This window comes from Emydura macquarii, unplaced genomic scaffold (genome assembly GCF_026122565.2).
Source record: "Emydura macquarii macquarii isolate MOO-44397 ecotype Brisbane River unplaced genomic scaffold, CSIRO-AGI_Emac_v2 contig_1483, whole genome shotgun sequence".
NCBI lineage: Eukaryota > Metazoa > Chordata > Testudines > Chelidae > Emydura > Emydura macquarii.
Window position 1 is genome coordinate 21,382,275 of NW_027131620.1, and position 116,482 is coordinate 21,498,756.

At 44.5% G+C, this 116,482-nt stretch overlaps 1 long non-coding RNA gene across 1 annotated transcript; it reads right to left on the bottom strand.

Moving 5' to 3' along the window:
• Window positions 1-994: 994 nt before the first annotated feature.
• On the bottom strand, window positions 995-83,743 carry LOC137157182 (uncharacterized). Its single transcript, XR_010921024.1, has 3 exons — window positions 83,630-83,743; window positions 69,001-69,081; window positions 995-1,222 (listed from the first exon to the last, which is right to left on the bottom strand). It is a non-coding gene; the product is annotated as an uncharacterized lncRNA (long non-coding RNA).
• Window positions 83,744-116,482: the final 32,739 nt, after the last annotated feature.

Genomic DNA, 116,482 nt, shown 5'->3' on the forward strand with positions numbered 1-116,482 from the left:
GATGAATTTCCCTCTAGGGGGCCAGCTCAAAGTCAGATCTTGTGACTCAAAGTCAGTGACTCAAAATGTTAGTGATCTCGCACTCTCCAAATTGACTTTTACATCAGAATTGCACTAGTTGGTGAGGAAAGAAATCCCAGTCTGCCATGAATAATAAAACTGATATTTCTTCCCCCCTGAGGGTTTGGGGAAACAATGGCATGAGACTGAACAGCAGGAAGATTTCTTCCAAGCCCCTTTGCAATGTGGTGTAGTTCAGGTCTGGACCAGAACTTTGCCACTGGCCTCCCTCCCTATGTGTTGATGATCACCCATTCCCCGGTTGCGCGGCCAGGACTACGTAGCTGTGCATGCAGAAAGCAGTGGAAGGGTAGAGCCAGGAATAGTCCCAGTCCAAGGACTCTCAAATCTCCAAGCTCTTGACAAAGGTGGATAAGCAGGGCAATCCCCACTGTGCAGACAGAGAAGCAGAGCACAGTGATGGGGAAAGTTTTCAAAAGTGGACTCTCATTTGGTGTACTTCTATTTTTGACTGCCCAGCTTGCATTTCTAAAGAGCTTAAGGTGGGCACCCAAAATTAAAGGCCACTTTTGAAAATTTGAGCCTAAGCTACTTGGTGAAGGACACAGTCACACAACAGGTGAATGGCAGGGTCAAGAACAGAACCCCAAGTTTTATCATTGCCAATGCCCTATCCACTGGATCGTGCTGCCTCTTGTTTTTCTCTTTATATGGAACCACACACTGATCTCTGACTAGCAACATCTACCTGCACTAGAGTCAAAGCTCAGCTCTTGCTCACTCTTCAGCACACAGCTACACTACCTTTACCTGGCTCCACCATTTTTTAAAAACTTGTTTTCTGGACCACTTTGCTCCTTCCTCACCAGTGTCAGTTGCAAATCTATAAATACACAAAGCTTTAAAGAATGGGAATAAATAATTTACACTTGGAACCTAACCAGTAGTGTTTCCATTTAATGTCCCAGTTCCTTAGTGTAATCACCCTGTATACAATTTCAGTGAAATCATATCCATCTCAAACCTTGATGGTACAAATTTCATGTTTTCAAAAGCAATAGTAAATTACAGCAGTCATCAGCTATATGACCCATGCTGGCTCTTCATTAATAACCCTCCAATCGAAAAATGACTCGTCATATGAATTTCTTCACTGCAAGAAGCTCTCTGGTGTAAGTAAAGCTGTCAGACAAATTCTCACCTGAAGTTAAATTGAAAAGAAAAAATTTTCCATTCAGAACCATAACAGAAAGAAGGCAAGCTGACAAGATGGAAAGCAGTGCATGCCAGCAATATAGTACCACTACAAATCACGAGTTTTCCAGTCTCTGATTCCTTGGAAATATAATCCTGAAAGTCGATGCTGGCAGAATGGTCTAGTGGGCAGGACATTGAACTAGGAATTGGAAAACATGGGTTATAATCCCAGCTCAATCTCTTGTGTTCTGTGTGACCCTGGAGAAGTGACTTCACCTCTCCATGCCACTGTTTCTCCTCTCACCCTCTGTCTGTGGCTAAGTTCACTGTAAAATAAAGCGTTTTCACACTGAGATAGATAACTCAAGCTAGTTCTCTTGCTGTAATATCTGAGTGGAGAGAAGGCCCAGGCAGTATTTACCTCACTGTGCTGAGTGGAGTCAATCCTATGCTTCCCCATCTGGGATTGGCCTCAACTAGCTAGGTGCCTTATCTCCACTACAATTTTACAGCTAGATAGCTATCTATCTAGATGTGAAAGTGCATCTGCTTTTCTGCAAAGCAGACATAGCCTGTGCTGTGTATTTGAACCAGAAGCTCTTTGGTGCTGGGAATCACTGTGTTGGTACAGCACCTAGAACAATGGGACGCCAATCTCAATTGACACTACAATACGAATAATAGATACTTATTTAACTTGGACAGAAGTTAACTAGTTAACTTGAAACACGTGTTCTGCAGGGGAATGGAGGAACTACCAGGCTTGTTTCAGACTTAAACATAGTTCAATTATTATAACCACTGATAGTAAGACCCCAGTTCAGAAAGGTATTTAAGCACGACTAAGCACGAGTAGGCCAACAACCACCAAGTACCCTGCTGAATTGACATCTACTAGCTTACGGTCAGATTCTGCTGCAGTAACATACTGAGTATTCCCCACTTGTTCCAGTGTGGCTAGTCATGGGGTTCTATTGACTATTCTGCTCTATGTGCAGTTTTGTACCAATACAGCTGTGTCAGTTGGGGGAGGGTGATTTTTTTTTTTTTTTTAAACCAGGATAGTTACACTAGTACAATCCCTACTGTGGGCACAGATATACTGGTATAAAGGACCTTATACCAGGATGAGACACACACAAGGTGGGTGAGGTAATATATTTTATTAAACCAACTTCTGCTGGTGAAAGAGACAAGCTTTCAAACTACACAGCTCTTCATCTCCTGATGGAGACCTGATGAAGAATTCTGTGTAACTGAAAAGTTTGTCTCTTTCATCAACAGAAGTCGGTCCAATAAAAGATGTTAGCTCATCCACTTGTCTCTCTCATATCCTGGGACCGACATGGCTACAACATGTATACCCGTATAGTTATTCTCCTTCTTGTACAGGAATAGCTATCCCCCAAAAAAGCACTTTATACCAACATAACTGCAGCCACATGAGGGGATTGTAAATATCTATACCAGTATAGGTAAAGCGATACAACTTGGGTGTAGACAAGGTCTGAGTGTGCTAGAATCTGGCCTTTAGGATCAGTATCGTGCCTTTCATCCCAAAGGATCCCAGAGCCCCTTCCAAATTCTGTATACAGGAGTCATTACATCCACCACTGGGATGCCAATGGAATGTGAACTCAGTGCTGAATTCAGCACACTCCTGCTTTCAAAGTGCTGCAGACTATTTAAGATCTATACAATGAACAGCTGCAGAGGGGAAGATTGGACTAAACACATGTCAGTGTGTGAACACAAAGCTGGCTGGGCACTGGCAGCACCCTCCTTCTTCAAGGATGAGGTATATATTTGGAACTATATATTCACACCCTAGAAACTGCAGTCCACCACCACCTCCTCCCTTCCCCAAACAAAGAGGGGAATTAAATCACCCAGCACCTCTGGCAGCCCCAGGTCTTTTACATCTGCATCCTGGTCGGATCTGCACCTCCACTGCAACTCTCCCTTCCCCCACCACATCCTGACCCCAAAGAGGAGCAGAATTGGCTCTGCAATATCATCGCAACCCTGCTGCTAGCAACGGGGCATTAAGCCGTGTACAGATAATGAGAAAGCTGGGAATAGAAAAGAAGGCAAGAGATTATTAGATAATAAATTATCAATGCACCAAAACTGCTCAGTACGTATTTTTCCCCCTTACTGCTCCTCTAAGGTCTGGGGAAAGTGACAATTACACAATTTAAAGAGGTTACGTTTATTAAAATCTTTTTTTTTTTTTTTTAAACTAAGGGAAAAAAAAGGCTGAGATAAAGCACCTGATTATGGGAAAGTCAAAAAATAAAATATTCAGCACCGATGGAGCCAGCCAGCCAGCCTCCCTGCTGCACAGAGCAGGGGATGGAACTGCAGAGGCAGGGAATCCCAGAAGTAGCTCACTGCTGTGGCAGTTCCAGAGAATGAGGGGGCCAGAAGAATGGGGCCAGCTAGCAGACCGTGATTCCCATGCCAGGGTTTTGTAAGGGACCACAATGGCCCCTGAAAATGGAGCAAACATGGAGCGAACACTGAGGCAACAGGCAGAAGAGTGGCAACCAAATAGAAAACAAAGTTGGGAAATAGCGCATGTAGGAGGCAGAGGGTGTGCCGGGATGCCAGGGAACATGAGTGGGACCAGCTAACCACTCCGTGCTATTCTGGCCTTGTTTACCCTACAGAGGCCAATACCCATGCCACTACCCTCGCGGTAACAATGATTGTGAGTATTTACCATTGTGTCATCTAACCTTGCTCAGAGCAGGTTTTCATGACTCGGTGGTAAATATACCTGAAACCTGTCTATACTAGCAGTGTAGCGCCACTGCTGGCTGCTACTGCAATAGAGGCACCCATGTTTACGGTGCTGACGCCCTCTGTGTGGAGCCTGTGTGATGGATTCTACTTTCTAAGCTAGTCCCACAAAAGCTAAATTGCCCCTTCCCCAGCTGTTTGTCTGCCAATCTGCAACCTCTAACTCTTCTCCCTACCTCCAATCACTGGTACTATTAGCAGCTTCGCTCTATACTTTGATTCCAGGTTTTCCTTTTAGTAAGTGAAATAAATATGTTGTGAATTAAATACCCATTACGTACAGCCTGACCCAACAGGGGTGGATATGACAACTGTTTATATCTATTTTAAGGGAATAAAAAGAATTGTTTATGGATTTACAAAAGGATACAGCTAGGAGTAAAATGCTTACATGACTATGATGCCATAGGGATGAATCAGCAAAGCTTCAGTAAGGGAAAATTGTGCCTCTTTAATCTAATAGAGTTTTATCAGAATCTCAACAAAGTAGTAGATAGAGGAGGAGCAGTCATTTATTTGGACTTTCAAAAAGCCTTTGACAAAGTCCTTCACAAGACACTACTAAGGAAACTGAACAGTCATGGGGGGGAGAGGTAAAATGCCATCACAGATTAAAAACTGAAAGAGAAAGAAAATAATGGGCAGGGATAACTATTCAATTATTAACATAGCTAAAGGTGAACAGCCGGGTGCCTCCAGACAGTGCACCAGGACTGGTGGTGGTCAATATATTTTTCAGTGATCTTGATGTGGGGGTAATGGAGGAGGCAGCAAAATCTGCAGACAATACAAAATTATTTAGGCTCCTCAGGGTAAGAAAAGTGTGAGGCTCTTCAGAGGGACCTAATCAAGCTAGCTGAATGGAAAGCACTTGGGCAGGATGGCAGATAAAATGCATTGTTGACAAATGCAAAGTAATGCACAAAGGAAGGTCCACTGTGAACTAGTCAGGCACATTCCTGGAATCTAGCTGATCTAAAACCACTGAGGAAAAAGACCTGGGGCCTATATTTCCAAAAGTAATAAATGGTTTGGGATGAATAACTAAGGACCAGGTTTTTAAAAGTATTTGATGCGTACAAACACAGATAGACACTGACTGGGATTTTCAATTAATCCAAAGGGAATTAGGCACCTAGGCACTTCTGAGAATCCCACCAGGTGCCATCTGTATCTTTAGGTGCCTAAATACTGACCCTTAATTTTCCTGTTGCCTCAGTTCCCCATCTGTAAAATGAGGGTAACTGCACAGCCTTGCTTCACAGGGGTGTTGCGAGGATATACACATTCAAGCTTGTGAGGCGCTCGGATACTCTTGTAACGTGGACTATAAGTGCCTAAGAAACATAGCTATTCCATAATTGTCTGTTAAAGAGATTCTTGCGTCTTCCTCTGACTCCTGTGCTCCTGGCCACTGTGGGAGCTGGGGTGCTGGGCCAGATGGAGCTAATTCCTATGATCCTGTGCTGAAACTTCAAAAAGTTCAGAGAACTAGGAAAACAAAATCAAAACATTTTTCACCCCCTACTGCTCCTTGAATTCTACACTGAGTGCGTATCATTCAGAGCACCCCAGTGCTGTCTCTTTGGGGGAGCTATTATTGGAATTTTGAAGGAAACTCCACAGAGGTTAAATGAAAAAAATATATCGGACTCTGGTGGGGCTGATGGACCTCACTGCAGGTACCTTGAACAATTTCAAGGTCCTGCCTCCTGCCAGATTTCTCATTAGAAAACAGTTCCAAGTGCAGCTTATGTTGATGTTGTGCCTGCCAATGGACAGAGACATCATAGCAAAAACCAATTAGTCAAGTTCCCTACCTAGTAGCAAGGCTGACGTTTGTGCATTCTGCACATTACTATGGGCTGGTATTCAAGACAAGACCAAAGCAGTTCAATACCTTAAAGGACCCTAGCAAATGACCACTCTCCCACACAGGTGAAATAAGAATCCTTCTGGTTGAGTCAGTAGGAGTTTTGTTAAATGCTCTCAACCGGAATTCATTCATTGCATATCTTATGGCATTGCCAGCTGAGTAGCCAGTAATTCCCTCTGCTCTTCCAGGTCTGGGCCTCCTTGGACAGTGACAAAATATGAAATACTTTAATGGGGACCAACATTAAAGGTTAGAGGCCAGTGCACTAATCAACTATACCATCATGCCATCCACATTCATTTAATAACAATGACTTTCAAACGTTACTCTGCATTCTATAACAACTTCTCTTCAATAGAACGGCACTCTGTGCTTTGGAGCAAAAACATGAGAGATTCTTAGCTGGACTATAGGTCAGAAATAAAAACACTTGGGTCTCAAAACACGATACAAACATGAATTAATTATTGCTTATAAACACACCTGGAATGCCGGTAGGTTAATACCTCCCTTTCACAGATGGAGAAACTTTAGGCACAGAAAAGTTAAATGTCTTGCCCAAAGCCATAGAAAGAGCCAGTCTCAGAGCTATGATTAGAACTCAGAAGTCCTGTCTTCTTGCCCTAGATCATATTACTTCCTACTGGAGTGTGACACTCTGTTAATAGGCCTTTACATGTCTCCCCTCACCAGAGTATGCAGTCTCCTCACAAACACTAATTAATTTACCCTCACAACAAAGTATCTGTATTTTATGGAAGAGGAGCCTGAAATATTAAGTGATATGCCCAGTTCACACAAGAAGTCTATGACAGAGCTGAGAATTGAACCGCTATCTCTAGTTTCCCAGTGCAGCACGTGAACCAGAAGGCCACCTTCCCACCACTTTGAGTACTTTAAGTTCCAGGGGAAGTCCTTTGACTGCACAGTGGGATTCAATGAGAAAATGATGGGTGAGTAACTGGATACAAAAGGTCTGATGATTACAAGTATGAATGTGTATGATGTAATAAGAAAAAACAGGTGTTACTTATGGACTCAGTCTCTCTTAGCCTGATGAAATGAGCAGACTGGAGGTGAACGATATTGAAAGTCTGTCGGAATTACAGAGGCAACACACTAGAAAAAAATAAACGAAGATAGTCTTGTTTCATGAAACATGGCGGGGAGCTCACATTTTAAAATTTAGAAATGCTAAAAATAAAAATTATTTCCCTGTACCATTTCCAGTTCAGTCTTTGACTTAAGCCACTGTTGTAGTCACAGGTAAAATGTTCCCGGGCATATAAATTCTGCATGACATCTTGTAATGGGAGGCCTCCAAAATGTATTAGCAGGCAGCTCAAACTGGATGGCAGGCATTATAAATATCATAAACTAATCCACCTACTTTATTTCACATGGAAAACAAAATCGCCTTGGAATGTAAAAAGCCAAAATGTTAAAAGGGGCCAGGCTTATTGAGTGCTATGTTATTCATACACACCGAGGAAAGTGAGGCCTTTTCAGACTGGATTCCTTTTATTTTAAAGAAAACTGTAAAGAAAGAAAGAACAAATCTAAGTTGCCAACCCTGGCAGAACTTGCACACTTAACCTCAGTGGGACTGCTCATGAGCATAACAGATGTATGTTTGCAGGAGTTGGGGGTGGTGGTGGGATTTGCAGGAGGACTCAGCACCATCCTAACTCCGCTTGGTGGTTAAATCTCTTACTGATCTCAGTGGGAACAGAGCTTGGCCACAGTGGAGCCCTTGTTGAAATCACAGCCCAAGTCACCATCTGAGACAGCAGCGTGCAGCTCACTCTGGAGTAGGCATTTGGAACGGAGTCACAGCACTGCTCCCCCAGCAGACAGACTGGGAGATTGTTTTCTGCATATTGCACCTTTAATGGTGGGCAGACTCCTAACACCCTGTAAACAGCCACATGACACTCCATTAAGGTCTGAGAAGACGTGTGACTGGGAACTAATGAAGAAAAACAAGTACATGTTATTTTAGGTGGCTGCCGATAGTCAAGGTTGCCCAACCATTCTCATTAAAATACCCTGTTTTCAATTGCTTGTAACTTTGCCAAACTTTAACAGTTCAGGGTGAAATTTTCCACATCAGTTATTTGCTATGTTAAAAAATTCTTACTGCCGTTTAATTGAGAAGCTTTAGTTGCCCAGACAACCTTTATTTTGGTATCCTAAGTTGTAAGCGTTTGACTTTTCAACTTGAAAGGTCTTTTAATGTGATTTTTGTATATAGTCTGTTATTATAATATTTGTCCCACATATAGCGAGATATAGCACGAGTTAGGTGCATCATGTCCCAATTTAGTGGCTAATCCAAATTGGGGAAAAGGGACTGCTGCTGCTAACAGCTATCCCTCTAGCTCACATGGTAGGAGTCTCTCCTCTCATGCAGCACTGAAGGTCCCAGGTCAACTGCACTATAAACTTCCAGTGTGTGTGTGTGTGTAGTTTCTTTAAGACAGTCCAGTTGTACCTACAAGCTAGGGCTTGCAAAGTTTTCAAGATCTGGTCCTACTTTGCATGCCTATGCCTGTAAAGGTGTTGGAGCATTCTCCCCTTATGATTCACTAGTCCCCACCATTGCAATGCAGAGCTCCAGGCACCGTTTCAGCTGGGAAGAAATGCAGAGCTTCTTTTAACGGTGCTGTGAAGCTGCTTGTGTGTCTAGAAAGAGATTTTCAAAAAGCATTTTCACTTAATAATCAGACTTAATCTCTTTACATTTTGTTGAAGTCATTTTTCCAGGGCCTTAGGCTAAAATCAATCTTAAAATGGTTGTGAAGCCGTACAGCGGTGGTTAGATAATTTATTATTCCATAACTGTGGGTCTTAATCTAATTGGAGATCGTATCTAGGATTCGCTTCAGCATTTATTTATTTATTTTGTTTATTTTTACTTGCAAACATTTGCAAAGAAATGATATTGTACACGAGGGAGAAAATAAACCCTCTGTGGCCTGCCTTTCATCCTGCCAGACACCCATCTACCAACTCTCTACTCCAGTTCCTGTTAACATAAATAATGCCTGAACAGAGACAAAAATCAGCAAACGGCAGCAGAGAACCAGCATCTCTTTCTTTGTATTAGAATGGACAGTTCCCAAGCATTCAGGTACTGCATGGTCCATGATTTTTTGGGGGATATGCCATTCTCACCTCCCTTTCCCTCTGTCTGGCCACATCTTGGTCCCATATTTTCTACACAAAACTATTCGCCCCATGGTAACTCTACTCCAGCCAGGAGAGTGTGACCCAAAAAAAGAGACGCTACATTCAATACAATCTCATCAAATGCTACCTTCCAGGAGGCTGCTACCATGTTCTATTGGTAGGGTGAAGGCCTGAGAAATTGTACCCAAACACTAAACTATCTGGTTCCCTGGATCTCAGCATCAACATCCCAGTTCCTACCTCTCCTATATATGTCTATGTGCTTTGCATTAACACTGGGTAAATATATCCCGTTTGACATCTCATTTGCAGCTTTGCATGGCTTCCCTCGCTATGGGAGCTGCAGAAATAAATCACTGGCTGCCATCTACATCATCCATGCACACATTATCTTAAAATGCCTCTGTTGTTCCTTGGCACTCTATGCAGGGACGGGTAGACAGTATATCATTCATTTATTTAAATTTATAAAACATTTAAAGGTGCCCTCTTGAACCCACTGGGCACTTCTGAAAAATACTTGAAAAGAAAAAAGAAAAAGCAGGCCCATAATATACAATATCATGAAATAAGCAGACAGCACAAAAATAAACCAAATCCTCCCACCTCCCTTAAACAGCCCTAACATTATTTGCATATTCAGCAAGCGGAACTGTTTTAGGATACTAAGAATGGCTCGATCTTGAGGGTGGCGAGGAGAACTGCTATGGGATGCAGAGTCTTTCATCTCTGCCTCAATGGTCTGACTACAACTTAGGCTGGTAGTGATAGAAAGGCAGTTATGTGATGGCTGTCCAGGCTGCTGTTGTAAAATGAGTGGGTGACTCAGTTCAGGTCCCACCGGACAGGTATCCACACAGCGAGCAAGCAAAGAAACCAACCAAACCAAACCCAAACAGCTCCATGCTTCATGATAATTGGAACCATTATTGATAATCGCAGCAAAAAGGCCAAAGAGGGATGAGTCAAAGAAAGCCCTGATATTATACTACCTCTTCACCCTTGAGAATGAATCTCAATAACTGGAACCGGTCAGAAATTTTGTGAAGAACAATTTTTTCCACTGAAAAATTCCAATTTATTAAAACCAAAACTGTTCATGAAACTTTCTCAATTCCAATGACTCTCCTGAATCAAAATATTTTTGGAAAAAAGTTTTGAAATTGTTGAAATGTCCTGTTCTGAGATTTTCAGACTAGAAAGTTTCAGTTTTTCAAGTTGAAACAAAAATTTGTTTCAAAATGTTAGTAAATTTAGAGTAAAAAAGGGTTTTAAAAGTGCAAAATTGAAATTAAACATTTTGAAATGATCAAGACAATATGTTAACTGACTGACCCAAATCAAATGTTGAGGGGAAAATTTTTGTGAACCAAAAATCTACCAATATTTTGACTTTTTGTCCCAGTTTGGCATGGGAAATTTTTTCAGCACCTTGAAAACTTTTATGGGACAGGAAACCAATTTCCTTCACAGTTCTAATGCTGACCTTCAAGAACTAAGACAAGGAAGTGCAAAGAAAATTTTACTGCTCCTGCCTGACCTTGGATAAAAAGCCATCTTCCGCTTTCAGAGCTACCAGTTCTAAATTCACTAAAAAAAGAACCAAATGCAGTCTGTGCTGCTTATTGACTTATATGAGAAATGCTAGTACCCTCACCTCGTTGGAGGTTATGGATTCATTATCACAGATGATTAGGAAGCTGTGCATCAGACCAACAGTTTGTTTTAATTGGGAAACAGCAAAAAATAAACTCTTCATTTGGGAAACTTCTTGCTTTCCTTGGCTTTTTACTAGGGAGACTTTGAATTACTGCACAACAGGCTAAGAGCACATTATAGCCAAGAAAAGTTTAGTATAGCTCCAAATGGCTCGACCAAGGAACAGCTCCTTTTTTTGGAGTATGTGTATATCTAGGTATGTCTACACAGCACACTAAGCCTGGGCTCTGACTCAGGTTTGAGCCCAAGCCCCTTTATGTCCACACACACATCAGTCTGACTCAGATCAGCAAGCAATCAGGAAATGGGTCCTACGACCCTGCTAGGGCTGTGGGTCAGAATGCGCGTCCTGCTGAGACTCGGGTCCAAGCCCTGTCATTTTGCAGCGTGGGTGCAACTCAAGCCACAGACCCGAGTCAGACGGTCTGCATAGCGCAGTATGGACACGTTAACGCAGCAGAGAGACCTGAGCCTCGCAATTGTAAAGCCAGGTTTATAATGCGGTGACGTGATCGAGAGCAGGTTTGGAAACACCAAGTCCACAAGCCCGGATCCCACAGATCCGGGTGTACAATGCAGTGGAGGATAAATCTGCACTGCAAAAAACAAAAACAAACAAAAAAGACACACAGCAGCGAGTCTCAGAGCCCAGGGCAACCAAATTGGGCTCGTAGGACTCACACTACAGGGCTAAAAAGAGCCATGGAGACATTCCCACTCGTACTGGAGATCAGGCTCTGAAATCTGGCAAGAGGGGTGGATCTCAGACCCCAAGCGCCAGTCCAAGTGGGAGTGTCTACACTGTTATTTTTAGCTCCATAGCGTGAACCCGAGTCACATGGCCCAGGCTCAGATTCACTGCTGTGGTAGTTTTGGTCTGGTTTGCAGTGTAGATGTACCCTTAGTGGTTGGAGCAGTGGAAATGGAAATCAATGTTCCTGCTGGGTACTCTTCCCTTTTTTACCTGTAACTACTTTGTGGGACTCTGGATAAGCCATTTAGGCCGATCCTTTTAAAGTGAGGCACCTACAGCCATATTTAAGCATAAAATCGTAGGACTGGAAGGGACCTCCAGAGGTCTTTTAGTCCAGTCCCCTGCACTCAAGATGGGACTAAGTATTATCTAGACCCTCCCTGACAGGTGTTCGTCTAGCCTGCTCTTAAAAATCCCCAGTGACAGAGATTCCACAACCTCCCTAGGCAATTTATTCCAGTGCTTAACTACCCTGACAGGAAGTTTTTCCTAATATTCAACCTAAACATTGCTGCAATTTAAGCCCATTGCTTTTTGTCCTATCTTCAGAGACTAAAGAGAACCATTTTCTCCCTCCGTGTAACAACCTTTTATGTACTTGAAAACTTATGTCCCCGCTCAGTCTCCACTTATCCAGACTAAACAAACCTGATTTTTTTCAATCTTCCCACATAGATCATGTTTTCTAGACCTTTAAGTAAGTAAGTAGCTCGTGGCTTGATTTTGAAAGATGCTGAGCTCCCGTTAGATGAATGGGAGATGTAGGTTTTTATCTCTGAGAAACCAGCCATTTTTATCTAGGTGCCTAATATTAGGCATCGAGGTTTAACAATTTTGGCCTTATCTTTTTTTAAAAGCAAATTTTCAAAAAGCAAAGGCCATCTCACATGCAAGAAGAATGCACACAGAGGCACCTGCATTCACACCCAGGGTTTTTGATGCAAAAGATGAGTAATTGTACAAGTAAGTGCACTTACGTACCAATGTATTCTTACATTTTTCCTTCATAAAAGACAGCACCCTCTTTTTGAAAGTGAGGTGCTGTGTGCCTCAGTTTCCCCATCTTTCATGTAGGGATCATAATACTTACATTAGGAGACCTAGGTTCTACCACCCCTCGCCCACCTCCAGGTCTGTCACTGTCCCACTCTGGGACCAGCATCAAGCTGCTCCATTGAGAGCTGCATCCATCTTTACTCAACCAGAAGGTGCGTTGTTGTGGCATCTTGAAGAATGGTAATGGGAAAATGGGGGCTAATAAAGAAATAAGGATAGGTAGATATGAGCTTCATTTCCATAACAGCATGATTCCCATTAAGTCAATGATTTTTTCCATTGCCTTTAAGGAGCGTTGGATCAAAGCCCATCTAATTTTGTAATAATTAATGTGACTCCCATGTTAATTAATGGGACCACAGGCAAGTTGTTTAACCTCTTTGTACCTCATTTTCCTCATCTATAAAGTGCTGAGTACTCTTATTAGTGCTGAGCTGCATTTCTTGCGTAGCCTGGGACCTGTTTCCTGAATAACTTGGCAAGAGAGACATCAGCAGCAACCCATGCTTTTCACACAGACTTGCTTTCAGACCCCACTGGTTCTGCACCTGCTTTGCCATGATGCTAACTCAAGGTCCACTTGCAAACTTGATGGGTTTAGCAACACTTGTGATCTTGCACTGCTAATTACTGTTTTGAATTTGCCATTTCTATATTCTCCCGCTCACACCTTAGAAAGACAAAGCAGTCAGCCATGCACCACTGGAGAGGGAAAGCAAGTCAGATTGCAGGAAGAATTTGGTGATGTTACTTACTGAAGAGGAACAGCTAATTTGCACCTTGCTGACAAGTGACTATAAACTCAACTTTGCTCATTTGCTTAACCATGCTACACAACAACAAAATCAGCTCCAAACCCTTTGTCTCTGTTTCCTGGTCTCTCTAACCAAACATCTTTCTTTAGTTACTTGTTGTCTCTTTGTATAGAGGATGGGATGTCCTCTTCTCTGTATTTTTTCCTGGTGGTGCTGCCAACTTGTGTAATAAGGAAAAATGAAGCAATAACTCATCTGCCTTCTCTAAAAACATCTATCTGTCCTCTGCACTATCTGCTGAAGTGAGGTCTGCTGGGGATGTCAGATCACTTTCTGTAATGAAGAACTGAGGAAATGACTTGCACTGATGACTAAATGTTATTTCACATCCACTAAAGAGTTTAAACCCCAGCAGCTAAGGATTGGGGATTGTGAAAGGACAGATACAGTGCAATACAAACAATAGTCCAATATTCCTACAAATTTGCTGTAGCTCAGCCACAAGATATTGGCTTCAAGCAGGAATTACTGGGTGAGGTTTTCTGCCCAGTGTTATGCAGAAAGTCAAACTAGATCAGTGGTTTTCAACCTGTGGTCTGTGGACACCTGGGGGGTCCACAGACTATGTCTACGGGGTTTGTGAAAGATTGTCGTTACCATAGAGCAGTGGTTTTCAGTATGGGGGTCCACAAACTATGTCTGCACCTCCATTCGAAAATTTTTAGGGGTCTGCAAATGAAAGAAGTTTGAAAACCACTGGACTAGATGATCATAACGGTTCCCTGGGCTTTAAAAAAACAAAAACTATGAATCCATGAATAATCCCAAATTGCAAATAAGAGTTCATCTTTAAATGTATTTTAAAAAAGTGTCCTCAACCAAATTTTAAAAGAATAACTCTGTCCCCCAGGTCCTGATTTAGACCAGGATCCTGATTTAGGAAAGCACTGAAGCTAAGATGACCAGATAGCAAATGTGAAAAAGGGGTGGGGGTTAATAGGGTCTTATATAAGACAAAACCCCTAGTACTTGGACATCTGGTAACCCTAACTGAAGCATCTGCTTAAGTTCCTCTGATTTCAACTGGATTTAAACAAATGCTTGATGTTAAACATATTCTTAAGTGCTTTCGTCAGCTGGGTCCCTAGGGAGCTGCCAATTTGAAAGTGTGATGATGCAGATTAAGAGCTTGATCCAAAAACCACTGAAATCAACAGGAGTCTTTTCTTTCCCTTAGATGTGAGAAATGGAGCTCACATTTGAATTCATGGAAAGCAGACTTCCAAAGCTGTTGTACAGCGAGTTTAAAATAATAAAAAGGAAATTGCTGTAAACTAAGTTCTATTTAAATCTCCTGATTTCCAATGGATTCAAATATTGAACTGCAAACTCTGAACCATAGGCCCTTATTTTTAAAATAGCCTCCACCTGATTGCCAATTATGTACCTGCAATTAACTGCAGGCAAAATTCTTAGCCATTAGACATTCTACTAACCAATTGCCACGCACACTGAAGTAGTACAAATTGCACCCAAGGTTAATTGTGGGTTTAAACTGGCACCAGAAAAAAAAAATCAGAGACTGCTTGTCAGAAGCACACACCTGAGCTGCCTCTGCAGTCTGGACTTCCTGACCAGAAGGGTTAGTGCCATGGCAGTTTGCACTGGGAAAACATTCACCTCTTTCATAATTCTGCAGAAGTGGAAACAGGGAGAGGCATTACTAAATAGTGCTGTGAAAATTCAGGTTACTTATGATTAATCACTGTAGCTTTTTTTTAAACATGGGAACCACATTAATTATTACAAAATGAGACTTAATGGGGTCTGGATCAGATCTTTTTATGGAGATGAAGCTCACATCCACCTATTCTTATTTTTGAATTTGCCTTCAGTTTCCCACAACTGCTCTTCCTGACCACACAACAGCCCACCTTTTGGCTCAGGAGAGATGGAGCATAAATAAGTTAGCCAGGAGTGACCTTAACACAAGATAGCATAAACAGAATGCTGTGATAAACAAGTATGACCACACTGCTGACAGGTAATGGCAAAATACTAATTAATGCCAGTTTGGGTATTTTAGAACAGGAACATCAGCAGCTGTTCCACTGCAAGATTGCCATGGTGACCAACTGATGTATATGCTAATATATTTGAGATAATGACATCACTAACCTATGAAAAGAGAAACCCCAACAATATTAGAGTGAGGAAGTTTAGTTATGGACAGAGGAGGCTGGACATCTTTATGAATATTCATGGCAGCTATCGAGCCCTATAACAGGGCTAGTCACAGCGTAAATCATTGCAATCTTTTAGCGTGCCAGACATAGGATAGAGTCTTTTTGGACCACCACCTCTCTTGCCGGTTCTAGGTCTCCACAAGGATGGTGTGAGCAGATAATTATCCTGATGCTGGATGGATGTACAGACAAGTCTGTATTATATCTATCTACTTCTTTGGGTTGAAGGATTTGTACTTTTACTAACTGTGTTAATAAAACTATTGCAAGTTCAAAAGACTTTTCCTAAATGTGGGTGTTGTACTCGTGAACATTGTGGTTCCCAAATTCATAGTTACACTAATAACTCTGGGCTTGATTGTGGGACAAGACCATCCCAAACCACAGAGCATTAATTGGGGATTGTTAAATAATCAATAAAATTCCTGTACAAGTAAGAGGGACGAGCCAGAGAATCAGCACATCCCCTCCACCATCAATGTAACCAACTTTTGTTTCCACACATCTGGGCTTTCCCTTCCCCACAGATTCCCAGAATCAGCCACATTGGAAGACTGCACCCCCGGCTTGCTCCTCTTCATCCCAAATGCCTCACACCTGAATGAAAAGTGGCCAGGAAACACCATAGAGCAAACTGAGCAATGTTTTCTAAACCTGTATTCCCTGCTACCTTGTCCGTGGCAGCATCAGGTAACCTGTGCAAACGGAAAACCCCATCTTACATGCACTTCGCAGAGGTGAGTGACACAACCACCAGAGGGGACGCAGTGGAGAATCAAGTCCTCTGGGCTCTCTGCTCCCTTCTCATTGGTTTTGTTTGAGGGAAGGGGTGAGCCAGTACAATTAAGATACTTGCTGTTGCCCTACCACTAACTCTGTACTTAGCAGTACTTACTCTAGTAGAAAAGAACATAATTCTCCCTGTTGCTATATAAAGTCCAATACACGTTGGGAAACAATGAATTAAGCGAAAGAGCATTTCCCCCACATTAACCACATTGCTACTGTCTGTCTAGGTGCACATCTATGTCCCCTACCTCCTCCCCCGTCCCCATTACACACGAGGCCTCACAAACGGTAATGAATTTCTCCTCACAGAGAGAGAGGGCAGTATCAATATCCCCCAGACCCTGATTCTCCTGGATACAAGATAATGTCCTGAAGACAATGGGAGCTGATGGTGCTCAGCACCGCTGATGTCAAGCCACGGTGACTCGCCCAAGTTGGGATAGGATGCTCTTGGCAAAGCAGGGAATTAACCCAAGGCCTTCCAATCCCCATTGCAGTACCTCTGCCACAACCCCTTCCTTCCTTCATCTTACAGCCTTCCTCTACCACCTTGATTCCGACCATGTCATTAAATGAGCAGCCTAAATGTATCTAAGATTTGCAGTGGTTGTCCTTTAAGGGATATATTACACTGCCATCACATCAGTCGATGGTGCATCCTCACACAGAGAATCATGTGCAGCACTGATCAACCCATCTCTAAAAGGACATTGCAAAATTAGAGGGATTCAGAGAAGGGCAACAAGAATGATCAAGGGCCTGGAAAAATTGGTCGATAAAAGAGATCGGAAAGACTGGGATTCTTTACCTTAGAAAGGAGACAAATAAGAGGGACCATAATGTAAGGGGATATAAAACACTGAGCAGTAGAGAGAAATGAGACAGAGCTTCTGTTCTCCCTGTCTCTTGGCACAAGGACAGGGGGCCATTCAATGAAATTAAAAGGTGTGAAAATTCAAAACGGATGAAAACGAAATACTTTTACACAACATATCATTACACTGTGGAAGTCACTAGCACAGGAAGTCATTGAGATGGAGAATTTAACAAGATTCAGAACAGGATTGAACATTTCTATGGATAACAAGAATATCCAGAGTTATAATAGTTATTGATATCATAATTTTTGGAAGGGAGATTCAATCGTATGCTTCAAAGTTCAAACCAATCTCTGATTGTATAGATTAAGTTGAGAACTATTGGGAGGAGAGGGCAAATTATGCCACAACTGTACAATGTGGGGTTTTTGCATCTTCCTCTGACACGTCTGGCTTTGGTCAGAAACAGGATACAGGAACGGGTGGATCTCAGACCTGATCCAGTCTGGTAATTTTTATGTTCCTCTATGAGCTAAGCACAGAATTAGGAACTCTACACACTTATTTACAAAAGTAGCATGTGCTTACAATATATGACTAACAGAGACAATGATTTGAGTCCTCCGGACAAGGCATTTAACTTCTGCGCCTCAGTTTCCCCATCAATAAATTTGAAATGACAACATTTAGATAATGACATTGTGCTCAGTGATGCAAAGGACACAGATGGACAGACTGCTCCTGACCTATCCATCCATCTAGGTTTTTATAAGGTCACCCATCACCCTGGGATCTGGGCATCTGCTGACAAGTGCCGCTGAGAAGCTTCTAATACATTCTGCTTCACTGAGGCATAGGATTATTTTTTATTAACCTTGCAAGGAGGCGCTAACATTCATTAATGACTCATGAAAATGCTACCATTGTGACCAGGCAGATCCATGCTCTGTGACATGTCTGCAGCATGGATACAGCCTGAGTCATCTTGGAATTTAACAGAGGATATCAACAAAAAACCCCAAATTACACAAAACATGATAATCCTGAGTCTATCTGAAAAGAAAAGCAGAATACTGCCATCTCCCAAGGAAATGTTTGCAGCCCATAAGGAGGTTCACTTCCTCTGTGTGATAGAACGAACATAGCCTGTAATTTCAGTTATTTGTATAAAATATTCCCAATATTCCGCCTGGGAAAGTGTGGAAACGTTACAGTCAGAGGGCAGGAGCCTGGGTATAAAGCAACATTTGGGGAAATGGGGTGGAGGGAGGAGGATTTACGCCAGTAGGAAAGCGGTGATTATTTATGCAAGGCATCACCTGAACGGTGGCATCGGATATCACGGTGATGGCCACAGGCTAAGAACTTGAAGACAATAGAACAGCATGGAACAGGAGACCCTATGCAGCTGGGCCTAGCAGCACAAATAGTGAAGTGCTCTTAGCAGCTAATCCAGTTTCTTCCTCTGCAATAGCAGAAGCAAAACAGGCATTGGAGGTGCCTGAGTGTGATGCAGAGCTCAGCTCCACTGAGACCCCCTGCACAGCACCACAAAGAGTGGGGGAGGAACGGGACAAAGGATCTGCTACTAGGTGAACTGTGGTGGATGCATAAGGGCCCACAGAACTAAGTCCAGGCTCTGTGGTGGAGCCAACCATCAGAGACAGCTACTCAACCATTCCACAACCGATTACTTGGGCCAGCGCTTCGCTTTGGATTTTGGTCCCAGACTAACACAGCACTTTAGTTGAATGACGACTTGAAGCAGATGATTCCCTCTTTTGTAAAGAAACTCAGGATGAATCTTGGAGCTGATGCAGCCAGCAAGGTGGCCGAATCACATTTTTCCTCGGGAGCAGATAGTGGTAGGAAAGGAAAATTAACAGGTGATTTAGGGCCTTCCAATGCATTAGGGGGACAAAATGGAATCCTCTTACTGGGAGTTTTACACTAGCGACCTCACCGCTGCCTGTGTAAATGGCCGGACCTAAGGAAAAAAATTCACAAACTCCCCCCAGATCCTGAACTGTACATCTGCAGTGTTTGGTTTGTTCCTCCAAGTGAAGCCTCTGGTATAATTGACAAAAGAATCTGACCAGGTCAAAATAAGAATAGTGTCTGTAGTTGCACTAGCTACACAGTGCTGTAAATCCTCAGGCTCCAGGGAAGAAACTAATCACCCACTGGTGTCAGGTCAGGCATAAATTTCTCCTGTGGCATAGTATTAAACACTTGGCAAGGTGCATGAAGTAATGCATTCACACACAGCCTCTGAACCAGCAGGTTTGGTCCCTGGCTAGAGGCAGGATGCTAAACTAAATGCAAGTTTATTCTGCTAGCTCAGTGTGCTGGCTCTTAATAACAAACTAAAGATTTATGGCAACCAGCAATGTGCCCATGTCGCGTGATTCTGACACACACGGCCCAGCCACAACACCAAGCCCACAGCCTTAACCAAACTAGGATCTTTCCGACGCATAATTCCCAAAGAAAAGCTTGAAAAGTGTAATTGAACCCTGCCTGAACCTGCAGTCAGCCTGAAACAAAAGCTCCAAGGAGTATGAACTGCACCATTCATCTTGTTTCTGAAACCTGATTCACCCCAAAGGGGGATGGAGCACAGAACCGGGGCAGGACCCAACATGGAGCATGCTTAGGGCCACAGATTGCCTTATCTTGGCCCTGGACATGATGATGTAAACACTTGAGCATTATCTACAGGACCACTTCTACTGATACAACTATCAGGGGGCAACACCCACTGGAAATTACAAATCCAAGAAATCCTAGGGTAGTCCCCCATGTTTGCTAGCATAAGCTCTTTCATATCTGAGCCAATCATATTTCAATCAATCTTCCATCTTAAGTAGCACAGCAAAATATGTATAGATAACACATGCACCCTCATGAGAAATACTATGGGGCAAATAATGCTCTTAGTTATACTGGTGTAAATCCAAAGTGAGTCCACTGACTTCCTTTGAGTTACTCCAGATTTACAGCAGTGCTTCAGAGCATAGAATATGGCCCAAAGCCTATAAGACAGGCAGGTGCAAGTCAGTATTTATGGCCTGACTCTCCACTGCTTTCCAACTTGTTTCATTATTTACACATCTGTTCTGATACCATCACATCTGAGCATTTTCCAGTTGTGCTTCAAATGATTTGACCAATATGTGTTATTTGCAGTTGGTTCTCTCATCCTCTGCCCTGCGAAAAGCGAGCCAGATTCTGCTCCCTATTACAGTTGTGTAAATCCAGAGAAATGCCACCAACTCCACAGCATTTACTCCAAGTTTACCACAGGATAAATAAAGTGAGAATCTGGCCCCGCGAACACAAAGCAGATGTAAAATGCAATGTCAAGTGCAACCAAGGGGAGAACCCTGATTGTCGTCATTTCATACCTACTTAGCACAGGGGCCAAGATGGCAGAGAACCAAGCCCAGAGAGGGCAATTTCTGAACTGCTTAGGTTTATCTCCATTCAACCATGGCTTACTGATCTCCTCCTGTAATGATCGCCTACAGCTGCCGCTGGGATGAATTTAAGACTCTGGTTGGCTGTATTGCACATTAATAATTAAAATATATGAGACAATATATCAGATCTATTTAAAACAGTACAAATTTGCCACATTTTTATGATATTTCAAAATTGATGGCATGGCCCACATTTTAAATACACCAAAACCTGAAATACATTTAACACCTGCTGTACTTTGTCATAACATCCATTTTTAATTATCAGGAATATTGGCCAAGTTGGTAATACGTTTTAAACAGATTTTCTATGTTGTCACAAGTAGTTAAATTATTGATGTGTGATACGGTTTATTAAGAATAGCATTTCAAGGGAAACAGCTCTACTAGGATGGCCACACACAGGGAGTAAGCTGCTAAAGGCAGAAGGAATTTGAGAGAGAAGATTCTTGCCCTGATTAGGTATGTGGTGGTGGAATTAAAAACTGTTGTTCCTGTCTTGGTGTTGTGGGGTGATGCCTGAAGATTGATAGGTCCGTTTTTTGTGTGGAGCTAAAAACGCCTTCCCCTGTTTGGAGGCACAGAGACCATTCTCAACGCAGTGCACTGAAGACAGAGGTTTGGGACACTCTGAAGAGTCCTTTGCTGCTGGAAAGGAGGCACATGGCAGACATGTCACAGTGTGTTAGAGACTGAAAACTCCCTCCATGTTTGAGTGACTTTGGGGCAAACAGGGTGAAGACACATCTACCTTTGGTATTAGACATCCCCGCCCCCCATCATGCTACCTGGGCCCCCTCATGCGTCTTAATGGATTTATCCTCATTATACCTCTGTGGGGGAGGGAAGTGCTATTATCCCCCTTGTATAGATGGGAAACTGAGGCCCAAAGTGGCTTGGCTGAGGTCACACAGAAAGTCTGTGGCAGACCTGGGTATTGAAGGCAGGTCTCCCAACTCCCAGGCAAGGGCCCAAACTACTGGACTACCCTTCCTTCTCAGACCCCTTCCCCCTCTTGGATACACGTGTACACACATGTAGGCATTTCTGCCCTCATTTAAAACCCTGAAGCCTATAAAAAAAACTGCACAGAAGGAATAAGAACAAAATCAGTTAGAGGCAGTACATTGATGTCCAAGGTCAGGTGGACTTTATTGCTTCAGGGAGCCTGGGTCATTTAAGCCAATCTCCCGGACAATACCAGCAGAAGAGATTGAATCCCACCCTGCCAGCATTGGCTTTTTTTTTTTTTTTTTTTAAATGGACAAGCTCTGCTGGGTGCAGTTATTTTTCCTGCATGACTAAAGTTTGAACAAGCTACCCTGGGGAGTGATTTTGGAAGCAGCTGCGATGTTTATTACCAGTGCAGACAGGTTTTTATTCCTGCAGCAGCAATCCATCTTGCCCCCTCTGATTAGTCGCTATTTCTCATTCTCTCCCCACGGAAGGGTTGGAAGCCCTTCCTTTCTGCCCTGGAACGGAGTGGAACACAAACTCTGGAGCTTTGTGAATCTGAATGTAGGAGAAAAAGAGGCAGAGAAATCTTTCATGTCTTGTTTCCTGGTGGAGGCTGCGTGCTGTGTAATGAAGTAGGCAAGCCCGCCACAGAACTAGCTTTCCCTTGCTCTTCCTGACACCAGAACCAAAAAGACACACTTGTCTGGGAAGCAAGATAAATTCTTTCCCCTCCTGCCTTTCTGCAGAAGTACATGGCCACAGTAGAACTGATGTGGGTTTGTGTGGATAGTGTGTTGTTCTGTTTTTGCACAGTGCCTAGCTCAATGACTGGGGGAAGGTGAGGGGGCAGGGGTTCCTAGGAGCTACTGCAGTACAAAGAAATAATCCCATCACCTCCACACCAGGCGGACTTCTCCCTTTGCTGTGCCCCAGACCATTGTTCCATGGACACTCACTGCAACCAGGACATCTAGGCAGTGTGGGGCAAGGCCACTGCAGTTCAGAGCAGTTGATCTGCAGCCTGGTGGGGAGAAGTCCTTCCTCTCCTGGCCCCTAGAGAGATCTGCACCAGATGGACAGTTATTCAGGCTGTGTTCTAGGGAGAGGATGTGGGCTGAAGCAGGGACTTAATAATCATGGCTGGTCAGGCAGAGCTTGGTACCTTTCATCAGCCACTTCAGTCAGGGCAGCCATAAACAGCAGGAGGAGGATAAAGATAGCTGGGGGCTAGTCAAGGATTTGGGTTCAATTCCTTGCCCTGATACAGACTCCTTGGGCAAGTCACTTCGGGCTGATTTATGCCAGAAAGTTAGGTCAACCTAGCAACATCGCTCAAGGGTGTGAAAAGTTCTTCCATCAATCAAGTGCTGTGTACACTGAGGTAAATAATCCAACCTAACCCCAGTGTAGACAGCGCTAGGTTGACAGAAGAACTTTTCCATTGCCCTAGGTACTGCCTTTTGGAGAGATGGATTTACTACAGCCACAGACAAACGCCTTCCGCTGTCAAAGTGTCTACACGGCAGCGTTTCTAGCATAGACATACCCACAGTCTCCCTGTGCCTCAGTTCCCCATCTATAAAAGGGTTATGATAGTTCTTGCCCACCTAACAGAAATGCTGGGAAGACAAATGCCTTAAATACTGTGTGATGCTTAGATACTATAGTGGTAGGTGCTATAGAAGTACCTTAGATAGAGGGATAATTTTCCCTTGAGGCTAGCAATGGGCCAGACACCAAAGGTTTGGTGACTCACTTCAGATAAGCATGCAACACCTTCTGTGAACCTCTCTGGTCTGTAGTCAGTCTGACAATCCCATGGGAAATAGCCTTCCTAGCAAACACATCCTGCAGCTGACCAGTCCTGAGCCAAAAGGTACTGGCTAGATGGGAAAATAATGAAATGTCACTTCAGAAGAAAGTCCTTGAAAAGCTCAAAAATGCCTCATTTTTGGTCCCCTCTAAATTCAAAGTGAAGGTTTTCATCACAGCTATCGTTTTGCTCACCCTCTGTTGAGTCCTAGCATTGAAGACCAGAAAGGACCCCACATCATCTGTGTGACGGACATGGCAATTTCCTGGCCAAACCTTACTGCATTAAGTTTATAAAATCATATGTATCACTGGGGGCCAGGGATTGTCTGTAATCCCAGGGGGGGAGGTTGACCACAGTCCTCCTGGAACTAAAGAAGAGTGAGGGGCGATTAGGCAAATTGACTCAGGTTGTAACCCTTCAGAGAGGTACCACCACCTAAAGAGGCGCTCACATACTTGTTCAAACCGGATTCCCCAAGGATGAACACAGACAGGCCCTTTGGTTAAACAGCCTGAGTGAAAATGGACTCCGAGACTTCTTTCTGATCCTTCCAAGGGACAGGACTGTCAGTCGCAGTGGGACCCCAATCCTGCCTGGGAAGTGATGGAAGGACTTGGCCCGCTCTGTGTGCTCATTCTAAACAAAACCTGTTATGAACTCTGAGACCACAGGAAAAACCTCTGTGTGGGGTCTGAAGGGCTGTTCACCAGCCAGAGCCCTTGTAGAGTTGGGGAGGGGGAATCTCCGGAATACATAGGCTCTTATATTGCCTTAATATGTTTTCTCTACAATGTTTTTGCCTTCAAAATAAACAGGCTGTCTCAGAAACTGGGGCAATTAACTTAACCGGGGTAATTATACGGTTTGCCATCTCTGGGGAGAAAAGTGAAACGCCTCCTGAGGCAGTCTGACTTGGCTGGAGAGTTCACCATGTAGGGAGGGAACTGGGCAGCCTGGAACTACCTTGGTCAGGAGGGAAAGAGATGTTTGTCTTCAACCAAGACAGGTGAGGAGTCTGGACCCTCGAGTGGATGCCCTTGCTGGACCACAGAGGAGGAATACAGATTCCGTTGCCCTGAACTGTGCAATCTAGTCCAACCCGTACATCACAGGCCACTAACCACCACCCAGCCGCTCCATACCAAGCCCAACCTTCTGACTGAGACCAAGTCCTTCGGAGACTAAACTACTGTGCGCCACAGATAGAAGACAGGATGGACCACGGTGCAGCCATGCCTATCTTCTGCGTGCACGGCATGACGGCCTGTGCCATGGAATGCAGATTACACCAGTGCAGTAGGAAAGCCATAGGCACTCAAGTGGTAACATCCCTGCTCTTGAAAACAAAGGGGGAAAAAACGCCATGAGATCATCTAGCAGCTACAAACTGTGGGCTTTGATCTCATCCAAAAGACAGCACCTCCAGCTGCGCATTGCCCCCGACCTCGCGATGGGCACTGGGTCTGCACTGGCCCAGGGGAACAACATCACCTACTAAATTAGCACTGTGGCTTCCACCAACCTCATGGGTATTTCATGCAAGTACAGCACTGACCAGAACCTGATTGTGTGCAACTAATGGAAGCAGATGGAGCACACCCTCAGATAGTAAACCCTGCCCTCTTTGGGTTACCACTGCAGTCTTTTTGCCACCCACAGCCATAATGAAATCTAACTGCAGTCTTCCACATCCTTGAGAATGGGCATAGGGGAAAAAATTGCAACCGTTTTACACATCTTATATATGAAGCAACTTCAACTGCCAATGAAAAACTATGGGGAGACGACACTTGACTGAAGGAGCACATCTCTGGTCTCAGGCTGGCCTGGCTTTGGAGACTTCTCATTTCAAGCACGTTCTTGTAGACAGCGGGGGTGCATCCTGTTCTTGTTTCAGAGCCCACTATGAACATGTGCAGGTGCACAACATTTCGAGATGGAAAGGTAACCGTTCAGAAATCAATACTAACATTGCCCCTGAGAAGAAGATGAACCGGACAGAAGAGCAAATTGATCTGGACACCAGTCATCACATAAGATCTCATTAATGCCTTGCTAGGAACACAGTAAAACTAGGCAGGAGAAGAAGTCTGAGAAGGATCTATGAGCGACAGTAACTGAGGAGGATACGTCTACACTGCAGTTAAAAACCTGAAGCTGGCCTGGGCTAGCTGACTTGGGCTCGCAGAGCTGTTTCACTGCAATGTAAACTTCTGGGCTGGGGCTGCAACCTGAGCTCTGGGACCCTCCCACCTTGCAGGATCCTACAGCCTGCAAGTCTACACTGCAATTCAACAGCCCTGCAGTCTGAACCCTACAAGCCCGGGTCAGCGGGCATGGGCCAGTCGCGGGTGTCTAACTGCAGTATAGATATACCCTGAGCATGTACTTCATTGTGGGCACTTTCTCCCGAGAGCAACATCCAGTGAATAAACACAAGAGTGCTTGGACAGAATGTGTTTCAAAGGGTGCAGGTGGGTGCCTATGAAAGAACGTATGGGAGACAAGACAGACATGTAGGTGGGTATATCCTTGAGACATGCAGAATATGAACATGTATTTTTGTGATTCATAGACAGTGTGTGGGTGGGTGTGACAGAGCAAGAGAGAGAAAGGCATTGGGGGTGGGGAGGGTAATTCACAGCCAGTATCAATAATTATTATTTATAAGAAACAAAGAAAAAAGTCTCGGCAAAAAAACCATTGTCTTTTTCCAGCTTTGAAAATCTTCAAGGTGACATGCCAGTGCTAGAGTCAAATAGCTCAAAGGCCCTTCTTGCCTACAGAAGTGAATTTTTTTTTTTTACTGACAGTAAATCAAGTTTCTCTTTTCCTGCTGCTTATTCAGCATCTCTGCCATGAATATACGAGACAGCCATGTGAGTGAGGGTCTAATCCTTCAGGGGTTAGGGACAGTTTATGACAGGAAAATTTGCACTGGTATAAATAATAAAAACATAGCTCTAATATAGTGTTTTTCATCTATACATCTCAAAATACTTTACAAAGGAGGTCAGCATCATTATCCCAATTTTACAGATGGGGAAACTGAGGCAAAGTGGTTTGCCCAAGGTCACCCAGCAGGTCAGTAGCAGAGCTGGGACTAGAACCCAGGTCTTCCGAATCCCACTCCTCTAGCCACTAGGCCACACTGTGAACCACTATCATATATGGTAGATATCATATGTGGTAGATACCCTGGAAGGTAGGGATATGATACAGAGGGACTTAGACAAACTGGAGGATTGGGCCAAAAGAAATCTGATGAGGTTCAACAAGGACAAGTGCAGAGTCCTCCAATTAGGATGGAAGAATCCCATGCACAGCTACAGACTGGGGACTGACGAGCTAGGCAGCAGTTCTGCAGAAAAGGACCTGGGGGTAACAGTGGATAAGAAGCTGGATATGAGTCAGCAGTGTGTCCTGGATGCCAAGAAGGCTAATAACATATTGAGCTGCATTAGTAGGAGCATTGCCAGCAGATCAAAGGAAGTGATTATTCCCCTCTATTCGGCATTGGTGAGGCCGCATTTGGAGTGTTGTGTCCAGTTTTTGGTCCCCCATTACAAAAAGGATGTAGACAAGCTGGAGAGTGTCCAGCGGAGGGCAACAAAAATGATTAGGGAGCTGGAGCACAAGACTTATGAGGAGAGGCTGAGGGAACTAGGTTTGTTTAGTCTGCAAAAGAGAAGAATGAGGGGGGATTTGATAGCAGCCTTTAACTACCTGAAAGGGGGTTCCAGGGAGGGTGGAGCTAGGTTGTTCTCAATGGTAGTAGATGACAGAACAAGGAGCAATAGTCTCAAGTTGCAGTGGGAGAGGTCTACGTTGGATATTAGGAAAACGTTTTTCACTAGGAGGGTGGTGAAGCACTGGAATGAGTTACCTAGGGAGGTGGTGGAATCTCCATCTTTAGAGGGTTTTTAAGCTGCGACTTGACAAAGCCCTGGCTGGGATGTTTTAGCTGAGGTTAGTCCTGCTTTGAGCAGGGGGTTGGACTAGATGATCTCCTGAGGTCCCTTCCAACTCTAATATTCTATGATGCTATATGAGCTGCACTGCTGTAAAGCAGGGCTTACCTCAGCATGACCTGCTCTGGTGTCAGTACGTTGATGTTATGATGCCAGTGCAGATTTAGCTGAGGTGGACAGAGCCTTTCACATGAAAGCAGCGTAGAAGATACTCAGAATGCTGAGGTAGGGAGACAGGAGAGGGCGGGGAGACACATTCCACAAATGAATTTGTACAAAAATAAGAACAGGGCACATCTTCAAAGAACTGGCCAGGAGGCAGAGAGTTATTCACTGAAAAGCATAGACCGTCACCCACATGGAGAACAGACATTTTTCACCACCTTCCTTGATATTTCTACCCTTCAAATATTTTTATATGGTTTTCACATTCCCCTACATTCATGCCAAGCCATGACTAAAGAGGAATAATTTAGGGTGGGTGGAGTAGGAATAGCAACAATGGATTGAATATCCTCAGATATCCTAAGAATGAGGTCTGTTAGTCTATGGAAATGCCTCCCCAGAGAAGTGGCTGGAATTCTACCACCCGAGCCACTTTTTAACTGGAGAAAGCACAAAAGAACAGGGAATAATAATGTTGGGAATGGGGTGGTGACTGACAGCAGGAGAGGAATAGCTTATCAGGAGGTCTTTTTTCATCTCTGATTTCTCTAATTCTATCAATTGTGTGGAGAACTCCCAAACTTCTGCTCCTGCCTCAATAGAGTTCTCCAGCCTTTACCAGCCAACACAATATAAACCAACAACTAGACACCAGTCATTTTCCACTTTTTAAAAAACCTTAATCAAAATAGAGACAGCAAACAAATTTGCAAGGGATGAAGCAAACCTCAGGATAAAAAGAGTGGGATGTACTTGAGGAGACAAATTTATTATTCTGTTGGGAAGAATAGTCAGAGTTAAGGGCTGCATAGAATGGGGCAGGACAGCCAACTAATTACATTTCTACCTTTTATTGGAAAATGTTTGTTCATCTAGCTAGACGTAGAAAGAGGTTTACATCCTAGATCAAACTTACAATTGTATAGCTGCTGACATTTGCCATGTTTTAGCTACCATACCTTTTTAAAAAAAATACATATGCTCAAATATGCTAATTTACTGAGTTCTTAGAGATCGCTGGATGAAAATATACTGATCTAGTGAGTATGGGACTCAGCAGTCATGTATGCTATTTCTGGATAATGCCACTGACTCATTGTTTGACCATGAGTGAGTTATGTAACTCCTCCATGCCTCAGTTTACCTTTCTGTAAAATGGAAATAACACTACTTTAAAATGGTAGAATGACTCAGTGGAGAAAGCAACCACAGTAAGTCAGCAATGGCATTTCTTAGTTAGCAGAACTGCCAATCCCAAAAGTTAAAAAAAAATTATATTCCAAAAATTCATACCTTTTTTTAAAGTATGTTTTAAAATGTGGCTTCTGATTTTTTAACGCCCCCTTCCCAGCCCCAATGTGTGCGTGCGCCCGCAGGGTTGCCAACTCACCTAAATTTCAAGATGATTTTAGCCCCTGCTGCAGGAGGTCTCACTAGATGACCCACCTGAGATTCTGCTCCCATTGTGCTAAGCACTGTATGAACACATAGTAAGAGTGACTCCCTGCCCTGAAGAGCTACCAATCCACTGGTGGTGAGTTTGTGCCATGGAAACAGGAATTTATGCTACCAAACTTCCACTAGCTGGGAGCAATTTTGAATCCCTGCTGATCTAGGCAGGATTCAAAGTGGTGACATACAGGTGAAAGGCTCTAATGTTCACACGCAATGCACAGTGGCAGCCAGTCTCCCATAACTGTTAAGGGTGCCCCTGTGGAAGTGAAGCTGCTTTCTGGAAAGAAAGCCTATTAAATCAATTTCTCACCTTTTTGGAGTTTGCACAGCCAGGGTCTCTGCTCTGTGGACCTGCAGGCACAAACACACACAATCTGTCCCACCCTCTCCCTGCCACACCCTACACTTAAAGGGACAGCTTCCTTTGACCAAGCACTTATAATAAGAATACAACAGCGGACCATTAGCAATAGCCAACTCCACTTCCAAATACAATATTTTAAAATCACTGCAACAAATTAATCCAGAACCCTACTCTAACTTCTACAGACATATGCATATGACCGTACAGTTGCTGAATATGTCATTTAGGACACCATCCCCTAGGCTCCAAGGCATCACATATAGAGGAAAGGATGCCTCTCTCCCCAAATTGTATGCCAGGTGCTGCAGCTTTTTGCATCACAAGCTGGTCTGTAGCCTGTGCCAAAATCACTCTGAGGTTCTGAAAGCTGGCAATGCTGAGTGATGTGCCCAGTTCCCACTAAAGTCAATGGGAGTTGGGAGCCAAAGTCCTTTGAATATCTCAGCCAGTGTCTGTAAGAAAGACTCAAAAGAAGGGCAAGAGGAGAGAGAGCAGAGCTGGAGTTTGGGTCTTTCGGGGACCAAGCAGCGACCTCTTCATCTGCTCACAAATACTGCCTTGACAAAAGCGCTGGAGGCTCCATTAATTAATATTTGAAAATTGTTTTGCAATCCTTGGATAATAGGTGCTGTCTCAGGGCACATTGTTATTATTACTGCTATATACTGTAATATAGAGATTACAGCTCTGTTCATTATATAAACAAGTTTTCAGGAGTTTCTTCATTCAGTCAGAGTGCATCAGAGGCAAACAACGGAGGGGAAGTAAGTCTCAGTTAGCTGAGCAAAGCATTATTATAGGATTGGCTCTGACATTTCCAGGGAAAAGGTTTTTCTATGGGGGAGTCCAAACATCTTCAATAGCCTCTGGTGCAATGTTCTAACTACAGCAAAACTTCCAAGGGCTATAACTATTTTTATTTGAAAAAAAAAAAAAAAAAACAGGTGAACAATTACCCCCACGTTAGCAGACACACAACATATTCACTAGTGTCTGTGGCTTTGCTTTTTATTTATGGTTGACAAATTAAACAAATACCAGACAGAGGGAATTAGCAGAGGTACCAGCCCTCTCCAATAAACCAACCAAGGCAGCTTTGTTCTGCTTCCTCCACACTGGTAAGGGAGAGTTTTCTAAACACAAGAGCTCTGAGTGCGGTACTTGTTAATTAACAAATAATTACAGAGGTGCCAAAGTTCATGGGGTAGTAAGAGGGCTGGGACTGGAGAAAGAGGGGCCAATTTGAGGAGGGACTTTGTTTAGTTTAGCATGAAAAGCTCACGCATGCAAACTGGGGCGTGCGCTGCTTGGACTTAAGACTCTGGAGCCCCGGCTTGTATAACTGACCATTCAGCCTGTGTGATCTACTGCTCAGGGTGTGCTACAGTTTGATCCACAGAAGAAAGAAGTCCGTAGCAGCTCGTCCTATTAACTAGAGCTGGGCAATTTTTTTGTTTGGGGTTTTTTGGTTTTTTTTTTTGGTGAATAATACATTTGCCAAAAAGGCATTTTTAGGGCAAAGAAACTATTCACAAATTCAGGTTGAATTTGGTGAATAGTTTTGACTGAAAAATGCCTGAAGAAAAGTTCTGAAATGTTTCAGTATTTTCAGAATGAACCATTTTGAAACCATGTTTGAAATGTTTCATTTGACCTGAGCAACATATTTTGGATTTTTTTGTGTGAGTGTGAAAAAGGGGGTGGAAGGGAATCCATTTTGATTCAAACCAATGTTTTTTCCACATTTTTCAGTTTGGCCACCAACCCAAAGTATAAATTATTCACTCAGCTCTACTTTTAACTCCGAAGATCCCAAGCTCAAACCCCAGCGTGCTAGCCAAAATGGCAACCATCAGACACCTTCTTAAGCAGTTCCTGCAATTTTACTTCCTTGCTGCAGCTTGGATTGCTAAGGGTTTTGCCTACTTGCCTGAGAGAGTTGCTTCTGATTAATTGTTCCTTATTAAATCCACGTGGACACTTTTATTTCAGATTAAGAGTCCTTGTTCCTAATTTAGCTTAAGCCATTTTGGAAGTGTATTATGCTAAACCAGAACAAGGCACTCTTGTTGCGAAATTAAAAGTGCCCACACACAGAGTGATTCAAGAACAGCTCCTGTGCTTTAAATTCATTCCCTGTCTTAATCCATATTAACTTGCAAGTGGACTGAGGAAACACTTTCCTTTCGGTGCAGTATCTGCAGAAGCCCTGATACACAGCCTGATTCTGCACTGCCTCATACCTTGCATAATCAATTATACGTGGGAAAAGTGGGTGAATTCAGATTGGGTAGAATTACACATCCATTTTGCACAAGTGTCAGTGATTAAAAAAACAGGAAGACCAGGGATGATAATTCATCCCTGCTCTGTATCCCACCCCCTGCACTGCACCAACTGGCCAAAAAACAGCTTTAAGCGCCTCCACCATAGGGAATACCCCCTCGGCTCTATGCCACTCCTTGCAGGAGCCACTGGTACTCATGGCATGCCAGAGAGGGGGCTGGTACCATAATGACCCACACTGAGGTTTGACAGCTAGGCATAAATTAAGGCAGCCCTTGAGGCTTTTCTAACCTGCACCTGAGCTAAACTGGGCTCTGGCAGCCCAACCCTCAAGGAAGCAAATTTCTTGCTCCCTTTGTCCTTGCACCAGGTTTGCCACCTACACAAGGATAAATTTCCCTCCCCCCCCTTAGCTCTATCTCATCTGCTCCCCACTTCTGAACGGGCTTCCCTCTCCATCCCTCCTCACGTATTCACTGCTGTGCCTGCTTCCATGCTGTAATCATAATGGCTCTACATCACATGGCAAATGGGGAGTTGTAATGTTGCCAACTCTTGTGAGTTTACTGTGAATCTCATGAGATTTGGGGTTTTTCTTAAAGCCCCAGCACCTGGAGTCAGCTGAATACTCGAGAATCTCAGATTTCATTAAAAAAAGGAAGTTTCTCTCCCTCATGGTTGGAGAGAAAAGCTTGAAAATTTGACCCCTGAAGGTTTAAAAGGCAAATAAAAAGAACTCCAAACATATAATTTTTAAGCCAATAGCCTAATTTTGGGGGTCCTCACTCATGTTTGAACTTGTGAAATTGGGAGTATTGGAAGTAGGACTAGAACCCCCAGTTCTTCATTTCTTAGTGCCTCTGCCACTTGAGTTAGAAGAGAACTCCTCTAGCTGCTAATGGCAGGCCTTTATCCTCTTTGTGAGCCCACCACCACTCATCTCTTCCCATTATACTGCTATCCGGAACAGCTTTCATACACATTTCCACCTCAGTGACTTTCCATCTCATTTAAAATCTCAGGCGAACATGTATCTTTCCTCTCTTTCTTGTACCTCATAATCTGTCTCTCTGTGTGTCTGGAATTATTATTTAACTCTGCAAATCTATTATGTTTAGCTCCAGAAAGCATTTTGGAGAGGAATTGTTTATATGTTAGACACTGTCCTGTATTCCCTTGCAAGGAAACTTAGAAGCCGTTTTCATCTACCAATCTCAAAGTGCTTTACAAAGCGGGTCAATAATATTATCTCCATCTTACAACCAGGAAAACAGAAGTGATGTGAATTGCCAAGGTCACCAGGAGACTCAGGTCCGCTGAGTTGTGGGCTAGTGCGCTAGCCACTGCAACTGTGAATGCACCACCAGGGCTGGTGTGTCTCTGTTGAAAAACCAATATTTAAAGGATATTTTGGCTTTGCGATGAACATTACTGCATTATGCTGCAGCACAGAGGCACTAGATGGTCTCAGTAACAAAGGGATAAAAGAACAGACACTTTTCCTTATGAATATATGTTAGTGGCTTCTTGACTGTTATTTTCCTGATTGCTGTCATCACTGCCCCGTTGGCCACATCTGCATATCATTAAGCAAAGCAGATATGAGTTAACAAGTGTTATGTGGCAAACAGATCTGGAAAAATACCATGGGTTAGTGCCAACTTCATAAAAAGCTCTTGTTGGCAAATTCTATCTTAGCTATTTATAAGATGACCAGAGTACCTGAACACCTTGCAATCTTCAACATCTATCCTTACAACACCCCACTGAGGCAGGGAAGTGCTATTATCTGCATTTTACAGGAGGGAAACTCAAGCAAGGAGAGATTAAGTGACTTATCCAACATCATACAGTGAATCTGTGGCAGTTCCTTTATGCCAGATGTTCTCAAACTGGGCGTGAGAAGCTTTACGGGGCAAAAAAAAAATTACAGTGCACATTTTAGCCACAGCAATGTATAATTAGCCAAGCTGATTCCTCCTGACAGATCAGGTCCTCAGATGGCGCTGTGCATTTTGACAGATTTCTATAGCATCGTACGGAGTCGTTGCCCTCTGTACATTAATCCATTTGTTATGACGCAGTGTGCACATTTCATTGAAAACATGGACCACAATCACAATTTTGCTTTTGCTCTTATTACACTGACTTGTTGATTCATTTATACAACAAAAAAACCCAACTCAAGCGAAAATCAAAGAAGCCAAAACTCAATCAAGTGAAGCACCACCACTGCATATGTTGGTATATGTGCTTGTTTTGCAGCAGTGGGAAGGGGGGCGTAAACTACAGACACAAAGAAGGGGGAGGGCAATCAAATAAGTTTGATACTCACTGCTCTGTGCTGAAGCTAGCTGCCCAGACCATTATTGCAAGCTGCCCTCGGCCTTTCCTGAGGGTTTGTCTGGCTGTGGGAGTTCTGAGAGAGTTGGGAAAGGGTGTGCTTTGCCTTTATTTTGCCTTTTAATTTTGTCTCTGGCACTCCTTACCCAAGTCCCATTGTTACTTCTGCTGAGCGACAGGTATGGATTTCAAACACTGTACTGATGGCTGCACATGTGCAGATGTCTCCTTACCAGCATGCTGCCAGGTCATCACTTAGCTAAGTCACCCCTTCCTAGTCTCTCCTTTGTGATGATGAGGTCTTCTGAGTGGATAAATAGAGATGATAACACTTAAATCCATACAACCTACCTGAGAAGGATGCTTAGGGTGGACACTAGGGATTCCCTGCTCCTCCACAAACTGCCTATGTGACCATGGCTCACTCATTTAATCTCTGAACCTCAGTTTTCCGTCTGCAGAATGGGGAAAATAGCCTGCTCTACCTCACAGGGGTATTGTAAGGATAAACACATTAAAAATTGCAAAGTGCTCAGATACCAGAAAGGGGGCCATAGAGGTACCATACATAACTAAAAAGGAACGTCTACAAATGCCAAATTGTGCAAAGGAGACAATCCACCGAGAGTTCAAGCTTCCTGGTTAAAGCATATGAATGTCAATTACCACCTGAACTTCTGAGACAATTTCACAGACATACTGTGCCTTAGCATTTAAAATACTAACACCATTGCTCAAATGGATATTCCAAATAAGCAGTCACATACGTCAGACCACATTTTTAAAACTGTTTGTGCAACTGCATGCCTCACCTGATTTTAATTGTGTAACAGGTTGCTGTGTATACAGATGATCAGAATTGTCCATTTGCGAGTACAATTGCAGTAAATGCATGTGCAAATTATTTATACAATTGTGCATGCATTTTCTTGCATACAATTTTGATAATTTAGGCCCCAGTGCTTTTTTCTTGCCCAGTACCAAACTGTGAGGACGTGGCTTCAAATACGGTCCATGCAGATCGTAAGGCATCAAAACTTACCCACTTCATGGGATTTGCTTTTATTCACCAAAGGAATAGCACAAAATCCAGCTCAAGCCTTCCCCCCACTCCAGCTGATTGTTGTCAGTCCATTAAGTGATCACTTAAGACATGTTTCATTGCATTTGCTTTGATTGTTTTTAAGAATGATCTAGTAATTGCCAGTATTCTATGGTATTTCAAGAAAATCCTTCATTAAAGCTTTTTCATTCTGAGGACTGAATGATGCAGGGGATTTTAATGGAGTATGGACCCCTTTCATGTAAGGACTTGGGTCCAAATCTGACACCATGTAGGTTGTGGCAAAAAGCCATCAGCATTAGGCAGCTGACTATTAACTGGCCTGTGGTAGTCTCAGCCTCAGTCCGAGTAGATAAGCAATAAATCATTTAAAGTTACCTCCCTGTTAACACCTTTGGTCAGCAGCCTCAGCAGAGGGGGTTGACTGAGTCAGAGAGGCTCAACTAAAATCTTCCCTCTAGAGCTAGGTCCTTCTTGGGCAGGGTTGATACGTAGAGGGGGCAGCTTGCAAGACTTGAGCACATTCTGCAGATGAAAGATCTGACTTGGTTTCCTGGGCTATTGGTTGGGCATCTTATCTCAGCATTGCAATCCCTTGAATTAAAAGATTTAAAAAAAAAAAACAAAAAAAAAAACAAAAAAAAACCCTCTCTCTTGGTGCCAGTTCCGTGGACTCCATTATACGCAGTCCCTTAATAACATGTATGGGACAGCTATGAGCCAATTTATTTCCTTTCTTCCCAGCAGAGCTTTATGGGGAAGGTACATTTCTCTAAAGAACAGAATGTATTTCAATGATGCCCCATTATATAGAATCACTCACACACACACACACTCACAGCCTTTATACAATCTGACACACAAAGCCCAGACCCATTGCTCCAGTCACAATTCAAAGATCAAGGATCAATCCTAATGGAGACAGCATAACAAAGGTTATTTAATATTCCTCTTGGATTTGAAATAATAATATTGTCAACTAAATAAAAGGCAAGCACTCATTTGTATGTAAAGCAGTTGGTTCTATCAGGTCTATTTATGTCTGCTCTGCCTTCCAGCTACAAAGATTTATGACTGAGCACCCAAGGGACCTTTATATATCTATCCAAATTCATGCATTTTTCCATTAACCTGTGTACTGGTGGCTTGTACAACATGGCGTGAAACAATGATATACATTTTTTTTGTTCCTGTTCAGGCATCAAAGGGAGGGAAAAGGTTCTCTCTGATAATAAAAAAAAATAAAAATTAAACCACATCTAAGCTTGTTTGTCACGATGTTTTTTTTATTTAAGTACAAATCTCTCCCTCGCTCTTTTCTCCATCTCCAAATTTGACTCCCCCCTGCCACTCCGTCTCTCAACTTCCCAGAGAGGCTGGGCTCTTGTTCCATACCCACTATCTCCCTAGTTACCAGGCTCCGAGCAGAAGCGGCTGCAGTAAATTACTCAGTCTATTTTTTAAGTTAAATATATTTTTAAAAGCAAACATCTGAAAGACAAAAGTTTATCACCAGTGAGTGAAACGGCCTCAGTTTTAACCTCCTGAATATCACTGGTTGACACGAGAAGGGAAAGGCTGGAAGCTTTGAAATACAACATTGCTGATATTATGGCTAACAGTAATAATAATAAAGTTGTTTTCTCTTCAAAGTCCTTGAAGACATTAACTAATCAAACTTCACAGCCCCCCTGTGAGCCAGTAAAGATCATTATCCTCATTTTACAAATGGGAAACTGAGGCATGGGATGGGTGGCATTTCACACACTCTTCGTAGCTCTGTAAGTGATGATACAAGGTGCCGGGCAAGAGTGAATTGGACCTGAAAAGATTAAGAGTGGGATTTTCAAAAATGCCTACGTGATTTAGATGCACAAGTGCTCCAGAAATTCAATAAGACTTGTGGGAACATTTTCTGAAATGCCTGATGGGTTTAGGAGCCTAATTCCACTTAGCGCACAAGCCTGTGTTCTGCATTCCTCCGCGTACATATCTCACTGATCCAGAGCTGTTCACCCATATCATCAGTGGTTGCCTTAGCCACACATTAACATCTAATTTAGCTGTGTTGGCCCCTGAAATTTCATCAAGCTACCATCACCCTTAAAACTCCTTGGCAGGCTCTGATAGATGAAAACCGCCTTCTGCACACAAGGCTGACAACGTTTTCAGTATGTGCAAATAAGCACTGTACCCTCCCACAAGAAGATCTGCCCACCTCCAGAAGAAGATACCTATATCTGTAGGTTATGCAGACATGCCACGGCTGATTTTGCCACATCCTTTCGTGGTGGCCATTTGTGTATTCATACCCAGGGCTGCCGGTCCAATGCCAGTCTCCAATGAGCAATGGTGTATCAGGATTGATTGCTATGTCCTCGCAGAGTGGCAGCAACTCTGGGACAGAGAGACAAATATGCTGACAGACTGCAGAAGCCCTAACATACACCCGCCTGTTGGCAACCTGGGATGCAGCTCCTTGGCTAAGCTTAACAGGACGCTGACTGAAATGGCCAGAGGGGCTGCCACGGTGCAGAAGTCTGGTGTAGTGCCATCGTCCCAGTGGGACGGCGGAGCAGCGATGCAGACAGTCAACCATGAGGCGGAGGAGTGCACAGTTAGAAGACCAAAGGGGGACTGCACCCCTTGCTATCCTGCATGGTGCAGCAGCCAGATGGCTGAATGATTTAGATGCTGACTTGTGATGCATATGAGAAGAAGCAGCCAAAAGTCAAGGGGACATAGGCATCTTTGAAAATGTTACCCTGTGCTTCTTGGTCACTTGGTTGGGGAGTTTTTGAAATCCCCACCTTATGTGACTTGCTCAAGCCTACATGGGGAATCAGTATCATAGCCAGAAACAGATATCAGGAATTCCTGGAGCCTTGTCCTGTGTGCAGTCCGATGGGCTGATCCCGTGGCAGCCAAGTCACAAGTTAGGCTGCTTGAACCTGATCTGACTCCTGGCAACCCCATGATATGGGAAGCACAAATCAGGCTAAACACCAGTACAGGGATGAATTTGGACCCATGCCTGCCATAGGGGATAGGGATCAGGAGGCAGGGAGGGGAGCGGATCACAGGAGAGCGCTGCCTTACAAAGCCATCCAAGCTATGCAAAAGTTGGGCCACTTTGGATTCCTCTTGTTGGCCACAGTATGAAAGAGTCTGAGAGGAAGGATGTTCCAATCGCCAGGATGCTAACCAGAAATGTAGAAGATCTGGGTTCAGTTCCCTACTTTATGTGACAATGGGCAAGTCACTTAGCCTTTCTGTACCTTCGTTCCTCCTCTGTACAATGGGGATAGTAGCACTGAGGATAACCACATTAAAGACTGTGTGGGGCTCAGATACCATGGTAATGAGCGTCATGGAAATACCTACGACATCTACAATAGCAGCCCTTGTCTAGGGTTAATACACAAATTGCAGGAGGCTGTGCATATTAAATAGCATTTCAGAGTTCAGCTTTATTTGCTTAGATTGTTTTGGCTTCAAACAACAAACAAAAAAGCCTTTTTTCCCCCCAGCTGTTAACTGTAAAACAGCGGTTTGTTATTTATCTCACCACAGAACCTAGGGCCACACTTGGCAAGGCACCGCACAAACACACAGCGACAAGAAGTCTATGCCCCAACACATTTTTAATCTAAACAGGCAAGACAAACAAAGAGTAGAAGGGGAAAGATTAAACCCACAAGGTCACACATCAGGTTAATGGAAGAGGTGGGAGAAGAACCCAGGTCTCCAGACTCCCCACTCAGTACCTATCCTATCTGCCATGCTTGCTGACCAGGCTGCACTACCTCTACTTGTCTGAGTCCTGCTGCCCACTGTGCTTCTCTCCCAGCAGCATCCAGCACTCATTAAGCCCTTCAAAAGTATAGTGCCTCCAAGCACTGTCATTTTGGTGGCATGCCTCTTTCTCACCCCCCACCACCCTGGCTCTGCAGAGACATAATTGACCCCCGAAAGTAAGCAGTAAAACAAATGTGGATGTTGCGTGGAGAATCACAAGCATAAATCTTTTGGTTTTTACATTATATTTTATTCTCTTGCATCCTTGTATTTTTTATGTTTAATAACACACGCTGAGGCAGAGTAATCAATCTTGAGTGAAAAGACCAGCCTTTCCTGGAGCAGAATTTTGCTACATAATACTTGCACTTCTGTCTGATTTTCCCTTTCTCTAACAAATTAAACAAGAGTCCATTGCAGTTTTCCCACCAGAAATGACTCCTTGGTGTCCAATTGTCAGCCAGGCCTCAACCCAAACTACATTTTTGTGGGTGCAGTTTGGTATTTGAAAATAATTCCACCCATGGTTTTGCACCCACAGTGGAATAATGGTTCCAATAGTAGGTAGACTTTCACTTATTGGAATGTGGGTGCAAAGAACGTGAGACATCTAGGGCCAGATTTCTCATAGTTGGGAGATTTTCAAAGACACAAATAGGACCTTACTTCCCTTATGAACGTCAATAGGAATTAGGCGCCTAAACTGCCATTTGTGTCTTTGAAAACTCTTCCTCGACACCTATAAGTGGGGCCAGAGTTTCAATAGAGGCCAGCATGCAATGTGCTGTGCTCTCTCAAAAAACTGGCCCCTCGCTATTAATAATGGAATCTGCAATTCACCCCATGGCAAAATTGTGGGAAAACAATTTGCAGGTGGAAAACTGCACCCGCACAAACAAAAGCTAGTTCTGAAAGTCAGACCCCAGCTGAGGCCTGGTTATGAGTCAGGACCCAGAAGATGTTAACCATTACCCTTCTGCTCTTTTGTATCCCAATTTAGGCCAAAATGTCATAAAAATCTCAAACAGATATAGCACCCTCCCCCCTCTTCCCTGGCTAGAAATGGCCTTTTCCAATCACACAGGTTTAATAGTGCCTTTCGTCTGATAATCTCAAAACACTCTATGAACATTGAGTAGGCCTCAGGACAACCCTGAAAAAGTACTTTTATTCCCCTTCTACTATGGCATGCGAAGGGGAAGTGATTTCCCCAGGGTCACACTGCAAGTCAGTGGCCAATACGGAACAGAACAATCCTTCTTGCAAGTCCTTTGCTTTAGCCACTAACCCACTCTCCTCTCCATCTGGTATTATTATGGTCTTCCTGTCTGACCAACTAGAATCCTGTCCTCTGACCAGCCAGCCAGTTGAGAATCAGTATTATCAGGGGACAACCTGGACGGGCAGCTGTATTCTGTATGCACCCTGCCAATGGTGTGGCAGACAGACCCTGCTCTGCATATCTTGGGAAAGAGCTAATGAGAATTCCCCCAGAAGGTTCGGCAACCCATTTAGTAAAGAAAATTAAGCACTAGATCTTTCCTTGATAGACTCCCTTGCTTAGCGGCCCGGCATAACTCTTTATTTTCCCTCCATCACGGAATATGATATTTTGTACACTTTAACACTTAGAGACTAAATTAGGCCTCCAGGGGACACTTCATTCTTAAATTTAATTTAAATATTCATTAGATGGCAAACTTCCACCTATACCCATGCTTCTCAGTGGGGCGTGGGATAGATTGGTAGAATGACAGTCATATATAAGCTATTAATGCTTTGCTATGTGGGTTCCAGAACAGCATGGGGTCTCCACTTCCCCTGCTCGCTCAGCGCGCGGTAATAGTCCAAAGTTGCCGGATCCTCTGAAGCGCGAGAGAAGAAAGTATAAATTGAACGAGACAGAACAAAAAGCCTGACCTGCCCGCAGCTGCGGCCAACTGCCACCTGATGCTGGGGTCGCTTGCTGTAAGCCTCCTGCTGGCGACCCCCACTCGGTAGCCCAAGTGGACCGTCACTTTCACGTTACCTGCATGGGGTGAAGCTGTTACTTGCAGCGTGTCCATTCAATAAACGGAATTGGAGGCTTTTGTTTGAATGACTCAAACCCAGCCATGTTGGACTTGGAAGCTTCCTGAAACGCCTGACAAAATGGCACTTAGAGGGAGGCCTAAATCATTTGACACAGGAGTCTCTCACATCGGGCTCAAATGGGAACCTTGAGTGCAAAACACACCTCCACGGGAGTAGTTTCCTGGCCTATCTTAATAAAGCTCCCGTTTTTCCGGGAATCCCTCCTAGCTTGACATTACATTGAGTGAACCAGGCACTGGACTGGGATTCAGAAATCCTGGCTTTTATTTTTATCCCAAGCTATGAGTAGCTATGCAAGCACCTTATCCAAGAGAACTGACAGAAGTTCCCCATGTGGCAAAGAATGGCAATTTGTTTCCAAAACAGAGAACAAGTCAAGTTACCCGCTTCCCCAACTGCTGTCTGTGTTCAGCTCAACATTTTCGAGGTTTGACAAGAAACGCATGGCTCGTCTTAATGCAGCTTTCTCCTTACCCTGAAAACAGTGATTTTCATAACTAAATGGATGGGAGAGTTACAGAACACGATGTCAGCTCACTAAGTGCCTCATCTCAGAGTTACACACACAATTATTCTCTGCAAAAAATCAAATGCAATCCATCAATTACTGTCTTTTTACCTACCTGCTTTTCTATTATGTTGTACTTTTAAAATATTGTATGCATTAACTGTACGGAATTTATAGCACACCTATTGATTTTCCATTCATCTTGCTTTAGTTGAGCCTGAAAAACATCAAGCCACTTACTTCTGCCTCAAGTCAAGCATGGGCAGCTGTTAACAGTACAATCAGATATTGTATCAGTTGTCAGTGGACAGTAAGGCAGTCTTCAAAGGCCTTGCTGCTTGTAGCAATAGGGCCTCTGAAATCATATGCAAGTTTCTATGGAAAACACACTGGAAGGACAAATTCGAGGCCATATTCTCAAATGTGGGCATTTAGATGAGATGTCACTCATGCAAACCAGTCATTTCTCCTAAAAAATGCATTTGAGTGCACAAAATGGGTAATAACGCAAACCAATAGTTGAACATAAGGATCTGATTCTTGTTTAGACCAAGGCAGAGTAAAGGGGCCAAAAGCTCGATTTACACTTGGAACTGGCAGTGTGATTCCCAGTTCAGGCAGCCATGCTCGCGCTAGTGCTCATCAAGCTCACGTGCTAAAAATAGAAGCCAGCGGCTGTAGCTCGGGCAGGGGAAGACAGGGCTAGCTGCCCCAAGTACAAACCCATGGGGTCTGGGCAGGTTTGTACTGATGGCAGCTAGCTCCTGCTGCTGCTCCTGCTGCAGCTACTTTCTCCTTGTACTGCCCTATCTCAGTGTAAGCAGGCGTGTGTTTTCTCAAGCTGGGAGTCACACACCCAGCTCACAGGGTAGACGTAGCCTTAGTGTAAATGAGAATCAGGCTCACCGGTGTAGTGTGTGTAAAAGGACACAGTACAATCGAGGGGCTAGAGCACAGGAGGAAGTTAGGAGATTTGGGTTGTAGGCCTCATTCTGACCCTGTCTTCTTGTATGATCTTAAGGGAAGTCATTTAACCTCTCTCTCCAACAGCTTCTACATCTGTAACACGGGAATAAAATGAAACCTTTACAAAGCACCCTCAGATCACCAGGTAAAAAACGCTACACAAAAATATTATATGATTGCATTTGTAATTTGCACACATCAGTAATGGTTGCATATTTTTCAGTGAGACACAGACACTATTTCTCCTTCTCCCCCCCAAAAAATAAAAACCCTATCCATTAATAGTTGGGGGAGGATGAATGTTTGGAGCCTTTTGCCTCCGAAGATCTGGGTCAAATGTGTGCTTTGATTGCAGTGTAAGTTAATTCATGGTTTCATCGTGGTAGTTTAGTGAATGTTTATCCACATTCCAGAACCGCCATGCAGTTGAGCGGGATTGTTGAGCTACTAAAGGCAGGGGGAGGTGAGGCAGGTGATGGCAGCACAGATACATCAGCAAAGCTGCCTGTGGCGACCACAAAAGGAACTGCAGGAAAGCTGCAGATCGGAACCGAGGTGCACTTGCAGTTGTGTGCGCTGGAAGCTTTGTGGGGCGCTCAGGGCTGGAGTAGCAGGGAGAGCACAGAGTAGCACGTGAGAGCCTAGGAATGGGATGGCAAGGCATGCTCTGGGCTAGGACCAAGGTGCAGGGCTGTGTGGGGTGTCAGGGATTAGAGCTGAACCAACAACTCATTCCCCTCCCAACTGTTTCTTAATTTTATTCCCTAGTGCACAGACCTGCTCCAGACAGCTGTGCAGTCACCCCTGTGCGGCAGGCTCTCTCCGACTCCTTAGAGAAAACACAGCAAGGCAGAGTGCAGTGGGGGGGGGTCGCTTTGATTCCCCCTCGATGGTGCCTTTGACATTCCACGGCATCTGAATGAGCCTCTGTGCCCAGCTGCAGGTGCCAATAATGACAGCTCACACTGAAAAGTCTGACAGCAGCAGGTACGCTGATTATCCTTCCATGCAGGGAGCTGTGAGCCGAGCTCTGTAATGGCCCGGCTGGATATTAAATGCTCCTTTGTGCAGCCCTATTATTTCACACAGTCATACTGATGAACAAGGCCTGGTGTGTGTGTGTGTGTGTGTGTGTGTGTGTGTGTGGGGGGGGGGGGGGGGGGAAGGTTGTGTCATTTCCCCCTGAGTGCTGAAGATTAATTTAGAGGATATTAATTACATTTGCATATGCCTGAAAGACAGTAGAAGAATGAACAGCTATCCGGATGGAGCCCTGAGGACAATGGGGCTATGCCAGGTAACGGTGCAAAGTCACTGAGCAGGATTTTAGCTTCCTTGCAGAGGGCTGGGCGGCAAGTCTGTTAAACAGCACAAATCAAGCTGCTAGGACCTGGAACTGAAAATCTGGAGGGGGACAGACGTTGGGGTCTGTCACGGCTCTCTCTGAGCCATAGCGCTGGTGGGGATGAGAACGTACCTGACCCCCACCAAAAGACATGTGCAGAGCGAACATCTACAGAGGCAATTGGAGGGAGTGGGCTGAAAAGCTACACTTAGGCCTCCTCTTTACAGATGCAACGGGTGCTTCCCTCTCACAAACTGCAGTACGCCAGCTGCGGTGGACCGACAGCTCTGGAGATTAAGGGGAACGTTTTCAAAATCACCAGATGATTTAGGCCCATAGCCACTGCTTCGAAGGAGATTAGAGTCACTAGCAAATCCTCTCTGAACACAGAGATCGTGGCTGTCCCTTGCACAAGAGGAGGCTTCCTTGTACCCTCTATCCTGAGGCTTGCACCTGTACACACTGCTACCCCTTGAGTCCAGGAGTCTGGGTTCCTCCAGCAGGAATTGGGCCCTACAGAAAGTTGATGACATTTTGTCACTGGAGTTTGTTCATAATGAAGCCGGACAACATTAGAGACCAGCCCCACCCAAGAGAATGGAACCAGCAAGAGGATTTAATAGCACTTCTCCATCTCTAACAGCTGGGAATATCTCTGAGCTAAACATACAGTACTGTCACCTGGTGCAAATCAGCGTGGCCCCGTCAGAGTCAGGATCTGGCCCGCTGAGCCCATCGCTTACTCTTTGGAGGGTGGAAAGCAATGAATTCTTTTCAGCTGTTTGCTTAAAAGACTGGCCTCCAGCCCAGTTTCACCCTGAACAGTGTCTGAAATGAGCCTTCCATGGTTTGTCTATACCACAATATATTTCTTGATACTTCTCTCCTTGTATTTGACTCTGTTGGATATTTTATGCTGTCTACAGAAAACTGAGATGAAGCCTGGCATATATTCCAGCAATAACATGTCAAAAAAAGAGAGATATCAAGTCTAGTTCCATTCCAGAGAGCATTATTTTTACATGCAGGTTAAATTATAACTTATCTGACAGCTATAATAAGGAACATAGCACTTCTGTATACTAGCAGATCTGCTGTTCTTCCTTAACTATTGAATTACAGTTGGTGTGCAGTATTATTCCTAGCCTTGCTCTGTCGGCATTGAAAGAGGTAAGTGCTGGATAGGTTAGCTGTGCAATTCTGCCTGCAAAATGAAATTCTGCCTACTAATTATTACACATTATTAGTGCCTGCATATGCAAGAGGAGAAATTGCAAGTCCATTCTCCAGTTCATAGATTTTAAGATCACATGGGACTATTACAATTACCTAGTCTAACCTGCATAATGCAGGTCAGAGAATTTCAGCCGGTGAAGCCCATATCTTATAGCTAAGCTATGGCATATATTTTAAAAAGACAATGCAATCCTGATTTTAAAACTTCAAGTGATGGAGAATCCATCATGTTCCTTGTTAAACAGTTCCAATGGTTAATTACCCTCACTGTTAAAAAAATTGCACCTTATTTCTAACCTGAATTTATGTCACTTCAGCTTCCAACCTTTGGATTAGTCTGAGATGTAATTGTTCATTTGTGCAGAGAACTACCCAATTTGCACATATAACAGTTACTGTATAAGCAAATGAGGCACACATTTTGCATGCACAGTTGCTTTCCTAGTTTTGAGAAAATTAGGTCTTAAGCATAAAGACTTGGAGGGACCACCAGCTTCTTGTAGGGCTACATAATTTAGTTTAATTTTGAGAATTAAGTTATTGCTGGCACAAATGAAAGACTAATATTAATTACCTGCTGCAAGACATGATGCAGGTAGATGTTTCCCCTAGCAAATTTTCTTATGCTAATAGCCCTTTCTCTGGACCAAACAATAATATCTTACTATTCCAGTTCTGGGCTACTTTTGAACACAACTTGTCAAACAATGTGGTGATTTTTCATTTGCATACATGGGTGCCTAGGATGAGAAACCAACATGGGAATTTTCACTTGCAAGCTAAGCCAGGGTTTGAGCACTGGAGCCAGTTCCATTGTTATTTAGGTAAGCAAACAGGCAAGGAAAGGGGAATTCACGGGACAGAGAGGAAATCTCTGCGGCATATTTAAAAAAGGAAGCCCCTGCCCTTACCTACTGTCTGGGAAAGCCACCTGCTCATTTACCTCTTCCATAAGTCACAGCTGGCCCTCTTGGGTTGTCCATTATGATGTACTTAACTGAACTCCCGCAGTATCTTTTTTTTTTTTTTTTTTTTTTTACTATAGCACACAGTACCAGATAACCCCAGATTCAACCAGCAGTACTCATGTGCAACATCCATGAAAAGTGCATGGACCAAACTCAAGAGGGATTTAAACAGTGGTGTAATTTAGTACATTTGCCAGGTGCAATTGGCAAGGCATCAGACCTTGCCCCGATGTGGTGGGTCTGGCTTTCCATTGCCCTGCACCTTGTGTTGTCAGTTACACCTATGCAACATGGGTGCAAAGCCACCGTTCTAATTAGGTAGCAGTTTATGCACTTGGCACTGGGGTAAATCTCTGCACAAGATAGACAGCACTGAAGAATTAAACCACGTGATTTTAGTGGGTTTGCAAAAGTAGTAACATACACAGCAAGGAGAGTGTGGAAGGAAAAGCTAATAACAGGAGGGAGAAATTTAAAGTCGTCGTGCTCCCCTACTTCCTGCAATTTAAACAACAATCTACTTCCCACATCCTTCAGGGCCAAATTCAGCCCTAGTGTAATCAAGCACAACTTCCACTGCCTTTAATGGTGGTTGTATCTTCTGACGCCAGAGCTGAATACCATTCAGTGTAAATTGCACTGGTTTTGCACCCTGCATGCTGGTTACATAGCTCTGCCAATTACACCTGGGATCAAATCCTGCTGTCTGTGCTCGAGCAAAATTGAAATCGGTGGTTGAATTTACTTCCCTCTGTGCAGCTGACATGACCATTTCCATCACTGCTGATGGCTACGGATGATGGCAATGCAGGAGGAGGCTGCTGCTACAGCAAGGGCAATGATCTTTATGAAGACATCATAGCGGAACATGTTATTTATAAAAGGGAGCCTGCAGCAGTTTAAACAATCCCTCCATGTAAATGGTGCTAAACTGGCAGCTATGGACACTAAAGGGAAAATGTACAAAAGTATCTAAAGGACAGTTAGGTGCTTTTGAAAATGTTACAAGGAAGTCCTTGTCCTCAGAGGAGGTACAGTGTAGGCCACACTAACACAAAGTTTCCATGCACTTCCCTATAAATGAGCTGCAGCCCTGACTGGAAGGGAGAACGGGACCAAGATGGGCAAATTAATATCGGATGAGCCATCATCCAGCGCTCCTGATAGTCAGTCTGTATCAACTAGGGCTGGATTTGAACTGGCCCCGAGAGGTGGAGTCAGTGGTCAGCCATATCTTCCTGATCATTCCAGTTCTGGAGTCAATGGGAATTGAGGGTGCTCAGCACCTCCTAAGTTTGTGCCCTAAGTGCTATATTATAGGTGTTTCCCATGTGGCGAGTAACCTTATGCAGAAGTGTTGTAATACTTAGGCACAACTGAATGAGAGATACAGACAAAATCCTCAGTTGAACTCCCCTTGGCAGATTACAGTCTGATCCTGCAAGCTAGTTGAACCTCCTTCTTGGTGGTGTAATTACAAGTGCTCATTGCTCTAACCACCACCACATTCAGGTTTCACACATACACTCCATCCCCCCCCCCAAAAAATAGCTGTCAGAGAATTCTGTATTTACAATGATATGCAACAACCCACAAGGGAAACAGAGATGAAAACCTGCAGTTTATATAATCTTACAGACAAATGTACCAGAAACTCCCTTGCAACAAAGCACAGAACATTCTGTAAGGAAATCAAAATAAGCTCCTCTCAGAAGGGAGCAGAGGGCAGATCAGAGCTCTCCGGGCAGAGAATTAGGTATATCTGCACTCTTACCAGTTTAACTACTTAGTTCTTACTAAAGCTGCTCCAACTCTCCAAAATGTATCTGATTTTTTCATTTTGGCCACAGCAAAAAAAACCAAAAACATAAAAACAAAACAAGGAAAGCATTTTCACAAAAGTTTTTACCCATTTTTCAACCAAAAAAAAATCCCAGGAAAATTTTTGACAATGTTTTTTCCCCCTGTATTTTTTAAACCTGTCCGAGCACTTTTCTCATCCAAATGGGGCAAAATGAATAAATAAGAGCCAGATTGCAATCCACTTACCCACACTGAATAGTACCTTACCTTGACTTCTTTGAGGTGGCTTGGGATGAAAGTGGGTTTTCTACTCATCATGAGTAAGAAGATCACAATCTGGCCCAAAATGAAAAGTGGGTTGATTCTCCTGGAGATGTGTCCAAGCTGTGATGTTTGGATCTGAACTTCATCAATGGCTGGGGGTTGCTCAGAGCAGGGAGTTTATTTCAGAACCTCTCTAGCACTTACAGGACATAAACGTTGGTATTTCCACTACCCAGCCTGCTCCCTCCCTCCATCTCAAGGCCAGCAGGAGCACAGCACCAATTTCTGTGGCTTTCTTCCCAGATAATCAACCACAGGTAGGTAGTTTCCTGGAGTGAAATCACTTGCAACAGGTGTCCAAAGACCTGGGGAAAGTTTAACAGTGCAAAATGTAGGAAATCTGCATCTGAAGAGGGTGTCACTTTTACCATTGGGCGTGGAGGACATGAGGGCTCTCGGTGCTCCAAAAAGGGATCTTGGGACAGCCATGGAGGTGATAGAAAAGGACAAGCACTGTGTGTATTGATACAGGTGATCAAGTGGTTGAAGAAAGGCAAAGTGTCAAGATGACTGGGGTGTGTTCCCAAATCTGCTGCTGACTTACGTGACCCTGAACAAGTTGGTTAGCCTCAGTGTGTGTGTGTGTGCGTGCATGCGCGCGCGCACCTCTCTCAGGATATTGTGAGGCTTCTACAATTAATGTTTGCAAAGTGCTTGGGGAGCTCCATATGCCTCAGGGGAAAAGCAGCACCAAACCACTCTTCCAGCCAGGACTGTATATTTAATAGCTCCATCTGGCCCCTGTCTTCATAAATAGTTTTGCACTCACAAAGCACAGTTTCAGACGCTGGCGGTAAGTGTCTCTCCAAAGGTTTGGACAAGCACTTAGGTCCTGATCTAAAGTCCACTGAAGCTAACGCAAGCCTTTTCATTTACTTCATTGGGCTTTGGATCAGACTCTTCAAAGCTTGAAGCCTCGCTTCCTTGTCTGACTTCATTTGACAGATTTAAATAGGGCTGATTTGGACACACAAGGCATTTTTCTGCACTGTTTGCCCAGCACCAGGGGGCGAGCACAAAGCCCCATTATTTACAACTCAGGAATGATCCAGGATCCCAACTATTTTCCAATAGCAAACGCAATCTATGCATTATTTCCACTGAGAAGAAAACTAGCATGTTTTAAAAGTAGACATTGGAGAGACAAGAAGCAAATCACCATCTGAGCTTTCTCAGAGGAGTAAAACGAGTCACAATAAATTTGGCCACAGAGGATGGAAGAAAATGCCAACAGAAAAGCAAGCTAAAAGTAAGAGTTCAGGATGCAAAGTGTTACAGACAATTGAGCCCTCTGCTCTTTGAGCACAGCAGCTGCTGAGTAGAAGAAAAGACACAGAAGTGTGCTCTGGAGAGAAACTCCAGCTAGTTCTTTACTGCACTCCTGGCTCCCCTCACCCTTTATTTTTTCTGTCGTTTTTTGCAGCGGGGTAGCTGGAGGCAGAGCGCAGGAAAAGAATTGCAGGTTGAGAAGGAGGCCTGGAGGAGCAATAAAGACTGGAATTATCTTACACTTGTCCTCCTGCAGCAAAGTGCTCAGCATTCCAGTTATTACATCTGTACTGTAGGGACGTTTAACCTTTTTCGTTAGCTTCATGCACCTGCCCACTCTAGTCTCAGCTCTTCATCTTCCTCGGTGGCCCTCACTCCCCTGGGCAAGCAGAAAGAATCTGCAAAGCTAATGTTTACACTTAAGCTGGAAGGAATTTGTCCACTCAAGCTTTAGGCTATGTCTACACTTAAACCGGGGCAGCACTTCCGTATAGCCACTTACTACAGAAGGGGTTCTCCCATTCCTATAGTTAACCCACCTGCCTGAGAGATGGTAGCTAAGTTGATGGAAGAATTCTTCTGTCAACCTAGTGCTGTCTGCACCGGGGGTTAGGTCAGCTTAACTACATCAGTTAGGATATGGATATTTCGCACCCCTGAGCAACGTAGCTAGGTCGACTTAATTTTTTAGCCTAGACCTGGCCTGAGAGTAGTTGCTTCAGATTAATGTTACAGAGGAAAGCTAGCTCAGAGCAGAACCACAAATACTAAGCCCTTTAAGTTTCAGCAGTGGTGTTGGATTCAGATGCACATATCTAAACCTGCCTCTAGCTTTGATTCCAGGGCACATTCATAACCACAGTGGCCTTGCAATAATAAAATAATTACATCTCTCTGTGTCTTATATAGTGCTTTTCATCCCTAGATCTCAAATCCCTTTACAAAGAAAGTCAGTATCACTCATCCGTTTTACAGATGACAACAACAAGGCACAGAGAGGTGACATAACTTGCCCAGGGTCGTCCAGCAGACCAATGGCAGAGCCACAAACAGAACCCAGGTCTCCCGAGTTCCAGTCCAATGCGCTGGCCATTAGGCAACACTGCCTCCCTGTAAACAAGTGGTGTTCCCACTCTGCTTCAGAGATGCAGTTCAAAATTAACCCCTTCCTGAGGTTTGGCTTTATTTGAAACTCAAACAACCAGCTCTTCTGGGTAGGGCCACGTCTTTCTACACCTTTGTACAGCGCCCAGAACAATGGGCCTTTGGGTACTACTTCAGTACAATAAATAATGGATGATAATAAATGAAACAAACCTCAGCTTAAGGTTTCTCTCCCCGCCTGCCAACTTCTCAGGCTTCCCTGCACAACCTCCTCTACCCCAGGCCCTAACTCCTTCTTCAAAGCAATCCAACACTTCTCATGCTTGGAGCGAAGCAGCACGGCTCAGCAGTAATTACTCCTTTATGCAGCATTCCAGCCCCTGACTATAGGGTGACTCAGAAGGGCTATTCTTACACAGGCTCCCTATAAGCTGCCAGCCTCACTACAAGGCTATTTTCCCATCCCAAATCCGATTCAGCCCAAATCTCTCCAGAACAACAATTCACACAGGATTTCAGCCTAAAAATGACATGTCCCAACCCTACCTTTTTAGCCTCCCCACAGTTTCCCTCTCATTCACTATGTCAAATACAAGCACTGTCTCTTTATCTTTCAAGCCCAGAGAAGATTCACTGGCATTATTAATTTGCTCTTGGCTGTGCACCGCATGCACATAAACCATGTTTTAAGCCAATGGTGCCTCAACCAGTTAGAGGCCTGGTAAAAGGCTGCTGCGTGTGGACAGGACCTAAAACTACACTCTAAGCTGTTCAAGACACCCTATCTCTCTGTAAAGCATCCAGCACTCTTCTGCACATTGTGAAGTTAACTGGCTAGATCGTGGGGTGTAAATAAACTGCACATCAGGACAGGGGATGCAGAGATGGCAAAGTTCACCTCCACATACCTTGACCCTGCTGCAGCGCTGGGCAGAGCACTTTCCCACCAGCTTGAGCCCTTCTCTAACTTCTACCGCCCCAGGGGACAGAAAACATAGGACTGGTCTGCACTAAAGAGTTAGGTCTACCCAGCTACATCACCCAGGCGAGTGAAAAATCAACACCCCACTGCAGACAGCGCTAGGTCGACAGAGGAATTCTTCCATCCACTTAGCTACCACCTCTCGGGGAGGTGTATTACCTACGCTAATGAGAAAACCTCTCTCGCCAGCGTAGGTAATGTCTACACTGAAGTGCTACAGAGGCTCAGTTTCAAATGTTGTAGACAAGCCCCGAGTCATAATATAGGGACATCCTGGCCACGCCCCCTTTCTTCAGACCACACCCCATTTCCCCTGCCATGCGGGCGGCAAGTGGCGTAAGAGCTCTATGCCCCCTGGAAGTTTATCCTTGTACAGGGCCAGAAAAACTGACTCTGGTGCCAAACTGTGCCATACCAGTGGGCTAAAGTAGCCACAAACACATCCCATAGCCAGGTTCAATAAACCCTCCTCAGGAAAACAGAAAGAGAGACACAGAAAAGCTGGGGTCTGAACATTCTTGCATATTTTATTACAATATTTATTTAAAGAAATCAACACATCTAGTTAGCACTACGCAGCATCTCATTAGAAGTGTTGGATTGGCGGGTGCAGCAAACTGCTGCTGATGTGCAAGTTTCTTGTCATCTTATTACATTCCTTCTCTCGCTGCTTCCCTTTCTCCCTCCCGCCATCTCCTCCGACTCATGAGCTGACTTTGTTTTCACGCTCTGTGCATCCTCAGCTCTTTTCCCTTATTGTATTCCAGCCCCTGCGCCCCCATCAGTAGCTGTGCCATGGAATATATTACAGCTGGCCCCCTGTGTTTAAAACTCTTACAGCAATTGGAAGCAGGAAAGTGTAATCTCAGCGCTGATCCCCTGAAATTAGCTCCTAAATCCCATGGCAGCCATCTGTCCTAGCATGGTGCCGTGACAGAGAGTATGGGGGACTGACCAGCTGACCCCTCACTCTTCAGTGGCTGAGAACTGCAGGGGAAGGCAATATCAGGGAAAAGCTGGCGTCTAAGTGCCTGATTGCTCTGGGGCTGGTGTTCTATCCCAGAGATCAGAACAGACACAACCAATGGACTCGGCTACAGTTCTTGACAGAAATCTTTATCGTGCTACACACGCAGCTGCCACCTTTTGTAAGCGCAGTGCCTTTGCCAGCTATTGGTATTCAACGTTAATACCCCCACACACACCCCAAGTACTGTACTGGAATGTTCACGAGTCAGTTGCTGATTGCTTTGCTGGCATTATTACCTATTTAAGCAACAGATTAGCCCCTTTCAGCAGGAAATTGCAAAGGTTTTTTATGTTAGTTTTTCCATTTAAAAAGCTAATCTGCCTTCTACTGGGAGCAAAGGAGAGACAATTCCCCCCCCTCCACCCCGAAGCCATCCCACCTTGTGCTATGTGTGATCTTACACTGAGGGGAGAGGCAGGGGAGACAGTGGAAGAACAAATAGGCACAGCAAGAGGCAGTGCTGATGATTCAACAGATTGGGCTCTATCTTTCAAGTCATTTCTGTCCCAGCACCACAGTGTGGGGTTATCAGGTGAGAGGAGGAAGACTGATCTGCCCCTCACTCAGGAGACCTGGGTTCATTTCCCCCCTCTGCCAGATGTCCCATGCAACTTTGGGTGAGCCACTTAGACTCTGTGTGTCTCCGTTTCCCATTTGTAAAATACTGTCCTGCCTCACAAGGGTGTTCAGAGGATAAAGATGGTGAGCTGCTCAGATACTGCAGTAATGGGGGACCTGCTAACACCTTAGCAGCACAATACCCAGCAGCCTAACTAACGGGGGCATGAAAGTCCACGTAGGCATTAAAAATCCTTTTGCTGTTTCTGGAAGAGCCCCAGTGTCCGAGCCAAAGTCCTGGCTGAGTAATTACATCCCACCTACCTAAATTCACACCTTGCAATCCCAGCTGGATAGGATATTCATCTTCCCTCCCTGCCTCCCTCCCTCTGCCTGTCATGGAGCATTGCTGTGCGCTGTTAAACAGTTGGCACTTTCACCCGGGTCATTTGAGTGGGGAGGGGAGGCAGACCTTTGGCTTCCCAAATGCATACGATACTTTGGGATGCTTGAGTAGGCCAGGCCTAGTAGGGTATGGGTCTGAGGTGGCACGTCTGGGCAACTGTCTGCCTAATGGATGCATGTGCTGATCCCCCCCTGCCCTTTTGCAGGCACCTCAGGTCCCACTTGGGTGATATTCCCACGCTGGGGACAGATTTGAGTCAGGGCCAGATGTCCTTTCCAAGCCCAGCAGCAAGGGCAAGACAACGTTCACCTTCCTTTCTCACTGCAGTAGGACTTCTCCTTGCTGGTGCTGAGCCCACTGTGGGACTGAGGAAAGAGATAATGTGCCCTACCCAGCCTGGTGTTGCTGGGAGACCAGCTCCACCCAGCACAATTTAAGGCAGCCATTCCTTGCACCTAGCTGTCCAGGCCCTGGCCGGCCATAGAGCAGGACACCTCCCAACCACACACCCCACTGCCTCCAAAAACACTCTCCCCACCTACCTCTCACATGCCCAAGAATGCTCCCACTGCTCTCACAGAGGGTAGATGCAGACAGCTCTGCACCTTTTGGAGAGGCTTTCTGCGCTAGGGATAGGGTATTCCCTGCAAGGGAATGGGGGAGCTCACAGCAACTCTGCCACCCCTTTGCACTGGCATAGTCAGTAAAAAGGGGGTGTAGGACATGAAAGATCTCCCCCTACATGTATCTATGCATCACTCCCAGTGCCCCCTTCCTTACCCATACCCCGCTTTTCTTTACATTGGCACATGAGCAGAAAACACTCCCCAGTCAGAATCCCCCGCTACCTTGTGCCAGAGACAGAATTTCACACCCACTCCTCAGGGATGGAAGGCTGGGATTTTCAAAGCAGCTGGATTCCAATGGGATTTTAGTGCTTTAGTCCCTTAATTCCCCGTGGCTCCTTTGAAACTCTCAGCCAAACAACTACAGGTGGTGACATGCAAGGGCAGAATCAGGCGCTGACCTCTACAACCTCTGGCAGTGGCCAAAGTGCGGATGGCTGGCAAGCCAGGTGCTCCAAGGACCTTGATAAGAGCCTGTCTCATTATATTTTCTTTTGAACAGCTCAAGTAGCGATTCTGCATGCAAGGTCATGGAGTGGGAACCAGAAGGGAGAGAGGTAAAGCAGCACGGGGCCTCTGGGCTCAGACACCTTTTATTAACCTGACATTTTCAGATGATTTGTTTAGAAAAGATTAAGGTGGGGGGGGGGGGGGAGGGCACGAATAGAAGCCACACAGAAAAAAACCCCACACAATCCTATTCAAATATGTATATAAAAGTCCCTTTGCTTCGGCAGGTTTGTTTTCTTTCTGATTATCATTTTCACTTTTAACAAGCTCCACTCCTCCAGATTTATTCTCTCCTTCAGTCTCCTGGCCCTGTGAAACTTATCCATAATAAGCAGCTGTTCTATTTCAGGCTCCATATTAGAAATAAAACATTCCGACCCTTCCCCCATACTCCCACCCCACGAAAAAGCACCCCTCAGCATTGAGCAAAACAGCCTTAACGGTAACAACAGCGTTCATTGCAGCCTCTGCCTCAGGCCAAACACCCCAGTACGAGCTGGGCTAGGAGGCCTGTAAGTGAAAGGATGGCAGGGGTGTTGCATAGCCTGCCAGTAGATGCAGACTCAGGGCCACATCCCAGCCCTTGTGCATGACAAACACAGGAGCTGTGAATTCCAGTGCAGCTTAGCATCACACCTGTCCAACCCTCTAGTTTGGGAGCATGCCAAGGACATGGTGGTAAGAGGGTGTGGCCAAAGTGCACTGGGCTTGTCCAACTGGTATAACACCCCTCCCCCTCCCCGGACAGATTTGTTTGATTTAGCCATTTGCCCTTTGCTCCCCCAGGCATGAGCCAGTTGCAGCTTCTTGAACCACCCAGTTTCAGCCAAGCTATAGCTTCTATCAGTTACACGTAAATCTTAGAGAAAGGCTAATCCTCCAGCTTTTTTTTGCAGTTGACTATATAACACCCAGATCTAAAAGAACAAGCAACAAGATAATGTCACAGTGTGTCATTCTCAGGGGGTAATATCTTTCTCACCTCCCTCTGGCTGGAAGGAAAGGAGAGACTCACACCCTGTGGCCTGAGACACATCCTCCACCTCTAGACAGATTGCAGCCCTCTTGCCGTACCTGCAAGTGCAGCACATTCTCTGTCCCCCATCTGGCTCCGTGGATATGAAACAGAGCATTAATGCACTGACCCCTCCCATCCGCTCTTTGAAGAAGCAGAAATCTATTCCAGTGCAAAACAGACACAGAATGACTCTGCAGTTCATTTCTATTCAGATGGCAACCAGATCCATGTCCCTGGTCTCCACTAACATGCAAAGATACTAAAGTCACCTGTTCTGCTCAATATAAAGACTAGTCATCTGAAGCAATAAAGGCAGCCAAGCCAGTATCATGGAATGATGCTTTACCTTAGTGTGTATGTGAACAGAACATAATACGTGTGTGTGTTTATTCCTCTTTTGGTGGGTGGTTGGGGGCAGAGATCTGAGCTCTGGACCTTTGGGTTTATGTAGGCTGCCCTTGGACGTGGTTGTTTTACAGCTTCTAATTATGGTAGAAGAATAAAGGAAACTGTGTTTATGTGGTGCTTTTTATCTGAGGCTCTCACAGCACTTAAGAGCTCTGAGTCATTAACCCTCACTAGACTACAAGATTTGGATGCCTAATTTCCTTCTAAATCAGTGGGAATTGATCCCAGTAGGTGACTTTGAAAATCTCAGCCTTCAATTATTATTAGCTCTTTAAAGTAGGGAATGTCTTTTTATTATTATTCGATAATCATGCTGCAGTAGTAATTAGAGGCCCCAACTGAGACTGGGGTCCCATGATGCCAGGAGTTGTAGAAATGTGTATGTACAGCACCTAGCACAGGAAGGCCCGCAGTACAAACTGTAAAATAAAATAAATAAATAATCCCGTAAGAATGAGTTCTACAAAATACCTTGCAAATTAGAACCTTCAAACAGATCGTCCCTTTATGTTAATAAAAATAAAATAAAAGCAAACTCGTGACTGATCTCCCTCATGTCTCAATCCAGCTCCAAGGGATGAGGCAGCACCAGGTTTTTATGAATTCTCTGTCTTTGTAGGAAAAGAGCACTAGCAACAAGGGCTGAAGAATGTGAGCACAAAGCAAAAATAAAATGCATGCAAATTCACAATCTGCTCTTCCTCCATGACGCATATAGAACAGAGTCATATTCCTAAATGCACACATCAGGAAGATTCTATCTATACCAAGAGAGTGGAGTGAATGAGCAATCTAACCAGACCATTCTCTGTAGCCCACACCCAGGTACCATACTGATGGGTGCATTGGAAAGGCTTAGATTCAGCTAAAAGATGGAAGGGAGAAAAATCAGACAATAAGTCTTAGACTAAGTCTTTGTCCTTCACAAGGGCTCCTCTACACATGGAGCTATTCAGTTATTCCTCACTAACTCCATGGGCAGACATTCTTATTCCAGAATAAGGATGCCTTGTTCCTTTACACACTGTGAAAGCTGCACAGGAACAAGGCACTCTTATTTTAGAATAAGAGTATCCACCCATGGACTTATTCTGGAAGAACTCTTCCTGAGTAACTCCATGTATAAACATGTCCTAAGGATGTTGAGCCCCCAGGTGCCTAATTCCCTATGCTCCTTTGAAATCCCAGCTAAGATGCCTAAAGCATGCACTGGAACCCGTAAGTGCTGATTTGAGCACTTCAAAGGAGGAGATGTGAGCCATGAGCTTGAAAATTGGGCTCCCTCCATGAAACTAACAGACACAATGACATCCATCTGATTCTGAGTTTGTGGCAAAATGTGAGTGAACACCACCTGTGACCTCCTCCAGGGGAGCAGAAAGAGAGAGAAAGCTAGCAGAAAAGAACATTAAAAGAGCTCAATACCTACAAGATAGGAGGAAGGGAGCAGCAGCTGGCAGTCTGAGGTTATGTCTACACTGATGGTGGCAAATTCGCTGCCATCAGATTGATTTAGAATGAAGACCCGCTCAATCGATCCTGAAGTCGATCTAATACAACCACCTCCCCAAAAAGCATAGCACTGCGTTGACGGGTGCACATTTCCCGTCGGCGCAGCGCAGTAGAGATACGAAGTCGACAGTTATGCACGCTACTCTGTGTAGCTTGCGTAACTCCCATCGAGTGCTGCTGAATTTTGCCAGCAGTGTAGACCAGCCTGAGACAAAATGACTCACTTAAGGCTGCAATAGGCGGCCTGTCCCAGATTTAAAGGGCCAGGTACCTAGTGAGCATCCTCAGTGTAATGGACCATTAAACTATATTATAATGTTTAGCCATTAAGTGATGCCATGTGTAACATATCTTATCTGAGCTGAGAACAGCCGTAGCTGGCCATGTATTAAAGAGATCTTTCATTTATGAGTCTGGGGTGGAAGCTCTGTAACCAGTTCACATCTGGTACATGACATGGTGTCAGAAAGGAAGACAGGCTAACTGGTGTCAGAGGAGAAAAGAAACCAAAGAAAAGCAGCCACATAGGTTGCAAGCAGAAGGTAAAAAAGAAAGGTAGGTTGCAGGATTGCTCTCATCAACATGCCACTTTTCAATGCCCCAGAGAACTTCAGCTTTGACAGACTTTGGACAGACTGGAAGCAGTATTTTACAAAGTTTCACATTACAACCAAACTCCACAAGGAAACTGGAGATACACAAGTATCCTCTTTAATGTATTCTATGGGGAGGCTGGCAAAGCATATCTTTAAATCTTTTACCTTCTCTTAAGACAGCCACAAAGATGACTACAAAAGGATTCTAGCTGTGTTTGACACACGCTTTATACCTCAGAGAAATGTGTTTTTTATGAAAGGGCATGTTTTCACAGGAGAATTCAACAGCCAGGGGAATCTGTTTAATCTTTTATCAGAGCTTTACATGCATTGGCAGAAAACTGTGCTTCTGGGTCCTGTAAAACATGAAAATATTTGAGCCAGATTGGTTACTGGCCTTACAGACTATAGTCTTTCATTACAATTTAAAAAAGATGTAGCCCTACACGCAGCTGTTCAAATAGCAAAGCAGTCTGAACCTGTGAAGCAGCAAAACAAAATTTCCCAAACCTGACAAACCAGAAACTGGATTAGAAGCTGTAAAAAAAAAAGAGCATGAGTGCTGAAAGTCATTATCGTAAAACCCCAGAGGCAAGGAGAGAACTCCCAGGCTAACTACAAAGACTTTCAGACTAAGTGCTCAAGATGTGGGAAAATTCATAGCCCAAAAGAGGTATGTCCAGCCAAAGGCACAAGATGTAATAAATGAATATAACATGGACATTTTGCAGATCTTTGCCTTATTAAGGCAATCAGGGAGTTGACTAATATTACAGACAATCAAGAGTCATTGTTTCTTGAATCTGTCATGTGTGAGGACAGAGCCTGCCTGGAGAATGAAACTGAATATTCATAGAAAAACTACTGACTTTAAAATTGACTCAGGAGCAGACATGACAGTCATATTAGAAGGGACTTACAATGGCTTTCAACCCCTTGCAGAGCTGAAATCACCTGACACAGCCTTGACTAGTCCTGGAGGTATTCTGAACTGCATAGGCCAGTTCAACACAGAAACAATTTACAAAGACAAAAGGTTTGCATTCAGAGTGAGTGTGATCAAAGGCCAAACAGCCTTCTCTGCTGCAGTGTGGCAGCCATGATGGGCCTTGTAGGAAAGGTGGATGAGTTTCATGGAGTATTTGGTGATACTGGACTTTTGACAGGAGATCCAGTACAAATAACATTAAGAGACAATGCTGAACCATGTAGTGTACATACACCTTTCAGGACTCCTATCGCGTTGCTTCATAAATTGTAAACTGAGTTAAAGATAAGGGAACGGATTGGCATAATGGAGGAAATTTCTGAGCCAATAGCATGGTGAGCCCGAGTGGTACCAGTTACCAAAAGAATCTTTATGGATCTTAAAAGACTTACTGAAGTAAGTATGAGAGAAAGACATATCATCCCCACACTGGATGACTTCCTCCCCAAAGTGAAAAGAGCTACAGTATTCTCCAAGATGGATGCCTCAAGCAGATTCTGGCAAATTTCTTTAGCCAAAGACAGTGCTAAACTGACTACATTATCACACCCTTTGGGAAATTTTGCTTTCAAAGATTACCTTTTGGGATTACCAGTGCACCTGAAATTTTCCAAAGAAAGATGGCAGAACTGTTAAACACAAATGGAGTTGCAGTTTTCATGGACAACATTTTGATATATAAGCCTTCAATGGAAGAACACAACTTAAAACCCTCAAACTTCTAAGCCTAATCAGTCAGTCCAGACTGAAGCTAAATAAGGAAAAGTGCCTTTTCCATCTACCCCAAATCGAGTTTTTAGGACAAAGACGGAATCAGTCTTAGCCCTGAGAAAGTAAAAGCAATTTGAGAATTGAATGCACCAGCAAATATACCATATCTGAGATGCATACAGGCAATGGTAAATTGCCTTGGTCGATACCTGCAAGGCATTTCTAAAGCGACAGAAGTGGATGAGCTATTAGAGTCCAACACACTGTGGTTGTGGGGGCCAAATCAAGCAATTGCCTTCAAAGAAGGTGAAATAAATTATCTCAACAGTTCCATTTCTCAAGTACTAGGATGTAAATTGTGACACCCTGCACTCCATGGTCGCCCTTATAGTGCAATTCTGTATTGTTTAATGTAAAGTACGTCACGTAAGATGTTTTTGGAATGCTCATGATGCACTGAGCATTATTGTTATAGTTCCCTTGGCCAGTTTGGAACTATGATAAGGTGATGCTCACTGACTCAGGTCATGGATAAAACCATACAAGAACATTGTTTGTCACCTGACCCTAGGGGACACGGTGAAGCCCCAGAGGGGAGAAGAAACATTTTTAAAAGGGGGACATTTTGCTATGCTCACTCTCTTCCACCTCCATCTACAACCACCATCAAACAACTGAAGTGCTGACCCAAAGGGAGAGCCTGACTGAAGGGAAATCAGCCTATGATGAGAAACACCTGAGTTTGTAAGGTTGCAGAAAGTGTTAGGCTTAGTTTAGAATGTGTTTTGCTTTTGTTTATCTTGACTAAATCTGACTTACTTTCCTCTGACTTATAATCACTTAAAATTCTTCTGTAGTAAATAAATTTGTTTATTTTACCTAAAGCAGTGTGTTTGGAGACACCATTTGAAGTAACAAGGCTGGTGCATATCAATTTCTTTGTTAAATTGATGAACATATGAGCTTGCAGTGTTCAGTAGGCAGCAGTGAACATTGTAAGATGGAAGTTCCTAGGGTTGCATCTGGGACTGGGGGTATCGGCTGTCTAGAAGCACTCATTCACTGAGTTGGGGGCAACTTGCTTGCTGGAGGCTGTACATGAACTGCCCGGGAGTGGAAGTTTTCACAGCAAAGCAGAGTAAGATGGGCTCCAGGAGTGGGGGATCGGGGTGACTCAAACATTCACCAGTCCAGATTACACATGGGGAATGTCACATGAATAAACCCATACAGGTCAATGTGGATGCAAGCAGCTATGGCCTAGGTGGTGTATTGTTGCAACAACATGGAACTGAGCAGAAGCCTGTTGCATTTTGCTATCTTACACTCACAGAAGCAGAAAAATGATATGCACAAATTAAAAAGGAGTACCTGGCAAGCATATGGGCATGTGAGTCTTTTACAGATATCTGTATGGATTACATTCTTTTACACTGATAAACAGACCATAAACCACTTGTAACCCTCATCAACAGAAAAGACCTGGATCAAGCACTACTGAGATGTCAGCATCTATTGATAAGGTTTAAGTGATTTAACCCAACTCCTAAAATATGTTCCTAGGAAAAATTTGATTGCAACAGACACTCTTCAGTGGAGCCCAACTTCCTGTGAGCTCAAAGATAACAAAGTGTACATGGATGCTGTGGACACATGTGGACCAGTGTTAGAATGGGACTATACCAGCTACAACAAGCAACCTTGACAAACACACAACTGCAAGAAGTTCTAAGTTACATTAGGGCCAGAGGGGCCAGCTAGCTAAAGAGCACTAAGGAAGTGACAAGCGACTACTTTGCAGTACGTGGACAATTAAGTGAGTCAAATGAAGTTATGATTAAAGACAATTGCATCATAATTCCAAATGAAAGGAAAAGAGAAGTCCTCAACCTCATCCATGAAGGATATTAATGACTACCTAAATGCCATGAACAGACCAGTCAGTGGAGTGGCAGGGCATCAGCAAGGACATAAAGAAAAAAGTATCTGCATGTGAATATTGCAGAACTAGCAAACCAATGCAATCCAAAGAACTTTCAATAACAATACCTCCACCAGACAGACCTTGAAAGAGACTAGCTGCAGACTTGTGTGAATTCAGAGGACATGATTATCTGGTTGTAGTGGAATATTTTTCCAGGTATATAGACATAATGTACTTGAAGGACATAACATGTTGCAATGTTGCCCAGAAACTGAAGTGCACTTTTGCTCATTTCAGTATTCTGGAACCACCAGTGACAGACAACAATTCATTGCGGCAGAATTTAAGTCATTCTGAACTAAATATGATTTTGATCATAGTACTAGCAGCCCACATTACCCACAAGTGAACAGAGAAGCTCAAGAGCTATACAGACAGTCAAGAAAATCCTACAGCAGAAAGATCCCTTCTTTTCTCTTCTGAGCTACAGATCAAACACCAATAGCAACTACTGGAGATGGGAAAACAACCTAGAACTACTGTTCCATCTTTGGAAAAAATCCTATCTCCAAAATGACCAGACATGAGGAGAGTAGTCAAACCAGATAAAAAGGTAAAAAGAGCTTACAAACACTTTTACAACAGACGTCACACAGAGATCTGCCTGTGCTAGAACCTGGGGAGCATATTTGTGTCAAACTAGATGGAGTACTCCATTTGTCATAAAGAAAAAAAATTATTTGCTCAGATCACGTGTGATCAAGACCAACAGTGAAGATTCCAACAGAAACCTTCAAGATCGACCGTTTGTTCCTCAGACAGAAAAATCAACAGAGCAAGCTCTATAGATGGTGGATACAGAAGAAGAAGAAAATGACTCTAAGATTCCTAACTGACCATAGCCAGTCATTGCAACTAATGGACAGCCAACTGTAAGTTGTTACATGTTTGGGTTGTGTGATTAGAAAGCCAGTACAATTCATAGACAGTTAACAGACTGATCTGTACTGAACTTTAAAGATCGTGTGATACTGTAAATGGTAGGAATGTAAAACTTAAAGGGGGAGCCGTAATGGAATGTTGAACTATATTAGGTGTATATAACATACCTTGTCTGAGCTGAGAACAGCCATAGCTGACAGTGGATTAAAGATATTGGAAGGGAATACATCTTCATGTATTTCTCTTGGGTGGAAGCTCTGGTATGTGGCAGTTGGAAATACTCTTCTACAAGGATCTATGCAAAGTCGAGAGTTCACTGATGATCAGAGAATCAAAAAGCAAGCAGGGTTTGGAGAAAGGAATCTCAAGTCTCCATTTCATGAGGGAATGGAAGTGGATGACAGCCTTAAATTTCCAGCAGAGCCTTGAGCTTGTTATATGTCTCCTGCTGGGAAAGTATTTCTCAGTGTTACTGAATGTGGCTCTCCACAGTGGGTTCCAACACATGCACACACCAATAGTAGTATATGATTGTGTCTTTCAGATGGACTGTGTCTCAAAATGCCTGTAGCAGAGTGACTGTTCAGTCAGCCCTACTGGTCAGGGCCTGCTGCTCCAGTCTCTCTTTTAGTTCACTGTGTCCTGAACCCTGAACGGGATTCAGATAGGTTAGCTTCTTTGTCAGTAGTCCTGCACAACCAAGGGCTAGGCACAGGAGACTCTGGGGTGAGTAGAAGGATCAGGACCTCCTGCTCCACAGGGTCCCTGCCCAGGACCCTGAAAGGATAATAGCATGGGGTGGCCTATTTTCAGCCCTCCTTCCCTGGGCTACTTCCTATCACACCCAATGCCTCTGTTTCACAGCTATTATTTTTACAAGCCTCTGTATGGGGTTTACAAACCCCACACCAAAGCTGAGGCAGGGGAATGGCTGGAGCAGTACTGGGCTACTCTCTGGTGCTGAGGTGCAAAGATGCAGTAAGGGTGTCCCCAGCCCCCATGCAGATGGCCAGTTTAGAGAGAAGGTGGCCGTCATGCCAATGGTGGCAAGATCATGGGCAGAGACAGAGACCAGTGGTAGGTGCACACAGGGAGTGGGAAAGGGATGAGAGCCATGAGATGGGCAGGAGCAAGTCTATGGAGGATAAATCAGGTGTGGCACTGGGAATGACACTTCATTATGAAGACTAAAAGCCACAACTAGATATGACCAAGAGGAAATCATATGACAGGATGCAAGCCTGAGTGTTCCCCTTATGGAGCACACACCAGAGATTGAAGTGTTAGACCTGAAGCAGTTTTCAGCCCAACCAAACTGCCAGCCCCCCATCCAGGGCCCCCAAACCCCATTGCCTCCCTCACCTCCTCCCTGGACCCCCCACCCATCCACACCCAGCACCCCAGGCCCTGCTGCCTCCCCTCCAGCATTGTCCCAAGCTCCCTCTGTGCACCCCAGGCAGGCTCCAAACACTTACTGGAGGCAGTGGGTGAGGAAGAGATGGGACTCAGCAGGCATGTCCTTTCAGCCAGGCTCAGCCCATCTCCCACCCTGGCAGAAAGGGGAGAAGATGCGCTTGAGGGAGGGAATCCCGCGGCAGAGGGCCAGTGCAGAAGCTGGGGGCGGAGGCAGAGATGATTACCCTGCCTGCCCCCCTTTGTGCACACCCCTGGTGCCACGCAGCTTCTGAGGTAGCCACAGGAACTAGAAAGCGGCTGCTCTAGAAGCAAAGGGTTAGGAAGAAAGGAGGAGGGACAATTACAAAAAGGAACACGAGTAATTAGAGAGTGCTGGAAGGACACTTGCTGAAATCCTGGCATCGCTATTTAGTGGATGCAGATGAAATGAAATCAATCAAACTGAAGGCTGGAATTAAAAGGCACTTTGATGTCTAAAATGCAATTTTTACAGCTGTATCAAAGAGGCACTCTGGGAAGGAGTGACAACCCCCTTTGCCCGCTCCCCATCATTCACCATCTCCCCAGTGGCAGCACCACTATCACAGAACCCAGGCCAGGAATAAAGAGGTATCAGGCCTGACTTCAGCTTGCCAGTTGCAAAATACCCCAACTCAGCTCAGAGCGTGCAATATAATTATTTCAGATCTCAGCACAACTTTTCTACATCTTTATTTATTATTTTTCGCTTTTCCTCCCCCCGTCTCCTACTTCACATCATTTTCCTATTTCTTCTAAAAATGCATGAGATTAAATTTCCCTCGGATCCCCTCTTTGCATCGCTTTTGAAATTTCTTATTAAGCACTCGCCATTGTGTGTGCATTTTGCTGCCACTCTGCAGCTGACCTCCCTTGGCTTTCCAGCAGCTGCTCCATCTAGATACCTTTTTCCAAGGCAAGGCGCATGCATACACTGTGTGGGTTTTTTATCATAGTTTATGAAACATCTGCTGTTTATAAATTATTTCCTTTGAATGTCATAATCTTTTTAGTTCTGTGCTCTAATAAGCAACTTTGAGCAGCAGAAATGCAGTGCTATCATTCTAAATTGGCTTTCACTATAAACTCTGCCCTCTGACAAAATGTGCCATTTTCATCCAATGTTAAACTCTTTAGACATCCTTGATGCACAAGAAGCAGCAGACACAAATACAAACAAATACTCAGGGATAGATGCATCCTTACACAAACACAATATGCATAAACACAGATTTGCAGACCCAGAGAAATACGAACAAACACAATTGCAAATTTACAGAGAAACACACCGATCTACACGTATGTAAACATCCACACACACAGATATTCACAGATATGCAGGCACAAATAAATACATTCCCAGATACTGCTCCAAAAATGCTAGACACAGAGAAATGCACAAAGACACAGACACAACATGAACACCATTACATGCTCACAGACACACACTCAAACCCAGATTCACACACACACACACACACACACACACACACACACACCCAGGCACAGAGAAACACAAGTGCTCACCCAAACACATGCACAAGGGTACTTTTGTTATTATAAAAGATCATCTGTGACAATTATGAAAGATAACATGGTGTAGGATAAAAAAACCAAAAGCAATAAGCCAGTCATATTCCAATATCAAAGCATTCCTATCTTGCGCTTCTGATTATTTATGGTTTGCTTATTAGTTTAATTTTTTTGTTTTGTTTTTCAAAGACGAAGAAAGAAGCCAGCTAAGCCTTTGGGGATTTGAAGATTTTCTCATGCTGCTTATCAAAAAGACTTTTATAATTGTAAAAACATGAGGAAATCAATACAGTATTATCACCTCCACCAACTCAAATGCTCCCCTCTTGAATTACCTTGTTGCAAGACTCTTTTGTGGCCCCTCTTCCCCAAAATGTTACCCAGTCTGCAGCCACTTGCAACCACAATAAGGAATCATTGTATCGTTATTGACAGGGAAGGGAGGAAAGGAGAATTGGTTCAGTAGTGCAAAAACAGTGAGCGCCACTGATGTATTTGAGGGAAGGTTACTCTAAGATAATTCCCAGCACCCTGATCCCGGCACACCACCACGGACATTTTGGCCTCAACCAAAACTTAGAGCAAGTAGGTGCAGAAGTCCTTAGGGAGTGGTCTATTAGCAGGGGATTGATCCAAACACTAAGCTTCAGCCCTGGCCCTGACATGCCTGGTGTCTTTCTGGTGCCCTGACACATCCTCTACGTGGTATAGGACTGCATCAGCTTTATGCCACCCAAGGGATTTCCTTGCACTATGAAAATCCCAAGCTGCTGCTTTAGAGGAGCTTTCCGGTCCCTTTGCACAAAACAGCTCAGTGGTTGCAAATATTCACTCTGAATCCCAAAGGCTGTTCATTTTGGCCACATTTTTTATTTGCTGTTTGTGAACATTTGGGGCAGTGGCTCTTGTTCACACTAATCCGTGGTGTCAGTGATTTCCACACATGTAAGATATAGGGCACCGACACTGACGGTACACTCAGTCTGCAGGGCTAAAAATAGCAGTGTGGATGTGTCTGCTCGGCCTGGAGGCAGGGCTCTGAAACCTGCTGATAGGGAGGGTCTTGGAGCCTGACTCCAGCCTGAGCAGGAATGTCTACACAGCTATGTTAGCCCCGCAGCCCGAGCCCCATAAGCCCAAGTCAGTTGACCCAGGTTCTGAGACTCGGTGCCAGGGGTTTTCTTTGCAGTGTAGATTCACCCACAGATGGGACAGTGTTGCGGATGCAAGAGTGGATTATTAATTTGCAAGGCCAAATGTAATTTGTGAAACCCCTCTTTGGCAGGGCTAGTGATGCTGCCAGATGGATGGGGAGGGTGCGGCTCCCAGTCCCTCAGGAAGTCACATCACTCTGGTTCCCAATACAGAAGACGCTGCAGGGCTAAGGAAAGGAGAGACAGGGAAAAGAGTGGGAGAGAACAAGAATCGAGAGGAAGGTGAAATTCCATTTGTGCGGGGCAAGGAGGTACTGAAGTTGCAGCTATAGATGCTGCTACTTAACCGCAGAGTCTCAGGGGCAGATTAAGACAGCCCTCCTGGGATCTGGTCCTTCCACTCTCACAGAGGCTAGGCATTGCAGCAGGGCAGAAAAGCCAGCAATGACCAAACAGAACACAGCTGGGCTGCCCACTGGCCACAGCTGGGTGGGCTGGGTTGCCTGATTTGGGAGCAAGATCAAAAACTCAACAGTGCAAGGAAGAAAAGAGGCTGGTGAAAGAATCTGTACTGGGGGCAAAGTCTTGTGTGGAGCCTAGGAGTTTGGGGAATCTGGGTGCTATTCGCCCTTAATCCACCTCAAGAGTTTTCAGGATTAAAACCCTACTTAGCTCTGGCACACTCATGCTTAGGGCATGCTAATGGGTGCTTGGTGTCACAGGCAAGTCCCACGGGTACTAGCCAACCCCCGGGCGAGACACCAGATGCTCTAGGGCAAGAGCTGCCTCTGTCCCAGGCTGCACACGATGCGCACACCAGCGTACAATTGTTCATTTCCCAACAGTAATATTTCTGATGGTTTTTATTGCTCCTTTTATTACCAGTCATGCTGCTGGACCCCTCCATTTCACTGTGCCCACCCACACTCCAGTTCCTGCTCCTGCCAGTGAGAAGATGGGCCCTGCTTCTACCCCCACTCAGTCAACAACTGTTGACTAGAGCGCTCAGTGGAAAATGGTTTTCCCAGCCTGGGAAAATATTTTGAGATTTCAAAAATTTCCTGTCCCCAAGCCACTGGAAACATTGCATTTTGATGATTTGGAAATATTGTGTTTAGATCTTGACCTTTTTAAAAAAAAATAATATTACAAATTATATTCAATTTTGAAATAATAAGTTTAGTTGAACCAGCTGAACCTTTGAAAATGTCAAAATCGGACATTTTTACAATTCTGAAACTTTTTTTGAAATTGGACATTCATCAAACCTGACCCTGAAACACAAAGTTTCAGCTTTGAGGACTCGGCCTTTTTCAACAGAAAAACTTTTGGTGGAAAAATTCCTGACCAGCTCTACAGATGACCTGAAAGGGAGGAGAGCCAGGCCTCTTATGGAGGTCCAACTTACGTACCAGGGAATACCTTGTGTGTAGGAGCAGTAGAAAGGCACACATTTCAGACTGATAGTTATACCCCTGAGCCATCAGTATCCAGTAAGAAATGAAACAGATGTTAGCACAGTACCTGGCTGTGTTGCAAACAAGGCCACATCTCTTTTCAAAGCAAATGTGCCAGAATTAAACCAACTGGCTGAAAACCAGGCTGTGCTTTCCTAATATAGAACTTCTAATATATAAGGGTTTTTAAACCCAGGGTTATAGCATGCCTGTTCTAACAGTGTGTATTTTAAGATGCCTCTTTATGGTCACCAGGCCAACAGATGCAGCTGAAAACTCAATCAAGGCTGATCCTGCCACTGCGCCAAAGAGGACAACAGAGCATCAGTGTGTTGCTTATCATACCCATCACGCTGGAAAGAGACAAGTAACCAAAAAGTCAACACCTCTATTTGATGTGTGTTATGGGCTAACAGGGTGCTAGGGCACTTCCTGGTCCACAGTGATCAAGGAGTTAACTCCAGCTTACCCCTCTCTTTGTCCAGGTGCTCAGGAGAAGGGCTATAACATGGATGTTTGGAAACCAGAGAAGGAAAAGCGCTTTGAGGACAAGCCTGGGCTAACAGAACCTATGATGCTTCTGCTTTCCACTACCTTATACGGTGTTCATGTGCTCTTTTTGCTTGGCACTTTGATATTGTGCTTCTCTTGTAGAACATATCTTACCATATATTTGATGCTGGTGCTACAACTTCACTACTGGTTTTCCATGATCTCCCCTTCTCTGAATACTTTTTTCCAGTGCAGCTGTTGAAAGACAAATAAAAAACAAGAAAAATGAATAAATATGTCCTGGAGAGATCAAGGTGCTTTACATGAGAGGCACAACTGAACCACAGCTTGTTGAATTAATACAGACACCAAAGAAAAGTAGAGAACCTTACTAGGTACTTTTTTTGTTTCCTTTCAAAGAGAAAAAAGGTCTCATTGCTCTATTGTAATTTGCATACTATTACCCATAATGCTGAGCACCAAGAGTTTGCAAGAAGCCAACTGGAATATACCCTAACCTAATTATTGTATTATAAACAGTACGTTGGAGTGGTAAATCCTCTGCAGCAAAGCTTCTGTAAGCTTCATTAACACAGCTGCACAAACATTCTGCTCATCAATTAGAAAGTGGAAAGCCAAAGCCTCGCTCCCCTTCCGTTGCTGTCACGGTACATCTCTGCACATGAAAACCACACTGAGCCCTGCCATTTTTTGCGGAGCTGGTACAGGAAGCGTGCTTTAGCCGGCAGCTTTCAGAGGAAAGTCATGCTTGGTGGTCAGCAGTGAATGATGAGCAACTTATTGGGGTGGGGGAGAGAGAAATTGGGTTCTGACGCCTTTGGTTGTGAAAACGAAGGCCTGATAGAGCCATGAATACTGAATAGGTAGGTGCTCTGTAAGCTACTGCAACTGACAGCTCTGCCAGTTTGCCCTGCAATTCCAGTCTTTACTCTCTCCTGAGCAGATACTGCCAATCAAATCAAATGGCACCACGGCCTTGTGGTGCAGACAAAGGAGCTTTAGGTTTTGGGTTGGAATCTGAGATCTACCAACTCCTTTCCATTTGATCCAAGCCAGTCTTGCACCAGAGGCAAACCTTTCCAGTGCTACAGAGAGATACTTGTAGGCTCCTCCCTCGTACATGTAAAAAATATACTAGCGTATTCACTACAGTAACATTCTTGGCAGCTGTAGTACTTGGGGCCATTGCTGGGAAAGACGCTAATGGTTTGATTAGGGACAAATAAATGCAATTTGCCTAATCTTATACCTCCTTGAATGCTGTGGATTAAAACTAGGAACAGACCGGAAGCTCTCCCTAATTCCTATATATTGCTGGCAGAAGCAGCCCTAAACCTGAAAGCACAGATAGGCTCAGTTTAAGCATAATGTTCCCACTCTTCCAGCTAAGTAGCAAGGGCGAGAGAGAAGAATGATGAGGAGCTTCACCCCCACAACATGTGATGCAGAAGGGGTTGTTCTTTCCCTGTCTGTCAGGAGCTGCTCATTCTGGGCTACCAGAGGCAGGTCTAGATAAAAACATGTGAAAGAATCCTCAACAATAGAGGTGAACAGGAGGCGTAGGGCTAAACACAGCTCTCATCAAGCCACTGGAGTTGCTCCTGTATAACTGAGAGCAGGGCCTGGCCCCATACATTCTTCAGTACTTTGTCTAGTTAAATAACTCAGCATCCAGGGAACATCTGATGGAGTCTATTTCACACTCTAGAAGTCTCCCAGGTGGAATGTTTCACCCTGTTTTTTCTTTAGCTAACTTTCATCTTATCACTCCTAGCCATAGCCCCTTGGACCTTCCTCGTTCCAATTTGAAGCAAGGTCTATGGTGCTGGAAGACCAATGCACTAAATCACAAACTCCTAGCATGCCTGTGTGTACACATTTACAAGCATGTTCAGGATTTTAAACCCACAAGGTCAGAGCCAGAGAACAGAGGCTGACCGGGCAGTTAGCAAATGTGTTTTGGGTTGTTCTGCTAAATTTTAAAAACACAGACCTTTTCAAAACCTGCCACAATAATGCTGTTTTCTTAATGATTGCCAATGGACTCACTTTTATTTGGTACCTTGTGCATTTACATATAAATTGCTGCATAATGGCTTTGCCTCCCTTCTCTTTAGCATTTGATGTTAATGAGCTGGAAGAAAGGTCATCTGCCTGAGATTAATGATGCTTTGGGGCCATGGCGAGAATGCTGTCCCAGAGAGAGAGCTTGGTTATGTCAGTTACTGCTTCCTTAAAAGCTATTCCATCTCCCCTTCAGGGTTTAGACCTGGCCCTGCCCTCCCCAAGCAAAGCATTTCACTGGCATGTGATGAAGGCCAGAAGTTGTTCAAGGGACTTTTCGTCCATCCCATGATACTGAATTGTCCCATTGTATTTCTTACAATTGGCCAGGTATCGGTCCAGACAGTGCTATGGGAGTTAACACAATGCCACCATTTCCTCTCCAGAGAACCAGGTTCAAATCTTGCTACCTACTACATACAAGTGGCATCAATTTGGTGGCTGCAACTCAGTCCTCTATCTAGAGCTGATGAATGTTGCCTAGACCAGGGGTTCTCAACCAGTGGTACGCGTACCACTAGTGGTACGCGGAAGCCGGCTCGGTGGTACGCGAGGCAAAATGTGCCGCCGAGAAACCCCGCCGCCGCCGAGAAAACCTTCCACCGTTGCTCCCCCGCCCGCTCAGAAAAGCCACCACTGCCGTTCTTCCCTCCCCCCGCCGAATCATGCCCCCTTGCTGCCGCCGAAAATGGGCAAATGGCTGTAGGGTTTCGGCAGAGGGCATTGATTGAAAATGCTTAATGTACTTATTTTCCGAGTAGTACTCTGGCCAGGTACAGTCAGGTGAAGCGGTACTCGACCTGACTCTACCTGACTGGAGTGGTACTCGGGGAAAAAAAGGTTGAGAACCGCTGGCCTAGACAATGCAGCCAGCTGCCACGTGATCTTGGAACAGGCGGGCTGGCTCTTTCTCAGGAAAGGCCCAGGACCAGAAGGTCAGTGATGTGATACAAGCCAGAATTGAGTTGCACTGGAAGGGGTGAGGGTATGGGGAAAGAGGATTGGAAAACTGGGTTGTGGTGCAAATCATGACCGAGAGGCACGGCAAGAGCTGCAATGGGGGAGGAGGGAGTCTGTTTTACGTGATCTTCCAGGTCCATTTCTCCAGCTGCCAGAAAGGGAGAAAGGAAATTGAATAGAAACACATCCAAAGAAATGTTTCTTGCCCCTGTACTTTGAGTTTGATTGGGACTCTCTCCCTGTGGGTGGCAATCACACCTGTGCGGAGGACCAACCCAATGCACACTTAAGTCTTCAAAATAGGGTTTTTTGCGACTTAAAATGCTGCATAGGTCCTTGTGCTGTCCTGCTGCATGGGGTGAATTGCATCCTGGTGAGCAGGCAGTTCCAGACCAGTCTGTTTTTTCAAATTGACCTTGATAAATTGGACAATTGGTCTGAAATCAACAAGATGAAACTCACTAAAGACAAGGGCAAAGAACTACACTTCGGAAGGAAAAATCAAATGCACAACTACAAAATGGGGAATAAATGGCGAGGCAATAGTACTGCAGGAAAGGATTTTGTGGATATAGTGGATCACAAATTAACTATAAGCCAACAGTGTGATGCAGTTGCAAAAAACACTAATGTTCTGGGGTGTATAACAGGAGTGTGGTATGTGAGACGAGGGAGATAATTGTCTTGCTCTACTCAGCAATAGTTAGGCTTCAGTTGGAGTACTGTGTCCAGTTTGGGGCAACACACTTTAAGAAAGATGTGGACAAATTGAAGAGAGTCTAGAGGAGAGCAACACAAATGTAACAGGTTTGAAAAACCTGCCCTATGAAGTTAAAAAAAAAAAAAAACTGGGCATGTTTAGTTTTGAGTGAAGAAGACTGAGGGGACACCTTATAACAATCTTCAAATATGTTAAGGACTGTTATAAACAGGACAAGGATCAATTGTTCTCCATGTCCACTGAAGGTAGGACAAGAAGTAATGAGCTTAATCTGCAGCAAGGGAGATGTAGGTTAGATATTAGGAAAATCTTTCTAACTATAAGGGTAGATAAGTCCTGGAATAGACTTCCAAGAGAGGGTGTGGAATCCCATCGCTGGAGGTTTTAAAGAACAAGTTGGACCAACACCTGTTGGGGATGATGGAGATGCACTTGCTCCTACCTCAACGTGGGGGGACTAGATCGGTGGTTCTCAACCAGGGGTACGTATATCCCTGGGGGTACACAGAGGTCTTCCAGGGGGTACTTCAACTCATCTAGATATTTGCCTACTTTTACAACAGGCTACATAAAAAGCACTAGCAAAGTCAGTGCAAACTAAAATTTCATACAGACAATGACTTGTTTATTCTGCTCTATATACTACACATGGAAATGTAAGTACAATATTTATATTCCAGTTGATTTATTTTGTAATTATATGGTAAAAAAGAAAGTCAGCAAATTTTCAGTAACAGCGTGCTGTGACACATCTGTATTTTTATGTCTGATTTTGTAAGCAAGTAGTTTAAGTGAGGTGAAGCTTGGGGTACGCAAGACAAATCAGACTCCTGAAAGGGGTACAGTAGGTTGGAAAGGTTGAGAACCACTGAACTAGATGACTTCTCAAGGTTCCTTCCAGTCCTATGTTTCTATGAATGACACTCATCTCTAGCTACCTAAAGTTTCCTCAGGGTTTCTACTGTAAGCTCATATTTCATGCACCCACAGAGCTGCCTCAGACTGGTTGATATGTGAGGATGACTTGAGTGTAAAGCATGCTGATGCTGGCAGTAGAGGATGGTGAATAAGAAAAAGGACAGCTGATTTAGTTGGGTTCCCTTCATGAAGGAATCATAGGTTGAATTTTACTTTTCACTTCAAGGCAGCAAAGAGGAGCTGATCAAGGGTAGAAACCATGGCTGCTGAAAATGATTGGCTCTGCCCTGCCACTCCCAGGGAATACTTCCAGCATGTGTGAGGGAAATCTCTGGCTGCTGAGCTTCTTCCCCAAGGAGCTTTGCAGGTGTGGGTGTGGGTGTGGGTGTGGATGGGCAGCAGGGAGGCTGAATGACCAGGACTGAGATCTGCATAATAAACAGGGCAGCAAGCAAAAGTCATCAGCTGATCACTATTCAGCAACCACATTCCAGCGACTTAGAAAGGCACAGGCCTGACTAATTTCGATGATTTCACTGGGATGCGCTTGTCGTCTCTGGAATTAGATAAGGCTTCCTTTGATCAGAGGAGTCTTCTTGTAAAGTAAACCTTTGTCCATAAAGAATTAATGCAAAGAGGAAGGCAGTTGGAGGATGGGAGAGAGAAGCAGGAGGAAGGATGGGAAAGTCCCATGTGAAAAGGTGTGGAATGAAATTCCATTAAGAGGGATAAGCTTTGAAGTGACAGAGCCAGAAGGCCTGACACACTCCAGAAATGCCTCTCTAACAAGCAAGGAAAACAAGAACTTCTGCTTTTGGGCAGGACTGCTAATGCTTTGCAAGGAAGGAACAGCAAATTCCTTCCTGTCACTGCCTCTTCAGAGCAGAGGCTCCCTGCTCAGGTGGTTTCTCTTTTTATCCAAAACGTGCATGGACAATCTTGTAGACAAGGCACTGGACAGGGAGTCAGGAGAGTTGGGTTCCAGCTCTGACACAAGATTCCTGTGTGGCTTTGAGCAAGTTCCCTTTTTGTGCCTCAGTTTCCCCATCCATTATATGGGGATAATACTAATTACTAGATGTGGTCAGACATTTTATATTTCAACTTTTTTTTCAGTGAAATGTGCCATTTTCATCTAAATTCAAACTTTCAAAAAGTGTGTCAGCTGATGAAATTTTGTTTTAAAAAAACCAACATGGAGCATTTTAATAATGCTGAAACATGCCTGTTCACATTTCAGAACGTAATGTTTTGACTTTTTGTTTAAAAAAACTTGGCGAAATAAAATTCATTGTTTTCTATCAGAAAAACATTTTAAAAGGTCAAAATCAGAATGAAATGTTTTGAATTTATTTAATTGAAATGTGTCAAATGATCCAATATGAATTTTTTTTTATTTCATTTTGTGGGAAATTTTGAATGTTTTTGTTTCAGAGAGGAGAGAGATGTGACCACAAAAACACAGACGTCAACTAAATGTGGGTGAGAAATGAAAAGGGGTAGGGACAGAGGTGAAACCAGATGTACAACAGAGAGCCAGAAAGGGATATCCCTTTCTGAGTGAGTGGTGCCATATGGACAGCTCTGAAGTTCTCTCTATACTACAGAGTTAGGTTGACATAAGGCAGCTTACGTCAACCTCCTTATATCGGTGTACACACTACAGCCGTGCTCCCACCAGTGTAAGTGCCCTACTGCACCAACATCATAACTCCATCTCCACAAGTGGCGTAGGGCTTATGTCGTTGTAGTTAGGGGGACGCGGTGTCCGTGTAGACACTGCAGGTTACTTACATCCCATGTGGGCTGTCATTCTTGTCAATTTTACAGCTCCATCTGGGAGCAGTGAAATTGACAAGAAAGTCACTCTGTCACCCCAGAGTGGGCAGGGGGGTTCAGCCAGAGCCCAGTTGCTCCCCTCCCCCGGGTTCTTGGCTCCCTGCTCCAAGCTCCCCTCTCTGAGTCCAGCTGTACCCGCCTGGCTCCTAACTCCCTACTCAGAACAAGGCTGCCCCCTGGGTCCTGGCTCCCCGCTGGGCTGCTGCCTGAGCTCCCCACCCTCCACCAGGAGCCCATGCGCTGCCCAGATTCCAGGCGCGGAGCTCCCCACTGGGTGCTCGGGCAACTGCTGTGTTCCTGCCGGGGAACCAAGAGCCTGAGGGAGCTGGGAGGGTGGGGAGTGGGGAGCCGAGAGCCCAGGTGGCTGCCGTGTTCTCAGCAGGGAGCCAGGAGCCCTGGGTAACCAGGAGGCAAGTGGGGGGAGGGGGCAGTTGCATGCACACCTGCATGCAGAGCTGAGAGATAGGGGCTCTCGGCTCCCCACAGGGCCCCTCTTAGGTCGGTGGAAGTGCACCGATGGAAGTGAGCATGAGCACCACCGACAGACGGAGGGGAGTGTGGGCATGAACCAAAGCAGTAATGACTGAGGTGGCTGTAATAGGTCAATTTAAGTTTGTAGTGTAGACACTCCCTCAGTCCAAACAAGGGTGGCTGCATCGATAGTATACAGTCCTCTAATGCCACCATACAAGTGGGCTGCAGCTCTTGGAGAGGCAAGAGGATGGTTGAGTCCATACGGCTCATTCACTCTTGGGACAATAAACGGGGAGGCAAATGGATACGGTGACACTGTGCCAGCACATGGGGTTTGTGACAGCTGGCTGTACAATGAGGTGATGAAATGAGATGATGAATCATTACCCTATCGGCTGAAACTGAGCAGTGCACGGTGAGATCCTTTCCAAACAGTCAGATTCCTGCCTTCATAAAACATTAACAGAGACATCTACCCCTTGGCTGAACAAAAGGAGTCAGACACTGCATCTTAAGAGCACTAACATACATGGTTTATAGTCTTACGGCATATAGGATTTTCCAAACAACAGTGAGGAGGAATAACAACTGGTGGGAGAAAGAACATGCTGGCCTTATAACACTAAGGGAGGCATCCAGCCTCATTGGGAATAGAATCAACTGGGAAATTCCTGGATTTTACTTTTCATTTCATAATTTCAAGTCAAACTAGCACTTGGGGTAAAATAAAAAGTGGCTCCCCTTCCTTTAACCAGGAAGACACTCAACCCTGAAAAAATGTTTCCAATTATGACCTACAGCTACAGCCCAAGAGCTGGGGAAAAAAAAAAAAAAAAACGCACAAGCTACAACCCTATTTCAAGGTGCTTTGCAAAGAGAGAAATCTGTCAGAGGCTTTAAGAGGGTGATATTTCACCCCATTTTCAGACACCATGTTTTCAGAAATCTGTCAGGAGAAGCAGCAAAGGAGGGAATGTCTTCCTTTTTCCCATACTTTGGCTTTTTGTGTGAAAGTGACACACTAGCTTATTGGCCAAGCAACTGGCCCCTGCCAGGAGAACAACCTGCCATGGCTACGGAGTGATAAATGCTGTTATCTCTCTTGCTCACAAAGTAGAGGTTGGTGCTTTTGGTGCTGAAAAGCCAAGGCTTGATCTCCGTAGCATCTGTACATACACAGCCACAGTTTGTTATTCAAGGCAAGGACAGGATTTTCCATTAGGAGTGAGCACCTTGATCATATCCAGAATTGACCTCTCCTTGTATATCCAGATTCTGGGAAACCTGATACGCAAGCTGGGAAAGTCCTGTGTGAAAGGTCATGGAGAGCTATTCAGTTAAGAGGGGTACGCTTTGAAGTGACAGAGCCAGAAGGCCTGTGACACTCCAGAATTGTAAAGATGCTTCTCTGACAAACAAGCAAGGAAAACTAGAGCCTCTGCCAGGGATCAGGACTGCTAAATGCCTCCACACAAGCTGTATGGACCTAGTCATGATATGAGATGGTCAGGAAATGATTTGGGTTTTCCTTTAAAAATTTTCATCAACAAACAATTGTGTAATTTTTTTTTGAAAAATTTTCAATCTAAAATTTTGGGTTTTTCATGAAAAACCTCATCCCTCCCACCTTTTTTTTTTGGTCAACCAATAGCCAAAAACAAAGAAACAAAAACTATGTGTCTTTTAGTTGCTGAAGATAATTTGGTTCTCCATTTTTTGATGAAAACCGGAACACTTTTGATGAAAGCAGAAAAATTTAAAGTAGAATAAAACAGAAGTTCTGCCCAGACACTTCATTCCCAAGATGCACAGCAACCACTGATAATCCAAGGATGGACTTCCCTAGAGAAGAGACTGCCAAGCATGTCATGGTTTGGTCACAAAGACAAACCTGGAGGACAGACTGAACCCATTTCACTTGTCACCAAAAGCCCAGATTTCAACTCATGAAAAGGAAAAATAGCTAAGACTATTTATTCAAGTTCTGCAGACATCTGAACTCAAACCCTGGGATTCAGGTAAACCCAAATACAGCTGGACATCGCTGTGTTTGTAATTATTCCTATATTTTTCATGGGTCAAAACAGCAAAAGATTGGATCTTTTTATATTCCCACAATCCAGGAGTTGTAACGCCATGAGAAGACAAGTTTAAGTTATTTCAGCTCCACAGATTGTGCCTTTAGGTAATAAAAATGCCCAGAGAAATGAGAAAACAGAGGCTTGTTTTCCAAAATGACTAGTGCTCTGAGGTGCATCAATTGCTGGGTGCCTGACTTGAGACAGGGCTCTCTAAATTCTCTCAAATTGGGCCCCCAACAAATTGAGGTAGGACGAATACTAGATCCCTCCTTGCTGTGGCACAGCAGTACACCTGCCAGCTGTTCCCTTATAGAAGGGACACTTCACTGGCATTGGATATGAGTGACCATGGAAACGGGAAAAGAGGCACCTAAACTCAAACAAATCAACTGCACAATATGCTGAGTTGCACCATGCAAACCTCAAAGATTTGGTGCTTTATCTAAGCATCCTAAAGTGTGGTTGCTTACCTAGAATTTGATCTAAACTATCCACACATTTTCAGTCTGCAAAAGTGGGCTGGGATGCAGGAAAAAGAGGTCAGCCGTTTGTCAAAGATATCAACTCCTCCCTACTTTCATCTGAGCTTGAAATACCACGAGAACACTTTCACAATGACATTTTGGAACCTTCACTTCCAGGCCTGGCATTTACACCATGGAACCATTCCTAATGTGGTGGGACAGTCTTTATATTTTACCAAAATACCATTTCCTGCTCCCTCTCCCTTCCACTGGGAGTCTCCAGACAATTCTCTTTCTTCAATTATTTTCTATGGAGTCAAAGTCCTTATTTTTCCTATCCTGTATTAGTGGTGTTAAATCCTTGTATTTGTGTCTCTGTTTTGCCTCCCATACATCTGCATCTATAGCCTTCAAATAATGGCAACTTTGATTTGGAATTACAAAGGAATTACAGAGGCAAGTACAAAAGGTTCAGAACAATGCACCGACCCATGGTACCAGCTAGATTCCCGTTGTGTAAGCTGAAGAACAAGGGAACTGAGCCATTCGCAGAGGACAGATAAAACATTTTCATGCAGGCTGGCTCTATAACATCCCTCCCCCAGGTTCCAAATCTGCAGGACAGTAACTGCAGTTGCTCCAGGAGCATCAAAAAAAGGAGCAGTGTTCTAACTCACAGGAAGGAGGAGGTAAAAACAAGGGAGTGGGGGGAGGTTAGATCCCCATTAAGGTTCTTGATCCTGCTGGAACATTTCAGAGAGTTGGGCAGCTCTATTTTTTGTCCTTTTAGGACTCCAAAGCAGCTGAATGGAATGTTCCCAAAAGGCATCTCTGTCGAGAGAATCTCTAAACAATAAATCATTACTGAGTGAAGTGAGAAATATTACAGAAATTACCAGCAATTTAGTATAATTTAGAGGACAACCTTGTCCAAGGAGACGATTAATCATTTCGCAGAACAAAAGGGAGGTAAACAGACTGAACAATAGATTCCCAATGCCAGGAAGAATGTTAATTCGCTCTTTTTATTGTTAGTATCATAATATTGTCATAAAAGTAGTTGCCTGAAAAAAAAGGGAAAGAAAGTTTTTGCCCAGCCCGATGGATTCCTGCCATTCTTCTGTTAGCAGGGCAGGTGGTTTCATTGGGAATATAGTGACTTCTTTTTAGACAACCCCAGGAAGTGTTGCTACAGCAGACAGGATCTACTTGCATTGTGGGAAAATTCCACCTGCCCATACCTCACACGAATCATCCTCAAGGGCTACAATTCTACATTTCTCTACGGCAATTACCCCAAATACCAAAGATTATTTCAGTGTTCTGAGAACATTTGAGGCTGTTCCTATTCAGTACTAGAGTATAATCTAGATTATAATTTTTTTTAGATAGGAACTGACTTTTCCTACATGTCTGTGCAGTGTCCAGCTCAATGGAACCCCATCCCAATGGGTGGCCACTGAATGGTACTGCAATACAAATGATAAGTGTAATTAAATATTCTTTATGTGGGAGTTTTCTTTGGTTGTACCTTTAGTTTTTAGTAGAGCTGGTTGGGAATTTTTCAGCAAACTCTTTTTCCTGAAGAAAAAAGGTTGATTCCATGAAACCAAAACTGTTTGTAAGGAAGTGTTGGTATTGACAAATGCCTAGACTTGAAAAAAAAGGTTGAAAAAAGTTTTTTAATTGTTGAAACGTCCTGTTTTGACATCTTCTAAACAAAAAATTCCAATTTACTGATTTAAAACAAATTTTCATTTCAAAATTTAAGCTAAATTATACTAAAAAAAATTTAAATGGCCCAAGTCAAAAGGAAACATTTCAGAATGATCAAACCAAAATTTTTTGATGGACCTGAACTTAAAAAAAAAAAAAAAAAAAAAAAAAACGATTTGTCAATTTGCAAAATTTTTCAAGATTTCATGCTTTTGGCCCAATTTTGGACAGGAAAAAATTTTGTCATCTCAAATATTTTCTCAGGATGGGAAAACCATTTCCCTCCCAGCTCTAATTTTTAGGCAGAGGGGTGTCACCTAATGATCTGAGCACAGGATTGACACTAAGGAATTCCTGAGTTCTAAACATCAATCTGACATTGACTGCCTGTAGCCCTGGGCAAAACACAAACTCTGTGCCCCAGATTCCTCATCTATAAATATAGGGATAACATTCAGGGGTGGTCTACAGAAAGTTTTTGTGCTGATTTGATTATACTGGTTTGGAACCTGATATAATTAAACGGGTGCAATCCCCTAGTGGGGGCACAATTATCCCAATATGAAGGTACTTATATTGGTATAGCTTGTTTTGACATAATTTCAGTAGTTTTGATATAGTTAAATCAGTACAAGAACTATGTGTAGACCAGCCATACTCTGGAAGGGTGCTGTAGGGATTAGCTAACGGTTGCATAGTGCCTTGAAGCTGAAAAGTGCTTTCTGTGTAAGCACTAAGTAGAAGAATACAAAAGTGAATTATGAATCTGTTTTTGAATAAAAGAGTGGAGTTCAGTTTGCTGTTACTCGTGGGGTCAGGTTATTCATTGTTTGAAAATATTTAAAAGGCTGTTGGGTAAACAGGAAAATATTCACAAATCCTAGAAGTTTCGCAAATTTAGCACAATTGTTTCATCTGAAAATTCGTATTGGACATTATCTGTTATTTCTTACACATCATGCGGTTCCCCTGCTTAAAAAATCCTCAGTCATCAAATCATGCAGCAGAAATTCTACCACCCACTCACACACCATAAAAAGGAAACAGCCAAAGTGAACATGGGCTGAAATTTGTTTACACACAAACTATTCACCAAATAATGAATACTTTTTGCAAAAATCAAGATCAATTTGCAACAAATTTTCCCAGTGAATAATCCAATCAATCAGTTCTAACTGCTGTTGAACTTTCACAATGGATGCCTGATGCTGCGGAAATGTCAACATCACAGTCCTATGGACAGAAGTGCCTGATTTAGCCACAGATCAGCATGAGTTTCCTCATATTGCCCTCCATCGTACCTCAGATCTGACCTGCAGAGTGACAGGGTAATTCAGTCTCCATAGCCTATTCAGTCTGAAGATTGCCAGCAAGGGGGGCCAACAATGCCAGCTGTGGGGATGGTTGCTGTAATGTGGACATCGGCCCACTAAGAACTGAGCCAAGAATACCAAAGACACCAAACAGATGTGTGTCCCATTCACTTCCAGCTTTCTGAACCACTCAGCCCACCCAGCTGTCAGCAGCCAGCTTTTCTGTGCTGTGCCTCCCTGAAAAAATCCAGAGTCCTTCCACCCCCTGCACCTACAGAGAGACAACTCCTCTTTGCAATAATTGATGGACACAATTCAGAGCAATTAGTATTTCAGCAGCAGGGCAAAGTGTGATTGTCTCTATTCAGCTTCCCTTGTATGGCCCTGAATTCAGAGTAGGCACTTTAGCAGTGGTCTCTCTCTTCCCATCATGAGCACAGCTATTATAATGCACTGTCTGCTCTGCTCATCAGGTACGAGGAGATGCTCCAAGGATCTTTCTGCAGCATCCATAGTTGCCCCATCAAGAGCCCCTCCTTGCCGGAAAATTCCCCACACTGCCTTCTACAGCAGGGACCTGTGAGTCTGATTTGTCTTGTATTTTTCCTGGCAGCTGTGTAGAATAGAGATGGGTCATAAGACTAGGCACTAAAATGAGACACCTTCACAGTTCCAGCCTGTCTGTCTGCAGCATTCAAGTTTGCTATTCAGAAAAAAAGACAATATTTGTTCTTTAAGTGCCCAATAAATGGCACTGGTAGCACACGCTCACAATGCAGAGAGAGCAGCTGGGTAGGTATAATTATGTCATTAAATTGGGCACACATACAACCAAGGGCTTTTCATTCACAAAAGCTCAGTCATGGGCTGCAGATCTCTTCAACTATGCACTGGAACTGAGCCAATGTGTAGGGGCTGACGATATCTGAAGTGGAAGGTTTCAAGAAGATTTAAGAGCCACCACAAAGACTCTTGCTCTAACTACTGCCTGGGTTCTAACCTCACCCAGCTCTCCCCTGAGTATTAGAAATACTACAAAGACTCCTAAGAGAATGATAGCTACTGCAGAGACTGTTATAGGAGAACGAATGCCACAGGGAATCCTGCAGGGGTTAAGCACTTCAAGGGTGCTTTTATGGATTATAAACACCACAGAGATGCCTACAGAATTTCCAACAGCCATAGGAACACAGGAAGAGTTCATTAAACTCCACCGAGATTGCTGCAAAATTATAGTATATGCAATTAGAGAAGAAGGGGGAGACGTGGGCTCAGTTCCCTATCCCCCTCATATACTTCCTATGTGACCTTTGGAAAGTCAACATGACAATCTGATTAAAACGTTAGCACCATTCAATATCAATAGAGTACATGTTAGACAGAATAAGAATTGGCTAACGGACATCTCACAAAGTCATTGTCAATGGGGAATCATCACTGAGTGGGAGTGGAGTTCCACAGGAATCAGTACAAGGCCTGATGCTATTCAACATTTTATCCAAGACCGGGGAGCAAACATCACATCACTGCCGGAAAAATTCACAGATGACACAAAGATTGGTGGAGTGACTGGGCAGCCATACAGAGTGATTTGGATCGCTTGGTAAGCTAGGCCCGTTCAAACAAAATGTGTTTTAAAGGGCAAAGCTGGACATCTAGGAACAAGGAATGGAGACCATGTCTACAGAATGGGGGCTTGTATCTGGGAAAGCAGTGACTCTGGAAAGGATTTACGAGTCATAGTGGACAAGCAATTCAGCATGAGATCCCTGTGAGATGCTGTGGGAACAGGGCTAATGGGATCAATGGATGTATAAACAGTGAAGTAATGAGGTGCAGGGAAGTGATTTTACCTCTGTGTACAGCACTGGGGAGACCAATATTTAAATACTGTGTACAGTTCAGATAGCCACATTTTTAAAAGGGTGTCCAAAAAATGGAGAGGGTACCAAAAAGGAACACAAAAATAATTTGGTGGCTGGAGAAATGACCTTAAAATGAGAAGCTTAAAGAGCTTCATCTGTTCAGTTTATCAAAAAGAAGATTGAGGGGTAACTTGATTACAGTATTGTGGCGGGGGCGGCTAGTTTAGCCCTCTCGTGGGTACTGTGCCCTCTTCGGCTATGACTTTGGCGTGCCTTGGTGGGAGCAAGGGGGCCCAGTCCCACCCTCTGCCCCGGGCCCCGACCCAGGGACCCTGTGTGGAGTAGTCTTCAAAAGTCCATGACTTACTCCCTTCCCTGGGTCACCTCTCTTTGGCCCCACTGCTCGCCGTCTGCTTCCTGGAACTGGGTGGGGTTCTCCCTCAGGCCTGTGCCCCTGGCCGTAGCCAGACAGGTACCCCTCCACACACACACACACACACACACACACACACACACACACACACACACACACACACACACACACACACACACACACACACACACACACACACACACACACACACGGGGTTGTAATAGGTGGCAGTGGTTGCTCCAAGTCCTGTAGCAGCTCTGCTCCTTCTCTTAACTCCCTTCCAGCTGCCCCTGTCTGCCTGACAGGAAGGCTTTTAACTGCTGGGGCAAGCTCCTTGATTGGCCACAGCTGGCTTAATTGGCCTAATTGCCCCAGAGTGGCCCCAGCTGGATCACCCAGGGAACAGGGATTTGTTCATTCTGGGGCTAATATAGACCCCCTCTACTACTCTCCTGTAGCCATCAGGTCTAACCCTGTCACAGTATATAAATACCTTCACAATCAGAAAAGACTGGGTGCTACAGGGATCTTTCATCTAGCTGAGAAAGGCACAGCAAGAACCAATAACTGGAAGCTGATGCCAGACAAATTTAAATGAGAAATTAGCATTCCTCCTCCCCCCACACACACCTTAAAAATTAAAAACAAAAAACACAGCAAAGCTGATTAACCATTGGCACAAACGGTCCAGGGCAGCGGTGGATTCGCCATCTCTTGATGCCTTCAAATCAAGGTTGATGTATTCCAGAACGGCATCTCAAGAGACCAGGTCAGTGAGGGGATATCACTGGACCAACTTCCGTTGGTGAAAGAGACAAGCACTGGAGCTCATCCTCGGGTCTCTGTGGCTCAAAAGCTTGTTTCCTTGACCACCAGAAGTTGGTCCAGTAAAAGATAGCACTTCTCCCACCTTGCCTCTCTGATATCCTGGGACCAACACGGCTACAACACCACTGCGGACAATTTCTGGAAGATATGCTTTAGCCAAACAACCATTATGCTTTTGTGAAACACAAGTTATTGGCAGCTGGGTGAATTTAATGGCCTGTGATTACAGGAGATCAGACAAGATGATCTAATGGTGCCTTCTGGCTTTAAATGTTACAGAAAACACTCAGCTTCTCTGCGCCTCCATTTGGCATCTGTACAATGGGGATAATAGCACTGTACTGCCTCCCAGGGGTGCTTTAAGGATAAACATGGTGAGGTGCTCTGATACTATGGCAATGGGAGCTATCTAGGTACCTAAAGGCAGACAGACAGACAAACGAATTGTCGCAATGCCATCTGTATGAGTTTTCACACATCAAGGTTATAAATAAAGTTTGGAAAAAAATGAGGAAATTTTCAGACAAATACTTGAGTAAGACTGAGGTTGTAAAACACAGGTTAATTGCTTTAAAAAAAAACTTCTTAGAAACGTATTGGCATTTAAAAATGTACTTGAAAGCTCAGAAATTCTTAGCTGAGTGTTTGAAAAAGTGAAGTGAAACAATATTAATTCTGCCCCTTCCACAAATTCTTTCCCAACCTCTGCCCATATCCTGGAACACCTTGGCCTTTACAACATATAATGTGCTACATTTGCCATGTCCACATACCCCCACTATAATATTCCATACTGAATACACTAATCTCTGAACTACACTGATATTACAGAGGAGAGACACAGCAAGCCCCAAACCATCATCTGTTTCACCCACCCTTTATGAGCCAACTACTCCCGACAGAAATACCCACTGTTACAATATCTCACCTTTGAGATACAGTGCAAAAGCCTGACCCCATCCCACCCTACCTTTCCACTACAATGAGAATATTGTGGTCTGCTCCCATCTGCCCTTTGGTATATAGTCTTCATGCAACCATCACTCCCTTTTATTCCATTACAATTAGCTGCATGGTCAAATTAGAAGTCAAGACAGGAGAGCCACTACAACACCAAATCCACTATGCCCACCATCTCTACAAAGGCCAATCACAGTTTTATCCATGGGAGTCACAGACATAAATATCCACATACTGCCAGATTTCCACCTTGACCCTATCCTCTGGCCAAATAATGACCAGACTCCCCAGTATTCAGCACAATCTACATGAGCTATGATCATCCCTACTGTATACAGAAGATATAAGGGAAATACAAGAACACAAGCAGAAATTGCAATCATTTTTATAAACGTGATGCTATGTCACTGGACAGAGTTTATTGCAATGGGGTTATGGTCCAAAGCTAAGGTTCCTGTGAATTTCCAGACATTCATACATTTCAGTTTATTTTTGGACTTAAAATCTTCAAACTTTCCAAACAATTTTTAAATAACTACACCCTGTAATAAGGGTTTCCCTCCCAGAGCAATTTGATCTATCTTTACAATCTTAACTCTCTCCTAATCAAAAAATTTGCCTGGGAATAATAAATTATGTCTTCAGCAGATTGATTTCTAAACAATATTGCCAGATTATAATATGCTCCAACAGCTGTCTTTAGTCTCATCTGTTCTGAATGTATTGACAATGCAGCACAACACTGGAAAGCCCACTGCTTGAATATTCCAGACTAGAGCAAGCAATGCACTGGTTGTACACACACTGTATAACTGTGCATTGGGCAAAAGGCACAGACACAACAAACTAACAGGTTTGTTCCATACACATCAGGGCACAAATAGGGGGCATTTAACAAGGCCAATGCTCCGTCCTTTCTGCCTTTTCCCTTTATTAAGAGCCAGATCCTGCCACCTTTGCTGAAGGTGAATAGTATCTTACTCCATGCGTAGTGCATTGAAATCAGTGCAGCTGCTCCTGGAGTAAGGTGCTACTCAGTATGAACAAGAGTGGCAGGATCTGGTCCTAAGATAGCAATTCTGTTTGAAGAAGGGGAATCAAATGGGGCTAGACAATGGGGCTCCTCTAGCACATGTTGATGATCTGTTAGACCCCCAGACAGCTCAGGAACAGAAGAGATTTAAAGGTGACAAAGCTCAGGGACAGCACAACAGAGGATCATGGCCCCTGTGGGGTGACACTACGCAACACAGGATGTGTTAGGCAATCTGGGAGCTAGGGAGACTGAGGACTGAGTTACCTAGGAGCTGGAGGTGCAATTTCCAGCTTGGGTAGGCATATCTGCACTAGCTTTCAGCAAGCTAGCGAGCTAAAAATGGAGTGCAGCTGCAGCTGGAGAAGCTAGCCCCTGAGTAGGTACCTGGAGTCTCAGACAGGACTGTACTTGGGGCAGCTAGACCAGCCGTGGTGTTTCTCACCCTTTTTGATACCAGCAACCGCCTTGCTGCCTTCCTGAACTGTGTCAGTGAGATCTCAGAGACTGGCGCCGGTCCGCAGACTGGTCGTTGAGAAACACTAAGCATTCCATCACCGCGGCAACACATCTATTTTTAGCACACTAGCTCAGTGAGAGCTAGCACAGGTATGACTACTTGATCTGGAACGTACACCTCCAGCTTCAGTGTAGACATGCCCTGAAAGAACCACAGGGTCTGTCTGTGTCCAGCAGCCTCAATGCAGAATCCACTGGATATCCAGTACAGAGTCTTGCCTCCCAGAGCCCCCCGACAACATCCCTAAGGCATTCATTCCGTCTACTTTCCAGAGGACTCACTCCCCTGTGTCTTGAGACAGTTCATGTCACACATTCCATTCACACTGAGCCCCTGGTTTGGAAGGTGATGGGCCCATGACCACCAAGGGATTGACAGCTTCCCCCATCTCAGCACACACTGTCTCTTGCTGTGGCACAGTCTGAATCATGTCACAGGCAATAGAGACGGTCATTAGTCGGAAGCCATAATTGCACCATTATCTGGTTCCATTTCACAGTCTTTTCCCTGCACAGAGGGAGGCTGATGGAGCAGCACACTGCTCTTGGCTCAGATGTGTCACTCAAACTCCATCTCATCGCCACTATCCCCCTCTGATCTTGCCCTTCTCACGGCTCCTGTTTACAGCCCTTCAGCCACTTGCCCTCCCCCACACTCCTCTGCTGTCTTAGCTCTCTGTCCCAGATCCTACAGATGGCTGATCTTCATCGTCTCCCCTCCTGTCTTTCCCCTAGCAATGGATTTTAGACATTGCCTATCTCCTATCCCAGACTGCCAATTCCGAATGCTTCCCCTGGCCAGCAAGTTCTTGTTCACATTCGGGATCTGTCTACACAGCAATTATACACCTGTTGCTGGCCCTGGCCAGCTGATTCAGGCTCATGGGACTTGGGCTAAGGGGCTGTTTCACGGCTATGTAGACTTCTGGGCTCGGGTTGGAGCCCAGGCTCTAGGACCCTGCAAGGTGGGAGGGTCCCACAGCTCAGGCTGCAGTCCAAGCCCAGAAGTCTACCCTGCAATGAAACAGCCCCACAGCCTGGGCTCCGTCAGCAGGCCCAGGCCAGCTGCAGGCTTGTCTTTGCTGTGCAGACAGACCCTAAGAGGCTCAGGTGCAAGGTCACCCATCTGGCTGCTGATAGTGCTTCAGGAAACCCCACTCTATGCGCCTGACTGCAATGTTGGACTAACACTGGGCACAGCTGCATGCGCTCAATGCAGCATACAGGCATTCCTGTTTCCTCACAACACCCTCTGAGCTGCATGGGCGGGCAGCATTATCCCTATGTGACCAAAAGAGGAAGTGACTTTCCTGCGGGCACGCAATGAGTCAGTGGCAGAGCCAGGATTAGAATTTGGGACCTCCTCCCTCCTTGGGGCCTTCTTGCCCCATAGAGCCAACCCCACAGAAGCCATAAGGCTCACTGAAATCTAGGGTGGGACCTGGTGGGGGGGTGTAATCAGTTCGGCATAGCTCATTAGCCAGAGTGGAGGTGCTCAGTAAAGCTACAATTTTAAAGGGCCCCAGTGGCCTGGGATCAACGCTGCTTGCCTCAACTGTGTTGGTAAAAACTCAGCACCACGTGCCTGGTTGAGGCCAAGAGACTGAGCTACTAGTTCTAGTGAGGGAGACAGGCTCCAGAGCGGGCTCCTGTATTCACTCTCCCTGTGCCTCATGGAGGTGCCACACTCTGGCTCAGTGCACAGGCTGAGGGGAGAATCCTGGCCCTCATTTCTAGTGCTGGAGAAGCATGTGCTCTCTTGGGAGGCATGGAAGTGCATCTGTTGTTCCTTTTGACCGCAGACCCAATACCACCTTCATAGCCATTGAAGGGAGAAAGGCGATGGGACTCGGAACGAAAGCGCACAGAACGAGGAACGCTTGTGGTACCCTGGAGGCCAGAGCAGGTTTACAAGCTTAGCTTGCGAGACCATCGAATGGCTTCACATGCATTTTGGATCTGAGTGTGTCCTGAGCTGAATCTCGCTCCCGGGGCAGTATCACATCACAGCAGTGCATAGCATTGTAGTACAATGACACCAACATCTCAGATAAGAGCGGGTCGAGGTTGAGGGGATCACCGAGACTAATTTTGCAGGGGAACTCCCAGATCCTATAGATCCCTGTGGAGTGGGCCTTCCAGCCCAAGACACGGCAGCATTCAGACGAGGGTCAAGAATACCAAGGGTGATCCCACTCGGGGGCTGGAGGCCCAGTACCACCACACAAAGAAAGGCACTGCGGATTAGGCATCTCTCAGGAAAAGCCATGTCAGTGACACACACACAGAGGGTGTGGGGGACAGAGGCAGCCTGGCTTACTCTGGCTTGTGATGCAGGCTTATAGGGTAGTTTTTTGTTCTGTGCTGGAAGAGAAAGGAAATGGAACAATCACCAGATGAAAACAAAATAATAAGCTACTTAGAAACATTGTTGGTGCCATTAAGAAAACTGCCCTCATCTGTCCTCATCACTGTCACTTATTGGGCATATGCTGGCAGCCACTGAAATGAAGGTCTGATTTCAGTGAGAATTTCTGCTCATTGCAGCAACCTAGATGGCTTTAATTAGGGCCTGATTGCTGCTTTCACGGCTGCAGAGAGTGTTAAGGGCCAGGTACAGAAATGTGTGTCCGTCTGAAACAGTGAGGCTCCAGAGAACAGTGAGTGGAGGGCAAGGTGGGGTGTCAGTGGTCAGAGAGGAGAGGATACAATTTCTCAGGTGCTTCTTTCTATATAAATGCTCCCTCCTGACGGAAGGCTGGGTAACTCAGACCGAGGCCTGGTAATGGTGGGCAATAGCAGAGCCTTCTTCCTCTAGCCCATGATCAATAGTGACTGAAAGTTGTTCCCTTCTGGTGGCTGTGGGGTGTCCTGCAGGAAAGCACATGTAGCAGTCTCAGTCCAGCTCCCTGCTGGCACCCTTGCTCATCACCTCGGCACAGAGGCCTGGGGCTGAGCGGAGGCATAGAGAATGAACCCCCCTTGTCCCATGAGGAGATCTTTCCAGGTCAAGACTGAGGCATCCTGGCAGGATGATGTGGGGAAACCCCCCCTGCTGAGGCTCACGGTCAGTGTGCTCTATGGACTTCAGTCTCTAGAGCTGTTGACTGATTAAATTCACCCCTATCGGACCGGGACACGTCAGGGACACAAGTTGGTAGCTCCTTCACAGAGCCATGAGTGCAGGCAAGCGCCGTTCACCAACATGCCCAACATCTACCCCTTCTTCCAGACCTTGGCATATGCCCACCTGCAGGTGGCCATGGTGGTAGTCCCTCTTTGCCCCCTCCACAACCTCTCAGTGAGGCTCTGGCTGCCTTTCTCCCAGCACTTGTTTGTTTATGCACAGCACACCTGCAGCCCCACAGTCTTAAGATCTCTTCATCATCCTCCTCTGGGCCCTGGCTAAGACGGCCGGCCATCAGCCTGAGGGAAGGAAGCCAGATAAGGTTGTGAATGGGTTTCTACAACGGGGTTGCCTGCAACAGCAGGTAACTGGTCTTGATGACTCAGGAGGGCCCTTTAAGTCCTATGGGGTGACTGTAACTGTGGTGTCTACCTCCCATCACTCCTTAAATCAGGCACCTGGACAGTGTTCCTGTGGGTGGCACCCACTGACTTCCTACATTCTTTCTCAGAGCAGTGGGTGTTGTCCGGGGTTCTCTGTTCTGGGTCTCCCTCGTCTGACCCTGTGCCCTGCTCCCCCATCCCTGGTTTTTTCATTCTTTGTCCCTTGTGACTAGTTTCTCTGTAGGTTCTGTGACCCTGTTGTGTTAATTTAGATGGAATAAATGGGTCCAAAGAGTCAAAGGTGTTAACATGACCCTGTCCTCTTCCAACATTAAACAATGTTAAATAAGGTTCAGGGTCTGGTACACAGAGACCATAGCCTGCTTGGTACCAGGGTGAACACACCATTAAAATCTTTTTAACCTTTTATTAAAGATACAGAGAAAAAGAAAGGACAGTTACATTTGAAATGTAAGGTAGTAAGTAAAAAATTTCATTTTAACAACATCCCTTGTTCCCTTTCCCTTTAGCTGTAGAAAGTCATTAGAAGGAAATACCTCCTTGTCTGACAATCTCTTAGATGGTACTACAGATAGTAATAACTGTCCTTTTGGGGGAAAAGAGAAAAAGTTAGTTGAAATGGGCTGATGCTGTTGTTATTATTATTATTCTTAAAGTAAGATCCCATTTCCTAGGAAACAAAACAAGCAAGACAAACACTCACAACAGGGGAAAGAAGAGAACAGCCAAGATAGAAAAATGCAGCTTCTATCTCTGACGCTGACTTTCACTTGCAATCTCACTGCTGAAAAACACAGGCAGAGCATACTGCGTTACCAGCCACTTCAAGACCTGGCAAACTTGTACCAGCATCAGTCTGTTTAGGACATTGCTTTTAGCTGCTTCTTTCTGGTCTTTGAGCTTAGACTACATTGTAGAAGATACAATCTTGGCCAGCGAAGCCAGATTCTTACTAGACAGAAGGCAAAAGAGGGATAGGAAAGAGGGGAAGGAAAAGAACACACCAAGAGGTGGGGTGACAAAGTTTCACAACCCAGGTGATGTGGAGGTGGCCACCTGGGTCCCTCTCTCTAGCTGGGTCTGGTCAGGACATCTCTAAGGATTAGAACAAAGGAGGTTCAGGGTTCCAGGAGATGGTGGGGGTGACAGCTATGAGGGCGAAGCTCACTCGTTCTTCTTTCACTCAGCCAGGATCACAATAGGCAGCTCCCTCTCCTTTCCTCCCCCCCCCAACAAGTCTCTTTCTGAGGATCCCCAAAGGGAGTGATGAGCAGAATAGCTCATCTCCTCATTATTTTGCCCATCAGTTAGGCCTAATTTCCAACACACCAATTTTGGTTCATTAATTTCCAGTCTCACGCTTGTTTGGTTTACCAGGCATGATTTTAACACAATTTGGCTTTTTGTTTGGACTAATTCAATCTGTCTCCTTTTTGCACCTTTTCCCATCAGCATTTATTGTTATAAGTTATTGTGGCATCTTACGACCTTTTACTCCTTTTTTTTTCCAGGGGAGCTCACACTTATGACAATGGGGCCAACAAATTTATCCTAATTATCACAACAGCCCCTCCCCCTCATTTTCTGCTTTCATCAGAGCCCAGCAACCCAGAACTCAAAACAGGTTGATTAAATTCACACACAACATGGAAAGCCATCATATATTAGGTCATAAAACAGTTCACCTGCGAAAAAGCAACAGCATATCACTCTGCTGAACTTTGTCAATAGCTACAGTATTGATACACAGTCTAAGGCTTGCAAGTCAAAAGTGGCTCTTTAATGTGTCTCCTGTGGCTCTTTGCATCACACCATATTAAAGCATTGTGTGATTTTATTAGTAACCAATCCAAGTTATTAACCAATTGGCATGCTTTTACTATGTTATTAACCGGTTGCATTATTGACTTGCACTAAATTATTAACTTATTTTCTGTGAGAATAGGTGGGGGGAAAAACCCTCCTTTCACATCAATTAGGTGAGGATTTGATTAAAAATGCTGAACATGCAAGAGACCAGGAAGGCGCATCTTATTCGTCCTGTGCATTCAAAGAGTCAACATGACCCCATTTTATTTACTTTCTGTTTGTGCACCTGTCACCTCCACTGGAATTTGCATTACTCTGAGAATAGCATTGCTCTGACATGGAACCATATTTATTACCTGAGCCCATGATACTTGCATGTCTAAGGATTGGGAATACGGAATAGGAGATGGAAAGGTACAAGGATCATGGGAAATATTCACTTGATACAAATGCTCTAATAATCATAGCACTGAAAATGCTCAGGAAGGCTAGAGAAGCAAATACGATGCCACTCCTCCCAGCCTCCTCCCCCTCTCCAACATAGGGATTTCTTTTCAGCTATCGAGCCTTCAATCTGTGCTCAATAAAGCTGTCTTTTAAAGTATAATTTGTTATTCTGTTACGGTCATTTTCTATATCAATTTTATACAGCATCAAAAGTCCTTTCATATGCTAAACTCTAATTCATATGCTAATACCCAGTTTACAGCAAGGTAATTATTTTTTGTTGAATTTATTATTAGGCACTTGCTGGGGAAGAGAGGCGGCAGGGGCAGGTTAATTTCTGCATGCTGTAGTAGGGATGAATATGAACGAGCCAACGTAGAGCAACCCATTTTTTGGGGGGTGCAAACTGGAGAAGGCACAAAGCCGTTATGTTGCCAAGTAACACAAGGGAACAGGAGCAGGTTGGTGGTGGCTGTCTAACCAGTTGCCTACCCTCTAATCTTCTATTGAAACTGGCCCCTATATGAAAAAGGAGTCCTCGATTGTTGTTGTTTTTGGGGGGTGATTTTGGAGCATCTGTGACTGAGATCTTATCTCCCTGAAATAAACCCTTTGTGTTCCCAAAAACTGCAGTCTCACAGCATTGGGCACTTTATGCCCCATTCTGGCACCTGCAAATATTTGCATGCCCTCCCATTGTGCATGCTCCAAACCAGCTTGTGTACATGGCAAGTGGGTAAATGTGCCCACAAAGACAGCTTTGCACTCTCACATCAGTTTTCATATGCACGGTTACACAATTCTGTGAGAGCTACCGTTGGCTTGGGATGTGCAAAAAGAATGTGCTCACAAATTTTCCGAGTGCAATTGAAATGCACTGCTTCAAAAATGGACCTGCCTGGCATAGTGCTTTGAAACTTACTCCTGTAGAGTTCCGCGAGCTGCTTTCTTAAAGCTTGATTGTCCAGGACTAAGAATTAATCTAATCACCCAGAAACCAGTGAGTACACACATGAAGTGTAACACTGCCTTTGGAAATGGGTTCCTAGTTTAGACCTGATCTACAGTACACAGTCCAGGAGACGTAAGGCAGCTTATGTCTACCTAATTATGTCAGTGTACACATTACAGCCTTATCCTGCTGATGTAAGCTCCCTACTACACCGACATCATAACTCCACCTCCACGAGAGGTGTAGAGCTTATGTTGATGTAGTTAGGGCGACACAGTCTCCATGAAGACACTGCTGTTACTTACCTTGGCTGTCATTCTTGTCAATTTCATGGCTCCAGCAACAAGAAAGCCGGCTCCCCAGCTGGCCTGCTGCTCCAAGCCATGCTGCCATGCACCCATACTACCCTCATGGGAAGCAATGCAAGCTGCCAGAGTCAGAACCATTTTGGAGACACTAACCCCTGTTATAGGAAATGAGTATGATTTGGGATCACGCTTGTGGGTGCATTTTCACAAGCTACGCACTGTGGGTCCAGAATGCATTAGCCACTTTTAGAGCTAAATTATATTCCTCTGAATTTCCTCTGACCTCCCAACATCCCCAAGAGGTAACTTATCGCCATGTCAGAGATGGAGAAAGTGCAGCATGGACAAGTGCAGTGGTTTGCCCAAGACCCCAGAAAGTAAGAACCAGAACCAGCAAGAGACCCCAAACCGTGGCTCCTAGACCTATGCTTTAATCACAAAACCATCCTCCTTCCATGGGAGCTGAGCACACGCACGGACAGACTTTGGCAAGAGTTATGTGGACAGCTTTATTCTGCTGGACTCTCCCAGACATATGCAACAGAAATTTCCTCCATGCTTACTATTAGAATTGCAATCAACATGACCTTGTTATGAAGCATGAGCCATATTGCCCATCTCAGATCCAACTGTGAAGTTCAAAGGTCTCATGACAGACGAGTGACGAAGTGAGGAGGGGGCAGCAGAGCAGGAAGTGAAAGCATATGCTAAACATAAAAACAAGATAGCAGTTTAGTCTTTACCAATTTTTTTTTTAAACAGTCTATTTTCTGCTTGAAGAAGCAGGTGCATTTCCTATCCTGGCAGCATCAAGAGCTGACAGGCTGTCTAAGGTGTGATGGCTCCAGGACAGTTATATTGCCTTGAATTTCACATTCCTGACACCTCTGATAATTATGCCAAATGAGCTCACTTCATCTTCTGACTTCTGAGCTGCACATATTAAAGTAAGTGAAAGTGGCTGGCGACATGATGAAGAAAGGCAGAAAAAAGCAACCAGCCACGCTCCTGACATGCAGTTGGGACTAGGCACAGCTCATATGGATTGCGCTGACAGCAAGATTGAAGGTCTGGAAAGGAAAAGCTAAAGCACTCCAATCCATCACCTAGGCCACTGTCCTACACTGCCATCAGTGCTTCATGTTATTCGTGGTAATGATCATGCTTTGCAGCTGTGTCTGTTTCCTAGTACCATACAGCCCATACCCCTAGCCTTACATGTTACTGCAATAATAAATAATAATAGTAACAATAGTCAGCCCAGCCATGCCCCATAAGGGAGGTAAGAGTTATTACAACAAACGGGCCTGAATCACAACTCTGGATCCAAATACTAGGAAAATTCAGAGCCACTTATTATAGACGTAAATTATTTCACATACAAGAAACAGAGGCAGAGTTGTCACGTGACTTTCCTAAGGTCACACAGCCAGTTGATGGCAGAGGTGGGAATAATACCAAGGACTCCTGACCATCTTATGAGAACCTACATCGTTGGCTTTTACTACGGATCCATCAGTTTACCAGCAGTGTTACCATTATCCATTAATTCATGGATCTTCAGACCAGAAGGGTCCATTATGATCATGTTGTCTGACCTCCTGCATAACACAGACCAGAGAATTTCACCTAGTAATCCCTGCATTGGGCTGATCACTTTGGTTGTGCATCTCTTTTAGAAAGACTCCGGTCTTGATTTAAAGGCTTCAGGTGATGGGGAATCCACCACATTTCTCTCCCGTCCCACATCAGTGAATCCCCATGCCCAATCACCATGAAAGCCCTTTGATTAGGGCCGGATTTAGGGGCAGGCGACTGCCTGAGGCGTCAGGCTTGGGGGGGGCACCAGGTTTGGGGTGCCATTTTTGTTGTTAGTGACAAAAGGGAAAATAGAATGTTTGAAGTAAAATGTTTCAGGGATTCCGTATGCGGATTCATTTTTCACTAACCTCCTAGAATGTTCTGGAGCTCTGTAGAATCTTGTGGAACCTTCCAGACTCTGAGAACTACATTTTGCTTATATATGGCGTGAATAAATACAGATTTACAGATGCTAGCATGCAAATTTATCATCTTATATGACGTGGATAAACCATGCATGCAAATCATGCATCAAAGTCATGAAATGGGCTACAAATACAATATAAATAAGGTATTCAAAGTTTAACAAATGGGCAGAGGTGCTGAAGATGCTCCTCACCTGGAGTGCCTTGTGATCCAGGACCAGCCCTGCCTTTGATGCAGGTACCCTTCTCTCAGAAAAAGTGAGGTGGGACAAGGGAATACTCCACAGGATGGAATGGTTAAGTGCCTTGCATCTTGGGAGTGCCTTTTTGAGTGCATGAGAGGTAGTATGGGCTAGTGGATAGAGCACTGTGCTGGGACTCAAGAGAGCTGGGGTCTGTGCTTGGCTGTGCTATTAACCAATTGTTTGACCCTGAGTGAATCACTTTGCTGTTCTGTGCCCCCATTTCCCTTCCCACCTTTTCTCTATCTTGTCTATTTAGATTGTAAGCTCTTTGTGGCAGGGACTGTCTGCTGCTGTATGCACAGGTCTTAGCACAACAAGGCCCTGACTGGGCTGGGCATCACTGCAATACAAATAACAATCTAATTGTTTCTTCCTATCAGAAATGCCGAGTTATAATCCTAACCTTCCCTCAATATTAGTTCCTCAGGGTCTCTCTCTCTCTTTATGGTCTTTATCAGATATTATCATCCGTATATCCTGGTAGCACCCACAACATGCTAGGCACCGTCCACACACACAGAGGAAGAAACAATCTCTGCCCCAAACAGTTTACAATCCAGGAAAAGGAACCAAATGCTACAGGCAGTGGTGAGGGATACAATTAAAACAGATGCAATTTGTCAGAGGGCAGTGCTTTGATACAGACACAGGCATTGCCCCAGCTCTGAGAAGTTTGAGGGGCAGAATGCAGCAGGAAAGTTGCTTTGCTGATATGTTGGCTTCAGCCACTTGCCTTTCAGACCTACAGTCAAGGACTCATATTGGGATAGAGGTCAGAAGTGGAAGAAGCCAATGGTCTCAGTTTAGTTCTCAAGGGGACAACTGTTCAGAAAGGTTCCATAAGAGGAAAAGCTTTCCATCAGGGGACAGGTCAACTGGATAGGCTGGACTGGGGGGATAAAGAGAGGGCAGGTAGCGCAGCCCTTGTCCAACAACGTGCCTGACTCTGACCAAAGCTGTTAGTTTCTTACTTTCACAAACACGAATGTCTGATCTACATGAGAGACCTACTTTGGTATAACTACGTCGCTGAGGGGTGTGAAAAATCCACACCCCTGAGCAATGTAGTTATACCAGCCTAACCCCCTCCTGTGGACAGCTCTATGTCAGCAGGAGAGCTTCTCTTCTCAACACAGCTACCGACTCTCAGGGAGGTGAATTAACTACACCGACAGGTGAGCTCTCTTCCCTTAGCATCGAACATCTCCAGTCAAGCGCTACAGCAGCATCGGTGCAGCCGTGCTGATGCAGTGTTTTAAGAGTGGACCTGCCCTGACATACCCCCAAACGTGTGCCAGAAGCAGCCTATAGGGCCGCCACAAACAATGGTATAGGGCTGCAAGGCCATGCCTCCTTCTCAGTCCGTGAGGGAGGCCTCTCTCCCGTGCTGTCGCTCCAGTGCAGGCAGGCTCAAAGCAGGGAATTAGCAATCTCTGGTGCCCAGAGCCTCAGGCAGGGCCAGGTGACTAAGTAATCTATGGTCCCAGGCCCTCAGGCTGGGCAGGGCAGGAGTGAGCGGCAAACACAGTCTAGGGGCTCAGGTAAAGGGCTGAGCGCCAAGAGGTCTAGGGCTCAGGTCTTCGATGGGGATACCTGAGGTTTAGAGTTGTCAGTTTCCCTAGGACAAATGGCTAGTGGTAGCCCCAGCAGCTCCTTGGTGGCAGGCAGCTCGAGTTCAAGCTCCAGCAGTGGGGAAGAGACACCCTTCTCCTCTGACAGCTTTCCCCCAACTGCCTCACCCCTCTGCTTCCAGCAGGGTGGGCGTGGATGCCCTGGCTCCGCCCACCAGGGGGCGGAGCAGGTGTCTGTCCATCTCAGAGGTGTCTGTCCATCTCTGTCCATCTCAGAGGAAGGCCACGCCCCCTCATTACAAATGGTTTTAAAGAACCCAGGTGCAGCTAAGAACATTTTCTAGTCATAAGAGCAGGGGACTAGGAGTCAGGATGTCTGGCTTCTATCCCCAACTCTGCTGCTGACTCACTGGAGCTGGGAGTGTCATTCCCAGCACAAGGAGACATATCCCCACTACCTCTGATAGAGCTAGTGCACTAAAAGTAGTGTGTAATCATGGTGGCGTAAGCGGCGGGTTGGGCCAGCTGCCCTCAGTACAATTCCTTCTGAGGCCCCTGCTACGTATTCAGGGCAACCCCCCACACTGCGACAACTACACTACTATTTGTAGTTCAGTAGCTTGATCAGAGCTCATGCAGGGGTGTGTCCTTCAGCTGGAAATTACACCTTGCTGCCCCAGTGTGGACATAACCACTGTGTGGCAGTGGATTTAAACCATTAGGTGCTTCAGTTTATGTACAGTAAAATGGGGATGATAGTACCTAACTCACAGTTGTTGCAAAGCTTGATTAGATAATGTTTGCAAAGCATTCTGAGGTCCTTGAACGGTAGGTGATGAAGAAACAAAAATCAACATCCTTCTTTTATACCTGTATTAGGACATTCTGAGAGCCAGCAAGTTAGCAATGATGAGGGGTTTTTCCATCCAAAATGTGAGTGACAGATATCATGCAGCTGCTTTTCTAATTCTGTCACCCCTGGAATGATGCAGTGCTGTAGCTTTCCAGCAACCACTTTCCCAATTAACATTAAGCCCTTTTCCAAACCCCTAAAACCAATGCCAAACTACCTGGGGGGTTTCCATTATTATAATATATATATATATTGTTCTCCACCTTGGGTGTGGGGGGGGTTCATTTATTCCAATGACATTAACAAAACTCCAATGGGCAAACTGAAGCAGCAACTCCCTCCGGCTAAACTCTGCATTCATCTCATAATCCTCAGATAAAAGCTTAGAAGCCAGAATATTCATTACCAAGCCAGGCTGTATGAGTAGTTGGGGTAGTAATGGAATGGAGCAGATTTGACACTGGGGACGTTGCTACAGAAATTAGCCTGTCATAAGATTACAGGGACTAAGTGTTATTGGATGATAAGGTGTGATGTGTTAATATTAAATTATCTTGCCAGTGGAAAAAAGAAGTCACTGATTAAATTCACGTTTATTAAAAGCCCTGAATATGTTATTAAAAGATCTCAGATAAGCTAGTTTACGTCTGCGTTGGAGATCAAATTGAAAGAGTTCTCCATGAGGGATGTCTCTGAATGAAAGATTTCAACAATAAAACAAAAATGTCTTTCATAAAATGTTATAGGACTAACAGAGCCTTAAAAATTCCAGACTACTCTCCCTAGAGAGGGTTAATTAACCCTTCAGTCCCTCCCTTATTGCAGCAAAATAAGGATTAAGCAGAGAGGGTTCAGTAAGAAATAATGCTCTGTATATCCAAAATTCTCTCTATATATAGAGAGAGAAGATTAACTCGGCCCATCTGTATGACATAAGGTTGAGATATTAGCAAAGGTTTCTGGCAAACACACAAACCACAAGCACAAAGCTTAAGTGATTCGTTCAAGTCACCAGGACCACCGAGATAATAATAAAGCCATATAGTATCTACCATTTCTTAACATTTTCATTTGTTATAGCCAGGCAACTACAAACAACACTGACACCTCATGTACATTTACTCTGAATCCCAGAGTTTACAACACGTCACATTCTGTCCATATTAATGCATTTGCCTGCCCGATCCAATTGAGTGAAACTCGGAGTGATAGGATGAAATCTAAGCAAAGGAAGAATTAATCTGGGCATTAGGAATTGGTGAGATATAGCAGAGTGTCAAATAGATACGTGACAAGGAGTAAGCACAAGAAAGTATCCTCTGGGGCAGTGGCATGGAAGAAGCCTAGATGACCCATATGACTTTCTTTTCCATCTCTAATTACTGTGGGTCCCAAGTGGAGGAGCATGTAGGGCACTTTCCACGTAGATCTTCCCCACCCCATGTGAAATTGGGTCTGCTCCCTCCGTCGAACTAAGAGCAGTCATAGATCCCCTGAGGAATTCTGTGGAGCGAGACCTTTGTGTCTGGGGAAGCAGTAGAGCAGCAGAACAGATTCCCCCCTGCCCCGCCACTAAAAGACCCTTGGAAAAGCCAGTGAACCTGCATTAATTTTTCTACACTCATGAAATGAGGCGAGTCCCAAGGGTAGACACCAACTGGTAATTCCTGGTGGCACAGTTCTTACGGAGCCATCCTGCCAAGGACTTGGGGGAATCAACAGGAATGCTCTAGGTCAGTATGGCAAGCAATAAAATAGTCCATGTAATGGAAGTGGGAAGCAGTCACTTTACCAAACAGGCCTAAAAGTAACTGCGACAAATGGGGGATGGGGGGAAGGGGGAAATCACCTGCTAATATGACAACTGTGCAAAACAACACTAGATGCTTTAAACATCTCTTGGTCTGCACCCCATCAGACCAGATGCGTATGCTCACTAAAAATGTCCAGTTTCTGTGGTGAGCGCTCTCTTAGCATGATTCACCATACTGGTTTTCGTTTTTTTAAATAAATACAGAAGTTCTATCAGGTGGTGGAATATTCTCCCAAGGGAAGTGGTAGAAGTGTCATTTCATTTAAAAGGCAGGCAGGACAAAACACAATGGGGAATGTCCAGTGGGGAACAGGTCTGCTTTGGCCGTGAAGAGAGGGATTGGATGCTCTAACAGGTCTTCTCCATGTCTAATTTCTATGGACCAGGTAGTGGAGCTCTTACTCATCTTGGTGAACACTTATTCATATAACCTGTCCTACTGATGTCAATCTAGGCCTATATTTCCATGAATAGAATACAGGGCTTTGCACAAATTCTTCACAATGAGAACAGGATAATGTCAGCCATTTTAGGCACAGAAGAACTCTGCAGAGGCCAATATCCCTTCCATAGCTGGGTTTTAATTTTTAATCTTCCTCCCCTTTCATCACTGCTGTGTTCCCTTGTCCCCTTAATAAAGTTTTCCTTGTGTTACACACAGACTCAGTGCTTATGAGAGAGAAAGTATCCCCTGTCAAGACACCCAAGGGAAGGTATTTGTTTTTTCCCAGGTTTCCAGGTGAGGGCTCGAGCTGGTGGTATGTGTTAATTTCAAGAACCACCCCCCGATATTTGAAAATGGCCCATTTTTGCTGCTGACACCACTTGACAGAAGGTTACATTTGCATGATGTCTTTCTGCCCAAGGTCTCTGTTTGCTACCAGCTTCCCAATTGTGTCCTAGTATTTTAATTCCTTGCCAGTGTGAAGGCTATAACTTAAGCTACTTTATCAATCCCTCTCTTCATTTCAGAAACCTCAGTTACCTTACTACAAAGATTTTTACTGTCCAACAGAAATAAACCCTACTCCCTTAACCTTCCCTCAAAACTTAGCTCCTTCAGCCAATGGGAGCCTTATGATTAGCCTCTGCTGCATTCTCATCACTCCCTGCACAAATCATAAGCAAACAAGCTTGGTGCAGAGAACAAAGTGGGGGCAGCATTTCACTCCCTCTCAACCTGTGGGAAAGCCCAGGGGTCTCAATGCTGGAATAGCTGCTGCGCTCCCAATACAGCAGCTCCTGGACATAGCATCTAATCAAGAGCAAATCTAATGGTTCCTCTGCCAGCCTACCACAACCAGCTTCCTCCATGCCAAGCCATTCAGAAGCAGCACGGAGCTCATCTCCATAACACATAGGGGTTACTGAGGTTCTGATACACGGCCACTCTAGCCATACCCTTCTGCACTCCTATAAACAGTTCCGGCGATACAGAAAGCCTTGCATGGAGCCTGGGCCGGATATATGCATCCCTGCGCATGGCATCTTGAGCACCCCTATTCTTACAGCTGACCTTCATGTTCTCTGCATGGGGGTGAGGGAGAGAAGGGCTGGCCCGGCCAGCTCCATGTGGATGGGGGGCAGGGATAGAGGGACTGGGACGATCAGCTCCTGGTAGGGGGAATATGCTTATCCCTGGGCTCTGGTTTCCACCCTGGCAGGGGGCGAGACCTCAGGGGGAAGAGGAGGAGCAGGGCCCTGAAAGAGAGGAGTAGGAGCAGGAGTCAGGGCCAGAATTCTGGCCCTCATGCAAGGCCCCCAAACTGGCGGAAGTCCCTGGACACAGGCCCCATTGGTCCGTGCAGAATTCGCCACTGTTTAGGCAGCCCTAGAACGCCAGCACCCCTAGGCACGTGCCTAACTAGAAATCCAGCCCTGCGTGGAGCCTCCACATTGGGGTGAATTTCACACTAAGGCATTAACATTATTCCAGTGGCATCATCACCAGGGCTGTACCATACACCCGTCCATCTCCTGTTCAGCCTATGCCTGCGCTGTGAGCTAGGGATGCAATTCCCATACTAGTGTGCACATGCCCACTCTAGCTCTCCTTGAGCTAGCAAGAGTATAAAGGGCAGTATAGCACAGGTACGGTTGAGCCACTGGTTTCACACAAGTTTGTACTTGGCATGGCTCAGCCGTGCCTCCACTGCCACTACCAAGGCTACATTGCTATTTACACTCACGTGACCTCAGTGACAGCTAGCAGGAGTGTGAGTGCACGAGCAGGGGAAATCACACCCCTCACTTGTAATGTAGGTGTAGAGGGCTGGATGGTTGCTCCCCTGTTGCTTAGCTTGGCTCCTGCCATCTAGTCGAATTAATTTACAACAAATGGCATGTACCGTCTGTGACCCAGCCACCTAAATTATTCAACTCTTTTTGAATCTGGCTGCTTTATGTCCCTCGTTTCGCTTTGCTCCAATGCCCCTATCGTGTTGCTCACTCTGTGTTAACCAGAGGAATGGCAGCCTGCAAATAAACTCCCCTTACTTTTGTGGTAATTAACTCAATCGCTTCTGACCCCAAGCTTCCACCATTTGACAATCCGCTGCTGTAGAGTTGGCCTGAAGTCAATCTGTTAAGAGAAAGAAAGAATTTCTCTCTCCTGTAAGAGCAAGTTTGGAACAGAGGAACATTTCCTATGCGGATTACATTGTTTTAAATATTCTTTTTGTAAAATCTTTTGTGACCGTGAATGGTATAAAAATACAAGCCGGGAAAACTGAATGAGGCTGCAGATACATTTGGGGATTTGAAGCACACACATTGTTGGCACTTAATAATAAATAATCATCATAATTAATTATTGATCACAACACAAGCTAAATCAAGTTTCACTCTTGTGGTTACCATATCAACAGACCCCTTTGATACTATCTCTTGAATGGCCTTGTAACTTATAAACACTCTCTCCCGCGCGCACACTCCACATTCTCTATTTCTGCTGTGACTATTCAAGGGGAGTAAAGAGAGCATGATTTTTTCCTAGGAGCCTGTTCTCTTCTCCCACAAGTCTCTTGGGTTCCCAGAAGATATTCTGAAAATTCCCAGAAGTCACCGCTTCAGGGAGCTGCACTGAGAGCTATGGGATAGGTAGCTGGAGAGGAGTGTGACTGTAATGGTGTTACACAATCCAAGTATGGCTACAGATAGGTGTCCCTCTTTTCCCTCCCCCCAGTCACCCCTGTAATTGGTTTCACTTGTCTTGTGATGAGAGTGGGTCCTGACGTCTTTCCTATGGGTGATGATGTTATGCATTCTCTCCCTCCTCAGCTCTACCCCTTCGTCTGATTACTTAGCATAGTTATGATTACATAAGCTCTCATACTAAAACTGTTTGTAGTGTTTCTTAGACTCAACATTTGGGGTGGCAAGGAAATGAGCACTGGAAGCCCGTAAAGACAACAGATCCAATAATTTCTTTCCAGGGAGTTTTAACTTGCAAAAAGGTTATATGGGTATAATATATATATATATATATAGTTTGAATCTAACAGAGTTGCTCTGAATCTTTATTAGTGTAACTGACATCAGGATCTGAATCAGAGAGCTCTCGTTTATTGATATATTAACCTTACATTACTTTGTGCCAGTCCTGAAGTGTTGATATCAGCTAAAAACATAGCAAACATGCAACAAGGTGTTTCTTTCAAACTTCATAAGGATATAAAATGTTCAGAGAGCAAGTGTGAAAGACAGGGACATTTATTGGAGGAGTTAAATAAACACAGCAAATAATCCTTCTCTTATATCTGATTGGCAGATTTCCTAGAAGTCAGGTTTCCTAGAAGCCACATTTCTGGTTGTTTTAATATGTCGGCAAACAAAAGATAGTGAGTATTTCATCCACATTACAATGTTCTTACTGACACACTCAGTCCCAAAAAGTATCCATGAACACCGATTCAAATAAAATCTAAGAGTTTGCTTCAATGGCACCTATGCCCCTTAATTTTTTTGCCCCCCAAGTTTTCATCCCAGTGATTCTTTCTTCCTGGAAGCAGGGTTTCCAGCACCAGGAGTTCAAAAAATCACAAGTCAGAACCACAAAAAGTCCTGGGATTCCCTTAACAATCATGAGATTTTTTGAGAGAGAATAAATCCTGGTTTTGGCTTGTCCAGTTTTGGAACTCCCACTGCTCAGACCCAGCGTGAGAGACAATTACAGGTTGAAAATTCAGCCATATGTGTGCACAAGATAAATAAGTCCACTTCAACTTTCATACAAATAGGCGGACCCTGCTGCCTGACTCCTCCCTGCTGTCCCATACACCTGTCCCTCCTCCAGCCCTTCCCAGAATCCTCTTCTGCATATCGGCTCCCTCTCTCCCCACTCTCCTCCTCCCATAGTCCCTTTGCAGGCTTCCAATTACCCTGCTTGCAAGCCCCAGCAGCTGCCCTATCTCCAGTCTGCAGGGGGTGGAGATGCCCCTAGGTTACTATTTCTCTTCGTTCCCACTCCCTGCATTGTGGTGGAAGTGAATTTCCTGCTGCAAGCACAGGGAGTCTCAGTCCTTCCACACCTGCTCCAGAGCTCTGCCCTGCTCCGAGCGCACAGGTGCACCTTGAACAACAAACAGTACAGCAGGCCCTGGCAGCCGCAGGGGGAACTGCAGGCAGCTCCGGCAAAATTCCTGAGCAGCATGAGCCTGTTTGCACAATCACAAGTTCCTCCCTCCCCTCTGAAAAGCCAGCCCAACCTCACAACACTCCTGTTAAAAACACATGGTCGGCAACATGGTGGGAAGCACAAATCTGGTGCCCACTTGTGTAAATATGCACTGATCCAGAGGCTCAGGGTGGGATGGTCATGAGGCCATCTTGAAGTATCTGATTTCCTGCTTCCTAGTCATAAGAATGTCAGTCATCCCGTCAGAGAGCATAAGCAATCCCCTGGGACCAATGACTTCTCCCAAACAACCACCAGTGAACCCCCAGGGACTCAGTCAAAGCAACTAGTTTGCAAAGAGCCAGCCAGCTGCACCCACCTCGCCGTAGAGAACATAACCAGAGGCTGTCACCTGAGCCTCACGCCAAAAGAGAGTTCTTATTGGTTGTTCCAGATACTCCTGTTTTAAACCCCATCCCACTTTGCATCCTTGTGCAGTCTCAGCAGAAAGATGGGTGCCACGCCACGCCTAGAGATCAACCGAAGGCTTCCGTCTCCGAGGGCTTGAGCCACAGATCACTGAAATCAAGGTCAAATCAGGCCCCATGATTGTCAGTCTGGAACCTTTCACCCACACTAACTGCAGCAAACTCACATACATGCAGCAATGCCACATCATCAGAAGCCAGGGACAGTTTAAAAAAAAAAAAAAAAAAAGTGGAAAATCCTGGAATCCCAAACTCTCAGTACAGCCAGGTCAAAGGAATGTATTCAGTAACAATTTGCTGCTTAATTTCCTTTTGAATGTTAGCAAATAGGAATGTCACTTAGCCATTACAATTTAGTCATGACTAAAATTCAGTAACGGCTGAGTAATAACAGGAGAGAATCTGTGGACACTGCAACTTGGTTAACAATCTGGGGGAATTCTTATCTGTTCCTCACAGTGTAATCTAGAGAAACAAACCGGGTACATGGTTAGAACCATGCCAGCAGCTCTGTCAATGGCTTGCACTCGTCTTTATTGGCTAGATGAGTTAGTCAAGCCATTCAGAGGACATATTAAGTAGTAGTAGCATTATTTGCATGTCAGAGTAATGTCTACAGCTCCCAGTGTGGTAGGCACTGTAGATATACTTAGTAAGAGACAATCCTTGCCCTGAAGAGCATATGGTCTAAATAGACAAGACAAGACAGACAGAGGCACAGAGAGATGAAGTCTTTTACCTCACATCACACAGTAGGTCAGTGGTGAATCCAAGAATAGAACCCGTGGATCCTCACTCCTAGGGCAGTGCCCATTCTGCTAGACCATACGGCTTCTTGTAGGTTGGGCATAAGTCTTTGTTGAATAGTTTGGACCAACTATTTCTGGACAATGGACAATTTGTGAACTGTTCATTTGGACCATTTGCACTTCATAGAATATAATTTGGTCACATGACATTGATTCTGCTCCCTGATTGGATGACTTGAAACTTTAAACAGGAGAATGGTAAATGAACTTGTTCCTGGCCGGCACAGATCTGTTTAATTCTCAGGTCTCACAATATTCTCATGGATTCCACAGCAGTCCTCCAAATATTTGCAGATGAAGAATGAGATTACCCCTAGGAACAACAGCAAATCAAATTCCATCTGTTTATCCCAGTTGTACTGGCCAGCCAGTTGGAAGTGTTTAGTTCTATTGCATATATTCTGTGTGGTGTCTGTCACTTTGCAAGCTTCCTCTGTGCCTCTCTCTAGCTTCGTTGGGTTACAGGATCTCTCTTTTGGGAAGTCGTGAGCTAGGCAGGGAGTCACCTCCTCTCTGAATCCTCTACCTGTATATGCATGTTCCTGTTGTTACCTCTACCCGGATCTGCTGTGTTCCCCTCCAACACTACAAGCAATACCAGCTAGAACAGTCAGTGAATACTGTTGGAAGCCCTCCTGCATGCATCTGCCTCTCCATAGCAGCTAATGTAGACGGCCCTGCATAGTAAGTAATGTAGGGCTGCTAGGGAACTACAAGGCATTAGTAAAAGGGAATGTGGTAGGTTGTGAGTTCAGTCCCTAGAAAGAACAGATTGCATTTTATTTCTCGCATTATTTCCTGATTCCCCTCACCAAACACCCACACCCATCCCAGACTGCACTTAAGAGAAGGGGATGAAGGATTCAAATGCGATTTAAAAACAAAAAACCAAATCAAACCCTGACAGCTCATTTTTCATTCATGTTTAAGCAGTCCCCAAGGAACAGGGGAATGGGAGCTGGTCTGGAGTCCCCCTCTATGTGCAAAGCCAGGTTTGGAGGAGCGGCAGCAGGTTTGCTTAAAGTAACTTTAAGCTTAAGTATAGCTGAGAGAGGAAGCCATTCCCTGGGAGTGGATGTTCCTTGGGCAGGAGGAGAGTCACACAGAGACACCTGTGCAGTTTCCTCTAGCATCTTGGACAGAGGCAGGGCACTTGCACTGGAGGGGCTGCATTGGTAGCACTGGCAGCTACTGTCATAATAGATGCAGCCTACATTAAAAGGTTTCCTGATAAGTTCTGTTCCCTCCTGTTTAGTCAATTCATCCGCTCCCTGCTCGTTTCCTCTGGAAAGAAGGGAATTAAGTGTTCCTCTTCCTTGCTGCATGGGGTATAGCCCCAATTTCCCTGAAATCTCCCATGATACGTCCTTCAAAACATGCCTATAAAATGCAGCGGAGTCGCTCGTGCATCTTATTTGAGAACAATAGACACACACACAAACAAATCCTTCTTGCAACCTGCAGGGCAAATGTGCTGTGCAGCCAGGCAGCTTTACAAATACCCACAAATTAAAGATGCCATAACACACCATTAACTCCAATTTACTGATCCCTGGCCTGTCGGACCCAAAGCAGGCACATCCAAAGGCCGGTGTTCAGGGGAAGATTTATATCCTGCTCGTACAATATTTGAAATAATGGAAGCTATTAACTAAATTATGCAAATAAACAGCCACAGGGAAACAACACAGATCTTGGGTTTTACAGACATTCTACAACGAAGGAAAAACGAGCACTGACTCCAAAGGAAGGTTATTGACTCACTCAAGAAACTAGCCTTTGACCCAGGCTAACAAATTCAGAGTTACCTCTGTCACTTCGCCTCTAATGCACTTGTTTCGCTTGGCCGCTACAGGACATATAGGGCCTTGCTGATGGGAGCGCCCCAGTGTGAGAGCCAAATGTGGCCCAGAAGCTAAGTGGCGTCTCTCGTCCTTTTACGTGCACACACATTATTATCCAACCAGGTCAGCTGAAAAGCTATTGAAAATGTTCTGATTATTTCTTAAGAGGACACATAAGCAGCCTCTCAGCCTGGGTGACCTTGTGGGTTTTATCTTCCATCAGATAAGTAATCCCCCCTTTGCTGGAACAATAATTCGGTATCTATGTATGAGGGATGGAGGCTGCGTGCATTTGAGGGGAAGAGATCATAATCTCTGCATTGAGGGGCCAGACCAGCTGTGCTCAGGCTGTGCTACTGCAGGACCCTTCCTTCCAAACACTGATGGCTGGAAAAGTCAGCACCTGTCCCATCCCTTGGGATCTGACCCTTTCCCTCGAGCCAGAAGACATCCATATTCTTTGGCGCCCCAAGCCCTTCCCAGTACATCATCAGGCCCCTTTTTAAATCCCTGGCCCTCTCTACTATGTGTGAAATTCAGCCCTGGAGTAACTGGGTCCAACTCTCATTGACATCAACAAATGGGAGGGAAGAATGTCATTGGAAGCATAGATACATATGTGATAAGAGGGGATGGGGTGTTGGGGTAGGTTAAAACTAGATAGCTCTGACCCACCGCAATCTGGGACACCCTTCCCCCCTGCCCTCTCTCACACACAAACACACAATTATACACACCAATCCTTGAGAATCTTGCCCTCAAAAAGCTTTCCTGTCAGTGAAGGTTGCCTTCCCTGCCTCCTCCATAGACATTTGATTTGCAGTGTATTGTCACCTACTAAACACAAGGCTCTATTTACCTCTGTCTGCAGCTTGGGCCATCCTCCCCACTTGCCCATCATAGAATTTCACAGAAGCCATCAATCACTGCACTTCAGAAGTGCCATATAGCAGCTAATGACACAGTGAGTCCAGTGTCTCCTTTTTAAAGCTCCCACTGTCTATTCCTAAGCTCAGTATATTTACCCCCACTTTAAGGTTCAAAGCAGTGTAAAAGGAGATTTAGGGTAAAAAAGATTCAGGCCCCAGAATGTCATTCATGACGTATTACAGGCCACATGAGTACGAATTAGGATGGCTGAGGAGGAAGTGAGTAAGCAGTAGGTTTGTATAATTGAAGGGTCAAATTTCTACTCTCTTACACCAAGTAAATCCACAGAAATGCCATAGATTTCAGCAGAGCACTACCAGTGCCGGGTAAAGGGTGAGTATAAAATAGCCTTAGTGTAAATGATAAATCAGCACCACTAGCTGTAAGTGAGAGCAGAATCTGGGGCTGTTTCCCCACTGTTTTGCATCTTGTGTCATCATTTACACCTGTGCAAAGTGGGTGCAAGATGCAGCCAACTCAACCTCCACCAGCCTTTGGCCTGGAGAAAATGATAACTAAAGTTGGGTGAAATTTTTCATCTGAAACTTTTTTTTCCCCAGAGAAAAATGCAGATTCAACCACACCAAAACAATTCACCAGTTTGTGTCAGTTTGGCAAATTTGTACATCTTGGGTGGGGGCAAGAGAAGGGAACAAACAAAAAAAATGTTAGAAAAAGTTTTTAAAAGTTTTATTTCAACATTTTTGACACAAAACATTTTGATTTTTCTACTCAAAATGCTTTTCATTTTCAAAATTCCTTCAATTTTATTTTTTTTAAAAACATTTTTAAAATATCCTGCCTGCTCTTGAAACAATGCTTTATTTAACCTGAAACCATTTTTTTTAACTTTTTCAATTCTCCAGAAATTTTTTTTTTTAAATTCAATTTCAAATCTACCCAAAACTGATTTTATTTTCAATCCTTCAGAACAGCTAGCAAAATGGAAAATAAAACAATTATCGCCACAGCTGTAGTGATGGCACAAGCCACAAAACTGAACACAGTCTTGGTTCTTCAATCCATTCTTTAGACCAGAGCCTCCAGCATTCCTCTGTGACCATGGCACTCCTCCAAGTTTTCAAACATAAATCAAGCACCTCCGTTCCTGGTCCATTTCTTTCAAATTTTGATTAGTTGTTTTGCCTGCCAGATCTAGAATCCAGCAAATGTTTATCCACAAGGGGTGATGCAAAGTCAATGGCAGATGCTTTCTAAAGCTTGTCAGGGAGGAGAGTTTTGAGGGCTCGGTTTAATTTTCCCAATGACAGATACAAGGAAGTCAAGCAAGCAGGAAAGGGGATGATTTGTAGTGTTGGAAAGCTATTCATTATCAATAGCATTGATTACAGAAATAATCAGCAACTTGTTTCTGAAACTGAAAATCCTTTATTACAGAGTTTATACACATCATTCTGAAACTGTACAACAACAAAAATAACCTAAAGAAAAATCTATTAGAAATTTGTCCTGCTTTCCTCCTGTATCATGTTGGGTCAGTGCCATCTACAGGCAAGAGATGGGTATAAACATTAGCAAGTCTAGACAGGCTGGCATTTTGTTTAGTATCAAGAGGAGGTTAATTTGCTCCTTGTGTGTTTCCAATAAGAGGGCCCCCCTCCAATGCCATGATGGGGCTCAGGGAGGGTCTCCTGCAGGTAGCATAGAGCTGAGCTTCTGCTAAGCAGTGGAGTCTCCACACTGGCAGAACTTGCTATCCTTGTTTGCTGTGTGTTTAACTATTAATAGACTAGGCACTCATATATTAATAGAGCTGGTTGAAAATCCCACAGGTGATTCCAATATCTCAACATTTGTTGCCATCTTGAATTGGGATGAAGAGTCGACACACAGACATTTTTTACACAATGAAAAGTTCAGAAAAATTTTGATTTGAAAATACGAAAACATTTCATTTTGGCTTGGTTTGACGTTACTCCAGTGTCCCCCTGAGCAGCTGCAGTGCCTCATGGGAATTGTAGTACAGGTGCCTCATATACCATTGTCCTCTATGGGCTGGGCTCCCTGGCCAGACTACAAAAAACATGACACACTGTGGTCACCTGACTCCCATGATCCATTACAGCAGTTCAAGTAGCAGGGAGCTTTTGAGTGTATCATTGGAAATGTAGTTCTGCCAGAAAGTCCAGCCCATAGAGGAGAAAGGAGTCTTTAGGTATCTGAACTACAACTCCCAAAAGGCAATGGAGCAGCTCAGGTGGACATAATGTCAAACTGACCCAAAACAAAATGTTTCAATTTGGTTCAATAAACTGAAATGTTTCGGTATGGGTCAATTCAAGCCCAACATTGAAGAGTTTCCACAAAAACTGAAATTTTCCCATGGAAAATTGATTTTGCAGAAATTGCATTTTCCATCAAAAAACATTTCAATGGCAAATTCCCAATCAGCTTTCTGCATTAATGTAAGTAGTGACCAGATACCATAGTGATGGGTGTGGACTAGCTACAGTAGTTGGTTGGATAGAATATTATCAGTATTTACACACTAATTCTGGGGGTAGTAAATTGATAATAAAATGTTGCGAAGTGCATCACAAACTCCATTTATTTTCTACTCTGTAAATATTTTTAGTGAATTCTCACACACAAATGGCAGCAAATTCTCTTCTCATTGACACTGGTATAAATCTGGAGTAATTCCACTGAAATCCATGGACCTCGGCTGGTGAAAGTGAAAGGGGAAAATCAGGCCACTTGTATCTATCTACACAAAAGGCACAACATGGGCAGTGGAAGCTGCCACCCTAACTGCTCTGCCAACGTACCTCAGTCCAGACCTGGAGGGACCCCCCTCAAGGATTGAGAGGGTAACTAATCATTGCCCTTGTGGCTGACATTGCAAACTAGACTGCCAGTTGGCACATACTGTGTGGGTGGTGGTTTTCGGTGACATGGACTAGGAAACTAGGCTGAGGCTCACTGATTCACTTCACAGAAACTGACAAACAGCCATCAGATGGCAACATCATTCAAAAGGGTACTGCCGGTGCTCTGTAGCAGGTAGGGGGATGTGGGAAATTTGGAACATCTCTTCACTTGTCAAAGAAAAAAGGCCAGATTCTTTTCTCCAGTATGGCCCCCTTGCACCTCTCTGTTGGTGCAAAGGAGATATAAAGTCAGCAGATCTGGGCATCAGTAGATTTCCCCAGCAAAAGGCAATCCCTGGACAACACAGAGCCTGCAAAGCAAGCCTCTAGTCTTGGTCTCCCATTTATGTACAATGTGTGTTGGGTACATGACCAGAGGGCTGCTGGTAGCTTTATGAGGGCTATAATGAACTGAGGTAGTTGAGAGCAACCCTAAGGCTTCCCTAAAGTGTGCCAGGGACCAGGCATGCACAGAACCAGCCTGAGGATAGGAGAGAGCTCCAGACAGCTCCTTTGGCCTCCATCCCATGGCTGTACCCACCCTTTATTGGACACAGCTCAAAATGGAGGCCAAGATCATTATAACCACCAACCCAAAAGGGGCTCAATCCTACAAATGTTCCTCAACTCCCAGCGGTACCTGGCAGGTTCAGATCCTAGAACCATGAGAAGTCCCAGAAAAAGTCTATTGTGTGCAAACTGTTTAATTAATTTCTCATGAATATGTTTAAAAGACAAGAATTAACCTAATGAAGGAATAAAATTGCTTCCCATCCCTAGAAATCCTGTTGTATTTTGCAATGATTACTGAACTGTATTTGCATACTGTCCATTCGTATTTAAGGGCTCCTGAGACAATTTGCAAACATTTTCTAATTTCGCACCATAGTTTACATGCAGTATTGTCATTTCCAGACAACCCCCGCAACACCACTGCCTATGGCAAGTCACACTCTTGCTCCTACTCACTACTGCTTAATATTTCTATTGCCATATTTCATGGAGGCCCTATTCACAATCGGGGGTCACTGTGCTGGGTGTTGTATAAACAGTCCCACTCTCTAAAAGATTTTTGCATAAAATTGTGATCAGATACATGCGTGAGACATGCTGCTAAGACCTGTCACCACTTACCTACTAAGACTTTACAGTCATTAGCTAAGCTTATCCATGCATCCATTTAGAATTGCGGTTTTAGACAACTATGAAACTATGGTGCCTTTGTCTTCTGCAGTTTGATATTTCTAGGAACAATTCCTCTATACAGAGACATCTGCAGCCATTTTGTTCCTAGAATTGCCACTGCAGACTAGACAGGAGACACACACAGAAGACAAACTATGCTGTTTCATAGAGATCTTATTTTTGTTCTTGTAACTGTTTTCCTCTCAAACAAAGGTCATTCAGATGGAAAGGTTTTTATTGTGTATGGGAAAACTGAAATAAAATTTAGGACTTGCTATTTGCATAAGTTTCTTGCCACTTAAATTTGCATTTACCTATCCATCCAGGTTCTTATACAGTATCTGTAACAGCAGCTCAGATAACCCCAAGTTATGTTATACATAAAGTATCAGAATCCTCACTCACAGTTGATATGGAAATTCATATTGATTATGTTCTTGGTGTTGAATCAGAAGCCCTAGGGGGTCTGCATTTTAGTAATCTGTGCGTGGGGGTTTTTTTATTAAGCAACTTATTACTGAACAAGTAAATAAAACAGCAGGAATTGAAATAATCAATAGTACAGTTCAATACAGGGGAAACCCCACTGCTTGTGTTTGCAATGCAAGTACAATCTATGGGCCTCATTCCACATTCCTGTCCCTACTAAGATGAGAATCCCATTAATTTCAGCCAAAGTTTTGCCCTAATAAGTAGCAGTGTCTGCAGCTGTATGCATGTTAGGCGTGGTGTGTATCATTGGCAGGGGCAGAGCTGCCCGGAGCGGGGAGGAGAAGGGGCAGTGTGCCTCAGGCCCCCCATTTGAGAACCCCCAAACCGAGTGGTGTTCTACCCTGCCATGCCAGGTTGTGACGCCACTTACTGAAATTTGGCCTACTGACCCCCTCTGTTGTCCTGAGTGGCATCAGCCACCATGCCCAGTTAACGTGACAGTGGCTCAGTTGCGCATAGCAGGTGAAAGGTTTCCGGGGGCATCCTGGTGAATAAGGGCTGAAGGACCAAGCCATGTGCCATCACCCTATTGCAAGACAGTAAGCTTGTAATAATACTGCATGGCAGTTAGGTATGAGCACCTAAAAGCTGAGTGTAGATTAAAGTGATAAACACTTTTGAAACCAATTAAACATTTATCCCTGACTCTGCCTGGAAAGAGAATCCATCAGATGCTCTAGGAATCAAATGACAGCACAAAGCTCTCTAGGAATTTCAGCAAAGGATCTAGCATTTTAAAGTTAACCTTAAGCATAAACGTGTATGTGACACACATTTGAAGCAATCACCTTTAGCACTGGCAAAATAGCTCACTGTCTGCAGTTTGCTCCAGCTGAGAACAGGTAGAGAGGTTAAGGACAGGTTAGATAAACATTCGTCAGAGATGGTCTAGGTACATCCTGCCTCAGCTTGTGGGGGCGGGGGTCAGGAGAGGAAGGATGGATGAACGAAGGCCTGGGTACACAAAAGGAGTTAGACGTCATGATCCTGAGCGTCACAGCACCTAAAAGTTACAGGAACAACAGTGCACTCTGCAAAGTCAGAGTTAGGTAGCCAGGTGCCCTATACAGTTGAATGGGGAGAGCTAGGAGCCTTCGACTGTGTTTCACAGAAACCAGCATGCTGGGCAGGGAGACACCTAACCTCACCGATGGGAGATGCAGACCAGAGGGATGTGGCTTAGCATCTAAGTCCCAGCTACAGGGAGGCACCTATCCTGCGAGTGATTCACAGCCAGGAATCCTCTTTGGAGTTAGGGGTCTCCACCACTGGTGTTAGAAGTGGCAGGGCAGAGGAACTCCCAAATCCTAGCCCCTGGGCTAAAAGGTTATGAGAGTCCCCCTTTCACCTTAAGGGGTGAAGGGATTTGAACAGGGATACTTCATTTCTCCACCAAGTGCTCTAACCATTGGGCTGCCTCAGTCTTTTCTATTGGAGCTATCGCACGGTGGACAAATAATTAAAGTAATGGGAGCAAGGGAACTGGATCCTGGGCCTCCCATATCCAGGATGAGTGTGCTAACTACTAGGCTAGAGAGCCAGCTTCATGCTTGCGCTCCCTCCCTCCCCAAATGACTCATCATCTATCCACAGTGCAACAGCTTCAATGGGAGACACTGAGGGAGCGTCACATCAGAGTATCCCACAGCCCAGGGTTACAGCAGCCACTTGAGAGATGGCTGATCCCTGTTCAATCCCTTCGCCCACTCCGGTGGAGGAGGACTGGGATTAGGGGTCTCCCACATTCCAGGTGAGTACCCAAACTGCCAGGCTAAAAGATAGGAGGAAGAAATATTGGTGCCTGGGGAAGGTTTGATTGCAAAAGCTTAGGCGTAAAGCGAGTTTGGGCACCTGCAGCATTCAGTGGGAGGGTTGGGAATTGCCATGTGCCCTGAAACTGGGGCTTAGGTGCCTGAATCCAGATTTAGGCATCTAAACCTGGGGTTTAAGCACCTATGTACTTTTGTGAGTCCCTTCCAGCCCCACCTTTCTCTGATTCTATAGGAACCAGTTTTAACCCTTCCTGAACTGACTGGGGCTGTTTGGCTTTAGTCGATGTTAACAGGAGCTGGGCAAATACCCCCCAAAAGTGAACACAAACATCCATTCAAATAAAATCTGAAATAGCCATGTGGTATTGGAGTCCCCTTTTAGGCTCTTTTCCCACAAACATTAATGTTAGTGATTTTCTGTTCATTCAGAGTGAAAGCCTGGTGAACATGTGGGTAAATGAGCAATTGCATGAAGGCTTGTGACTCAAGGACTCACAAGAAAGTCTTGAAATCTCTGATGTCTCTCCTCTGCCTTATAAAAGTTTTTGTCAGCCACTCAGCAGAAGAAATGTCACGTGACTTAAGTGACCAATTATGCTCAGCAAACAGTAAAAGGGCATAGACAAAAATCAGAGCAACTAGTTTGCAAATGACCTGAAGGCTGAAAGCTCCCATAAAATGTTTGTCAAACAGTTCTGAATAATGAACAACCAAAGCCTCTTTGTGGAGAATAGAAAAAGGGGCTAAAACCATGAAATAAAAGTATTCACTTGATCAACAATAGAATTCAGGGGAGAAATAGATGGCATAATGTTTAGCTACAAACATGAGTTAGGACAGAAGTAACAGGGATGAATGGAGAGAGGGGGAAAAAAAGTCATATAAACCATACAGAGATTTGGCACCGGATCCTTTGCCAGTGCAATGCAGTGAGATAAAAGGCTCT